This window comes from Homalodisca vitripennis, chromosome 4 (assembly GCF_021130785.1).
Source record: "Homalodisca vitripennis isolate AUS2020 chromosome 4, UT_GWSS_2.1, whole genome shotgun sequence".
Lineage (NCBI taxonomy): Eukaryota > Metazoa > Arthropoda > Insecta > Hemiptera > Cicadellidae > Homalodisca > Homalodisca vitripennis.
In genome coordinates, this window is record NC_060210.1 from 168126119 (window position 1) to 168270297 (window position 144179).

General features: G+C 34.0%; 3 protein-coding genes, 1 long non-coding RNA gene and 1 pseudogene across 4 annotated transcripts; 3 read left to right on the forward strand and 2 right to left on the reverse strand.

Moving 5' to 3' along the window:
• The first annotated feature begins 5094 nt into the window (after positions 1-5094).
• LOC124360570 (alpha-ketoglutarate-dependent dioxygenase alkB homolog 6-like) lies at positions 5095-27926 on the forward strand. Its single transcript, XM_046814297.1, is given in 6 exon segments — positions 5095-5208; positions 10224-10400; positions 21116-21223; positions 24771-24791; positions 24793-24871; positions 27706-27926. Coding segments are annotated over 5 exon segments (399 nt in total). The 5' UTR covers positions 5095-5184; the 3' UTR covers positions 24862-24871; positions 27706-27926.
• A 3871-nt stretch (positions 27927-31797) lies between these two features.
• LOC124361286 lies at positions 31798-49277 on the reverse strand (annotated as a pseudogene).
• Positions 49278-57375: 8098 nt separating this feature from the next.
• LOC124360571 (target of rapamycin complex 2 subunit MAPKAP1) lies at positions 57376-87950 on the forward strand. Its single transcript, XM_046814298.1, has 9 exons — positions 57376-57545; positions 64890-65021; positions 71939-72090; positions 74211-74389; positions 77280-77447; positions 79667-79710; positions 80789-80914; positions 83035-83191; positions 87424-87950. Exons 1-9 carry the CDS (start codon positions 57422-57424, stop codon positions 87650-87652), a joined length of 1311 nt encoding a protein of 436 aa, XP_046670254.1. The 5' UTR covers positions 57376-57421; the 3' UTR covers positions 87653-87950.
• Positions 87951-97864: 9914 nt separating this feature from the next.
• On the forward strand, positions 97865-109004 carry LOC124360573. The gene is made up of 2 exons (XR_006922250.1): positions 97865-97995; positions 108833-109004. It is a non-coding gene; the product is annotated as an uncharacterized LOC124360573 (long non-coding RNA).
• Positions 102897-115591, reverse strand: LOC124360572. Its single transcript, XM_046814299.1, has 4 exons — positions 115199-115591; positions 115019-115100; positions 109010-109093; positions 102897-103208 (listed from the first exon to the last, which is right to left on the reverse strand). Exons 1-4 carry the CDS (start codon positions 115302-115304, stop codon positions 102914-102916), a joined length of 567 nt encoding a protein of 188 aa, XP_046670255.1. The 5' UTR covers positions 115305-115591; the 3' UTR covers positions 102897-102913.
• Positions 115592-144179: the final 28588 nt, after the last annotated feature.

Consider the following 144179-nt stretch of genomic DNA (forward strand, 5'->3'; position numbering starts at 1 on the left):
TTAAACACATTAAACAAATCCTTGCCAGATAACTTTATTTTTCAGCATATTTCAGATATATTTGGCTGGTAGTCTATGAAATTACATATCCCTGTTTGGAGTAAAATAAGATTTTCTTCTAAATAGTCATTTGCTTTCGTCATTGATGGTTCTCGTTTTCACCTTTAAAATCCTCTTTACCACATCACATTTTACTCATTTTGGAATTTTTTTTTGCTTTACAAGTTTCATTATGTAAATGCTGTTTAAGTACTTTTTAAACATGAACAAACATATAACAATAATTAATATAGCCTATTTACTACATACTGCCAACAGCCATTTTCAATAATTATATTCAACTTATGACAAAATAGCAACAAATATTGAACAAAAATTGCATTGGTTTAGTAATGATAAACTCAATTTTATTTGTTTTAGTTTAAATGGTAAATCAAGAATAACTTTACTTTGATATTATATTTAATTATTTTGATGTCTTGATTTGGAACTACAGTCATAGACTAAATAACATTAGTTTTATTATATTTTAAAGCCTTGAGGTTGCATAAAGGTAATTATAATTTTAATAAATATAGATTTTACGGACTTTCACTAAAATAATCTTTTAAATATTCCTGACCATGTTAACTACCATTATTACCATGAAATTGCTATTAATAAGGAAAGTATTAAAAAGTACTGAAAAATTAATAACAATGATAAAGTGGATTAATTCTTTGGTACTATTTGAAGTCCACTACGTTTTGGTTTTTTTTACTGGGGATATGAAAAAACCTATATTATTAGAAAGAACAGACTATATATGACCTACTGTTAAAGTACATATCATTCTGACAATCATTTCTTGTTTTCTGCCTCACAAAAGGAAGCGATATCAGCAAGGAGGTCACTCTGTCCCTATCTTCTTTTTGTTATTAAGCGATATAGGTAGGTTTAGATTAGGTTATCATAAATATGTTACTAGTAATACCAAAGTTAAAGGTAACATTTACAAGCGCTCATGTAAACTGAGCTTGAATTTGGGAACTATCTTAAGGGATGTTTTCCTTTTACGCAAGAAGTGTGGGGAGGCACCCACTGAAGCCTGCACGGATGACCAAGGCATTTCTGATCGGTATTTCCCCGACCTCAGATCACGTCCCAAATTGTGCAACTTCTTCGATGTCAAATCATGATGGGCCTGGCACATGATGTGAGGTTGTGAAAGTACTGATCGGAAATGCCCTTGGCCATCAGTGCAGGCTTCGGTGAGGCACCACCACGCACTTACTTTTGGTGAAAAAGTAAAAACATTCCTGAGATAGTACCTAAAGTCAAGCACATACCACGTGAGTGTTCATTAACTTCTTATATTTATAATACATGTGTACCTATTTATCTACTTATACACCCTAATAACATGCAGTAGATAGAGAGGGTAGATATTGCCTACAAATGCCTTCTTCTCACCTACAATGATTCCTTTTGTGAGGCAGAAAACAATAGTTGATCATCATGAACACAGGTAATTTTTACAGTAATTCAAATTAAGTTTTTTCTGTCTAGTAATGTAGATTTTCTTAGAACCCCAGTAAGAAAACTCATCAAAAAATAGTGGCTTCCAGATAATACCAAAGTATCTGTGAATTCAATACAATACCCACTTAACATTCAACCAGCTAGTGGGCCGGGATGGAATCTGGTTCTGGATGGGGAATGGCAAGATAGGAGGAGGAGGAGGAGGGATATCAGGGTGACCAACATTATTCATCAATTTTCTTATTTTGATTTTATTTATCCATCATTAAATATTTACCCTTTTTTTAGACATAAAACCCAGATGAACTACGCTGTAATTTGAAATAACTATAGGTTACTGTAATTCGGTTTGACATTTTGGTTTCGGTAGTTTAGATAATCATGAATATCGATTATGGTGGTGGCCGCATAGGGTAGAGTACGATAAGCGGACCCCGTTTTTATATTGATTATTACAACCATCGATACTTATATATAGAATAACAGAACTATCAATCGATCTGAAGACTAACTAAATGTATCTGAAGAACTAAATTAAAGTCACATGTTTCAAAATAATAGAAATAGTTTAAACAATTACATAATGTCATAAATAATAAAGGGACCATAACCATTAACAAAACAATAAAACTAACACAGGTTAGGTTATGGAAAAAAACATTTAAAAACCGGGTCCGCTTATTGTAAAGTACAAGTATTCTACCCCCCCGCTTCTTGTACTGCTGCTGTGTAAAAAACTGAGTGTTTCCAAAGTATATTAATATCTGTTTTAACTGAATTTACCCTTGTACAACAAAGCTCCAGCCCCGTAGATGGTCTGATAAGAGGATGTCAACTGTACATTGAGATTTGATGGTAAATAAGCATTAATAACAAAGGGTAGGGTACGATAAGCAGACCTGGTTTTTTATATCGAAGAATGTAGTCTTCAATACCTAATATTCGCATCTCAAATCCTAGACTATCAATCGATATAAAAGTATCTATAGTCCTCAATAACAATCATATGCTTTAAATTTAAATATGAATTTAATATTTATAGTGATCAAACAAATTATTATAACAAAAATTAGGAAAAACTGAAGACAACCATATTTGCTCCTCTCACAGTTACAGTTGTTTCTTTCTCATAAATTTCACATAATGGGGTTATCGGTACGAATCCAACATGTTGACGCCACAAAAACAATATATTTTATTTTATGTCTTATCATCTTTCAAAGCAATGTCTTGTAGTTTTCTAAAATTGACTGCCATTTTTTGTAATTAAAATTACTTATGTAAAATAGAAATATTACCCAACATGTATTATTTTATAGTGTTTACAGCTGTTGATATAGACTATTTAAGTTAATAATTAAAAATAATTAATCAGTATCGATTGATTATATCGAGGGTTATGATTAAGTAATATCGTTTGCCAATTCCGATATAAAAAACCGGGTTCACTTATCATACCCTACCCATAACCAATCCCAAACCTTATAAAAAATTCATCTTAATACTACATCTTTCAAATATGTGAAATTTTACTAACCTGTAAAAGACGTAATATTTTTCTTCTTTCTAATTCTTTCTTTTTCTCTAGCTCAAAGTTTATTGCACTTTTATTAGTTACATTCCCAGTACTATGTGACATTTTAACTCTTATAATCTTTATATGATACAATATTTGGCAAAACCCAATGAAAATAAAACCTTCAAGTATTATTACATCGACAATAAAATAGCCTATAAAAATTCACGTCTACATCACAATTCACAATCTACTTGTCACCACTAATAAAGCTGCACTGGATTAACAGTTGGACTATTCACACTAGATTAAATTTAAAATTATGGTATTCTAAATTAACAAATCTTCTAAAGTTGAACAGTTCCTAACAAAAACAAATTAAACTTGTTTGTTTATTGTTTGAACTTTTGAATATTGAAGACTGAAGTATGAACTATGAAATAAAAAAAAAACCTATTCCCAGGTGTAAACAGCTGATTAGTTTATGAAACAGGTAGTTGGTTTATATAGCTCTGGATATTTTACATGAATTTATTAGTTTCCTTAATAGTATATAATTTATACTATATTAAGATAAGAGAGTATTATATTATGCAGAAAAATTCATACAAATAATGTAAGTTAGTTCATTATTCAGAACATTTTGCCATTGTTCAGTGATACAAATAAACATGTAACACTACGTTTCGAGATATGTTTGTGTCACTAAACAATTGCAAATATCCGGAAAATCCTGTTTCCTTCACAATCCTTCCATCGTCAAACAAAAACTGCTCTTTTTGAATATTTTGGTGCTGCAATATTTTAAAAGTACTATTTTATTATAATAATATTATGATATTATAAAAGTACTATGTACTAACAGTCTATTTACGGTACGATAAGTCGTTTTATTTATAAACAAGAAGCAGAGATGCTACTTATGAGTGATGTCCGAATCCTACGATACGTTGTTTGAAAGTGATGACACCTATAGCTCTAATTCAAGTTGTGTGAATAATAATTATGATAATAATCACCTTTTAACCAGATCGTGACTACAGGGAATATCAATGAGGAAGACAATAAAAATCTATTGCAACGGTGACAAAAGTAAATCACAGGCAGTTTAATAGAAAGATCAGTCACTTTAAAATTACGAAAATCTTCACTAGGAATGATTCTTATCTAGTAACAAAAAAACTCCGTAAAGTTTTAAGGTGCACACAGCAGCTGGAATCATAGATCAAGGCCTTAAAACGAAGACCAAGAAAAGACAACCGCATCCAATTTTTATCACAAATATATCTTATATAAGAAGTTTGGTCACAAACGTGAAAGGTGTACTGTCAATCGACCACTACACTTATAAATGCATTGTTAAAGGAAAATACAATCAACCATATTAACCATTTAATCGTTCAGGTCATTATTTATTCAGGCATTTAACTGAACAAAAGGCCTGACTAAATATATAGACCCTTTTTTATATATCACATGACAAAGAAAAGGGTATATACAGGTGGTGAATGCGTGGAACTACCATTTTATTCTTTGAGTGGTTAAAAATATTGAGATTTTGTATACGGGTGTACTATGGTTTTAACTATCTTTTGGTGCGCTATGTAATTTTTTATCACTGATAGGGGACGTCCTGAGGAGGATGCAGTAAAAAGTTCTTATGAAAGCCTATGGTAAATTACACCTCATTTCAAAAATCATTTTTCTTAGAAAATAGCCACAAGTTTCATTTCGAAAGGACTACCCTAGCAATAATGGTGACTGTTAGAAAGTCCATACACATATAAACACGAAAATGTATTGTAACTAACACAAATAACTAGGCCTAATGATTTGAATTCAGAAGAAACGAAAGTTAATGATCTTATCGATAAAACATTCTATTTGATTCTCTAGCCAGTCAAGTATATAGCAACAGTGTAAGGAATCAAAATTACAAAACAATTATGAATAAAAAAAAAAAAAACAGCAGAACAAGTCAGTATGGTAAATAAGCAAGCCTGCAACCTTGCAAACAGGCATAAAAGTAGAAAAAAATTGTAATAACATTATTGTAAACAAACAAATAGCATGAGGTGACTGATAGTGATGTCAAATGTATTTATACATGCTTCGTAAGTTTTAAAATTATTATTTTAATCTAGAAAATGAAATTACAGTTACTTGAAAATGTAAGTTCAATAAAAAAAACTTGTACTATATCTGTGACATTAACCACTGGAGTTTATAAGCAATGTTTAGACTTAGTCTGTTAAGACGTAGCCTTAAAGAATCCTCATGTAGTATAGTAAGCAGCCATGACAACTATCATCGATATTCATGATTATCAAAACTGCAGAAACCAAAATGTTGAACGAATTAGTTACAGGTATTTTAAATTAAAGTATAGTTCAACTATTATATCTTAAAAAGTAGGTGTTTACCATGAAATTAAATAAATATGTTACCACAGAACAATTACGTAAAAAATACCAAGTACTACCAATAGAAGTAACAATTTTTATAATGCCATTTATGAATCTTATTGTATAGTATGTAAGATTCTGTGTATATCCCTTAACTGGTATGGTGAAAAAAAGTAACACTCCTGGTATGGTGGGGTCACCACTGACCCCAATTTAAATAAATTAAAATAAAAAGACATTTGCAATATATTGTGTTTATTATTACATCATTCGATTCTTAACACAATAAATTTCATGTTACAAACGTCAACTTTTATAAATTTTACCTTAAAGTAGCACATAAAATTAAAATAGTGAAAATACATGAAAATGTTTACGTAAAAACACATTTAATTAAATCTCAATAATTTTACAATAAAAATAATAAAATTATTTCGGACAAATGCTACATCGGCGCCTTGTTGATTGTGGTTGATTCTGTGCGGGCGATCTTGGGCGTTCTTGTTGCTGAAGCGTAGCAGGTCTGGGCCGTTCTCCTTGGGCAAGTCGTGCTTCAGCTAGTCTCTGGACTGTCATTTGTAATTCACGTGGTAATGTCTTAAGCTGAGACCTCCGTTGAAGATGTGGCTGAACAAGGTCAAGTCCTAGAATCTTTAAAAAGTTTCTGCGATCCATGGTAATTTGTAAGTCGACTGAGTTTAGAATGACATGTGCACCTATATCCAAGAGACCAAACCATAGTACTTGGGGCCAGCGCCGACTTCTTCTTCCTACAGAATAAATAGCACATTTCTGATCCAAACAGTCGACACCTCCTTTCGTTAAGTTGTAAAACTCGATGATTTCTGGCTTGTTTTCATTTTCTATGTTGATTTTCTTATCATGATGGGTACTTTGGGATTATACCGACCACACCAGTATGAAGAACACAAAAATATAAATTTATAGAAACAAACATGATAGAACGAAAAACAACTCTTTGATTACAAAATTATAAGCATTTCCAGGTATTGTGATCGGTATTGTTGTCGCTGTTATCTTATCTTTCTCGAGAATCCCGATTACGGCAGGCCGCACGGCATCACATGATTATTTAAGTTTTTTTGCACGGTACATAATTGCCTTTCCATTACAATTCAATTTATATTTCTGATCAGCCCCTCTAGAATTTGATATTTTACTGATAGGTACTATCTCGAGGGATGTTTTTCTTTTGTTGACATCAGCGCAGTGCGCCGAAGCTCGCGCTGATGGCTGTAGGCACTCGCATTTTGGGTGGCAGAGTGTGATCAAGAATAAAAACAAGTTTGAGTGTTTTTTTTTTCAATAAAGAGTTTAGTTTTTGTTTGGTAATGTTTGTTTTTGTTGAATTTTTGTGTTTGGAGAAATGTAGGGGTAAACCACGGAAGTACAACAAAGTGACGCACCAGCTGAACGGGCGGCGAGACTCTGCAATCACGTTATCTACTAGACCACTCAACTTTGACCTCTGTCTGAGGATGGGGAGGGGTTTGCGATATAAGACAATTCCTGTTTTATATTGACGAAATATTGTTCTACGCTAGTCTAGTAATCAGTAGAAGCAAAATGTGAAATAACGATTCATGTCTGGATGTGGTCGGTATAATCCTAAAGTACCTCATGATGCATAGTTGACAGCAGTGTAACGCTTCTGTTTTTTTTCGGTACATAGGAAACCAAAGTCTTGTCCCTAGTAAAGCCAAATACAGATGAATGGACAGGTCGGTCTTTGTCAGGTTTAAAAGCAACCGGTATATCCCTTTTATTTTGTCGAATCGTTCCAACGTATGTTAGTTGTCTTTCCCTTAACTTATCGACAAGTTCAATGGAAGTAAAATAGTTGTCAGCAGTCACGTTCCTTTTTGAATTAGTAACTGGTTCAACAAGGCTCAAAACAGTAGCAGTAGGAATGAGCAATCTTTCTGGATTCTCAACACTGTTTTCCCCTACATATACGCAAGCATTCAAAAGATAACGCGTTCTTGAATCACACGAACAAAAAACTTTCAAGCCATACTTGGCGGGCTTGCTCTTCATGTACACTTTGAAGTGACATTTTCCACGAAAAGGAATGAGCATCTCATCCACGGTGAGATATTCACCACATGAGTAGTTATTTTTGCAGTTTTGTATAAAACTGTTGAAAACTTCAGAAATGTATGCCAGCCTGTCATTTGTTTGTCTTACATTTCTGGTGTTCCTATCATCAAAGCAAACAGCTAAAAGCAAAAACAGGAATCTTTTCAATGACATGACGCATCGAAAAATATCACGCCCTGTTCCATCTGTTGCAAATAAGGACTCAACATCCTCATGATTTGACTTGAAAACTCCACTAAGGTACAGAAGACCTATCAATGCCTCAAATTCTGTTTTGTCCGTATGTTGGGTAAATTGGCAATTCAATGCATTATCTCCATACTTTGTCGATATATTTGTAATTCTCTCGTTTGTATGACTAATTATACTCTCAGTAATGTTATCATCAAAGAGTAATTTCCAAGCAGCTAGAGGAGTTTTAGGCTTAGTAATCTTAGCATTGCCTTTTAGTCCCGGTAATTTTGTAATAATGATATAAGAACGCTTTCTACTTTGAGCTGGTGGTGTTTTTGCCCATTTCATTCTGTTTTTCTCCATAGAAGTAATTAGTATTGTCGGTAGGCTGCATAATGTTTACAGCAGGTCTACGTCCACGTCCTCGCTCAATCCTGACACAACGTACCCTTTCACTAGCAACTTCCGAATTAGTTGATTCCACTTCATCATCGTATCTTTGAGAAGATCTAGGATCATAATCAGGATCTAGGTCTGAATCGTCCTCAAAATCAATATTTACAAAATCTGGATGTCTCTCACCTTCAGTAAATTCCAGTTCATCAGGCCACAATTCATTTTCAGCAATGTCTTCTACACTATCACTTGTATGATCGTCAGGAATAGTCGAAGCATTGGAATAAACAGAAATATTGTCATCGCTATCATCTAGCAGTCTGTTAATTTCTGTACTGTCATTTAACAAGTTTTCATCTTCCATAATACTAAGAATACTAGTGTCCATAAGACACTAAGAAGTCACAAATAATTCACTTCACCACCTACAAGTACTATTATAAAACTACATTCACAGATTAAGAAAGTTACACAACTGGTATGGTGGGGTCAGCCTTGACCCCAGACGCTCACACAGGAGGGATGTGTAAAGACCGGTTCCGCGAACAATACTGCCTTTGCGTAGGAGGGGGTAGGGTAGGAGAATACACAAAGTGATGAGTCATTCAGGTGGCGCTTCCGCGTTTTAAAATAGAACTAAAACTGCCTGGGGTCACTGTAGACCCCACCATACCAGTCGAGGGATATTAATGAATTTACTTCATGGTTTTTATGTTATTAATATGCATCCATCAGATGGACGCGTGATGCCATAGTAAACTTTGGGATCCATCAGATAAAAGAATATTTAAGACCTATAAAATATAGATCTTTTCAGCTGGCATTTGAACAAGGGTGGTCCAGAAAGTAAGAGACATTTGTTCAAAAACACTTAAAGGAGGCTTCAGTACAGATATCCTATATAGACACATTTACAATTATCTGACATATTCCTCCACTAGCCATTTAGAAAGTTACATTGTTGTGCATTGAAAAAAACATATATGTATTGGTTAGTGTTGGCCTCCTTTAGACAATAACCCACACCGACAATTCAGAAGGGCTTGTCAAAGTCTTCTGAGGATCAAGCAGTAAGAAGGTACTTTCTGATTAAATGATGCTCACACTTACTGTACTTGTTATCTTGTGATATTTTTTAGCTCTCTCAAGCATTCTTGATCAGACATTATAATTTATTTGTATTTTACTGACAATCTTCAGGGATGTTTCGTTCATCGCCGTAAGCACAAAGCAGGATTGGGTGCTGCTGCAGCCCACGTTGATGCTTCAAACATTACTACTGTAGTGTCAGTCTGTTCAACTATTACTTTCAATTACTATATATATTTTTTTCAGGCTTTTCAAAACATAATTGCTGTAGCATGTTCTAAATGGGTGCCTCCATTTAATCAGAAGGTACCATTAAAAATTAGCATTTATGGTTTCATCTCAAGGGATGAATTAAAAAAGTTAAACCTTGGTGGTTCCAGAAAAAAGTAACCACAAACTGTGCATTACACTTTTAAGGACAGCGAGTTTGCGTGATTCCATTGTACAGATTGGAGTTCATTTTTTAAATGTGATATCCAAATTTCATTACCGTCACTATACTGTTCAATATATCATCACCAGCACTAACATCTTAGAAAGAAAACTCAGTGCAGCTGAGAACCACTTCCGTACTTTTCCTTCATTCATTTGGACCGTACACTGAAACATAATTGAAACACACAGAATCTCAGCAGATTTCACATCTTTACCATAAAAAAGAATAATTGATAGAATTTTAGTCAACATTATTTTGTATTAACACATTCATAGTAAATATTAATAAAACCAAATACTAGCAACAATAATACAGTATATATCTTAAACGATTAAGGAGACTGTAAGTAATATATTAACAGAAGAATGTTTATACAGAAGTAAAGATTTCTTTAACATATATTAATATGACATTTTTAAACATATTATTAGATATTATAATGTTGTAAAAATTTTGTTATTATTATGATATTGATAGAAACAAATTTAATTACCTATTACAATTGTTCTAAATTTGTTTTAAGCTTTAGTAGACTATATTCTTTAATAATATGTCTTCTTTTAAGGCTCCACCTTCAGTATATTATATACCAAACTTTATCACAGAGTGTGAAGAAGCCATAATTATTGAAAAAGTGAACACAGCTCCAAAACCAAAATGGACCCAGCTATCAAACAGAAGACTTCAAAACTGGGGAGGAATACCTCATCCAAAAGGAATGATACCAGAACCTTTACCTGAGGTATTTTTATTTGAATTACTGTAATATTTTTATCTACTTAGTCTTATTATTAGAATTGTTTTTAAAGTGATTTTCAATAAAATAAAAGGTAATTGATATTATAAATGGATGTTAAATGTATAAATTGTCGATAGGTCTACTTTACTGTGTATGATGACTGTAGAAGTAGGTGGGGATTCCTTAATAAACCCTTTTTCCTATATGAGGGAATATTGCTTCCCTCACTATATACAACACACTTTTTCTTTATCACTAGTACAAATCATTCTCAAGAACAGCCAGCCATTTGGTTATGAAATCTGACTTGGCTACGCAATCGATAGTTCTATAATTTATATAAATATAAAACCGATTTCACTAAACCAGCTGGTATTGTGGTGAAGTTTGTATGTCGTATAAACAAAGAAGCCTTAATGCAGAAGTCATAAACATGACTTTTCTACTCTCCATATGGGATGGCAATGGACAGGCTGGTCTTCATAAGTGAATCCCCGACTCGCACCAGAAGAATCTTTTTCGTCAAGGTGAGAGAATTAAAGAAGAACAAAGGATTCAAGTTTTTGTGACAACAAGGAGGAAACATTTTCATGTGTAAGTGTGAAGAGAACGACGCCATTGCAATCACCTGCCAAGCAGGTCTTGACAAATATCAGTGAGTTCAACTGTGCCCTTTTCTGGTTTTAATTCTCTTTTGTGTTTTTTAACCTTTTTATTGGGAAAAGAGAATTAATTTTATTAGTTGTTTTTCATTCTGGTGAAATATTTTCTTCTCTTAAGACGGTCTTAATTTTAAATGTTGATATTTTACTGTTATTAGGAACGGCAATAACGTTTTATAAGTCGAGTTATTTTTCTATACAATGCTATGTATATGAGTACGTTTTATTCTTGTATTTTTATTTAAGGTTTATATCACTCTCATTTTAATTGAAAATCACCTTATCAAACAACATTTTAGATGGAAAAGGTAACAATCTAATAATTGTTCATTAGAATATAAGAAGCATGAGGAAAAAGTTCGACTTATTCATATTAAAATATTTTATGCAAACTTTGCCAGATCTTATTATTTTATCTGAAATTTTTATTTATGGAAATGAAAAAGATTTATACTGTTTACCGTATTTTACTATCTTTGGAAATTATAACGAACATTACAGGGCGGGTGGTTTAATGATTTGTATTTGAGTTGAGACTATTGAAGTTGTAATAAGAAAAAATAGCATCTGCGGACATTTTAGTTTTCCTTTTCGGCTTATAAAGGACATTTTTGTATATTGGCAGTGTATAGATTACATGAATCAAGTGTATCTAATTTTCTTAATGAATTAGAACAATACCTTGACCATTATTGCAGTAAAAGACTAAATTCAAATTTTTTTATAATTGGAGACGTTAATAATATTGATATTTTAAAGGATGATTTTGAATACTGATAATATAAAATTTGTATTGTCAAGTTATGGGTTTCAATCTGTTACAAATGAACCCACAAGAACAGTCTGTAGACGACTTGCACGTTGTTTTCAAGCACTTGATTAGACCACGTCTACAAGAATATTGGGAAAGAGCAGATTGTGTGTCGTGGGGAGCGTAGTGGAAGTGGGTATAACCGACCACAGCCTGTGTGTGGTGGACGTGCAAGAGCAGGTCAGGCCAGAATCAGAATCAGAATCATTTTTATTGCCATTTTTCTTTACAGAATTGACAAAGTCAGTCATAAAAACAATACATATTACAATAATGTACAGTTAAAAAACAAAAAACAACACAGTAAAATATACTGGCCTACAAAAGTATGGACATTTCATATGATGGGATAAACGCTAAGCATTAATAGCTACCTCTGAATTCAGAAACTCGTTTACAGAGTAGAAGGCCTGAGTGATGAGCCATTTGGAAATTTTTGATTTAAAAGTTTGTAAATCTAACACCCTCAACATTTCGGGAAGCTTGTTAAAGAGCTTGATTTGCAAATATTTATGACTCTTGCTGTATTTGGTTAATCTCATTGTAGGCAAAACTAAGTCATTAGCATGTCGTGTGTGATAATTATGTATATTGTTAAAACTTGTAAAATCTTCTACGTTTTCTCGTACATGAATTAAATTTTGAAAAATAAAAATGCATGGAAGAGTCATTATATTATTGTTAATAAAATATGATTTACAGCTATCCCTATAACCTAGACAAAACATAATTCTTATAGCTCTTTTCTGCCACAGGAAAACTCTTTCTGCACCTACACTATTACCCCATAAAATGTTAGCATACAACAAATGAGAATGAAAAAAACTAAAGTAAGCAATTTTAAGTAACTTATTACTAACACAGCTCTTTAGTTTACGTAGTAAAAAACAAACTCTTGACAACTTTGAAATTACATTATTTGTATGCTCATGCCAGATAAGCTTAGAATCTAAAGTTATCCCTAAGAGCTTCACCGGTTTCAATATAGAGTCTTGCATTTCAATACTTCTTAGAGAGAATAGTATGTTTTCAGTTTTATTATCATTCATTTTTAAGAGATTAGACTCAAACCACATAGAAGCTGTATTGATTACTCTATTAGTGTTACTAAGAACATCATGTACACAGTTGCCCTTTACTATTATAGATGTATCATCCGCGTACAATACGGTATTACAGTTCAAATTGATTGGTAAGTCATTGACATACAAAATAAATAAGAGGGGGCCAAGGACAGAGCCCTGAGGGACCCCAGCAAGGACTTCTTTTACAGACGAATCTTGACCACCAACACTGACCATATGTAGTCTACCACACAAATAAGTTCTGAAGAACTGTAAGGTATCATTACATATTCCATAATACTGCAATTTATTTAATAAAATATCATGAGAGATACTGTCGAAAGCCTTGCTGAGGTCCAACAGGGTCAATCCCAAGTACTCATGATCCTCAAAACTTGTCAATATCTGAGACACAACATTGTCTAATGCCTTAACTGTTGAGTAGCCCGGCCTAAACCCAAATTGGCTATTTGATAAGATTTGATTTACATCTAGGAAATCCATGAGCTGATTTTTAACACAAGTCTCTAATATTTTAGAAAAAACCGAAACAATCGTTATTGTTCTATAATTATCTACACAGGATCTATCGCCCTTTTTAAACAAGGGGATACTTTTTGAAAGTTTTAAACAATTTGGAAAACGTGAGGAAGACAAACTAAGATTAATTACATAAGTCAAGGGCTTGATTATAAGAGGAGCAATGAATTTCACTATTTTATTGGATAAGCCATATATATCCTCACACTTAGATGGCTTTAAAGATTTAACTATGGCACATATTTGTTTCTCGTCTATTTCTTTAAAAATAAAACTGACCTGTGAACTTTTAGCATTAGCAAGGTAAACACTGTGTCTTAAACTATTATTATTGTTGGTCTGATACTTACTAAGTATTTCCTTACCAATATTAATGTAGTGGTCGTTAAATTTATCTGGAGCTATCTGTGGCAGATTATCATCAGTACTAAAATGATTTCCTGCTTCCAATTTTATAACCTTCCAGGCAGCTAAGCACTTATTATTGGCTTCATTGATAAATGTATCATTACACCTTATTTTGGCTTCTTTAATTCTTTCTCTGTACATTTTCTTTTGCAAGTTATAGCAGTTCCTTAAAGCTACATTGACCCTATAAGCTGGTATTTTCAACATATCCCCCAAGGTATTAACAATATTTCTCATGTTATGGAGAGACTCATCAAACCATTTGGAGTTACCAGTTTTCTTTTTATTTTGTAAATTAAACAGACTTTTGAATCATTGGACAAAAGTAATTGTATAAACACATAAGATTATTTATAAAGTATTCAAAAGCAGCATTAGTGTCTGTAATTTCAAACAGACTATACCAATCAAACTGAGATAATTGTTCAGCAAATGAGTTTACATTATTTTCCTTTACTCTTCGAAAGGAGATCTGTTTCACCATAGGGGTTACAGATGGGACACAGAAATTAAACAGAATCATCTCATGGTCCGAAATCTGGTAATTCCACAGACAGCACCTAAAACAGTTTTTATCTAGATTTGTAACAATATTATCAATAATATTATTATACCTAGTTGGAGTGTCATTGACATGATATAAATTAAAAGATTTAAGTAAGTTAATGAGCATAACTGTATTAACATCATTAACTTTTGAAAAATCTATATTAAAATCTGCTCCCAGAACAATCTTACTCTTGGGTTTCCTATTACAAATAAAATGTAGTAAATATTCAAGATAAGTAAAAAATATGTTACTATTACTATCTGGTGTTCTATACAAGGAGATAAATATTACATTAAAAGTATTTACATATATACAAGCAGCTTCCAGAAGTCTGGGGCAGGTTAGATGTGAGACGTCAATTATTTCAAATTTAATATAATCTTTAATTAAAATAGAGGCCCCTCCATAGGGCTCGCTTCTACAATACGCTGAAGCTAATTGGAAACCACTGGGCACATATAACTTTACTTCATCCTCAAGGAGCCAATGTTCATTAATTAGAACAACATCACAAGTGGCTTCATCCAAGACCACTGCTAATTCGTTTACTTTATTTCTTATGGATTGAACATTAAGATGTAGCACATTCACCCACATATCCTTACCAGACCTCTGGAAACCAAGATCTAAATCACCTCTACAAAATTTAACACTATTTGAATAGAGGCTCGTCTCTATGGTGGTGCAGCCAGATCTGATAGTGGACAGTTTTCCAAAGAGGCCCGCTCTTCCATTACCCCATCTATGAGAAGCTCAGAAGTCGAAGTGAAGGCTGTAGCACACGTATCACCATCAGCGTTGGAGTTAGTCATATCCTGTGGTGCTCTCTCACCAGTGTTGTTAGAACATGCTTCCTGTGATGAAGGCAACTGTGAAACAGTCCCCCGGATGCCGACTGTACCATAGATCTTAGACACTTCTATCTCCTTGGTCTCCTCCAGTGCCTCACAAATTAGTTTAGCAAGCCAGTACTTGCCTCTTGCATTTAAGTGCATGCCGTGGCGAGTATGTAAATATCTATCTGCTCCACTAGCCCTAACCAGAGAAACATTAGGAAACTCTTGACTAATAGTTTCTAGGTTTTTATTGAATTTTCTAATCTCTTTATTAACACATGACCAATTTTTTAAGTCATGCCTAGTGGGCAAATCTACTAAAACTATTCTAAAACCGCTGTATTTGTCCAATGTTTCACTAATTGCATCGATTGCCCTTTGAGCTTCATTGCGGAAAACGTCATTAGATCCACATGCAATGGCAAGCACATCATTAGGACCCAGTTCTTCACCATCAATGTTATCAAAATTCAAAATCTGCTCAGCCAAACCACCAGGCCTAACAAAACCAACAGCATCCAACGATTTAGAGTGTTTATTTAGGTGAAATGTTAAATCACGGCCATGGCTGTCAGCACATAATAGCAGTTTTTGTTTTGTTTGGCTACTTCTTCTTGTATTAATGTGGCATCTTTCCCCTTTTTGAGCAGACGAGTCTTTTCTATGGGTTTTTCTCCAGGTGTGAGTCTGTGAACCTACGTTTGAAGTATTGACAGTGTTAGGTATGATGATACAATCACTTACATCAGACTTGTCACCCTTCGAAATCACTTTGGAGCACTTCAAAGGAATTTTTTGAAGTGAAATCTGGACTTGACAATGCCTGAATTGCTTTAAATGCTCGCTGTTGCCTCCGACCAGAGATTGTGTAAACTTCCTGCCATTCAGTATCAACAGAAGGTGGTTTTTGATTGTTATTATAGGTAAGAGGGGGAAAGCAATTAAAGCAGGCAAATTTTTTCGGACTTGAAGGATTCTGCTGTTTTTGTTGACTTGAACTTTTTTCTTGTAGGGTTTTAATTATACTCTCTAGGGTGCGTATTGTGTCAAGCATTTTTGTTGTTTCTTCTTCCTTATAGATCACACAACGTCTACAATTCCCAGACTGAAAACAGCCCTCCTTTAAATTGCCCCTGGCCTCCTCTTCAGCATATATAATAAAGTTTTCATTTGCTTCTTTTTCGCTTTTTAGTTTCTGCTCCAAAGATTTTATTTCATTTAATAGTTGCTTTTCTCTCTCATGAAACAGATTTTTCATTGATTCAATGTTCTCTTCATAATCTTTTAACTTGTCTTCAAGTTCTAGTACATAAATAGAAGTTTTATTTTTTTCTTGATGGAGTTCTTGTTTTAATTCTTCATTCTCCTGTAAAATTGACTTATTTATCTCTTCGGCTAGTGAGGAACCATTTAACTGTTCAAAGTTTTCTTGGCTATTTTCAGAAGATAGTATATTTCTGCCTTCAGTAGAGTTCAAATTACATCTTGAACATGTCCACTGTCCCAACAAGTCTTCCTTTTCCATAATCTTTATATCAGGTAGAGTTAGCTCAGCACATTTAAAATGGACCCATTTATGGCAAGATCCTGTACATAAAATTCCAGCTGACCTTACATTGTTCTCGCATATTCCACAAGGATATTTGGCCATAGTATTATTTGTAACAATTTCCACAACCGATTACCAATTTTACAATGACTTAATTCATAAATAATAAACAGGCAACCAATTAATTAAGAACACAAATTACAAATAATCAGCCTTTAGAACATGCAATGTGTGTCTAGTTTTAATCAGTATATTAATTTCCAATGAAAGTCAATATGTGCCTGAAAAGTTCAAATGTAAACAAAACAATGTAAACAAAGCAGACACTGTCAGAGCAGAAGACACAGAGAGTAGAGATAAAGTCAGGTGGCCAACAGCTGACTTGACCTTGACCTGTTACTACAGGTTTGATGTGGCAATTGGTTTTTCAGGTTAACTTCTGCTTGATTGAGAATGACTGTCTGTTACTGTACTACAGGAGTCAAATGCAGTGCACAACCCCCTGTCAATATTAACATTCAGCCGATAAACCTTCTGCAAGTCTCCAACAAATCTCTACAAACAACAGACCCAGTTCACGTGTTGAGCGCTCCAACAACCCTCGAAGCCGCGAGTCCACTCAAACCCATCAAAACCACAGGCACACTTCCACCAAAAATAACATGTGCTTTCACCCCCTCCAACAGCAAATGGCCTGTTGAGACCGTATCCACTGCCACCGAAGTTGCTGCATCATGTTGTATTGACTATCAGCTGTTGCACACGGCTGGCTTGAAAATGAGGATTGGACAGCTGTTTATAACTGCATTGACATGTCTCTTGCTTATGACATTTTAGTAAAAATTTTTAATTTGTGTGTTGAACAATGTCATAACTAAATAACACACATAAATAAAGGAATAATTAAAAGATTAAAAGTGGGTAACACACAAAATTAAAAAATATTTGTTGAAAATAGTTAAACAGAATCCAAACAATGAATTATTAAGAAAAAATGTTGTACGGTACAGAAATGTCCTGAAGTTCAATATAAATCAAAACAAAACTATTACAGAGAATTGTTCCAAAATTGTAAAGGTGACAGCACCCTGATACAGGAGGATGTTCTGCACGTGATCTCTGATCAGATGCCACAAAAGTTTTCCTTTGGCAAACCCTATAGGATTATTGTACCCTCTAGGGATGATTGGTCAGAGGGAAAGAAACCTCTTCCACCAGCGGAGCTCGAATGGTTCACAGACGGCTCTAAAACAAAAAGCGGCACAGGCGTTGGAATTCTGGGAGTGAGACCATGTAGGGAGCTGGTGGTCCCTATGGGTCCGTATCCGACAGTCTTTCAAGCGGAGGTCGTAGCTATTATGGTGCGTTCTGCGTTGTTCCAAGGTGTGAATCCTCTAGGGTTGTCTCGAAATGGATTCGCGCGGAGCATGAGAGAAGGTGGAGGTTGCATCCGGGTTTGAGAATGAGTAGAATGGTATTACAGTCCACCTTCCTCCAGGGTGGCTTCGGACCTTCTCTCATTAAACAGATCAATGTCTTCTCAGGTTATTGGTCTCATTACGGGGCATGGTCACCTGAGGAAGCATCTTCACAAAGTCGGCATCCTTCAGGAGGATCCGCTCTGTAGAAGGTGTAATGAGTAGGAGGAGACTGCTGAGCACCTGCTCTTTGATTGCCCCTCAATAGCAAGAGAGCGGTATGCCATCTTTGGTAGTTTGGAGAGGGGTGGTGAATTTTCCCAGGAGGACTTGATAGGTTGTTTTCGGCGGTTTGTGGAACTGCTGAAGTTGTAGACTGGTGGGCCTCATGGTGTGTTTCCGGGGTGTGCAAAAAGCCCTTGAGGCTTAAGTGCATGGCTGTAGACCGCCCCAAGGGGGGAAAAACAAGGTGACAGGAAGCGACATGGAAAGTTGTAAATGAAGTTACCAGGCAAGCAGCTAAAGGGAGAGAAACATATGCCCTGGAAATAAATAATGTCATTGAACGAGATCCTATCATTATACCCAATGAGTTTAATTCATATTTTTTGGGGGTTGTTAGATTTCTTTAGAAGAAAAATATGTTGCTACCTTTCCTCAACACATCGTGCATGTTTTAAATGAAAAATAGAGTTATCGTCTATGTTCTTTTCCTGTTTCGATGTATAAGCTGGAAAATATTGTAAATTAATTGAAAAATAATGAATATCCTGGAATTGTTGGTTTAAGTACTAACCTAATTAAAAATGTATTTCCAAACATTTCAGACGTTGTTTTTTTTTTTTAGTAAATTAAAGTTTAACAAGTGGCATTTTTTAAAATCAATTTAAGGAAGCAGTTGTGGTTCCTTTACATAAAAAAATACTAGTACAAAGTGAAGCAACCATAGGCCTGTAACCCTTCTCTCAACCTTTTCTAAAATATTTTAAAATGTAATAAAGCAGAGACTGGTTAAATACCTTTCAAAAACTGAGTTTTTAAGTAAAAATAAATTTGGATTCAGAAATGGTTTTAGTACAGAATCTGCGTTGTTGCATTTTATGAGCTAGGAAGAGCATGGAATGAATTATAATAAAAAGGTAAGTGGGATATTTTTAAATATAAGAAAGCCTTTGATACTGTATATCATGAAATATTATTAAATAAAATGTATAATTGTGGAATTAGAGGTGTTGTGTGCGACTGGTTTTGCAGCTATTTAAAATCCAGAAAAGAGAGGGTTAGAATAAATGGACTTTTGAGTGATTTTGGGGAAATTGAGCACGGAGTCTGACTGGGATTGGTTCTGGACCGGATTTTGTTTTTGATTTACAGAAATGATCTTTGCAATGCTAATTTCAAAGGACATGTTATGTCATTTACTGATGACACTGCCTTGTGTTATATTGCAAATAGTCATGTTGATGTAGAGCAGCATTTCAATTTCGATTTGCTATTGTTGAGGTGGTGGTTCCAAGTTGATAAAATGGTGATGAGTCCAGAGAAATCAAACTATATACATTTTAGTCTTTGGGGAGAAGAAACAACTCAAAATCCGTTAGTGTACAGATGTTTAAACTGCTTGGAGGCTCCAACATTTTGTTATGATTTTTGTTTCAAAATTAGAAGGGTTGATACTCTAAAATATTTGGGAATCCTATTAGATAGGGAACTAAATTGAAAAACACATAAAGCAATTTTAAAGGGAAAATTGATGAATCAGCTTCATGTTTACAATTTTCTTAGACAGTTATGCCCATCAGATGTACTTCACACGGTTTATTTTTCTTTATTTCATAGTAGGATTGTTTATGCTCTCTCCTGCTGGGGCGGAACTTATATAACAAATTTAGGAATAATAATATTAATACAAAAGAGTTGTAAAAGATTAATAACCAAAGCTAATATCAGGGAACATTCTTTGTAAGCTTGAACATATTACTACTTCGTTATATGTAGATTTACAAAGTAATAAAATTGTTGGAAGTGGACATGCTTTGTGAAAAATGTAAATAAAATAGAAATGAGATTAAGAAATGCAAATAACTTTTGTGTTTCAAAACCTCAAAAAACACATTTGTACAAAATTATTTTCTTTCATAGCTCATATAATTTATTGCCAGACTTGGCCAAAAATAGTACGAACATAAATATATTTTCTAACAAAAATTAGAGTATGGTTGATCAGACAAGATGATATTGAGTATATGTTTAAGATAATAATTTAGTGTATGGTTAGTCTAGTCTGCTATGTTATAATAATATTTAAATAGTCACGTTAGAGCATTATAAATTAGTTTCCTGAGTGACTGGAAGTGATGCGTGGTGCATGAGGTACGTAGTCTCTGTTTTTCAGTTAATCCTATCTGTTAAAATACCTTGACATTGTTTTGTTTGGTTTGATTGTATACTTATTATCTATTGTTGGTTTCATTCGGATCTACTTGTAATATTTGTAAAATTTGTGTTGTACTGTTGAAATACATAAATAAATAAAATAATTGTTTATATTATTTAATGTCACATGTTTAAGCCTAATATTTTAATTGTAAATCATGCTTAAATCCTCTTATTTAATACAGCAAAATAATTTTTAAGCACTGACAATAATATATAGCTATAGTAATATTAGCTGACAATAATATTAGGTTGTAATATTTAGTTTGTTGTTTTGGGAAAAAATAAATGATTTTTTATTATTAATATTATTATTATGATTCATGTACTTATATACAAAATGGATACGTACTTCTATCCTGCATATGACTCCTGTCTTTGTATATATTAATGCGCAGTATCTCACTTGTTCCTTATTTTGTTTTATATTTCTTTCTTTTTTAGTGGCTTCAAGAGTACGTAAATCGAGTCGGTCAGTTGGAGGTGTTTGAGAGTGGTACTAAACCTAACCACGTCCTGATCAATGAATATCTTCCTGGTCAGGGAATTATGGTAAATAGCTTTGTTCTACTATAGAGAAAATTTACAAATGTAAGTATTGTAAGACTGTAAGATACCTGCAACTGTATCAAAGATTGACTGCCATTGGTACCTGTAGTCAGCTGCTGCATACATTCAGTTTTGTACCTGACACTTTATCAGAATATACTTTTCCAAGATAGATTGAAAAAGAAAAGAAAGCAATCATACTGGAAAATTGCATAGTATACTCAGTAAAAATTGAATCCTGGCTTTGTCATTACACAGAATGCAAGTTACGAGCACAAGAAGCCAAGAGCACAACAGCACTGGCAAAAGTGCAACACTAACAAGAAAGTCAATGTCAGCATTTTCTGTAGTATCTAAAACAATGAAACAGGAATGTGATAGTTGGGAGAGGGGAGTTGAGTAATTTGACACTTTTGCTTTAGCACTTTTTCATATTTTATTTATATACTTTATTCTCATATTTAGTGGTCATTTTGTACCTGTACATTTATTTAGTGGTGAAGATGTAAGCTGCTGCATACATTTACTTTTGTGCCTGACTCTGGATCAGGTTATACAATTCTTAGATTGATGCAGTTGATACTGGAAGTAGTTGCTGCTGCCTATATTCATTGTTGCAATCGTACCACCATGAAAAATAAAATAGTTAAATATTTTTCTAAGTACCAATATTTAAGGCAAATAGGATCTAAACTGATAAAAATCTATAAATTTGATTTTGAGAATGAAATTCTGACTTACATGCCCTATAAACAATCAGTATTTCCATAAGTCTTATTTTATCAAATAAAGGGTAATACAATTTCAAATATTGGGAATACTGTTGATATAATCATCAAACGAGGCCGTACTTCAAACTCAACTCAACATATAAAAATTGTTCAATTTTTCTACAGAAATAACAATTCCATATTACCTGTATATCAAAATTTAAGGGAAAATTATGGTCAATTTAACCATTCTACTGAGCAAACAATTCACACTATAGTGAAAAATTGTGAGGAATCAGAAAGTATTGGAAATAAAGTAAGGCCTTTGTATCTTCATTGACTATGATTGATGAGAATTTGATGGCTGTGAATGGTAATGTGACCGAAGATCCACAGTTTAAAATTGTTCTAAGACTTTGGTGAAAAATTGGCTTTGACTTGTGGTTCCCTTTGGCGCATTTTGCTTAAAGATTTCACTTATACTCGTATAAAATTCAGTTAATGCAAGAACTGAAATCCAGATATCATAGACAGTGAAGAATTTATGCAGATTGGGTACTAGAACAGCAGGAAGATGATGCTGAGATTTAAAAGAAAGTGTAAGTGTAAGCCTTCTCTGATGAGGCACATTTCAATCTCTCAGGTTATGTCAATAAACAGAATTGCTGCTTAAGGGGAGATGACTATCCTCATGTCATATTAACTGTCGATTGTGGGTGATCTACATGATAACCGAGTAATTTTGGAATTACATTGAAGATATTGATGTAAAAAATGGTAATAGATGCTTTAATGTTTATCTAAATTTTGCTGGTTTTGGTCGCCAAAGGTTTTGTGAGACTGAGTTCAGAGGAGATTTTTTTGTTCCCATAGTCCGGATTCACTGTTGTTTTGGCCAAGCTTGTATTTATCTAGAGGTCTTGAAAATATGCTGAATTTATTGTTTAGAAGCAATCTAGGCTGATGATCACTGGTGCCAGAATGATAACTTGCCAGGTCGTTTTTCAAAGGCTCTCTATTACCATTCAGCCTTGTAATAGAAGAAAATGATTTGGACACGCTCTGAAAGAGGACTCACTGACCGACCTGCCTCCCCTGAGTTCATCCTAATATCCTCATGGCCCTTGGATAAGATAGAGTGTTTGAATTGCCTAAGATAACAGATCTGAAGATATAACCCTACATTTTAAAGATTGAATCTACTCTTTTCATCAGGTTTAAAAACATAATATATAGGGTTAAGCAGCCACAAATCAATATATGATGATAAACTCGCCAAAATCAAGAATATTGGCAGCAAAAAAATTCAAACGTGTACCTAAGGTTCATAGCTATGTGGAAAATCACAAACCATGTACACATTACAGGTGCACTACACATAAAATGCTCTCCTCACCATACAAGGTGAGAGATTGTCTAGAATGCAGAGAGTAATTTGACTAGTTCTATTGACAATGGTTTAAAGACTCCTCAATTGTTGCAGATTAGAATCAGCTGATTGTTTTATGGAGAAAACCTATGCACAGCCATTACAAGTTGCACACAACTACTGTCTTCCTTTGAAATAGTATAAGTGTTTGTGCTAGGAATATATCTATAACTCTCTCCTAATTTATTGTAATGGCAAAAACATATTTTAATGCAGTTTGGTTTCATCTTACTGTAATGGATTGAAATTAATGAATATATTATATTAGTTTTTATACCAAAATAAAAAATTATAATCAATTTTAAAAATAGAGTAAATTAAATAAAGTTGATTTTTCTTAATACACAGTAGTATGAGGAATTAAGATTTCCAAATAAAAATCCACCGAGTAGTAGATAGGTGAGCCATTTCCATGGCACCAACCAACGTTATAAAAACTAATCCCATATAAGGTAATCTCATGTCTGATTGGTTCATGGAGTCATGAGGAGATGGGGAGAAGAATGGTGCTTCAGTAAACAGCAATCAGTTCTTTCCAAGCTACGAGCGAGACTAGACATCCGTCCGTGTAGCCATTCAGTGATACAATATAAAGTGCGGCTATGTGTTATTGATATTTCTTTATATGTTAATATAAAAATTGATTTAATATAGAGATTAACTGATATTATCTAATTAACCTGTTGATTAGTTAGTGAGTTTTTTTTTTTAATGCGCATGGCTCAAAAAGTGAGTTTTTATTACTTTTTTAATTTTTGATTATTTTATTTTGGTTATTCAAATTTTAAAAAATTGTTTCAATTTTTAATTTATCACTATAAATAAAATAAATCACTATCCAATTCTTCGTCTTCACTACCCGAATCCAAAAATAACTCGCATATTTCATCATTATTTAGATGGCTACGGCCAGCCATTGGCAAAAAAACTAATTAGGTTTGTAATAAATCAGACTAATCACATGAGAAAAACAAAAACATAACCTCTAACACCGTTTTCAATGTCACGGCAAGAGGTAAACTACTGGTTCCCGCGAAGCCACTTGTAGTGCTTTGTTACAGAACGAAACAAAACTGAACGCTCCTACGATCTAGCGAATACTCTGAGAACCACTTGGGCCAGTGATGTTCCGTAGTACTTACTTACCACAGCTGCTAGATGTCTAGAAGTCAATATCCTTACAAGTCGCAAGTATTGCGGTGAAACTAACCAGTAAAAACTGTTCAAAACCGCAACAGTTGCGTCATTACTAACCTATACCTTGGCGCACTGCGCCGATACTAATCAACAGGTTAATGTTTTGTTTATTTTATGTCGGTACTTAACAATTAATAGAAGGCTCCTAGATGTTAAGTTCTAAAAATATGAACACAATTAATTTGTTTAGTAATGTAAAATTATCTATTTAAAGGCACATTTTGATGGTCCTTTGTTTCTACCCAACTGTGGCAACCATAAGCTGTGGGTCTCACACTCTGCTGAAACTTCATGAAACCTCCTGAAGAAAACTTAGTAAGCATGATATTTGCTAAGCCAATATTTTAGAAAACGAGAGGGAAAACAACTGATATAAAAATGTGTCCCGTAACAAAGATTATAAGATTGTGTGATATAACAAATACAGCAAATAATTTTTTATTTCAAAAGGTTATCAACTTATATAAAATTTGATATAAAAGTACTGTCCTTGGCTGGAAATGCACTTATTCTAACGTTTAAGCCACGGCTGAAAATATTTCTGGAAGGTTTCTTTCGAAAGAGCCTTTAGTTGCTCAGCCGTGGCCCTCTCAATGTCAAATGTTTTCCTTTAATCACAGTTTTAATATTTGGAATGAGCCAGAAATCGTATGGTGCTAAATTGGGTGAGTATGGTGGATGTGGACAGACAGGAACACTTTTTCAACCAAAAACTTGTGAGTGAGAAGCGAGATGTGACACGGTGCATTGTCATGATGAAGAAGAAAGCCATTCACCAATTTTTCTGGTCTCTTTGTTCGTATGTCATTTCAAAACCATTGCAGTATGCCCTTATAAAATTCAGAGTTCACAGTGGTTCTCCTTGGAACGAACTCTGATCACACTATGCCCTCACTATTGAAAAAAAAACAATGAGCATGATCTTGATGTTCGAATTTGACTATGTCAGCCTTTTTAGGACAAGGCGATACACTGATTTTCCATTGAGAACTGTGCATTTTGGACTTTTGGGTTATATCCATAGACCCAACTTTTATCTCCAGTTACAATTTTGGCCATGAACTTTGGATCTACTTGAAGACACTCTTTCAACTCTGTGCAGACCTACATACGATTTTCCTTCTGTTCCTAACTCAAAAGTGTAAGAACAAATTTTGCACTCATTTGTTTCATTTGCAAATTGTTTGTTAAAATGGTTTGAACGGAACCATACAAGATGTTAAGATCTTCCGATAGCTCTCGAATAGTCATTCGCCTGATAGAAGAAACCATTGTTTCTACTTTTTGCACATTGTCTGTTTATGAGGTTAATGGACGTCCTGAACGCTACTTGTCTTCAACCAACTCATTTCCACTTTTAAATAGGTCATACCACTTGTATACAGTCTTTATAGTTACAAAATTATCGCCATATACAGATTTTAACATTTCGTGAGCTTTTTTGTTATTATTTTGCAACTTAAAACTTAATGTTAATGGATTGTTCGAAATCCATGATGCGTGATAGACATGATTAACTTGATCTCACTCGAGCTGCTTTGGTAGTCAACTGACCAACTCCAGCGTGTTGAAACTAGGCGCTGCATGTCTCAACTGATCACGTTACTAGGCAAATTACAGTAGAACCCCTCATATCCGGCCTCGGTTTTAACCGCACCACCTCGGTTTATCCGGCCACTTCCCGGAAGCCAATATCGAAATTTATTTACCACGGCTTGCAGACGCGCAGTTGCACGCACTAGTCTCCCACGACTCTCTTGCGTTATTTTGGTGTATCTATTTTGTTTACATTTTCCTGTTTTGTCCTCAGTTGAGCTAATAGGTTTAACCTGTAAACAGTTCGTTGATTATTTCCAGTGCAGTTAGTACAGTACAGTACAATTGTTTTGTTTCGTCAAGTGCTGTGTACTGTATGTTGGGTTTATAATTATCCGGCCGAATCGTTATCCGGCCAGGGGCTCGGTCCCGTGGTGGCCGGATATGAGGGGTTTTCTACTGTACATTGTTAGTAGTTGCCGCTATAAATATTTATACACCATATTTTTTTTTATTACATCTCGTATTACGTTTAATTTCATAACACAAATATTAAGTGAAGAAATATTATTTTATTTGTTATCAGTATTGCATCTAATATTATTTGATTTTCCAACCTCAATATATTTGTAGATACATGGACAGAAAGTTTTAAAATCCTTCTTAGTACAAAGTAACTGCCACAACTGCTATGGTTTTCTAATACCTAGCCAACAACAAAGTCTAATAATACTAAATTTCAGGTTGATCTGGAGAGTGGTTACTGATATAAAAATAATATTCTTAGGAACAAATTAAGATTGATTTATCTTTGACCTAATTTAAGGTGTTACTGTGGTACCTAACCATTCAACATACCCTGCAGACTTATTTTATGGATTATATTTTACTTCATCAGTGGGAAATTTCTTTTCATTAAGATGCTTCTTCAGTTTGGATAAGTCTAGTGAATAAAAGTGGTGTTCCAACAATTTTAAGAAAGCTTGATGAATAATAACTATATGACCCTTGCGCATGGATGGGGGGGTCATTGTTACAATGAAACAACAAACCTTTCCTCTTTTATCTTGGCTCTTTCTTTTATCTTTCAAGAACTGCAAGTATTAGATTAGGGTAGAAAAAATGTCCTTAGTATTAAAAAATTTTAATTAATAAATACATAAATTGATGCCTTAAACTTGCTAGTTGACTAGAAAAGAAATCTTGTGAGTCTAGTTTTGAGATTGTAGTTTATTCCAGTGACTTAGCCTTTGGGAATTTAACCCACGTTTCATCCAGTGGAGGATAAATGTTAAGCTTAGGGGGATAGAAAAATCTAAGTACATATTGTAATGTTGTGATAATTTAACAAGTACTTCTTTAAAAGATAAATTACATATAACATTCTCTGTTGTCGCATTCAAATTGTATCAAAAATAAAACTTAGGTCCAAAATTGCTAGCATCACCCACCATTTTGCTAGTTATACATTAATAAAAGTGTTATTCATAAATTAATAGTAGTGATAAAATTAAACTGCATTATTGTATTAAAAGAACATACAATGTGTTTGCTCTCTTTGCAAAGAAATATTCCGCAATATAATGACTGATTGTTTGATGTATTCCTACTAGGTCCAGTCTAAAGAGAAATCCTTTTCCCTCTTACTTGAGCCTAGGAGCCTCCTACTGCTACAAGACTCCATGTATCATGATTATCAACATTCCATTGAAGAGGTTCTTCAAGATGTCATAACAGATTCCATTGTCAATTTAAGTGAAACTAGTCAAAACAATGCCATAGGTAATGTTTTAGACCGCACTACGCGGATATCTCTTACAATAAGGCATGTGCCGAAAACAACAAAATTAAAAATTAAGCTTTGTCGATGAAAGTGCTTTTAATAAGACTGTTTTTTTATACTATTACGCTGTAAATAAATTCAAAGTGCTTTTATTATTATGTTAAAGTCTGTTCAAACTATATTGTTGGGTCTGTGTCACGAGTTGTTCTCCCCCTCTACCACCCACCACCGCCCACCCAGCCTTGCTGTAGTAGCATCAGTAAAGTTGTCAGAATTAAAAATAGAAAGAAATAAGTACATAAACTGTAATTAGAGGAACATCAAACACTATTGTAATAGGATTGTACAAGAAGGTTTTGCCTACTTTGTTAGATTATATATATACATACCAGACCCCATTAATACTAATAATATTTTATACCACATTCTAAGGATGAAATAAGACATCTTATCGATGAGAACACATGTCTGCAAATTTGTGCTCAGGAGTAGAGCATGACATTAAACCATTAGTATAGTTTGAATTAGTTTATTGATTTTACTTGTAAACTGCTGGCATCACACTATGTATTACTCTACACTCTTAATTTTCAAATGTTTTGCATCTAAAATTCCAAAAAGTGACAATTTGGTAATTTTCACAATACTTCTTAGATTGAAGGCAAAAAGAAAAAATATGGGTATATGTAAATTCTTAAAAAAAAACAATAAAAAATTAATCTGTATTATGTATGATTTTTCAAAATCCTTTACACTACTTATGTATAAATATATGTAAATCAGGCTATTGCCGGTTATACAAATTTAATGATTGTTGAAAGACATTTGACAAGTCTTTGGCCTTCTGATCTTATGTTAGTTTGGTTATTAAACACATATCTGACACAAATGGTTAAATACAAAATAAATGAATGGTAAAAAGTAAGACCTCTGTGGTGTAGTGGTAGCACCGCTCACCTACATGAAAGAACTTGGCTCAAGTCCCAGTGGAGCAAACACTTTTCATGATTCAATCTCTATTGAAAATTATACGTCTATTGAAAATTCCAAATTTTATTCAACTATAAGAGATATAGCAAAGATTAAATGGACAAAGTTGTAAGTAATAATATGACACGACTACATAATTATTGGTTGTGTGTTGTTCACACACTCACAAAACAGTTTTTGGTCAAAATGTTCAAACTGTCAAACTAAATTTTTCTACATGAATCAAATTAGTTAACAATTTTATCTTTTTTTGTAATAGCAAGCACAATGAGTTCTACTTCCTAAACTTTACACCCTCAATTCTAAAATTTTTTTATATTTTTTTGTAAAGCATCTCACATGAAAATGCCTCAAAAACATGTATACAATTTTCTTCTGAATTGGTTGTATTCTAAAGTGTGTGTTGATTTTTGTAGGGTTTTATAGGGTCCCTTTGTAAAATTCATAAATAATCTTTATTTTTTATGTGTATAAAGTGTTAAGAATCAGAGAATAAAAGCTACACAATTTTAAAGTAGAATATATGTATATATATATATATATATATATATATATATATATATATATATATATAACATAAAAGTATTTACATTATTATAAAATAAGATATTTCAAAAGTCTGAAATAGTGAAAATGTAGGAAATTTAGTTGTGGACACAAAATTATATAGTTTATATAGGGGATAGTAAAATGGAAATAATTTATGATTATAAAGAAAAGAGGACAGTTCCTAAGCATCACAATGAAAAACCATATTAAAATTGACTCTCATGCAAATGAATGTGTTTTTCTACTTTTTTATGAAGATAGGAGATGTATAGCTGATATAGGTAAGTTTTAATTTCAAAATAAATAAAAAAAGAAAACAAGATACAACACTTCTACTTCAGACTCAACTAAGTCCGTCATGTCAGATTCCATTAGAATATCACTTGATTTACAAGGATAACCATTCAGGATAACATTCTGAGGTATTATTAACTGTGTAATACAAAACTCTGTTCTATTAAAATAAAAAACTTCCAAACAAATTTCACTACTCTTAGGTTAACAACAAAATTGCATATTGAAAAAACCACGCACATTGTAAACTAAAACCAGGATAAAATCAAATTAAAGGCCATTAACATAAAAAACAACTCATAGGCTTTCGATTGATGTATAATTTTCAGGTCTTCGGCAGGTAATAATGTCTTTAGCAGTAAAATATAAATAAATTCGATCGGGCTCAATTGCACTTTTGAAATTATACAATCAACACCAAATTGGTCAGTTGGCGCTTCCAGGGTTAATAACAAAATTCACAGGTAAATTAATTTTTTAAATAATTTCATGTTTTTTTCCATCAATTATAATTTTTTCTTTAGATTATTTCTTTTGAATTTGATTAAGATTTTTAACTTTTTCAAAAGTTTAATTCACCATTTATTTAGAAAAATTGTGAAATGTAAATCATCATCATCATCATCATCATCGTCAGACGTTTCCGTTCTCACGGGTCGTCGTACACAGCCTCCTCCACTTTAGTCTATCCTTCCAGGTCTCCTCTTCATCCACCTGTATTTTCTGTAGTCCCCTTCTCTCTATGTCTTTCCACACTTGGTCCTCCCATCTTCCTCTCGGTCTTCCTCTTGGTCTTCTTCCTCCTTCCTCCTTCTCCAGTGCTATTCTAGGCATTCTATTATCTCCCATCCTCTTCACATGCCCCATCCACTGTATTCTTCTTCCTTCCATTGTCTCTTGCAGTGAAACTACCTTCAATCTTTCTCTGGTTATTTCGTTCCTTATTCTATCTCTTCTTGTACTCTTCTCTATCCCTCTTAAAAATATCATTTCTGCAGCTTGCAATCTGCTTAAATCATTTTTAGTCCACGGTCCACGTCTCTGCTCCATATAATAAAATTGGTTGGAAATAAGATTTATACACATCAATACTTTTGATTCTTTCCCAATGTTCCAACTCCACACAATCTTCTTCACCATGAAATGTAAATGTATCAATTAAATATTGGAAAAAATTATTCAATACTTGATTTTTAAGTTAAATAAATATTTAAAGATTCATATTCTTCTTTCCAAATCATATCACATAATTCATAAAATTTATCAAAATTCTTAAATTTATCAATGAACCAACGTAATTAATAGAAATTTTTCTGGAATAATGGTAATCTTGTATAAAAAGATACAAGTTACATTCAAATTATAACTTGTTTTAAATTTTATAGAAACATAATGAAATATAAATACAAGATATATTTTTATATCTATACATAACAAAATATTCTGATTGTATAAAAAAAACTATTTTGCAAAGTTTGCAAAATGGACAAATTATTGTTACCACATATTCATCCACTCTTTTTGTTAGATATAAAAAAAATGATTAGGGTTAAAGCAGTTCACGCTTTTTAAATATTGTAATAAAGTTATTGGGTTGTTTGGAGATTTTTATTTTGATTGTTTATGAGTACAGTTGATCTGTTAATGTGAAAAACTGGGGTTTTTCAGGACTTTTAGTTTAAAAGTATAAATAAAGTAATTGTATGCATTTCAAAAAATAAAACAATTTCTTAAGAATAAACTGTTTACATTTACACAAAAATAATTATGTATATTGTGTTATTCTCCATAAAAATTGAAACTCCTGTATAACTTAGATTCCTTTCAAAATATTTCTTACCCCCATAACATGACAGTAAATTTTTAATTTTTGAGAAAACTGTACATAACAAGATTCAGTTAGCATAGCCCTTACATTTATGAAGATTAAAAGAATAAGGTGGCAAGTGTTAAAAACCATGACAAATTTGAATATCATTGTCACACAGATCAAGGACTGAATAGCCTACAAGTAATAAAGCATTACCTATGTGATTTAATGTTTTTTGTATTGAAAATTATTTTATAAGGTTTCAAGAATATAAACTAATAAAATAGAAATTAATCTTTAATGGGTGGAATGGAAAATAAGATATTTTAAGTTTATTATGACACATCCATTTGATCTGATTCTGCTTTTCTTGTCAATATGTCAATGTCTTCGTCATCAAAAACATCCAGTGAATCATCTGCTGTTTTCTCTCCAGTCTCAAGTAAAGCTTGTAGTTGATGGATTGATGCTATTAAAACATGGAACTGCTTCCTGCGAAGTTCCAATTTACTGTCTAGCTGATTGCTTTGTTCCTGAAACACATAATTATTTGTATAACAAATTATAAACATTTATATTGGTATTGCTACATTAAAGCAAGTTACAGAAGTAAGAGGTAATAACTGATGATTTATTATAAATAGTTGTGGAAATCTCAAGATATGATAACGTTTGGTGACCTGGACGCTGTGACGAGCCAACAGTGAAACTTGTATGGATATTATCAAATTTTACATAAATAAAAATCTGAATGAATTTTTAATTGTATTGGATAGTTTAAAAAACTTAATTTAACTGCATAGTTTTATCAGAAGCATGGTTTGAAAACTAAAGGGAATTAATGCATTTGGATGGCTTTAAATTATTTAGATCCCACATTAATACATTACATCCTACATTAATCAATCAGGTGGCTTGTTATCTATATAGATAGGGTGTTATCAGTTTCCTGCAGTGAGCTGAGGCTCTTGGAGGTTGGAGCACCTTATCTCTCGGCTAAAATTGAGTCAGTCTTCCTTGTCAATTATCAGCTATTTATTGCAACCCAAATTCAAACATTTTGCTCTTTAATGATGCCTTAGATGAGTATTATAATAAACCTGGTTAAACAGAAAGATTGGTATATGGAAATTCTGAGCGTCGCTTGTATAGATAAAGTTAAGCAACCCTGTAATAAATGGGATATAGAGTGGGGATTAGTTTATTATTGCCCATGTAAAAAAAAGAACAAAATCCACCACTCAAACCAGTTTAAACCAAGAAATACACAACCTCCTAACCCACCCTGATCATCACCACGCTGCCCCATTGCCGTGACTTGCCCCCTACGCATGACATCAACCAGCACACTGCCTTCATGAATGCTTATATCAAAGAACTGGCTGCTAGGCACCACATCGCTGTCCTAGATATGAAGAGAGTGCAGTGGAAGCACTTCACGAGGCACGGGATGCATCTCCACATTAGAGGCAAGTGGTGGCTGGCCAGACTCATCGTGGAGGCTCTCGGCGGGTTGACTGCTGCGACCAAGCCAGCTGAGGTTGTCCTGACACCTGCTGTCGTCCCGCCTCCACCACCACCACCACGACCCCCCCCCCTCCCCAAACAGACTCATCAGAGTAGACTCCAGGGCTCTTCACTCTGCCGCATGAGACATTTGCCGATACCATCGAAATATATATTTTTTTTTAACCAGAGAATAAAGGCAATGAATCGACCTCTTGTAATACGTATAATTTTTTAGGAAACCCACGTCTAGAGCCCGTTCAAAATTGACAGACAATCAATAAAAATTAAAATTCACAAAAAGACGATCCAAAAAAATCAATTTTTGTTCACCAAAATGTACAAATAGGCACAACAAAAGTGATGAAATTTCTCTCACATGTGATGAAACTTCATCCCGATTTGTAACCGAACATAGCTTCACCAAGCAACATTGAAAATCTTCAAATTTACAGTTATCAATTGTCAAATTATTACTGTTGCATCTTCTTCAAAGTAGGAGGCGTTGCAATTTTTACCTTAACCATTAACTCCAAAAGCAATTTCTCCTTTACCCCTTACAAATTGGCAAACCCACAGACAAGGACTTTGAAGTTACAGAGGTAAAGTTACAAACAAAGCATTCTCAAATCAACGTTATAGGTTTATATACGTCTCCCAACAGCAACGAAGAATGATTTTTTATCAGGTTTTGAACAGACTTTGTTTGATATAATATTACAAAACCGTGATTTTATTGTAATGGGGGACTTTAACATCGACGTTTTGAATGTTCATAGTCCAACAACAAAAAGACTTGCTGATCTGCTAAGGTCATTTGGCCTTGAGTGGTCAGTTAACTCACCAACGAGAGTATGACCGAGTCAGCAACAGCTATTGACAACATCACCAATTAACCATGCGACAAGACCCATAAATATCCAGCTCCTAAATTTTCTTATTTCAAGAGAAAGTCAGAGCATACTAAATTTTTTAGATCCCATCAAACATCAATTTCAAAATTTTGAAACAATTATCAACTACCACTTAAACAAGAGCTGCTCCTTAAAACAAATTTCACAAAACCTGAGGAAACAAAAGTGTACATGGATAAGAAAAGGCATGCTAATTTCTAGAGAAAAATTGTTATTTTTTTGGAAATTAAAAAGCACTCACCAAATCAAGAATTTAAAGATTTCGTCCAAAACTACAAACAAATCTATAAAAAAGTCATCAAAGCCGCAAAAGCTTATGATGTAAACAAAGCACTGCTCACGTCTACAAATATTTTAAAAACCGCTTGGGCTATAATTAACAATAAGAAGATACAAACTGACAAACATATAAAATTCAACGTCAACAACGAACTTGTCAATTATCTTTATAGGGTCACAGATGAATTCAACACTTTTTTTGCCTCGGTAGGAACTGACCAAGGGGCTCAGCAAATCAGTCAGCCACTCCCTTCATTAGTACCAAGCTCCATAGCTTTGGTTCTGGTCTCAGAGGAGATTGCTAGAATGATAAGACTTCCCTTCAAAACGCTCAAATGACTCAAATCACGTTTCAACATGGCTCCTCAAGCAATGCTCAAGGCATTTGCTTTTACCACTAGAGCATTAAATTAACCTCTCTTTTCTCTCTTGATCATTCCATTCCCCTTTCAAAATTGCAAAGGTCACACCAATTTTCAAGAAGTGCGATCCCTCCTCAATCCAAAATTACCACCAGCCCCCATTTCAATGCTGCCAGTCTTCAGCAAAATATTTGAAAGTGTTCCTCACATAATGTTTTAATTTTTTGGAAAGCCATCATTTATTCTCAGTAAACCAATTGAGTTTCCAAAGTGAAAAATCGACAATAGACTCAGTTGTTGATTGGAAAGTAGAGGGAATTGAAGGTTAAAGAGATACAGTAGGTGTATTTTTTTACCTTTCTAAAGCTTTTAATTTTGTTGACCTTGTTATCCTCATTTCCAATTTAAAGCATTACAGGATATAAGGAATTCCCCTCAGTTTTCTCGAATCGTATCTCAGTAATCTAGTTCAATTTGTGGGAATTTCACACGTTCAGAACAGGAAATATTAAGGTATAGAGTTCCGCAGGGCTCTATTCCTAGTCCTTTACTCTTTATCATCTATGTTAACGAATCTGCATAACAAGGATGCACACTACTCTCTGTCTCAATTGAAGAACTCAAAAAAAGTAATATTCATTGAGCTCAATAACAGTTCAACACTTAAATGAGCTTAATCTCAAAACCAAGTCAAATTTCATACAATTCTTTTTGTGAAACAAAAACTCAGACTTAAGTCCTACAGTATTGTTGGACGATACTGAGATTGAAGAGGTCTACACAACAAAATTCCTTGGAATACACCAAATCAAGGGTTGACTTGTTAGTCACGTAGACCATGCTCAAAACTATCCTCAGAAATCTATGTTTTGAGAAAACTATCTGAGTACAGCCCGACCCAGATACTGATGACAGCATACTACAGAGTAATCTACCCATACCTATCCTATGGATTAAATTTTTGGGGGTGCATAAACTCAAATTTCTCAAGAATCTTCATTCTAAAAAAAAACCAACCGAATAATTGCCAAAATGCGCAGTAGGTCGTGTAGGCAAGCTTTTTTCATAGACCTAACACTGTTCACATTACCCTGCCTCTAAATTTTAGAGTCCTGTCTTTTTTAAATCTAAGTGTAATGCCATAAGAGGTAGTGACATACACTCTTATGTAACTATAGGCAGGAACAACTACTGAACTGGGGCACACAGGACGGTACTGTTTGAACGTTTGCCTTCCCAGGCAGGAGTTCACTTTCTCAACAGATTACCAAATTGGCTAAAAAATGCCACAATGCCAAAGGCATTTAAAGCTCGTCTGAAATCAACTTTAGACACAAACACTCTTTACAACACAGACGTTTATAGCATTCAATTGGGAGACCTTTGATTGGCAGACTGACTAAGGACTAGAGTGGTACAATTCGAATGAGTGGGAGAGAGTGACTACAAACAATGTATGTATTAAAGAGACTTTTGTGGTAGAATGAATGGAAAATTTTAGCTTACAACATTTGACGATTACAATAACTTTCTGACAAAAATGTTCTATGGAATAAACAATTTATTATTATATTATTACTTGCAGTCAGTTCTGTAATATGGTATTCTCACATGGGGAGGAGTGTCGTCTGTGGAATAAGGATAATTTTGAGGAAAACCCGCAGGTATCCTTCTAATGTTTTATTTCAAAAGTTTCCTGTTTTAAGACACAAAGTTACATTTAACTAAAAAAACCAAACAATATTCAAATTTATGATATAGTATTCAGGATTTGTTTTTTGTTAATAAAACTGGTGTCTGACCAGTAACTATGGTTACTATAAATTTACGCAGTTCAAATTAAATTATTTTTTCACACACACAAAAGAATAGTGTAATACAGTATGTGTCAATATATTCAAATGAAAAAGTCCTCATGTAGATTACAGGTCTATGCAAGGGAAAGGGCCCATATATTAGTCTTCTTGACATTTAGTTGAATGCTATGGCTTTTATGAAAATGTGTAAAACATTAATTTAACCCTCAAACTGGCAGTCATTTTTTCCTTAGATGGCCATTTTTAGTGTTTTTGCACCCATACTTTAAACATTTTGTAAAATATACATTTTTTACTATAAACATGTATATGTGTAAATTTTTGTCCAGGAAAATGTGGAGATAATTATGGTATAAAACATGCATAAACCACAAAAAAATGACAACATTAAATGTTTTTTGAAAAGTGGTGGGACTGCCTCTGGTAAAGTGTGATTATATTATAAAAATTAGAAATATATATAGAAAAATTAAATATATTGTAAAAAAAACCATAGATAGCAGACAAATGGCTAAATTTGTTACTATGGGTACGATTAATTTCAAAAATTTACAAAAAAGAAATATTTCCAAAATATACCAACATTTTGAGAATTATATGCACTACAAAACAATAAATAAATTAATAACCAAGTTTTTTTTAAGTAGTGGGATGTCCCTAAATCTGTTACAATAAGTAAGATTATCTTAAAAAATTAACAAAAACATATAGTTTTTACACAATATTTTCCAAAATTTAACCTGAATCAAAGCTATAACAGGCTATAAACCAACATAATAAACCATTTCCATAGTATATCACTAATTTTAAAAATGGCAGGCTATAAACCAACATAATAAACCATTTCCATAGTATATCACTAATTTTAAAAATGGCAAGACAAAGACGATCTTTCTGGCAAGTTTCATGATGTCACTGTGACATCACTGTTGCCAAAATAAATTTCATCATTAAAATCAGCAATTCTTTCTCGCTGAATTGGAATAAATATATTATAGTGGTAGTAGTTTTGATTTATGTACTGTCAAAACAAAAACTTGCGTGTCAAATCAACATTATAATTTCAATTGCCACCCATAAATCGATTCAGAATAATGTTATAATGGATGTTAAGAGTGTACAAAATAAATTATTGTAAAAAGCACTTTATTTTAGGCACCGCTTAACCACAAATAGCTCACACTAAAATGTAAGAGAACAATCCAACCACATCAGCAAACCGAATCCATTAAATTCAGTAACTGTCTATAATACTTGTGATCTTCACGACACCACGTAAGATCACGGTGAAGCATGACACCGAGAGTCTTCACTTTATCATAACCTCGCCATCGAGCACAACTACAATCCCAGTCTCGTCAAGTGTCAGTATCAGATCGTGTAGTACTACATAAAGGACTGTGCATTTACTCGTAGAGTTGAGTGTGACCGAGCGCACTGCACCGTAAGGTGTCTTGCAATCAACAGCATATATTAAAAATATTTTAATTTGTTTTTAAGATTTCCATTTTTGTTTCCTTTACAAACAAAAATATTATTTTCATATATAAAACTTGCAGTGTATATTTTAAACTACAAAACAAAATAAATGTCTGGTTTTATATTACACTAGCTGTTTCCCGCGGCTTCGCACGCTTTACCTAAACTTTGCCCGTGTATTTGCACTTCTGGTTCATGCATGTACATGTATTTTATTATAAAGCGGTCTAACAGTCAAGCTTTAAGTTCAACCATATATTTATCATAAAGACAAACATATATCCTAACTTAGTGCCTTCAAATCTTAGTCTTTGGCAAATTAATACACGTAACTGTCTCGTAATTGCAGTTTATAAATGTGCTGGCGCTTTGAAAACTTGGTATCTTTTGCAGCACTGCCTGGTGGCGAATTACATCAATGGGCATAGTATATAAACCTTCTCTGTGGAAAAATACATATACATACAAATTTTCATAATGGTCGGTTAAATAGTTTACGATTCCATAAAGGACAAACACACAAACATTCATTTATTTATATATATATATATATATATATATATAGATTATTCCAAAGCTACAACCATTATAATTATGTCTCCAACAGGTGGAATCAAGCATGTAGCTAAAAATAATGCCAAATTCAAAGGAACAAGTTAACTTAAATACAACACACATAAATAGTTGTACTCATAAAACCCAAGTGAAACAACACATAAAATAACACGCATATGCCTCAATTCAACATTCTCCAACTTAAAAACTCAATAAAATTATAAACAAGGTAAGAATATGCCACACTACATGTCACGTAACAGGCTTTGCCAAGGTTGCATATGACATTTCAAGTCTACCTCATTTCATTTCATTGCACTAGATGTGTTATGGCATTTCATTATGCCACTGTTAAAAGTGTTACACAAACTCATGATTCTATTGCCTTCATCCCTCGTAGTTCACTAATATGTATAAGACAACATATAAAGTACTTACTTCAAGTGATTGTAGTTTCTTTTTTAAGTTGAGTCAACTTTTCATCAGTTTGTTTCCTGTCTGGTTGTTCACTTATTATGTTAGCAAGGACTCCATATTCTACTCTATTTTTTCTTATGGTTTTGGCATGTTGAAAGTCTTCTTTGGTACCCTCAATGTCTTGTTTGGATTTTTCTATCTCTAAACTGATTTGCTTTGAAAGATTCTCATAGTTTTGAAGTTCAGCAGAACTCATTTTTGCTACCATTCTTGATTTTGTAAATGCATACTCACATTGTGTTAATTGAGAAAACATTCTTTCTTGCATAACCACACTACAACAAAAACAAAATTATGATACAATTATAATCTGTCTAAAGAAAATAATTTAACTTATTTACTTTTAATGAATTTAAAAATGTAATAGAATAATAATCTGGAAAAGACGGTATAATCAATCATAAATGCTACTATAATAACAGTATAATGGTGGGATTAATTGTTTACAAAAGTATTTTGATTCCACTTAACCCTTTGAGCCCCGGACTAAAATATTGATGGAGGGGAAAATGAACAAATAACATTTTAAGAACTACTGAGAATCTCTGAAAGTGAAACAGCTGTATTGCAGAGTATTTGGAAAATAATAAGTAGCTGACTTTGGGTGATATCGATGAAACTTCAGTCACGTGACTGAAAATATTTCTGTTTTTACATGAACATTCAAAATACTATTTAGTAAAAAATCTTTTTTGAAAAATTGTAAATAAATTGAATGAAAGCTGTTATTTTTTAGATTTTAAATATTTTGTATTAATTATTATCATGTATGTATTTATTACAAAAACATATATGGTAAACAAATTAAATGCCTCAAAATGCACAAAATTTACACAAATAAGAGTCTAGTTTTCTAACCTGCAAATAAGTTAGAATTAATTATTGGAGATTTTAACTTCAACTGTATATTATTAGAACATTTGGTAAAACAATGATTTATGTAAGAAATATTACTGTAACTGTACAAAAACAACAATAAGTATTAAACAATTAGTTACAAAGCATTTTTTTCTATTAGTATTGCATGCACTTAATATTATTTTTTACTTGAATGTTCATTAACTATTAGTATTTCGTAAAAACAAAGGAGTTAAAAAAATGAAACTACAAACTACATTAATACAAATGACACTACCATTCAAATTACATATTTTTTTAATACAAAATTGTAAGATATGCCATGTTATCAGTTCTTTAATAAGATGATAAAACAAATTTTTACATTATGTGAACATTTAAATGTATGTTCTGAGCTATATCTATTACAGTAAAGTATATATATATTATTCAATAACAGCTCTTAAATATCACTGGAAGGCAAATCACAATCTATTCCGGATCATAGCACAAAAAACATAAAATAACATAACAACATTATTCGAGTGGGAGAAATATTATTGTATTTGCAAAAAGGGTTATAAAACAAGTATCCATATTTGAAGCACTAAAAACGAAATATATTTCTTTCTATTGACGAAAGTAACAATTCAGTTCTATGTTATTACATTGCAAACCCAACCAATCAAAGATCATGGTATTTACACATTAAAGCTAATTGCTATTTATGCAACTCTGGCTAAGATTTATTTTGGCAGACATAACCTTTAGAATACTGAACACTGGCATCTCTTTTGTTCTTAGGTTTACTTGCCGACTGGTGTTGTAACTATTTTCTAAATTTGCCAATACACATCAGTCATAACACTATCAACATAATTACTATTCTGAAACATTTTAACCTCGTAATGGAGAGGCATTGTCAGTCCAGAGCTTTTCAACTGAAAGTGAAAATAAATTATTCTAAAGATATAACGTAATTTACAATGTATTTTAAAATAATAAAAATCCTTCTAAAACTAATTATTTTATATTAAAGAACTAGTAGTTTGTACTTGTAGTTTTGTGTGATTTCACTAACCTGTCACTAGGTGAGTCATTAGTATTACTCCATTTAATAAATGTTTTTAACAACATGTTAAGTCTTCTGTCATCCCCAGTTCCATCTCCATCAATAAGAAGTCGTCTTCTGATAACATCCTCTAAAATTAAATAAAAAACACTTAGTGGAATTCTACTATAGTTCACTGCTATCTAGGCCTTAGATTATGGTATAAAAAAGGTAGATAGTCAAGGTAACACTACCTTAGCAGTTTGACAGTTTGTGTGTTCAATTGAGCAGGCAGTGGCCACAGTAAATAATATTTGTAACTATCTTGTATACAAATTTGTTCTTAACTGGATTAAAAGTCTCAGACTTATAAATTTCCAAAGTTGGAGTTTGGCTGAAAAGCACATAAAACCAGTTTTGTTGTTAGCAACATAAATTCTTGAAGTTATGTTGTAAATTATTTACTTTATTCTTATGTCTTAACACAGAAACAAACAAGCTAGATTTTTTTAATGTAACTCCCATTATTGTAGCCCTACTAGTTAGTTTGTGGTTTACTATCAACTTTGGTACCTATCTAAACTTTTTGATCTGAGAGTATGCCTTATATTAGCAAGAAACTGCATAAGGTCCGATAAGAAAATATTGCAACTCTCAACATGTGCACAAGCGATTTTGTGGTCTAAATTAGATAACTGTTAGTGATTCAGAAAGCAAGAGATTAAAACTATAATCTTGTAATACAGTTAGTAGATAGGGACAGCAGACTATATTTTTAGTACAGTTCGTCTTTCCACCATTTGTTTCTGTCCCAAATGATTGGTTTGTAATATATTTCAATATTAGTTGATACAGTAATTGAAGAGAACTAATCAATGATTGGACAGGCAAAAACTATAGAATAGAGTAGAGGTAGGGTTATGAAAACCACTCAAAATATTTTTTGCCTATGGCATTGCGTCTAAAGGCTTTAATACAATAAGCAGCCACCATGACCGTCAAATCATCGATATTTCTGACTATTTAAAGTACCGGACAATACAAAACCAAAATGTTGAACTTTGTCGAATTACATTGTAGGTATTTCAAATTATAGTAGTTGTAGTTCAGCTATGTTTTTATATCTAGAAATGAAATAATTTAATGGTTAATACAAAATTATCTAATATGCATTTATTAAATGTAAGAAATAAAACAGTGTAAAACTTACAGCTCAATGCTAATATGAAGGATAAACTTAACAAGTCTGACAGCTTGTGACACAGATAATGGATGTTCATCACTACATTGAAATGCTAGCAATAAATGTAATTCACAGTTTTTGTACCTTTACACATAAACAATTGCTATTCTCTCATTTTTTTCATGATGAGAGGGGAAACATTGAGAAGTATAAGAGTAAAAAAGTTTTTCTTAAATAATTACATAAAACTCAATAAAGCAAAACTGAATCCATAAAAATTGATCTCCCAAGTAATAAGTTTGAACTCCATAAATATAATCTGAGGTAATTGTATGCTACTATGCTATATAATTACTTTGTCCTACATTTAATTTAAAACAAAACTGCACAAGTTGTATTTTGAAATAACGTTTAATGCTAGTGCAGAGCTTGGCTATATATTGGCCTTTGGCGCTTTACAGACACATGTACATCGTGTTTTTAATGTAATTAAATAGGTCAATGGAATTTTGTTCAAAGCCTATATAGTCCAGTCGTATTACCTGATTGAAAAAATAAATGTTTTCTTACAGCAAACTAATGGCACAATTTAGTCAAATACATCATAAATAAATAAAAAAACCATTCCGAACCAAAATCGTCTATTAGGGGGTATAGGAGGGGTGGTTTTTAGGGGTGAAAATGGTTTTTTTTGCAATTTGTGAGTAAACAATGCATCCTATTGAAAACAGTCAAATGTAAAAGTTGTTGGAAATAAAAAAATCTACAAATTATGTGGTAATCATTTTTGCCCTAACCTCAAAAATTTCCCAAAAAAATTCAATAAACCGTTTTTTGGTTTTTAATTTTTTTCTTTTACAAAAATGGTTTTATTGAGCTGAAACTTTGATCAAATATACATTGTGCTATTCTAAAAATACTGTATTTTTTCATTAAGAAATATTTAGCCGTTATAATAAAATTTGACTTTAAAAAAATATTTTGATAATTTTCAATCACCATTTTGAAACATTTTTTTTAATCAAAAAAGATTCTCTGGCGGCTCATTATTTTCGTCTATTTTGAAGAAATGAAATAAAAAATATGTAGTTTAATTGAAAAAACTGCAGTAAAATTGAAAATAAAAAAAATGTTGACATTTTTCATTATACATTGTATTATTTACGTGGAAAAATCGTTATTATTTATTTAAATTAAAATTTTTTTTATACCAATGCTATTTGTAAGCATTAAGCAAAATAATAATGAATCATGCATATTTAACAATTACGTGGAAATTTTTAAATAAATAAAAAAACAGAATTCGAGTCTTAGTAAATTTTTTTTAAATTTGTATTTTTCATCATATATTTTTTATTTCTTTACAATATTTTTTACAATTCTTATTGAAATTGAACCAAGAAACCATTATTTATTTCCAAAAGTTTTTTTTGAAATATTTATGTATTTTTTTTCAGTGAACTTAAAAATATAAATATCTTTTTTTCATATTGTACGTCATCTGATCGTGATTCATACCATATTCTAGTCAATTTTTCCCTGCTTTTTTTAAATGTAATGATTGTATCTCCTTTCATTGAAGGAAACACAAAATCATTATCAAAACTATCACTCAATTATTTTTTAATGTATTTAATGTTGGGGATATCACCATCAAAATCTTCTTTAATTTCGTTAAGGGATAATTGGCACTCGGATGATTTTTTTTAAGTAATACACGCAGTAACTTATGAAATCTTTAGAATCTAACACTCGATGTATGTCTACAAGATGTTGAGCTTGTCTCATCATAAAAAGATGACATGCACCTATTATGATAATAAGCTTGAACTTCATCTGATTCTTTGAGAAAATTCAGTCTAACTAACAGACTTTTATTAAATGATTCTGAAACATCTCTTCCCTTTAAAGTTGATAAAATTTTTTCTTTAGTCTCAACCTTATGCATGCCGCGAAATGCTCTATTTTGGTTAAAAGGTTCTTCACAAAAAACACAATGATGCTCAAAATCAAAATCACATGCTTCTTTCATAATCTTTTTCCCAATAGATTTTTTTTCTTGTTTTGTTCTTTGGAAGCTGTAACAATTGATCGAGGTCTATTGTGTGCCGATCGACAACCATCATGAATGTGTGCTTCAATCAATTTCTGAAATGTTTTGTACCGCTCATCATTGCTTTGTTTACTTGACGAAATAAGAGTAATCTATCCCTCGACTTTTTATTTTCACCAAATCTCCATCGCGGCTTTTACAAATGATACAAGAAGGTACCTTTTCCACCATTTATATGAATCTATAAAATGCAGAAAGCACGATAAAATTAGTATACTGAAAATACGTAAAAATTACTAGATAAATAGCATGCGTAAAATTGTATGTACAGAGACAAAGTTTTATGATCTGTATTATTTTTAATAATTTTTATAAAATTTTGTTTCGCAAAATTTTAAAGTTTTATTTACGATTTGTATTTTATATGGACAAAAATTTTGTAAATTGCTAATCACGAGGCTTATTTCACGACACTACTCCAATATAACTTGACTGACGACAAAGCAGAGCTGCTTATTGGATGCTTAGAAACATACTGAAACCCGTATAATAGAAGAATAGGATTGACCCCGCCCTTTTGCTTCAAGGACACTATTATATACCTGTACTATATATACCTGTAATCCAACTTTCACATTCAACAATGTTTCTAAACTTTTCAAAATAATCGAAAATTCTTCAAAATTAAAAAAAATTATAATTTTAAATAAATAATAACAATTTTTCCACGTAAATAAATACAATGTAAATATTTTGTTTATTTTCATTTTTTCTGCAGTTTTTTCAATTAAATTACATATTTTTTATTTCATTTCTTCAAAATAGATAAAGAAACGAAAATAATGAGCCGTCAGAGAATCTTTTTTGATTAAAAAAAAGTTTCAAAATAGTGATTGAAAATTATCAAAATATTTTTTTAAAGTGAAATTTTATTATAACGGCTGAATATTTCTTAATGAAAAAATACAGTATTTTTAGAATAGCACAAAGTATATTTGCTCTAACTTTCAGCTCAATCAAACCATTTTTGTAAAAGAAAAAAATTAAAAACAAAAACAATCGGTTTTTTTGATTTTTTTTGGGAAATTTTTAAGGTTAGGGCAAAAATTATTACTACATACTTTGTAGATTTTTTTATTTCCAACAACTTTTACATTTGACTGTTTTCAATAGGATGCATTGTTTACTCACAAATTGCAAAAAACCAGTTTCACCCCTAAAAACCACCCCTCCTATACCCCCTAATAGACGATTTTGGTTCGGAATGGTTTTTTTTTATTTATTTATAATGTATTTGACTAAATTGTGCCATTAGTTTGCTGTAAGAAAACATTTATTAATTTGACCATTTTTAACTGCTATTTCTCCTGGACTAATATGGTTCCACAATTCCACTTTTAATGTTCTAAAATTCATTATTTGTTATAGTCATCCCCTAAAACCTTATATTTTGTTCAGGACCACAATTGCAATTTAAGTTAATAACAAAAATCTTGTTACCAGTGTGGATAAAAATAAATTTGAAAATAGTACAAATCAAGTGAACCTAACTTTCTACAATTCTAATAAATAGTGTAAAAAAGAAACGTATGTTTAATAAATAAGTTAAATAAAACTGACATAACCGTAACTTCCTAATTTCGTATGTACTTACTATCTACTTAAAACACCATGTTGTAAGTTCCGATATATAAAAATAGCTTTACCCCTTTAAAAATAACACACGATTAAACAACAAACTCATACTCTCACTCTGAAAACGCACTATGACCAACTAATAAGGAATTAATTAATTTTCTTAATATTTTAACAGCTGCAGTGTAATAAGCGTCCAACACTCAAGTGACCAACAATATCAATATTTATGAGTAAAGAATCCTTACTATAAATACTTAAATGAAATTAAGTTGCATTTAAAATTACAGTATAAAAATAATAATGTTATGGTGAATATAACACATTTTAGGATATGTATATTTATAAAATATAACAAACAACAGTATAGCATTTACTGACTTTGTACTATTTTGAAGGATAAACGTGTCTGACACAAATAAAACATTTTCATACCTATTGCACTTGCTACTTTTACAGATCTGCAGTATTAGAATCAGTAACAGATAATTCAGTAGTAACTTATTACAGGGATACTGTAATCTGTTTCAATGAATATTTTTTTATTTTGAGTTACTCAGTAACCAGTAACAGCCCAAGCCATTTCGTGCAAGAAATGAGGCATATATTACTACTGAGGAAATATTACTACACTATGCAATGTTGTTATGCGATATAAGTGGTTTAAATTAGGTTATTGTAAATATGTTACTAGTAGTACAAAGTTAAACATAACCTTTACAAGCGCTTATATTAATCTGAGCTTGAATTTGTGCTTACAAGCGCTTATGTGATCTGAGCTTGAATTTGTGCACTATCTCGAGGGATGTTGTTCCTTTTTTCACCAGCTATGTGTGGGTAATGCCGAAGCCTGCACTGATGTCCAGGAGCATTTCTGATCGTTACTTTCCCGACTTTAGATCACATCCTACATGTTACAAAGTGATCTGACATTGGAGAAGTTAGACGATATGAGAAGTAATCTGAGATCGAGAAAAATATCGATCAGAAATGCCCCTGGCCATCAGTAAGAGCTTCGGTGGCGCCATTGCCACGACCCGCATGACTGGTAAAATAAGAAAAACATCCCTTAAGATAGTACCTAAATTCAAGCTCAGATAACGTGAGCGCTTGTTAATGATATCTTTAATTTTTATAGGCTATTTATAATACGTACGTAAGTATAGCCTAATAACAAACAGTAGATAAGGACTTCTAAGTAACCATTAATTCTGTTGTATAGTCAAATATGAATTAACCCGTTCATACATTTATTATTTTATTAGTCTACTTCACTGTAGTAGTTAGTTACATTTTTGTATACTAACATGCTACCACGGTAACACTAACAGGTTACAGGAACGTTATAACTTAACACGTTAATTTGTAATAGGTATTGACAAACAGTTTCCCATCTAGCAACCATTACTCAACTACAACACACATGATTTAACTATGAATAATAATAATGTCGAACTGATTTACATTACAGGCTTTTAAGATTGTAGCCTATTATAGTGAAGCTATAGTTTAATATGTCAAATAAATATAAATACATTTTAGATTATAGAAAATAATATAACTTTTTGTATGCTAAGATATTGGCAGTGAAAAATACTTAAAAGGGTAAACAAACATGTCTGACTGCATTTAAGTTGTACTAATTAATGATTCAATCACTCGAGGGTTGGACCTTGTTCTACTGTAGCCATTTTATCTGCTCATGTAATCCGTGTTCATGTAATCTACAATCAAACATGTAAATAACTTTCAAAACTAACGGTATTAGAGTTAACGCACCACGTTAGAGTAATGGACGCTATGGTTATCCATGAGACAGCAAAGGCTATTGCACAGGACGTTTGTTGATGCTGTACTAAGCTGTTCTAATCACCTATAGAACACGCAGAGAAGTTTGTCAGGATCAAATAACGGTGAAAATCGGATAAAAAGAAGCACAGTAAACAAATATAACCACAAATAATTGTTACTTGAATCCCCTGATATATCTCGTATGTATTTTGTTCAGGAGGATGAGCAGTATACGTTATTAACATTGAAGTTTTGATTAACTACTCTGGCCATAAATCTTACTGATAACCCCCAAATTTACAACAACGGCTTATAACACACTGTCAGTAATAACTGTCTAGTAAAGGAATAGTTGAGGTTATGTCATGAACTTCATTATTTACATTTTCTTTGTTCATTTATTATCCTAAAGTTCAGGACAATTTTAAGGGTAGTTACATATAGCTAATTTAGAAATGTTATATAGAAATTATTAATTTTATAATTATTTTTTCTTAATGTAATGGATGATAGGACTACATGCAACTTACAATATAAGTATATAATTTGAAATCAGGGAACTTACCGTCTGTCATTATAACTATAGTCCTTGGGACTTCTTGTATTGTTTTCAATAATATAATTGTTGTGATCACGAAATATGTGACAAAATAACTTGCAAAATACCAGTTACGGCTATAAGTTTATGGTTATAATTTGATAAACAAAGAGTCCCTCGTACAACAAATGACTAACTTTTTTCTGATTTGTCCAATATGGCAGGCTCTATTTGATGTATGAAGTCTTATTGCTCTCTAATTTTGTATGTGGTTACTACAGGGATGGTAATATCCTAATATTTTACAAACAACGCTATGGTTAGGTTTATATATTATTCGTCGATAAGTTATGTAAATTTGGATACGAAAGAAAAGAAGTAGTTGAATACATTTTAAGAATGAAAGTTTCATTAACTTTACTAATCTAATAATGAGATGTACATTAGTAAAACGTTTATGGTGATATGGATTCCACTAGCGATCTAGTGCTGCCCCTCCCCCACCCCCCCCCCCCCCCACCCCCCCCCCCCCCCACCCCCCCCCCCCCCCACCCCCCCCCCCCCCCACCCCCCCCCCCCCCCACCCCCCCCCCCCCATTGTGCCAATAGTTCAAGTGCACCTATAATATGCACCGTTTCTGCTTGAACCGAATAAATTGTCTGATCCTCTGAAGGGGTAACCTCTAGTAGCAAGGTATTTAATTGTCGCAACAACGCGTTTTAAAACTTCACGCCAATATTTTATATCAGATTTACAAGCTTCAACAAGTTTTTTGTCTATGCGGTTTTCTACTGTAGCTCTACTGACATAAGATAAAACCGAATTTCGGTGGGCGGGAGAGAGTTTTCATGAGACTGTAGTACGGCTACAGCATTTTTCCAGTCATTAAATCTTTCTTCACATAAAGAGGATGCAGGTGCAGGGTGCCCAAAAAGTCTGCAATAAGCACAAAAAACTGATGCCTTTGGAGAAGAGTAAACAATCCAATCACGGGTTTTAATTTCACCATTCTTAAGGCGTTTTTCAAAATAACCCTTAGTACACCACCTTTTTTTACCCCGTAAATCCGCTCGGAAGCCAAAAAATCAGCTTCAACATTTTGTTTGAACCCATTTTTAACTATGTGTTCTCTAGTTTTATCGTCTATGTTCCACAAAGCAGGGTCATTAGATATATTTATTTCTGTTTGGGATTCTGGCTCTGCCTCTAAAATGTCCGATAGACTTTGCAAGTTCTCTGAATTGGCAACACCAACACAAACAACACCTTCATCACCTTCATCTTCAAGTACATCATCCACGATCTGACTTCCCGATTCTGCTACATTAATTTCTCCAGTAACTGGACAAGCAACACTTACACTATACTATAGTATATGTGAGAAAGTAAAACTTCACCTATCACTCTTCACACGCAGACATCTTAATTAAAACAGTCATCGCATCTCAAGCCACTACACTAAAAATAACTATCATAAAGAACAAGAACTGACTCTTAATAGCATAATATACGATTAATATACGAGTCTGACAGTTACAATAATCAATAATGAGTAAAAAAATATAAAACCAAGACCTGCTTGTAGTTAACAACTTATATAGATTCACATCACAATCACAACACTGACAACACTTCACGCGGGGACACGGCCAATGGCCGACAACCAAAACACATACACAGTGACTACTGACTAACAGGTGCAATGCAATTAGCTACTGTCTCACGGAGTGGCTGGCTGTACGAGTTCAATGATTTGTCAAAAGGGGAGTCAACGTCGCACCCCGAACCTAGTTGACCTTGGCCACCCGCCCCGCCGAGCGCCAACACCACCCGCCGCCGCAACTTTTTTCTTTTGTGTACTTTAAAATTTATGCGCTCCCTAAAATTTTGCGCCCTAGGCCTGGGCCTAGTGGGCCTATAGGGAAATGCGGGGTGGGGTTACTGGCCACAATTGGTACCTTTTTCATTGTTATAGACACGAAACTTAGTTATTGTTTGTAAATAATTTACTTCATACATCTAGACACTGAAATAAACAAGTTTTAAGTTTATATATATATATACATGAAATTAAATGTGATGAGAAAATATATGATCTTACTCGTAGTATCATTGAAAAACAATATTTGTATCGCCGTAAACTAATTTTCATAAATCGATATACTTTTCATGGTTGCTTTTCTTGCTGTTGTTGCAATTTTGCAAGAGCTTTTAACAGTGTTGCATTTTCTTGGCTTGTTTTGAACAATGCGATAAATGCGATCTCCCTGCATCTTTAACCCTGCAGTAAACACCATTTTAACAAAAATAATCATTACTAATTCAAAAATTACAAAGAAAAAGAAAGAAAAAACTTCAGATAATCATGCACTAAAAAGTAGTAATAGGCTATTAAAATAACAATAACGTAAACCTAAATAACCTGACCTTAAGCTGCATTTAAAGCAATTTTTATTTATGAGGGAATAATGGCAGAACTAGGGAATAATTTCATGGTACTGGTATTTTCGGAATTCACATTTATTGTACTTTAATTTCAAAGAAATTTACTATATGCCCTCCGTACATATTAAACAATAAAATAAAATAAAATTTATTTTGGCAAAATATTGGAAGTAAATATTAATTACTCCATACTGATTATAGAGCTGTAGACTACCATAAGTCATAAAATGTAATAACTTTGAAAATATAAATTAAACTTAAATGAATAATATTAAATGTTGACTCGGAATAAAATCATCTAAGTAAATTGATATAACTTGTATTATCTGTGAACTTTTGTAAAAATATAATATAACTGATGTAAACTCTAATGAAATTGCATTTAACTTACAATAAAGTTAATTTAGTTAATTTGATTAAGTAAGTAGAATTTTACAAATTTTATAACAATTTAACTAAAATAAATAAATTATACACTGACAGAATAAAATAAGTTAATTTTGACTATCAAAAGTGGTAAATTTTCACAATTTATAATAACTTAACTAATGTAAATGACGATTAAATTTTCATCAGACGAATTAACTCAGTAACTAATATGAATAAGTAAAGTTTGACAACAATCAAATATTGGCAGACAAGTTAGTTCAGTAACTAATTTATTATGAGTAGTAACTTATTAGAAACCTAAACATTAACATATTAAAACACACAATAATTAAACACAGAGTTTTTTTAATTTAAATGTGTGATAACACTAAAAAATAAATTATAACAAGAACAAGAAATAAATTCTGAGACACAAAAATGTGCCAAATCTTTGTCTAATTCTTTCTCACGCTGTCAATGTTAATTATTTAGAAACATGATAGTTCAGTGTAAACACTCTAAAACATTAGCGACAAAACAATAAGCGACCTTTGCCAGCTGTCAGTTGTCAAAGCAAAGTGCTGTCAATTGCCCAATTCCATCTTTCTCACATTGTCATGGATTCCATCATTGCTTAATCAAAAATATATTGGGGTTGAAATTTGTTTTGATAATTAACTGCTCACAACCTAAACTACTGATATAGTGATAGTTAATGCTAAAATGTTGGATTATTATTAACCCTAGTATAATAATAATAATCTCTTTATTGCATTCTTTTAACAATTTTTACATCGTATTGCAATCGTCAATAGTTTAAGTCAATTTACACGATTTCATTTACACATTCACACAACCTCATACTCACAATTCTTACAATCATTCAGGTCACAATCGCATTGACCTCAGATCCAGCAATCTCAAATATCCCAGCGGTTTGACATGAATTCATCAACAGATGATTGTGACCTGAATGATTGTAAGAATTGTGAGTATGAGGTTGTGTGAATGTGTAAATGAAATCGTGTAAATTGACTTAAACTATTGACGATTGCGATACGATGTAAAAATTGTTAAAAGAATGCAATAAAGAGATTATTATTATTAGCCTTGGACTCCAAAAGGAGTTTAACACGCATTTTAAATTGATTTTGATTATTGGAAATTTTGATTTCTTCAGGGAGCCTGTTGATTAATCTGATACCAACTTCTTGCGGTAGATTTAGAAATGTCAATCTGCGTTGATGAGTTCAAAAGTTGTCCCTGCCTCTAGTTTCATATTGATGAACGTTCCTGCCACGAATCAAGGTGCACCGCATCACAGTACATGATCACCTCAAAAATATAGAGGCAAGGCAAAGTTTAGCAACCTCAACTCCCTGAAAGATTCCCTACACGACTGTCATTCAAATTTTTAATGATTCTGGAGTCTAAAGACACGCTCCATTTTGTTTTTTGCACAACTTCCCCAAAGTCTTATCCCATATGCAAAATGAGGATGGATTAGGCCATAGTAGGCCATTTTTAAAACTTCTGGGGAACAAAATTTTGCTAGATTGCGCAGAGCATAGATACGTGAGGTAACTCTACCACAGACTCTGTCAACATGATCACTCCAGGTCAGTCCTTTGTCTAGAATCATTCCCAAAAACTTTGTGGAGTTATTTTCTTCGAGAATGTCGTCATCTATAAATACGGCTGGACGCACCACTCAATCATGCTGACGAAGGCTGAAATTTACTACAATTGTTTTTGACTGATTTGTTTTTAGATTCATTTCAGTGAAATACTGAATGCAAGTGTTCAGTTCCATGAAAGAGGTGATTTCCAGTTCTTGTATTGATTTACTTTTAGAACAAAGAGTCGTGGTATCAGCATATTGAACCAGTTTTCCATGCTGGATAACTGAATTCAATCTGCCGACATAAAATTAAAACAGGAGAGGCCCAAAGAATAGAACCCTGAGGAGCACCGTGGGCTATTTTAATTTGGTTTGAAATGACGTTCGAAATCTCCACGCACTGATGTCGATCCTTAAGGTAAGAAACCGATCCATAAGTGTGGGAGACCCCGAATGCCACATTTCTCCAACTGGTGCAACAGTATCTCATGGTGCACGCAGTCAAAGGCTTTGGACAGATCGAGAAATATGCTAAGCACGTGTTCTCTCCTATCCAAACCATCGACCATTGTCTAAAAGGTTGTTCACAGCGTCAATTGTGGATATGTTTTTTCTAAATCCAAATTGCTCTGGATTCAGAATTTCGAATTTTTCCAGAAAGCTTTCAAGCCTTTTGTAGAAAAGTTTTTCAAAAACTTTACTGAAAACTGGAAGAATTGAGATTGGACGATAATTGCTTGTAAGACAAGGATCGTTCTTTTTGAAAATTGAGGTGATCTTGGTCGTCTTTAAAAGAGATGGAAAACTTCCCAAGAAAAATTGATCAATTTTGTTAGAGGACTCAAAATATGTTTGAAGCATCGTTTGAGTAGCCACACTGACTACTCATTGGCGTCACTGGTTTTTTTTTTTTTTTTTTTTTTTTTTTTTCAGTCTCTGTATGACACGTGCTATCTCCTCCTCACACACAGGAGCCAAAGCCATGGACGCAACAGGTACCCCAGTCTCTCCTCCGTGAGACTGAGGATTCTTAAATGACGAATTTGTAAAAGCAACGGTTGAGAAGTATTTATTGAACTCATTTGCCACTTTTAATTTATCTTCAACAATTTCATTATTAATTTGGATTGCAATAGATTTTGAACACTTGTTGGAACCTCCATCTCGAGAAAAGTTATTAATTATTTTCCAAGCTGTTTTGGAAACATTTTTACAGGTACCCAAGGCTCTATTCATGTCATAGGCTTTTGCAGCTCTTATGACCTTCTTATAGATTCTCCGATACCTTCTAAAAAACATTTTGAAATCATAATTTTGAGTATTGGTGAAAATTTTATATAAGAATTGGAGCCTTTCTCGAGATACAAGAATTCCTTTAGTTATCCACAAACATTACAGCTTTTTACTGTTTTTTGTTTTCCTGAACGGGCATGCAACATCCAGATAATGACTGAAGGTGTCACTAAATGACTGATACATGTCATCAATATTTCCACACCCGCTCAAAGATGCCCAAGACTCTGTTTTTAAACATTATTGAGGTGGCAAATGTTTTGGGAAGTAATTAACACAATACGTAAGACACGGTCCTAGTAATTTTGGATTTTGATTTTCTAGCTTTCATCCATGAATCATGACCTCCTGCGCAAAGTGATCAGAGATTGCAGAACTCAGTACAGAGACTGGTGTGTTAGGAATGTTGGTGATCACATTGTTGATGGCAGTACATGTCGTGGCTATCACTCGTGTTGGCAAATTCACGGACCAATTTAGATTGAAGGAATTTAGAAGATCGCGAAGCCGCTGGGTAAGGGGGTTGGTGTGATCCAAAACATTAATGTTGAAATCGCCAATTATTACAAACCTTTTTGATTTAAAGGAGAGACCAATCAGAAGGTGTTCCAAGCTCTCGAAAAAAGAATCTCTAGAGCTATTGGGGGATCCATACAACCCAATGATTGTTATTTTTTTTGAAAGAGTTGGACAAGATTGTGATGCCTTCAGCTTCAAAATTCATGTCCAAACTGTTTTTAATCTTGAAATCTTCGAATTTTGAGGAAATTTTCATAAAAATCGCCACAACACCGCCCCCTTTACAGCTGGTTCGACAAAACAGTGTAGTAGTTTTATTTAACATTTACATGACAACAGCATTTCTGTAGTGCTGTTCAATATTCTTTTGTTAAACAAACACTCTTGCATAATAACTTCTTATAAAAAAACTCTGTCAATGTATTATTGTGATTTATGCACCATTAGATCAGGAAAAAATTGATTTGTCAAAATTTATATTGTTTCCTTTTCGTAGCTGAAGGTGCAAACCAAAAAGGAGAAACATTTCTAGTTTTCTTGTTCACCTTACTGTGCATCACGTAATAATTAGCAGTTTTATAAGGATTTTAAATGTTATAGTCTATCAGTCTAAGTAAAGTTAAAGTTTATCAGTAATAATAATTAAGTTTTAGAATAAATAAATGTTTTTTTTTTCTGAAATTTGTATAACAAATTATTACCTTATGATCAGCTATCAATATATTATAATTTAATTTATTTTAATTTATATAATTTTAGTACTGTGTGAATAAGGAATATTATAAGTTACAAAGAGTATGTTTTATCTCTGGTGCATCTCAATAATAACTTATGCACATTATTATATTGTATTTTGTAAAATTTCATGGATTTGAACAAAATTTATGTTACTGAAGCTAAATTAAATTTACAATTACTTAGATACTCATCATTTAGATTTATCATCTTGTCCTCCAGTTGTGTGAATTTTTTTTATAAAAGTAATTTTTTCTTTAAAGTGCATTATAGAATTTATTCCATTGCTATGGTATTGTGTACAATATTTTATTCTGAAATAGAAAATATGCAAAATAATATATATTTACGTACAATTATATTACTGAGGTTATTATTACCAAACTCTTACACTTGTTTTGTGTACTATTACTCCAATTACTCTCCCCACTAGTTCAGCTTGTAGCACCTCCTCTCTGCCTAGACATTACAATATCAATGAACAAGTGGATAATGAATTAGAGTATTAATACACAAAATGCTTGTTACTGATCTCTCCCACTCTCTTAAACTTTTTTGTATCACCAGGTTTTCATTATTAATAACCTGGATAAACTGGATTTTGTTTCGCAGCATTAGTGCAGTTACATATTTACATAATAGTTTATATTTTATAAAATTATATTAAATTTGACACAAAATAGCTATCCCAGGAAAAATGTATTAAAAATGTTTTAATTGTCTATATTAAATTGAGATATAATTATTTCTCAATTTCTCAGCGTGTGCACCCCACACACACATACAGTTTGATTTAAAATAACATTTACAAGATATATCCAATTCTCTATTAATCTTGCTGTCAAACAGTGGTTATGTTTTTAATTCCATTAATGACTACAAAAATTAACCCTCCTAAGAGAGGTGGTTAAATTTTCTCTCGTGGCTGGCCATTTTTGGGTGTGAGAACTCATAAAGGTAACTTTAACTTTGGTACTACTAGTAACATATTTATGTTAACCTAATCTAAACCTACTGATATTTTGTATTAATAAGTAGCAGATAAGAACAGAGTGGCCTCAGGATAATATCTTATGGTGCAGAGGCTGTGTTTAGTTCAGTATAGACCTGCAGTGTAGGTGTTACAGAAGGTGTTTACACATGTACCAATCCTGCTTCCAAGGTGATTTCTTGATACCCCGGCCATACCTGTAGCAAAACCTATGCTATGCCCCTGGTTTAATAGGTATTTGGAAAATGGAATGGTTTTGGTCAACCCTAGCACAATTTTCCCTAACCTATCCATTATTTTCTTAATGCAATTTCTGGATGTCAGTTTATGTGTTTGAAATACGGTTATGGATCATGGAAGTGTTGATGGGTCATTAGCAACCTTAAGATTTGCAGGCCATTACTACAAGAACTCTAGAGAATCGCATTACATAAAGTGGTTTATTCAATCTCCCATCTCTGCCATACAAAATTGACTATATACTCGTAGTATACTGTACAGAATGACTTGCTGATATTTAAGTATATCTCGACCTTGGTCATTTGTAAATATGGAGGACAGTTTCTGATCTATGTAACTTTGCTACAGTGTGTTGGCTGGCAGTCTAAATTACAGTCTACAGAGCTTTAGCTGCCATGTTTGACGTGATCCGCTAATTAACATGAGCATGCTCCCATAAGCTCCTATAACACACTGATGAAACTAGGGAATGAAATCAACATGGAGTGGATATATCTATACTCTATTCCACATACAATGTGCACTATACAGTACCCATAAACCATGTTATTCAGATGGCAGTTTACGCGATACAAGCTGTGCTATATTGTGCTAACAGTCTTAACTTGCACGAGTTTTCATCACAGTTTATGTTTTCTTCTACTCTTTTGCAAAAAGCTTATTTTTTATTGACATTGTAACATGTTAAAATCATCACAGATAAAAAACGCGTACATAAAGATATGTATTAAATAAAAAAAGTAGAAAAATCTACTGATGTGCCTTCATGCGACAGGTGACGCAACCTGCACGGCACTAAATTTGGTGTTACCAGTGAAGCAATTAGCATGGCTATCTCTCAATCGACACCTGTACTGCATGGTGACTGTGGGATCGATTATAGACTCAAAAAGGAAATATATAAGATTCTATTACCTATCTTCTAATAATAGCAGCAGATTGGTTCTATGTCTGAGCATTGTTTTCTGTGCTGCAGTAGCACTACTACTTTTCCTTTATAATTGCTAGTTTTGTATTTTTTTGTGCCATACGTTTCAATCAATTGTTATAATTATAAGAGAATAGTTTCTTATAAAACATATGACTGCAGGGATATTACTGGATACAAAATGTTGTTTACAAACAAATGTTTAAATTTTACATACAAAACAACAAAATTAAACTTAATTTTTTAAAAGCTATTTTTTGATTTTAGGGTTATGTGAAATAGCGATGGGTGGAGAAAATATTGCTCATCAGTTACAACCATCTCAATATGAATGTTATCCTGGAGTAGAAGAAAGTGATGAAGAGGATGAAATGGATGTTATGTCCCAATCATATGATTTGCATCCAGGTAACAATAAATTACTGTGTATTAATGTTTGCAATTAACTTAAATGTTTTTGGTAACATTAAAAAAATGGTTTGTTTTGTATAAAGCCCCAAAATATGACAAATGATTCCCTCATTTGCATTTTAGACATAGGCCTAGTAAAAAAAAAGAAAAATGTCTTGTGGTGAAATATTTAACCTTTTTAAGGGCTGGCTATTAAAAAGGTCACATATTAATGGTGAAAGGTCATGTTTTAATGGGTGGTCAATGTCTTGAAGGACAAAGCATTTTAGTTTTAGAATACATATGTTTAGTTAAAAAATCATAATAATTTTATTTTTAATCAGGAATAAATATATCTCATATCCTTTTCTTCTTTATAATAGAGTCTTTTAAGATACCCACTGTATTAGTGGCCATTTTGATATTTATGGAGTGCAGCTCCATAATAACAATGTTAAAAACTCATGTACTTTTACCACCTATTTTTAGTTGTAGAATTATGAGATATGTCTCATTTAAAAGATATAATCAGTACGCATGTATGTATTTATTTTCTTGACCATCTTGACCAATAAGGAAAACTAAGCTTTGGCGTCAGAAATATAATTCATTAGAACTAGATGATGTGCTCCGACACACACAGAACCTGATAAGAGAGTTAGTCACATTCCCTTAACCTCTAATACTTTTAAACATTAACACTGAAATAGAATGTACCTGATTTATATCTACAAAATATCCTATATCCTACTGTACTTGTGTGGGAAAAATATTGTAGGTCTCCTACATATTACGTCATAAGTGCTTTTTCCGAGCAGGCTGTGGACTTTGATTGCATGCGAAGCCCTGGGTAAGAGCTAGTATTATAATAATTATTGAACATTGCTCTATAACATTTTTATATACATAGTCAGCCGTAAACTATTATAGTGAAAATAACAAAATTTAAAGCTCCTATTATTTATAGAAGTGACGTAATGGCAGTTTGTGTGAAAATTGACAATAAGTATAATTTATCTTAAATTTAAGAAAAGTTAATTGTGGCAAACAATTAAAAGAAATATAAGAAAAAAAATGTACCTTAAAAATTATGTAATGTATGTAATTCATGTAAAGCACCACGCAAAACAATATTATTTATTAATATATTTTAGCCATTAGGAGAATTGTCATGTCTTCTTTTGTTTTATTTTCACTTATAAATAACTATTTAATTCACTATAGCACTTAATTTCTATCGTACACTCTTGGAAACAAAATATTAGTACATTGCACTCAAGAACAAGACAGTAATTGAACATAAGGTAGCAGAGTAACTAGCAATTACATAGAAGTTAAAAAAAATACTTCCAAGAGAGAAAACATAAATATTTTATTGTGTTTCATGACGCTCGCATATTTTACTACTTATAGGATTTGGTTTAATTAATAATAAACCAGTAAATGAAAAAAATCACTATAGGTCCCTATTATGGCCGTCATCCTTAAAGCAGTCAAGTTGTTTATAAACTATTAATTGAAAATGTGTTTGTATTGATATTTACTTTGTTAACACGTTGAGTGCTGCATGTCAAATCGTAAAACAGTGGTATGGGCCTAAAATTTTGTTTACATAAAATTCTTATATTAACATACATGGACCTCAGAAATGTTGATAGAAGTCAGCTGAGAAGATTCTATTGTGATGATAATGACGTATCATTCGGCGTCGTCGGGTTAACCCGTCACCAGGCCCACAGATGAAACACACATAATTTTAATAGTTCTAAGTTAAACAATATGAAGTACACAGATTTTCATATTGAAGTGTATTTCTTTAACACTTAAAAGTTATTTTTCAGGTTCTGGGAACAAAAATTAGTCAATTACAAAAACGTCGGGTATACCCGTCATCAAGCCACTGAACTTAGTTTATAAGCTAAACAAAAAAAATAAGACGAAGAACAAACATTTTTAAGTTAACACTGTAGGATATTTATTGTTAATGTTTATTTACACCACACATGTGTTGTTTAGAGCTATTTACATCCCCACCTACCCCCATAAAAAGGTCCGAATTTTATTCCTTGTGGTACTTGTCAAAGCACCGCACTACACACAATTATGGCTCTTCAGGACACTGCGAAAAGAAATACATGCTTTCTTTTCTTTTCCCTTCTCCGCTGCACACTCTGCACCTTCTTCCTCTGGATTTTCCACCAGGAGTTTGAGAAATTTTCGAAATGACATGTTCAGTCAGTCGCTGTCTTTTTGCTGGGACATTAGGTATGTCGTCTTTTGATGGAAGAAGTTGCTCAATGATACTCAACCTAAAGTCGTATAAGGGAATTTTCACTTCAGGATTTGCAAAGCAATAAAGGCGATAGGCATTGGTGACAAACATCTGCAATACGTGGACAAAAACCTTTTTATACCAGCGAAGGGACTTGTGATCACACGGGTAGTAAGATAAAAGTTGGTCATTGCGATCAACACCCTTCATTTTGGCATTGTAGTGTATTATCAGAATGGGTTTTTGTTTCATTTGTCCACGCCTGTTACTTGCCTCACCCATGTCGTTTTCAAACTCTGTTGATATATAATTGACAACTCTTTTATCTTTCCACTTGCCTACCATAACCCTCTCCGCATAACATTCTGCTTTTTCTCCCTTCTTGAGTGTAATAGTTTTCAAGTCTGGTGGTGCTTTTTTCTGTCTTTTTCTGAGATTTCCAGTGCAATAAGCATCTTTTTGCAGAAGTTCACAAACAAGTTTAGGACTGTTATAATAATTATCCATATATAATGAATGCCCCTTGTTCAATTTTTCAGTCATCAAATATTTTACTACTTTTGAGGTATGACCTTTCCCTGACAGGATTCCCTCACTCCCACTGTAAACTGTAAAATTAGTAACAAGGCCATCAGGTTCAGTCAAAGCAAAAATTTTTATCCCATACTTAGGTATGCTTTTTGTTTTTTATGTACTGCCTGAAGCTAAGCCTGCCCCTCCACAATATCATTCCTTCATCTAGAGAGAGATCTTTGCCAGGAGATTAAATCTGCGCCATTTTATTATTAAATGAGTCAATAAGCAGGTTTACTTTAGACAGCTTGTCAGTGGTTTCCAGAGTATTATTATTGACATGCAAACACCTCAAAATCAAAAGAAATCTGTCTCGACTCATTGAGTTCCTGAAGACCTTGAAATCAAAAAGATAATTAGTCTTGCAGTAATCTTTAATTCTGTTCAGTCTGACAGTGCCCATGTGCAACAAGATTCCAATAAAAGTTTTAAATTCATTTACTGTCAGGTCTTTCCAATCATTTATGCGTGACTGAGGTTCCAAGTTGGGGCCAAAAAATAGTTCCCTGGCATATAAGTTGGTAAATTGTATTATATTTTCAATTAGTATGATGTCAAACAAAACCCAAAGCCAATCAACTGGCCTATTTTGTGTTGGTTTTGGCCAAAGAAGTTTGTTTTCCCCTGTAAAAGGGATATTACGAAGACCAGATGTAGTAGGACTCCATGTTGGATCAAACGTACCTTCTTCACCTGAGCCGGTGTCGTATTCTTCCGCGCTGTCTTCGCTGCTTGAAAGTTCATTTTCACTGTCTTCTGAATTGTTACCAGAAGTTTCCGCCATATTCATGAACAAAGTACTCAAAATAATAAACAAACTTACCACTAAACACAGCACAATACAATGTAAACAATAAAGTATAGGTAATACACTGATATCAGAATGGAAGCCTAGACTGGCATGCACAAAGAACAAAGGAGTAATATCTGAGGGCCTGACAGTGAAAACAACCTCCTCACTCAAGAGCCGAGCTCAGACTGAGACAGTAACTGTGAGGGGACAAGCGTCAGGTAAACCCGCCGCCAGGCTGCGGCAGTAGACACGCGTGACGGGTATACCCGACTTGCCGCACCGAATGTGTTAATTAGGCATTATGTACAATACAAAAAAATATGCTTTGACAGTCACAAATTGTTTCAGTGTTTTTAATAATTTAAAGTAAATATACAAGTTATAATTCAGTTAAAATTTATTTTTGATTTTAACTAAATTATATCAAAAGATATTAGTTTAAAGCTTTTAGTTTAAGAGATAAAAGACTTTAAGAGTGGCCCAAACATATCTCTTGCTCATCTTGAATGGAGTCTCAGGTAATTGTCCTCTCAGCTCGTTGGGCCACGCATAGTGGCTGGCTGGGTTCTGCGTCACCACTGTACCAAACTCTCAAATAATTTTCAAAGATTATCATTAGCTTTGTGGTTGAAACTTTATCAATTGGTTATTTGTTATAATTGCTTTTAAATTAAATGTAATTTTTGTTTTAGGTTGATCTGTTTTAAAACTATTTTTATTCTGCAAATATGTAAGGTCTCTAGTATCAACAGAATATAAACTCGTTTCCATATTTTGAGGTATGTCTCCACCAAATGCACTAGTTTTTTTTAATGAATTGGTAGGATACACTAAAGCAGCTACAGTGACACTGACACTGTATAAAACAATATAAACTATTCTAAACTATGCTTACTATGGCTAGTGCTGCAAATAGACAAATATTAACTTATTTACATATTTGGCCGTGAGATTACAGCACTATATTATCCAGTCACAACTGGATGAGGATTGAATTGTATAAGTGTGCAATACAGTAAGCCAAATGTAGTGGTTTGACGAACTGAATGCCTAAAACAGTGAGGATCACTAGGTGTGGCACGCCAAGCTGAGCGACAAGACTTGGCCATAAATCAATAACCTGACACAGAGAACAGCCACGGCCACATGTAATGCCTCGGCGATCGAAAGGACAATATTGTATAAGTTCAGTGCTGACGGCAAAGGATTAAACCTTCATTTATATTGCTTGTTCTTTTAAGCTGAATAAAATTTGATTTTATGGCAATTGTTTCTTTCAAACACTTCTCTTTCTTACTGAAGTCCAGTTTCAATTTGTATCTTAATTTTTAAATTTGGTTATACCACAGTTGTTCTTCAATTAAAACCCAAACTGCTGTAGTCTAGGTCACAATTCAGGTAGATGGCTTGAATTGCTCAGTTGACTTATAGTGCAGCTAAGGTTATTAAATTATCTTAGAACTGTAAACATTTTAGAACCTGGGGTTATTTGCCCTCTCCCAAGTTTCTGATTCCATCGGAACAGTTATAAAGTAAAAACTGCATTAGCAAATTTAGGAAATTTTGTTCGTTAAATGCCTAAACACAAAAATTTAAGTTTGAAGCATTGACGGCTAAGAAACCAAATTGAATTTTTAACTTGTATAATCAAAATTTCAATAACGAAGGTTAAAAAAAATGTTTACTCCTAAAATCAGGACCAGTACGTTTTGAGATCTGCAAACTGATATAAATTATTTTAAATTGGGTAAAAAAGCATATTGATTTTCATTTAATTCAATATAAAACAATAATAATATTTAATATGAGTTCAAATTTTTGTGATTCTCCCATTTAAAAATAGATATAATAACATTAACACTTTTACCGTATCATGAAATTACAATCACTTACAGTATCATCCGGTCTCACAGACCTGAGGGAGGTTTTTTGCTTTTTTTGGGATATTCTTGTTTTTTAGTTCAGATTTAAACACAAAATATATTTACAATTAATTATTCCCTGTTGATAACAAAACTACAATTAATATTTTTTAAATTTTCATAATTGCAAAAAATTTTAAAATTTAATAATTTGGGGAATTTAGGATGGAAAATAATATTCTAGAATACTGGTATAGTATAAAGCTGTATTTACAAGTATCAGAAATACACATACATTTTTACCAAAGCAATTAAAACTTAAAAAAGGCATAATTACAAACAAAAAAGGTATCCACAGATTTTATATATTCTGAACACATGAAATGCCCAACTTTCTGCTGCACTCCAAACAGATAGGTTGTCCGCATTTGATACATTTGTAATTGGTTTTTCTTTCCTTAGCAGCTGGGCACTTGGAACATGTCTTCCGTTTTTCCAGTTTGTCACTAGGAACACATTCATTATGATTTGCAGCTTCTGTTTCTCCAACGTACTCCATGATGACGCGTCTAACGTCTCTTGGCAAATTTTGAATTTCTAGGCGTCTTGTCATGTGAGGCTTTACAAGTTTTAAGGTCAGACGTTTTATGAATTCAAATCTTGTAATGAGTGGATTGTTACCTAAGGCTCTTGCTCTTGCAGTAGGCCCGGGTAATGGTCCCAGGTAAATGTTATGTTGAGGTGTTTTGGGCTGCTTGGGTGGCTCCTTTCTGTACCATACGCTACCATCTTTCCCCCCAAAAAAGTCATCTTCAGATTCCTGAACCAAATAATTTTCGACACTACAGTGGATGTCATCTTCATCTTCCAGTTGGGGTTCATCAACAGCAAAACTATCATCACTTTCACTTTGATTTAGTTCGTTATCAGACACTACATAGCTTGGATCTTCATCCGAATCGTCAACAGGTTCATCGTCACTATCATCCCCTTCAACGTTATGTAGGAGTTGTAAAAGTCGCTCGTTCAATCTTCCATCGTTCACTCTTAAAATTTCCGAGTCACTCATGATTATAACAAGTTATAATAAAAATAAAAACTAATATATACAAACACGTAATAGCTATTCACACTTTAACCGTATCACCCGGTATGACAGACCGGTAGAATGCTTACAGTAACCGTATCGTCCGGTACTGTAGACCGTAGCGCTCACAAAATAACTGGACTGATTCAAGGTCAAACGCCCTAGACAAACTAAAACCAATAAAAAACGGCTCAGAAGAGACCGATTGACAGCTACTGAGCGTGGAGGGGGCAACCGAACACCAGTAGTGCCAATTTCAGAAACATGAAATTCCCCTCCGGTCTCACAGACCGGTGATACGGTAAAAGTGTTAATAGAAATAGAGGTGAGTACTAGAATCTTGAACTAGACTACATAGGGTTTCCTCATAGCTGGTACTCTAAATGTAGTACATGTACTACCTGATCTCTAAGTAATATTTGTGTAAGACTTTGTAATTTTTGTTTATACTTAACTTCAATTATTGTCAGTAAGCCTTCGCTACTTTCATATTTTTTCTTAACAGATGGAAAAGTGTTAATTATATAGATTCAGTGTCCATACTAATAACCAATTCACAGTATTCCAACAAACATTTTTCATTCTTTAATTTTTTTTAGTTACAAATACAATCAAGAAAACAAGTAAAAACAACCAGGGTTTTTTAGTAGGATGCTTGATGGTTTGGTTTTCACACAGTTTATTTTGTGTTGATAAGGGCTGTAGACATTAAATATTGTTTATTTGTATTAAAAATTAAATTAAATTAATTCAATTGTTATTATTTAATTCACAGATTTAGATTTTGGACGTCCTCGTAGATATCGCTCTAATACAGCTGTGCGCCTGCAGAAGATGGATGAGGAGAGGAGAGTGGCTGCCAATGTGCGTCATGTGCGCTGGGAAAAATGTCCAATTACACTCACTGGTAGGTGTTCAAGCTTCATATCTTTCTTTTGATATTGTTTTTGATTGGAAAAATTGTAAACGCATCAAAGTTGCTTTCAATACATCGCTGGTGAGTGGAATTTTCACCCATTACAAATCTTCTAAGCGTCTCTTCATCTCAGGATTGCGTACTGCATTACCTCAAGGGAGACTCCTACCATGATTTTTTCCACCACGCTGGACAATACAGATGCAGCGTGTGTTACTTTCCTTCTGGTTACTTGGTTTGCAACATTGTCTACTGCACTAAAATAAGTCTTAAGGCCATGTCACACTGCCGTCGCGTCCGTCCATCCATAGTATGAACGTCCGCATATGCCGCGACGGTCTCAAATCCCGTCAAACTGCCAGACACGCATCCGCATCCGTGGCCATCTTTTTAGGAGGGTGGAAGCTCAGTACACAATAAAATGTCGTCTGTGCCGGTATTTTGTAGTGAACCAGGAGACCCTACTTTACGTTCAGTAGTTCCTTGGTTGGGTGATTCCAGCAGCGATAATAGCAGCAGTGATGACGATTTGGTGTTATTATATTCAGTGGCACAAAGAGATCACTGGGTACATCCTATCAATAAAAAACAAAGGATGTTTGGCGAGTACCATCATTTAATGCATGACCTTGAAGCCGATGATGACAAATTTCATACTTATTTTAGGCTAAACAAGGAACAGTTTGACAAAGTTTTAGATTTAATTGACCAAGGTGCTTTATGCGCATGCGCGAGCCATCGTAACTTCGCCGACGTCGGCCAAGCATCGCTCCAGCCGCATAACCCAGCAGACGGCGGCCGACGCGACGAACGTTGCACCACGTCGGTTATGTCAGTGTGACTTGTCCTATTTGACAACATGGTTAGCGATTATTTTAAAATCCATCCGCAGATGGACGGACGCGACGCCATGGCAGTGTGACATGGCTTTTACTGATAAGAGATTCGTTCTGAACTTTAGTCTGCTAAGAGTTGGTTGATGGCTATCTAGCTCCTTTCCTTTTTCTTCCCAGGAGAAGAAAGTGTGTTGGTGTCATTATGTTCCAAGTACCCATAAGAGCTTTTCCAAGTTCCTGAACCTGCTTATCTTGAACAAGTAACCTCAAAAATTTCTATGGTTTATGATACAGTGGCTCAGTTCTAAATTCACTTCTCCATGTATCTTCTCCACTGTCTCACTTACAGTTCATCAACCTGGTTGTCCAGTTACTTCTTGTTTCTTGCACATATATTTTCAAAAATAATTTTAGTTCATAGTTACTTAGTTTTTTTGACTAGTTAAGTTGATTATGGACCTTCTTTTACAATTATGATGACAACTTCATTAAATTTTATGTTAGTAAAGAATTTTGGTAATTTATATAAACATTAGATTTTTATACTAAAACATTTGCTTTTATACATAAATTACATTCAAAATATACCTAAATACGAGGCGTGTTTTTTAAGTAAGACCGTTTTGTTGTAGACACTAGTAGTTCGCATGCATACTGTTTGACTATCAACTCGCCTCCCGCGTGTAAAGTTCACTTTTATACGGTTTTTGTCAACAAGGTACTGTACCTGAATACTGCAAAAATGTGTAAACAGATTTGCAAATTGTATGGTGATACTGTTATAAGTGAAAGCAAAGTGCGTAAGTGGGTACAACAATTCAAAGATGAGGACCACTACAGGCACCCTTCATGGTTACAGACGATTTGGTGGCTTCAGTTGAAGTGAGGATTTGTGAGGACAGACACTTCACAACAATAGGTCTTTTAAATGAATTTTCAGAGTTGTCGAGATCAGTGCTTTACATAATCATAATCTTTATTGCCAATGATCACATTTTACATATAATGAAATAGGCATAGTCATGTATCAATAATAATAGACGTAATAGAGAAAATAGAATAAAATATTTTAAAAATTAGACATGTAAAATTTACAGTACAATTTTACAATTACTGTGGTTTTACAATGTGTGAGTTTAATTACTACTCTGGCACTATTTAGTTATTCGGAATAAAAATTCTACATCCACATCATGATTTAGAAAATCCTCTAGATTATAAAATGGATTTCGTTGTAACCAATGTAATACCTTAGTCTTAAACACCCCAGTTGAGGCAGTCCAAGCTGTTACATTAAGTTTATTAAAGAAAGCAATGCTGTTCACCATGTGAGATGAACCTGTTTTGGCCAGCCTGTGCTGTGGTATATCAATCTTATCACTATCTCTAGTATTATAAGAATGAAAATCTTGTCTAAGTGTGAATGAGTGCAGGTTAGTTTTTACATATAACAATAGATGGAAGATGTAAAGGTAATCTGTTTGGTGTGCAACATTGTTTTTGAACACTTAAAGTTTAGGAAACTGTGCTCCTTTTAAGTCCCAAAATTCCTAACAGAGGACCACAAAAACTAAAGATTTCAGTGTGCAATGAGTCCTTGACTCGTTATCACAAAGAAGGTGATGCTTCTTGAGTCAGATCGTAACTGGAGACGAAACATGGATTTCACTTAACACGCCCGAAAGAAGCAACAGAGCATGGAATGGAGACTCACACACTCGCCTGTCCCAGCGCAAAATTATGGCATCTGTGTTTTATTGGTCAATGTATGCAACCAGAACCACTATCATTGCAGAAGCACACTATCAAACCCTGAGAAAGCTACACAGAATGACATAAAACAAAAGATGCAGCATGCTGACAAAGGGAATTGTCCTCCTTGACAATGCAAGACCTCACACTGCACGTCAAACCCGTGATTTATTGGACAGTTTTGGCTGGGAAGTTCTTGACCACCCAGTCCTGATCTTGCTCCGAGCGATTACAATCTGTTCCTCCACTTCAAATAACACCTCAGTGGCAACAACATGAAAACAGCAGTGAACTTTTGGTTATCGGAGCAGACAGCAAGTTTTTATGAAGGGTATTTTAAAATTGGTTGAGAGGTATGATAAGTGTTTGAACTTGGCAACTTTGTCAAAAAATAGAGTGAAGGCTTCCTGAAAATAAATTTACTTTTTTGAAATAATCTTTTGTTGCGTACTTATGTTCAAATGGAACTTACTTAAAAAACACTCATCGTATGTATATTATTGATGGATTGTACCTCCACATTTAACCTATTGGCTACCAATGATGTTTATTGCCCGGCATAATAACCAGTGCTGCCCATCAAGTTTCGTAATATTGGAGTCGAAGAATATTCCCGATATTGATTATATTAGCATTTGTCTATTACATCGAGCCTGTTAAATATAACATGTTTGATTTTGAAGCTGGTCAACTCACTTGAAATCGATTGTTGTGTCATCTGTTGCTTGTTTGTTTTAGTTAGTTGCTGCCTGAAATGATGTTGCTGTAAAATGTTGTTCTTTTCTGAAAGTTATAGCAATTTAGTGGAGAACATACACAATGAAAGTAAAAATGAAGTGAGTGATGGTAACTTTGATGATGAAATTTTGAATGAAACTGGTGATGAATAAATTTAAGACAATTATGTGACAAGGTTTAACCTTCAAAGTTGGGAGTGGCCTAGGCAAGGTATTGATCCACATAATTTAATTTTTAGTGGTAGATCTGGTATAAATCCAAGAGTTGCTGGGCAGCTAAATACTGAAAATGTAAGATAATAAAATACAATTTTAACACGTCATTTGGTAGTATAATATTTTTTTATTTACCCTAAGCACTCATACAATGATCTCCATTGCAAAATGAAAAAATAATTCGGTACTTGAGGGTAAACATATTTTCATTTTAGTTGGTTGGTAATGGATTAACACGTTAACTACCACCATAAAGAATTCTAGAGTTCCCTGTATTGTCAAAATTTCTGTACTCGTTTTCTAGGTGATATTGTTTTTGTGGTGAATATAACGGTTCAATGCAAAAACTATTTATGCAAATTATATGATATGGGGTGTGGAGCTTAACTTTGGACCGGCAGATTTATTTTTCAACCAAAATTGCCTGAAAAACTTTCTTGCTGACCCAATCGGGCCGACATAGAAATTTCAGTACACTTTGGGATATTTAGTTTAAATGGCTGTGAAGACAGTGTGCGGTTTTTTTTATTACTCTATGGTGCGTGTGTAATGAACGGCTGACTGAACAAACGTTCCCAACTGCTTCCCGCTCGCAGCCGATACGTCACGTAGTTCACGCCAATTTACTTAACCTCACTTGCACTCGCTGCTTTCATTGTGGTTATTCGTTACATATTTGTATGGTTGTTTATGTTAGTCTAAACTTTATTAAATATCAGAGATGAGTGGAAACTTGGATGAAAGTGATATAGAGATGTTTTTGGACGAACCAATGAGTAGTAGACGTGATAATTATGGAGGTAATTATGGTGAATTGGAAAATTATAGTGGATCTGACTTTTCTGATTTGGAAATCTTGTCAATGCGCTGGTACCACAAGATTGCAGAATAACTGCTTTTTGGAATAGCTGTTGTCAATGCGTGGCTAGCGTACAATAATGATGTAGAAGTTACTGCTCAACGTAGAAGAAGTCAAGTGTATTCGGTCAAAATGTTCAGAGAAAAGTTAGTGTATTCATTCTTGGGTCTAGAAGACGAAATTCTGTCTGCAGTGTGTACAACAGACCATCACTACATTTCTAAGTTAACATCTTTCGTTGGCGAGGGAAAAAACAAACGGAAATCAAGGAAAACTGCAAGATTTGCTACAACACAATGCTATGCATGAGGGAGGTTGTCAAGCATCAAAAAATCTGAAGAAAGTGACAACTTTCTGTGAGCTGTGCCCAGGAAAGCCCTATCTCTGCAAAGACTGTTTTAAGAAAATCCACAATTTATTAGACCTTAATCTGTATTACAGAAGTATTAATCCTCTTTTATGTATCCAATTAAAAATAAACTTTGTTTTTATAAATATTAAAATATTAGATATTATTTTATATCCAATAATTCCAATATAAGCTAAATAATTAGCTAAATAACTACAATAATTCCAACAGGCCTTGGAGAAGTTGTACAGAGCAAATAATTACACTAAAGTTAATTATGGCATATTATAGAAAACAAAATAAACAACTCTCGATAACATTTGTTGATTTCAAGAAAGCCTATGATTCCATTCAAAGAATATCACTATTAAAAATACTGAGACATTTTGGACTTCACCCCAAATTAATTAAATTAATAGAACTAACATTAACTAATACAAAGTCTAAAATAAAGTTTAGAGGAGAACTTTCAGAACCATTTCAGATAAAGACTGGCTTAAGACAAGGTGATGGATTATCACCGCTTCTTTTTAACTGTGCATTAGAGTACGTCATGAGGGAATGGGAAAGAAATAACCAAAAAAACATAAAGATTGGATATCAAAGGGACAACATTAATCTGAACTGTCTGGGGTTTGCTGATGACTTAGCTCTTTTGGCCAATGACATTCAGGAAACAAAACAGCAAATTAAATCTTTACAAGATATAGCTCAGAAAATTGGTTTAAAGATATCGTTTGAAAAAACAGAAGTTTTATTAACGCAGCCTCCACTTGCAAATAAAATAAGGTTGGACAACCACAATATAAAAATTGTGCAGAAATTTACTTAGGAGAAGTAATCACTTATAACCTGAATGAAAAACCATCTTGGCAAAGTAAAATAGACAAACTAACTAAGATTAAACATGCTACTAAGAATACGTATAATAAAAAATGTCTTTCAATAAATACAAAATTAAGACACTACAAAACAGTTGCTCTGCCACAAATTACATACGCAAGTGAAACAATATTTAAAACAACAAATACTGTTGCAATAGATAAGGTTCTTAAGATGGAGAGAAGAATAGTCAGAACTTGCTTAAACAAAAACTATCAAGTAGACGGAGTTTGGAGACTAGCTTCCAATGAAACAGTCTACAAAAATATAGAACCCATTACAAGTATAATTAAAAAGAAACGAATATCATTCCTGGGGCATTTGTTAAGAACACCTGAAAATAGAATTAGCAGGAAAATAGTAGAAAAACTGTGGTATAGTAAAAGTGACATTAAATGGATCACAGAATTAAAAGAAGATATGAGAGAGTTACAAATTACAGTAGAGGATTTAAAACACAAGACAAACACATTGAAGATATTGAATGACAAATACTCTACACTACAGCTGAAAAGAAACAAACAACGAATAGGAAGAGTGGTTCCGGAGGAGGAAAGGAAATTACGCTCGGAAAGGATGAAGAAATATTGGGTGGATAAAAGAAGAAAGACTAGAAAATATAAAGTGACTAAAGTGGTCCAATGTAGGCCATAAAATTATAAATAAATAAATAAATTCCAATATAAACCCAAAGTAGTTTTACTAATTTCATTCACAACGATAATGAGGTAAATGAAACGAGAATAATTAATAAAACAATATAATCACATAATAAAATCAATTAACGAAAGTATAAAAGAAAAATATATCAACAATTGGTAAAAAATAAATTTGCCGACCCGATCGGGAGATAAAAGTTCATAATATTCCGCAGTGCTGTAGTAAACCTAAAAACTAACTAAACAACTTCAAACAACGTTCTCTGTTCATTGTTGTATCTATTTAGAACATTTAGTCCACTGGTTTGCTACCAGAGCCAAACGCAATGCTCGTAGCTGCAATAAAGTAAAACTATGTTGTCGTCATAGTGAGGCCCGATCCGGTCAGCAGTGCATAGTAGCAACAAAATATTCGCTGACCCAATCGGGTCGGCATGGTAGTTAACATGTTAAATAATATAGTTACTAAGATTTAAATTGAGTTCTTTAGTATACATTTTGTGTAGCTGTTTTAAAATGTCGGAGGTAATTACAATTTTTTTAGTATGTATAAAATGAGTGTATATATCTTACTATGACACATGTGAATTTTTTTCATCAAGATAGTAATTGTTTCAGCTGAAGAAAGGGCAGAATTATTTCAGAAAAAGGATTTCCGCTCAAGTAACAAAACAAAAGCTAGACCACAATCATTATTAAGTGAATTGCTTAGAAGTCAACCTGGACCACCGGCAAATCCTTTCAGAGAGTATGCCAAATTTAATGGTGAAGTAAGTAATTAATAGTTTTAGAAATGTTAGTAATTAATTTCATCTTATCAATAGTTTTAATTTCTTTACACTTTTATCAACGTATGTTTTTATAGGTAAACATTTTTTCAATCTGCTGTATTTGATACATAATGAAAGACAAAATATTTGGATTGCTGTACACAAGATTTTATTGGTGGTTAAGTAGAAAAGTGGACTTTGTAGTCAACTTAAAATACATCTTTTGTAAAATAATTATGTGATTATATGTATGTGAAATAATTATAACCGATTTCATGTAATATTTAAATGCAATGTGACATCAATTTCAATCATTGACAGAATATAAGACTTTTCCATGCAAAACATTCTTGAACAGCAATTAATGTGCTCTTGCAATAAAAATTTTTTTTTTCAAAAAGTTAAAAAAAAATATTGTGTTTACCTTTACATATGAGTTTTATATCTGAGCTTTAATTTGTCAGATAAACTCTATTTATTAATTATAGTAAAAGACCACTAATCCAGCACCCAATGGTTCGGCACTTTCAATAGTCTGGGTATCAATTTTGCAAAAGTATGTGCATTAAAAAGTATTTGGTTGCAACTGACGGTACCGATGCGTATAGTTTCATATCAAAGTGAGTAAGAATGCTTGGAAGAATAGATTCAGTCAGGAGAGATCGTACCAAAGGTTACTGATGATGAGCACCCTCCATTTTGTGTCAGTCTGTTTGGCTCAGTCCCTGCTAGACAGATTGTTAATTGTGCATAAGTTTCTAGTGTAGGGTACATTACAAAACTGCACAACATTTTGGATCTGATTGATTTATTGTGACTAAATTACTGTGCTGTTTTCTAAACCGTGCGTTTCTACAAGTAAAGTGGCGAAAAAATGTAAGCATGTTATGATGCTTAATATTCAGCAAAAGCTTGACATCATAAAACATTTGGGACAAGGTGAAAATAGGAATAAGATAATGGAACAATATAATATTGGCTTTTCCACCATTTATGACATAAAAAAGTATAAAGATCAACTTCTAAAATTTGCTTTTCAACCCACTAGTATAAAACGACAAACTTTAATGTATTTATAGACAATAAATATTCCTCGTTTTATATTCAGAACATGTTGTATTTTATAACTATTCATTAGAGGTACAGTACAGTATTTTAGTCTACATACAGTAATCAGTAATTATCAAATATTGATAATTATATTTTATCACACAACTCATCTAACAGTCTACCTGTGTCAGACCTTTTTTTATGCCATTTGAACAATAGCAGCAGATTCTTCATCCAAAATAACTGAGGTACAGCCAACTACTTATGTCACAGGCACATTCAACCTATATAATGGTGATACCCATAAGCTGGGATAAGACAGTTCCCAGCCGAATTACTGTTATGTGCTTCTGGTGATACCAGGTTGAGTTTATTCTGCTGCTCTGATGCAGTAGAATCACTCAAATGTTTATTAATCAAAGCTTAAACCTATTATTCACCATTGTAAAGATTATTAATTACTCTATAATATGGAATATGGGCCTATTTAAAAAATAGGTAAGCTTATGATGTAAACTAAATCTGTACTAAAACCCATTTGTGTAACAAATATTAATTTGTTTCTACTGTTGTGTAAAATGTTTATGTGTTGTACATGCAACTTTGATAGCAACATAACAATGTCAGTAAAACAATAGTTCCAATGATTCTGTTAGCTAGGGGCACAATTTTGAAGGAATTGTGATGAAAAATGACTAAATCACTTAATGAAGCGATTGATTAAACATTTCTTATATTACTCCTACATAACATTTTAAGGCATATTTGAACAAGGGCAACAATACTATCAATAGATATTTCTATTAGTAGTTCCAAAAATAGCTGTATGATAGCAGCACAAACCAAAGAGCAATGATAAAGAAGTTTGTAGTGATTGGAGACGGTTGCTTTGGTGAGTGTTAAGGAAAAGGAGGACACGGCACGGTTAAGATGGTTGTGATGTGATGAAAATGGTCGTATATAAACTCTTTACCACAATGTTTATTACTAATTTGTATGCTATTATGTTTGAATTAGTCATGTTCTTGATTAATGTTGTAAATTATATTAATGATTCCTTTTTCTCATAGTCTCAGCGGGGGGGTCCCAGTGTTCGATGCTTTAAAATCTGGTTGACAGTGCTAAAGAGTGATAAACGGAACTTCCCCATGAGAGTGACTGTGATGGCTACAGCCAAGGTAGAGGATCTTATTGGCCTGGTCTGCTGGAGATGCACTGCTGAGTTCTCAAGAGAAGAACACGCGCTCAAGTGAGTATATGCTACTCAGGCGCCATGATATAATAGAAATACAACACATCACACACACAAGTAGCACTAGTTTCTTCCATCTGTTGACCACTTACATTATTATTTTTTTGTTTAAATCTGCAATACTAATATATAGCTGCACCTCCTGGCTCTGACTTGTCCAGTTGTTGCTGGAAGTGTGCATTTAGAAACACGGCAAAATTTACTTGTTGTTGCTTTATATACGTACAAAGTAATATAGAGATTTAAAAATTGCAACATATGGTTTTTATTACGTACATTTATAAAATAATATTGATCCTGAAACTATTATCATTAATTTAAGTAGCACCCAGCAGTAAATTTTATAAAAACAGTACACCAACAAAGAGCAATGTAAAAAAATATCTCAATTAATCAGGGATGCTACAGGTCAGGGAAATCAGGGAAGTCAGGGGAAAAAACAGGACTGGAAATCAGGGAAAAGTCAGGGAATCCGGTCTCAAGTCAGGGAAAAGTCAGGGAATTTCGACGTTGGTCAGGGAAAAATATAAAATCCCTTTACACAAATAAACTTACTGCCGCCGCGCTGAGTCCAAGCCTGCAGACGACACGGCGCATGAAGCAGGCAGCCGAGGTAGCCCGGCCGGTGCGACAGACTCGCCTACCAGCCGCCCGGGAAAACAAATGAGGTGGAAACACATTACTTTTCATCTGCGTTCCTAGGCCGGTCCCGCGCCAAAGACTTGTGCAGTGCTTTTAAGGAAGAACTAAAGGATTTGTCACTCCAAAAATTATTGCAAGTTTCAATGGATGGACCTAACGTGAACTTTCCTTTTCTGAAAGAGCTACACAATGATTTGAAAGAAAAAAATGGTCCTTTATCTCCAATCTTTCTCGAGCTAGGGTCATGTGGTCTACACACTGTTAATAATAGTTTCAAGTCTGGCTTTAATACTGTTCCATGGAAACTAGCTGAATTCCTTCGTGGTATATACTATGTTTTCAAAGACGTGCCTGCCAGAAGAGCTGAGTATATACAGTTCAGTGAAGAAGAAAATCCTGTTTTTTCCGGCAAAGTTTTGTGCTGTTCGGTGGCTGGAGAATGCTGAAGTAGCTGAAAAGGCTCTTAAAGCACTGCCGTACCTAGAAATGTTTGTCGAGGGTGTAGAAGAAGAAGGTATCAAAATATCATCAAAAAGCTACAGTAATTTGGCTAAAGGACTGAAAGAGAAAATCTTACCTGTTAGGCTTGCCTTTTTTATGTATGTTGCACAGCAATTGCACCCCTTTCTTAAAGATTATCAGTGTAAAGAACCAATGATTCCCTTTCTGTACAGTGATCTCAGTGCACTAATTAAGGACCTTATGAGTCAGTTTATCAAAAGTGACATCCTTAACAAAGCAAAGTCAGTAACAGATGTAGATCTCAAAAATTCTGCCAACTTTCTAGCAGAGAAACATGTAAAAGTTGGGAATGCGGTAAGGGCTGAAATTAAGAAACTCAATCTTAGTACAGATGCAGTAAAGGAATTTAAGACTGATTGTAAAAATATTCTTGTCAAAATATGTGATATGCTTGTTTACCAAATCTCCTATTAAGTATAGCCTTACTAAGAATGTCACATTTTGTGATCCTGCTTTAATAGCTAGTCATTTAAGTGATTCTAGGAACAGACTGGAAAAGTGTGTTCAAAATTTTCACTCTAAGAATTGGATATCCAGTCAAGCAGCTGATAAGGTTGAGGGCGAGTTTAGAACTCTTACAAATAAATCTGATGTAATAACATTGTGTAAGTCGTACCGCAGAAGTGACCTGCGCATTGATCACTTCTGGAGGGGAAAGATGCTTACTCCAACCTGTACTCCTTCATACAGAAAGTCCTAATATTGAGTCACGGACAGGCATTTGTAGAGAGAGGTTTTTCTGTAAACAAAGAATTAATAGTAGAAAATCAGTTACCACGCTCGCTCATTGCACAACGTAGAGTATATGATGGCATAAAATCTTGCGGTGGAATTGATAATGTTGTTGTTGAACCAAAAATGATTCAGATGTTTAGGAGGGCTCGGACAGAGTATAGTGAAGTTCTAGAAGAACAAAAAAGGCAGAATGCAGAGAAAGCATCCGAAGCCTCTAGAAAGCGAACTATTTTGCAACAAATTGCAGATTTAAAGGCAAAGAGAGTAAAAGTTCTTTCTGAGAAAACTAGTGAGATTAATAGTGTAGATGACGAAATTACGTCTCTTATGTCCAAACTTGGGTAGCAATTGACAATGTTTGACAATAATTTTCATTTTTTATAGTTTTAAAATCGTACTAACAGTTATGCAACTGTGAAAGGTGCTTTTAGTATGTTAAGTTAATAAAAAGTTCCTGCAGTAAAGCAAATACATGCTTTTACTTACCTGACAATTTTGTGATTTTAAAAGTTGATGTTTAAGTTATGTACCTTCTTTAGCTCTGTAATTTCTATGTGCTACTAATTACTTATGGTGCAGTGATCTAAAGTATTTTACTTCTGTGTTGTAAAAGATCATTTAAGTCAATCTTTTTGTACGTATTAAACTGTGTTCACTTTATTTTTTGCTTTTTTATATTTGCTACCCTGTTAGCCTCAACACCGCTTTTTTACACCCATTAATTGCCAAAAACCCTGGGGATTGCGTCGAAAAAAGTCAGGGAAAAATGAAAAATTTGGTCTGGAAATCAGGGAAAAGTCAGGGAATTTCATTATTGGACTCCTGTAGCAATCCTGTTAATAATTTTAATACTAGTGTTACCGCAATAAACCATTCTATTACACTCATGCAAAGTTTAAACATCATAAGTAACATTAGTTTGTGACATCTACCTTGTTTTTGATGTAAACAATTTGTTTGACTTGTTTAAAAATATTTTTGCTTACAGAGACAGTGTTGATTACTATACTCTTCACATAGCAGAGGATGATGGAGAAGTGGATTGGGATTTCCCCTCTCTTGATATCTCAGAAAGTGTAACAAAATTTACATTTAACTTCCTTGCACTGGTAGAACGTGATCCCAAAAAAGAGCCTCCGGATAGATTTGCAACAAGGTAACTATTAAAACAAATGGTTAATTTTTTATGAAGATTAAGGTTGTTTACGTAAAAACTTTAATGGACAACAATTTATAATCAACGCTATTCCACCAGCTGTTTACAAACTTTTATTCTTGTTTTGTAGATAGTTTATTTTTATTAACATTTACGATGGATGTGTTTATACAAAATTTCACAGACTTTATTGCTTGACATATGGAATCTGATGAAATTAATCAAAAACTTGTGTTAGTGTATGGTTTGAATATTATGAGTAAAGTTAAAGTACAGAAGTGGTGTCCCCTGCATTTCTCAGTTTGGTTTATGAGAATCTGAAAATACAAATTGACAATCATGTTAAAGTTAACCAAAGTCTCATTTGGATGAACTTGGTGAACAATTTTCTATCATTTCATGTTCTCTTATCCATGAAATCATTACCAGTCATTTCGGCTTAGAATAGAATAGAATATGTATTCAGCCACAAGATATTCATAGGCAAGTCAAAATCAATATACGAGGGTAATTCGGAAAGTAAGGTCCGATTCGTGTTAACCAGACAAACAGTAAGCGAAATGCGCATGCGCCCTGCCTCCCGGCATGCATTGCGTGCAGAACGACGCCATTTGCAGTGAAATCGTTGTAGTCTGCTCTTGTCTGTGCCTTTTTAAAATGTTTAAAACTATTGAACGTCCTGCCGACTGTGAAATACGGTCTGTGATACGGTTTTTGACAGCAAGGAACGTTTCCGCAGCGGATATTCATCGACAGATAAGTGAAGTGTACGGTCCAAATGCAATGAGTGACAGCAAAGTGAGGAAGTGGGTGAGAGCTTTTAAAGATGGACGGGAAATTTTCCATGACGAACCACAATCTGGTCGGCCGTCAGTGATCACCAAAGATTTGGTGAAAGCCGTCGATAAAAAAATTTGTGAAGATTGGCGATTCACTGTTTCTTCATTAGCAATAGAATTTCCAAACATGAGTAGAACCACATTGTTTAAAATTGTTTCTGAAATTTTGGATGTTCGCAAATTGTGCTCACGTTGGGTTCCCAGGCTGCTTACTGAGGAACACAAAAAAAGAAGAATGGGTAGTGCTCTTGAATTTTTGATGCAGTATCATCAGGAAGGTGATAAACTTTTAGACCACATTGTGATGGGTGACGAGACATGGGTTTCCCACATAACCCCAGAAACGAAACACCTGTCGATGGAGTGGCATCACTCGACGTCACCGGTTAAAATGAAAGCAAAACAAACATTGTCCACACGCAAGGTTATGGTGACAGTGTTTTGGGATAGATGTGGGATATTGCTAGTCGAGTTCATGGAGCGAGGAACAACAATAAAATTTATTGTGGCCACTTATTGCAACACTCTAACTAACCTTAGACGAGCAATACAGAACAAGCGACGTGGCCTATTGACAGCTGGAGTTTCGTTGCTGCATGACAATGCCAGACCCCACTCTGCCAACCAAACCCAAAATCTCATCAGATCGTTTGGTTGGAAACAGTTATAACACCCACCATACAGCCCAGACTTGGCACCAAGCGACTTCCACTTGTTTCGCTACCTAAAAGAGTTCCTAGGCGGGAAGTGCTTCGACATTGTGGACAAATTGATAAAATGAATATTCAATTTCAATAATGATTCAACAGTTAATATATAATATAAATAAACAACAAATAACAAATCAATAGTTTTTGGATAGTCAATAAATAAATAGGTTAACAAATAAATAAATAACTATTATAAAAATAGTCAATGAATAGCAACAAATTAGAACCTACTTACAATTAAATTTAAAAGCATTTTGAGATTTACCCACATTATGTTAAACACACACTTATAATTGAGCTGCTTTTAGGCTACAAAATCTAATTCAGGCCAACTCTTTGATAAAAACTCCTCTACTTTATTAGAAGGATTTTAAAGTAAAAAGGAAATTAATTTAAATTATTTCCAGTGGAAAATAATCTGCTAGTTGGCTAACAGCGGAAAAGTGTTCTTTCATTTTGCCGACCATGCCATGAAGAAAGGTCATCAGGTGGTCCATACAAGGTGTTGTCCCAGTGCAGTTACCATTTAATACAAGCTGAGGATGAAACAACTGATGGTCCACATGCTGGTTGTTTTGAACATTAAAGATAAAGAATTCAATGATGTTGTAAATATTATTTAAATAATTATCATGCACTTTGAGATTTACATCATATCACATTGTTTCAGACATGTTGTTCAAGTGCCCAGCGAGCCATCTCAGATAAATCGAGGTAATTACAATTTTATTAGTGTTTTAGACTTATAAAGTTAATGACTATGTTCAATACAGGGTTAAACGTAATCACTCTGTAGTAGTTGAAATAGTAATACAGTGCTACAATAAGAAGTTCCTCCAAAATCATGTAGAAATATTGAAATTTATAAAATAGAAATTACGACAGTTACCGTTTTCACCATTTAGTTCTGCATTGTTATTGTATACTAATCAAAACTTTTAGTGGCTGCTATCTTGAAACTTTAAAAAGATATTTAAAATTTACAAGAATGAAAGTTCTTTAAAATTGTTTACAATTAAAATGAATATCATTTTAATTAAATCTATGTTGGGAAACAGTTGAGTTACATTTTTTCCACAAATACGATCAGCTCTATCTTGAATCTTTGTTAGTCGAGATTAGCTAATGAACTCATAAAAGGTATTTGCAAATACTATCCTTGTACCAAGTTTAATCATATCAATTAAAATTGATTGTAGTTATTGTGTTCATAAACCTGTATTATATTGCTGTACATGAAAACAATATATAAAAAATTCAGATAATGGTGGTGTTTTAGGTTTTTGGATTTATGACCAGAGAAAATAAAAAAATTCCATCATAAGGTTGAAATCTATAGGTTCATGTAATTAAATCCTTCCGGCTCAGATGGAAGAAGTAGATGTGACAACTGAAATATTATTAATTTTTTCTCATGGTATTTACATGTACTTTAATATGTACTAATATCTTTAAAACTGTGGAAGATTCAAAATATTGCATATAACAAAAAGTGTAGGAAATGTCATTAACATTCCAGAACACTTTTGGAATCACATAATGGAACAAAATGGTGTACCAAGCTTGCCAATGATTTTGGTCGAGATATTCATAAGATCAATTTATGTACCAAGTTTGAACCTGTTTCAGTATTCCTTAACCCAGTTGTTAATAGAAACATTTTTATTGGATGTAAGTAGTATTTCAAGTATTTTAAAGTTGCTAGTTAAATACTATAACTGTAAAGCTCTAAATTAGTTAGAAAATATAATTTACAAAGAAGCAAAATTTGATATCAAATGTCTTTTTTCAGAGAGAGCAACAGAAAGTGATGCGGAGAAGAAGCAAGGGGACATAGATGCCAGAATACGGGCACCAATATATGAATCTTTTAAAGTGTATACTGTAAAATACCGCACAAAAACTGAAGTGCATTTAGGTAATTTTATTTTAGAATACTGTATTAGGACGATAAAACTTTTTGTACCACTAATTTTGTAATTTTCTGGTGTGACCACTTGTTTAGTAACTTATGTAAAACCATGGCATACTGAAAATGCTATGTTTTAATTTCCGGAAAGAATTTTATCTTTTTCCAAGAAGAAGTCGTGATCCATAATTGCACAATATCTTGGGAGAAATCAAGATTTTTTGGCAGGGAATGACAAGCTACATAGGGGGTACACATTGGTGGCAGGGGGGGATTATCGGGATACTAATATTCAATTAGGAAAATACAGAAATTTTAGATGTCAAAGTAGGGTTACCAACTGTATATGAGGATAACTTAAGTTTTTCTGTTCTTTTAAATTATTAACCCTTAAAGCGCCGTAAGCGCATATGCGCGCGAGGATCGACTTTGCTCTGAACGCCGTAAGCGCGTAGACGCGCAATATACTTGTTTTTACTATTTTTCACTGTTAGTTCAGAGTTTCTCCGCTAGACTGTGAGGGGTGTATGTTACAGTAGTGTAGCGGGGCTGTGCCACATCACGTGACAATCTTTGTGTTTAACGATCGATACTGAACCGGTTTTTGTTGAACAGCTGGCAGTTTGGTAGTATTGCTCAACGCCACAAGCGCATTTATGCGTACGTCACTGCCTCGCCGCGCGCCGCCGGGCAGCTCTTGTGTTCTTCATATCCTGTTGAAGCAGTGCGAATAGTTGATCGGTAAACTACTGTGTAGTTTTATCTGTTATATGATCATCTTTTTATGAAAGTTATATATTTATAAACTTTTGTAATAAACAGTTTCTTGAATGGCGATAAAAGTCTTTTTTCCTCGTAGAAATATTTTTACTCCTTATATTTATAATTATGTATTTTAGCTCTTGTTCCGAAATTCTACATTTATGTTTATTTTTTTTATTTAGGCTTGTTTTTACTCCAATAAGTGTTACAATATATTATTTACTTCTATAAACATCTGAAAACCATTTTGTAATTATTATAAAAACAACACCCGTTAGAGGACTAAGAATTTGGAAAATATTTGGTTTTCAAATTTTTGGCATGTAAATTTAATTTTTTATTATAACTTTGTATTAAATATGTAATATACTTATTTTCTAGTTCTATTCTAGTACATATATGCACGCAATGTCATCATTGATATACATATTAATAAAAGGAAACAGTAAGCATTGGGTAAAATTTATAAAGGAGCTGGAACGCTACATAGTAAATCATGTGTATTTTGGTCAATAAATATGATAAAAATATTTTTTTGCAGTTTCTGTTTTATTTTGTTACCTAAAATAAGAAATTAAAATTAGCGTTGAGAAAATCTAATTTTAATTTTTTATAATAAATGAGCGCTAATCCAGAGCTTAGCTGAAACTGTTTGGCGCTTTAAGGGTTAAATTATATATTCTCATTTTGTAGTCAGATGTTTGCTGCATTTTCCAATTCAAAATAAAGACGTTCTTTGTGTTTTGTCACCACCATTAGCCGTTGTGTTTGTTTGATATTAAGCTTTTAGAACAATGGATTTACCTTCTAAAACTGAAGAATGGTTTTACCTATAGACAATGTGTGTGGATGCTCTGTTAAGTTTTTAGTTTGTGTTAGAATGATGTTTTGATATTGTGTTGTTTTTAGTTCAACATGGAATTTTACATTTCTCTTCTTTGTGCAACAAATGTGGTGGCCATTGTCCTTTAGTTGAAGATACGCTGTTATTGTTTTAGACGGGTTTAATATGGTTATGTGAGTTTGTAATATTTAATAAAAATTAGTGACCAGCCTTTTGGAATTTTATATTTTATAGATAGGAACCATCTTGAGGGATGTTTTTTCATTCATCGTTATCAGCACAGGGTTGCCAGAAGTGCTGCTGTAGGCATGCTGATGGCCAGAGGCATAACTTTTAGCCTGTTCAACTACTAATTCCTATTATAAGATTAAAAATAGTTTCAGTCTTACCAGAATTTAATTTTTAACAATTTCCTTTTTGAAAAAAACCAACAGATATTGTGAAGTGACTTTAGTAAACAGTTACCAAATAATTAATAATCCATTAAACACAAATAATAATGTTTCTTTCTCTGTTCTGATAGGAGTGTCTGGTGACAAGGTGGAGATTGACCCAGTGGTGCATCAGCAGCGAGTGAGCGCCAAGCTGTTTGGTAGACACAAGGCTTCTACCCATGACATGGACTCTGTTGTAGCTTGTGACCTGGTGGACACCAAATCAAACAACAGAGCCTCTTTTAGGTATAGCTTCATTCATATATCTTTTCTACCTATGACATGGACTCTGTTGTAGCTTGTGACCTGGTGGACACCAAATCAAACAACAGAGCCTCTTTTAGGTATAGCTTCATTCATATATCTTTTCTACCTATGACATGGACTCTGTTGTAGCTGGTTACCTGATGGACACCAAAACACAATTTTTAAAACTACAATCCTGCATTACGTTAAAATACATTACATTAGCCGGATATATACACAAGTGAACTTTTGACACCAGTGACAAGGCTAGTGATGGTGTGGTTGTTATTGCTATCCCACAATACATAAAGTGCTCTGAGATTCTTACTACTATTCCCCTGGAAGCTGTTTTTATAAATCTTTGTTCTGGCATAATGTGTCATATATATATATATATATATATATATATATATATATATATATATATATATATATAAATTCATAAAAAGAGTTTACCAATATTTGGTTTTTTATTTTCACGTGAAGAGAATACATATTGATATATATATAGTTATATCAATATGTATTCTCTTCATGTGAAAATAAAAAACCAAATATTGGTAAACTCTTTTTATGAATTTTCGTATGTCAGCATACTTCTTCAGAAAACAAAAAGTGTATAAATATTTACAAAATCAAATAATTAAACTAATTAAATAGAAACAAGAAAAAGAACTTAAATAGAATAATAAACAGGGGAAAATACCTCACAGCTGATGTTTCATCATAAGCACCAAAGAGAAAAATATTTTGAAATTAACGAATGTTCAAACCTAAAGGAAATTTTGACCTTAGAACAAGTTGGTGAGCAGTTTTGCTCCTTCTCAAATTAAACCTATTTAAATTTCCGTTGGCATGAAATGTATATATATATATATACCACCTAACAAACCCGCTGATCTTTACAGTGTTTATACCGATTATCTTGAGGAGATCGTCAACTCCCATGGCTTCCATAACATTATCCTGTTAGGTGACTTTAATTTTTCTTACATAGATTGGACCTCTCCAGTTTTTTAATTGGATACCATGTTTGGCCTTACACTGTTGATTTGTATTCCTTACCACAGATGTGTCATACTTGATTTAGTATTCTCCCTTAAAAAAAATATACCTACATGTTGGGATCCTGATCCCCTTCTTCCTGAGGATGATCACCACCACTCACTTCTACGCCAACATCGTCTCGCATAAATGTTAAATTCCACACCAGTGTGAGACGCTGTGACAACACAAAGGTTTTCTAGGGTCTTCAGGGTTTGAACTGGGACAGGACCACTTGTCATTAAAACATAAATGAAACATTCTAGGTTTAATCAACACCATTTTTGACAGTATGAAAAAGAACTCTCCAGTCTCTGGTCTCTCAGTTTTTCCAGTATGGTTTTTCAAGGAGATTATCCATATCATTATTCACAAGAAAATACATCACAGACAGGCAGCTGGTAACAACTTGAATTTTGCTATAACTATAGCAAATTGACAGTAGATCATCTGAGATAAAGACTTTATACTGTCTGTGATGCCTGTTTTAACCAATATACCAACAAGATACAGAATTCTATCCAGGAAACCCCAAGTCATGGTGGAGTTATCTGAAGAATATAAAGGGTACCACCTCCTCTCTGTCTACCATGCATCTAGATACCAACTCATCACATTCTGATATGGGTATTGCAAACATGTTTGCTTACTTCTTTGAATCAGTACATTCTCCAGAAAACAACATTCCATATGTAGGAAAAATTGATTTACCTTATCAGGACGTGGTATTTACCTATTATAAATAAGGAAGATGTATTAAAGGAGGTCAATGCTCTCAAGGGCTCAGGTTCAGATTTCATCCTGCTTTCAATATCTGTGCAGAACTGCTTGATCAACCTCTCTCCCTCCTATACAACAAATCTCTCTTTAGTGGTGTTTTCCCTCACATCTTTAAAATTAGTCATATTGTACTGTCTACAAAAATGGCTCGACCAACGATATTACAAATTATAGACCAATAACCATCTTGCCAGTCTTAGCCAAGGTATTTGAGAGGATAGTACTGACTAAAATCATTTTAAAGGTTGGGAATATGTTACATTTGAGCCAACACGGTTTCTTAGCCAAAAAGTCTACAACCACAAATCTTGTACTATTCCAAACCTACATAACTGTAACCTTTCTCCGAAGACATCTAGTAGATTCTATTGAATTGGATTTTTCAAAGGTTTTTGACAGTCTGCCATTCCATCATGATCCTTACACTTAGGACCTATGTCTTCAGGGGACAATTCCTCAACTGGATTCAGAATTATCTGTGCGGGCATAAACTTCAAGTCAGATACAAGAACAAATTATCCTGCAGTTTACCTGCTTCATCTGGTGTTCCACGAGACTCACATTTCGTACCCATCTTCTTAAATATGTACATAAATGATGTAGTTACTGCTCTCAAACCCAATCATCTACTTTTCACTGACGTTTTTGAAGCTTTTCTTGGATATTTCTACTGTTAATGATGCTGCTCTCCTACAGTAAGGTATCGACTCGGTCGTTTGTTTTAGTGATGAAAACAACATGTCTCTTAACTTTAATAAATGTACTTGCATCACTTTCCATCGCACCACAGACCCAGTTTTATTCAAGTATTGTATCATGGACTCGCTGGTGGTGAGAGTAAAGGATACCAAGGATCTCGAGTGTGACATTTATTATCTGTCTAAGTTGGGAGAAACATATCATAAACACATCTAATAAAACACTTAAAACTCTTGATCTCCTTTTTAAAGTTTCTAAGAATTTTTCAGACCTTTGTGTCTTGTAGACACTTTAGGTTTGCCTGGTTAGACCTCACTTGCAGTATTGTTGTGTGGTGTGGTCCTCTCATCAGCAGTACCTTAGGGATGCTATCAAGAGAGTCCAGAGAAGGTCTGAGACTCGTTGGGGTGCACCTCGGATATAGATATCTGGATGTGCCACTACATAAGATCTCTTCACTACTAAACCTACCATCCCTTGAATCAAGATGTTTCACTAATGATAATTTGTTCTTGCATAAGCTTGTAAACGATGTCCTTGATTTCCCAGTTTTTCTGGAGAAAATCAATTTGAAAATTCCTTCTGGCACCAGATCAAGAGCCCTCTTAGCACCAACAGTTCAATGATAAGACTTCAAGACAAGGTGTTGCATATTACTGGACCACATGGACTTTTCTGCGGCTCCTTGGCAGCCTTCAAAAGAACTCTTCTCACCTTGCAGTGGAGTGCCACAAAGATGACACTGCCCCGTCACTAACCTGTTGATATTTATTTGTTTATTTTACTCTAGTTACCTGTCCCTTATTTATTTAGTAATGTTAACTTGTTTATTAATTTGCTGTAATGGTTTTGATCTGTATGAAATCAAATAAATGAAAGTACTAAAGTTTTTTCTTGATTTTTGAGAGGGAAAAAATAATATATATATATTATTGTCAAACAAAACGCTTTTTACATGATTTTAAATGATGATACATTAATACTTCATGTGTTATCAAATAAGTTTAAGTTTCCTGAAATACAGCCTAAAAATTTAAGCAATACAGATTTAATTTATTCAATTTAATTTAATTTTTTTAACATGTGTAATATAGACTTTACTGAAGTTTTTTATATATCAATTTGTTAATTCAGTAAGCCTATTGTAAAATACCTAAACCATAAGTAAAATGTGGTTAATGAACATAGTATATGGCTATGTTACAAGTAGTAAAGAATTTAACTCAAATTCATTATTGGAAATCTATATAACCTACTATTATATTGTAGCAGAAACATCTCATGATTAACACCTTCATTTCGACATAAGACATGTATCAACTTCAGGACAGTTGCGTTAATAACAAATTACATTTACCACAGTCAGTAGTACTAATTTAGTTTTATAAAAGAGAATCAAAATTAAATGTATGAACGTGAATCAAACTGTGAAGGAATTGGTCCATTCTAAATGTGTGGTTAGTTCTGGTTTGTTTGTCTGTTCTAAATGAATGTTTCAGTAAAAATATCAGTTTTTGTAAGGATTATTTGATATTGATACATCTGCTTTTGAGTGATATTGTTGTCTATCAAGTCAATATATGATAATGAGTTTCCGCTGTGTAATATCAAATTTTCAACAACCCATACGTTTGGCATATTTTATAAACTTGTATGTACTTTAAATTATATAGTACAGATAATTGAGATAGTTGTGATGAATGTTGTAGACTTGTATACGATAACACTGCACTATCAACCAGCCTGGACAGCAGTGGAAGTTCTACACCTTCTTTCAAGCACCATGACTTTGAAGCTACTGCCGAAGTCGCAAACCTAATTGTACAGAAAATTAACCATATACTAGAACTAAAGCCCTCAACGAGGCGAAAAGAATATCTCACCTTAAGAGAACACAAATCGCATAGAAGAAAAAGTTTTCATCTTGGACCTAGATGATTAGAGCTAGTCATTATAGGATTGTAAGTAGTGTACTATACCTCGCTCGTCTACGTTAATAGTGACAATTTAATTTATTTGTATTCAAAGATAATATTATTTACTATTTATACATATGTACCATTTTACATTTTATTTTAGAATCGGAGTAATGTTATTGTTTTAAAATATACTAAGTGAAATTATATTTATTGAAAACAAAAATAATATGGTTTGATCATTAATATTTAAAAAATGAGTTCTATAATTTACTGAGTAAATTAATTGCTATTGAATAAATTATTTGGTTTGATTTGTATATTTGTTCCCTTGTTCATAACCGTTTTTATGTGTCTATCAAAATAAATTTTGTCAACCATCTAAAGAAAAATAAATCAGAATGTTCATCATAGAAATGGCAATTAATTGATGGGCAGATATGTTTATTTGATTTTAATGGGTTCCATCCTATAATAGTCCAAATATTGAAGATTTCAAAATATTGTGCATGTACCGTTTGTTTAAAATTTTATGCACACTGAAGGGATCTTGAAAACTATAAAAGATATAGCAAAGATTAAATGGACAAGAGTTGTGTGTCCAACAAAACCAACAAATTAATGTGGTCAAGTTGATTATTGGTTGTGTTGTTCACTCTCTGCACTCAAAAAACTGTTTTCTTTGCTGTATCTCTTATTGTTTCCAACATCCCTTCACTGTGCATAAAATTTGGGACACACAGTAATAAGGCAGTTGTATGATGATAAACTTACAGGATGCAAAGTATCTTTAAAAAACTGATAATTTAGAAAATGTACTGGAAATTGAAAACACAATTATTCATTTTTAATTTTGCATCTCAAACAATAATGAATTGACATGTAGAAATAAAGTGGTAATAAAATTAAAACCAGTTTTATTTCAAGGTTTTAGTAGTATATAAAATTTAGTTTGATCAAAAATTGAACACTGCAGCAGTGTTGTATAAATATTATATTTTTAAATAAATTGTCATTTAACTGCTTAAAAAAACATTGAAGTTTTCTATACTTTAAAACCGACATACACAGGAAAGGAAGCAAGAAACAACAGAACTTCCATGTCACTAAATACACTACAGCTTATGACTGAAATCACAGGAGATACATGTTTAGTAGTTATCATTTTTTAGGTTAAATGTAAGAAAGGGCCATGTGGCCTTAATTTCACCTTTGTATTCATGTATAAATAAAGAAATTATTCATTCATTCAAAAAAGACTAAACCAGGAAAGCACAGATCTGATACATGCTTAGAACCATGACAGTGTCCTTCTGAAGCCATTAATCTACATTAGTCTCCAGATACAAAGAAAAACTGCTTATCAGAAGGCATGGCACTGGGAGCTTTGTGTGGGTGCAATGTGAGAATGTCACTCACAAGAGTATTCTAAAATTTACCTGATTAATATTAAGGAGACCTCACGAATCATTGAAAATAATGCCATGGTCGTCTCATCAAGAGGGTTAAAACCTGTCAGGAAGGTATTATGTGATAGTACTCTAGGTAAAAAAAATTATTGGGGTATGTGGATCTCCCTTAATGGTGGAATTATGTCAAATCAAATATGACAGAGAACCCTTTCTTGCCTACTTTGACTGATAGAAGTTCAAAAAGAGAAAGATCCTTTCTTTATGCAACACATAGATAATGCCCACTATTCTTCATGGTACCTATATTGGGGTCTCTGCAGGACAGAAGGCGGGTTTAATCCCCATACTTAACTATCCTGAATATTCTTTCACACCAGAAGCTCTTATAGGGGTAAAGACAGTGAGAGGTTTTCTTTATTGTCTTGTCTTAATTAGGAGAAAACTGCATAGGCGATTTAAAACTAAAATGTTTTAGTGATGCTTGAACCACATTAAATGCTTTTACACGAGTTTACTGTGATAGTGACAGCAGCATTGCAAATACTGCTAGTATAAACATAAATTCAGTAGAAATTTCAATAAAGTCAAGTGTATAACCAGGAATTGGCATGTCCCAAAGTGTACCACTAATCTAAATTTCTACTTCAGCTATGAGCTGAGTCTATATTTGTGCTTTTTGTAAAATTATGCTAAGATATGGAATTTATTTATTTGTTACTAAATTGAAAAATGGAGTCACAAGAAATTAAGAAGAATATGTCAATTTTTGTGCTTAAAATACACATTGGCAGAAGATATCTCTTACTAATCATTGGTTAGTTAAATGAAGAATAATATTATGAGACATCGTCAACAAAAATATACATCTATTATTTAGAGAAAAATGGAACGAATATAGAATTTTATAAACTTTTATGTCGTATTTGATGATTATCTAGAGTATCGTATGACAATACAACGAATCAAACTATTACTCAACTCACAAAACAAGGTGACATTCAATTGCCTGTTCAGAAGTTCAAATTGTTGCATTAACAACTGAAGAGGATGCAGACAGTAATTATCCTAACAGGTATTTGACAAAAAAATAAGCCTTGTGTGGTTGTAGATAGAAATGAACATTTTAATTTTACTTGCAAGATTAGAAATATCAGATAATCAACCTTTGTTTTTCCATAAGCTTGATGACTCCATAACAACTCCACTTCTGTACACTAAATTTCTGGATTAATTTTTTGTGTTTTATACAAATTCAGCAGTTGTTGATCATAGGTTAAAATTTAATGTTGAATAGAAGCAAGTTGTTGATGGGAGAAAAATTAACTTTAAAATGTTTTGCTTCAAAAACACAGACTAAAATGGACTATTATACAGGTAAGTGTGACAAAGAAGTAAAATCCGGTTCCTCAATCAAAATACCCTTTCTATCCTATAGTCGTAATTGGTCTAATCCTAAAACATCTTATGGTCAAATTCCCAAATGACGACCAAGCAATTCATTGTTTTTCAGTTTGTAGTGATAATGTTGTGAATAATTAATATTTTCTATAATTCTCATAAATTGTGTTGAAATTAATTGTAGATTAATGTGATGCCATTATACATATATACATGGCTACTCCTAGCATTTCTAGACGGTTTGAATAATTGAAACAAACATTTAAGGATCTTTGTAGGTTAATGAGACTTACTTTTAGACATAAAAATGTGGGTGGGTGTACCCCAACTAAAAATTTTCAAATGGCAACCCTTCACATGTAAACACATTGTTGGAAAAAGAGATAAAAAACTAAACATACTGGAAGTCTCTATTTATGACCGTTCCAAGAATGGCGAAAAATTGGGTTTTCTGCTTTTAACAAACGGATTTAAAATTATGTTTTCTGCTATTAGCAAACGGATTTATTTACAGGAAACTAGGCTTGTGGGATTTCTTGGGTCAAGATATGCTTGCCTGATATAGACAATGTACTTTATACTAACAATATCATTAAGACGTGTTCCAGAGTCGAAACAGTAAGTGAAATGTTGTTAGGTGAGAGGTCAAGTCAAGGTTCATCATTCCATGAGAAGAACTATCTAGCGTATAGAAGCGTGGTCTTTCAGCTAACACTGAATTTTCCTCTTCATAACTCCTGGGCTGTCTTTAAAGTGTTCTGACAGCTTGTTGAACATCAACATGTTCATTGTTTCATGTGATGGATTTTTTTCTTAAATAGGGCTGTTCTGTGGACTTGTAGATTGTAAGCTTTTCTGGGTAATGCCTGTGCAGGTGTTTGCTATGGATGATCCTTGGTTATGCAGTATACAATTGTTTCCAGGATGTAAATGAATGTTACTAACAGTATTTTCCAGTTTTTGAAAATGTGTCTGCAGCTCTCACAAGGTCCGATTTTAGACATTAGTCTTATTGCCTTTTTTCTCCATTACCAAAACTCTGTGGAGATTGTCATCTGAAGAGGCACTCCAAACTGCTACTACATAATGCAGGAGGCTTTCAAATAACACGTGGTATGCTTTTTTATTGCAAATTGTGCTGAGTTAAGCTTTAGATAGAGGCTATCTATCTTATGTGGTTTTACTAGCGTATGTTCTCATCAAGAATTACGTCGAGATGTTTAATTTTATCAGCTGCTTGGATGTTGGCCAGTTCAGTTACAAGTGTCTTTTTACTGCTTAGAATCATTTGTTTTGTTTTTTCTCGTTGAGAACAAGTTAGTTTTTCATTTTATATTCTTGACTACTGTTGAAAGCTATGTGTGTTTTAATTTCCAGTTGTTCAGTATTTCCATTTGCTACAATAATAATAATAATAATAAAATCTTTGTTGCATCAGACAATATATCATTGTATCGTAATTGTCAAAATATGACCAACATTAGAACAGCCAGCAGAACAGTGTCATCTGCGTACATGATCATTTTACAATATTCCCTAAAGTGGTCTGGGAAGTCATTTATAAATAGAATGAACCAGTTGTTCAGTACTTCCATAGCAGAACAGTGTCATTTGCATAAATTATCATTTTACAATATTCCCTAAAATGGTCTGGGAAGTCATTTATAAACAGAATGAACAAAATTGGTCCAAGAATCGAGCCTTGCGGGATCCCTCTTTTGCTGGTAGAAGATGGGATTGTACTGCCTCGATTGTTTCTTTTAGTTTCACTACTTTTCTCCATCCTTTGAGATAGCTTGCAAAACAATTGAGTGCTGTTTGTCAGTATGCGTTCATGTCCAAGGCAACGAAAAGCCTAAATGAGATTGAGGTACAAGGTGGTTGCCAATTTCCATGTTGTCAATGATATACTCAAGAAGATCAATAATTGGAGTTGTGATATATTTTCCAGAAATAAATCCATGTTGCTTGTTAGTTAGTAATTGCTTAACTGTTAGATACTTTAAAGAGTCTACTAGAATAACTTTTTCAATAAGTCATGGAATTGTTGGGAGAAGGGAGATTGGCCTATAGTTAGCAACGTATTAGGGTCACCCTGTTTAAATTTTGGCTATTTTTTATTTGGACGGGAAAGTGCCTTTTTCAATGGGTAAATTCATGATTCTTACAAGGCATTTTAAATCAATCAATCAATCAAAATGCTTTATTTACAATTTCATCAAGAAAATGTAATGGCGTCAAAATACAGAATTGTCTTCATGCTTCTTGCTTTACAAAATTAGTAGGTTTGTGTCATGGTGAAGAATTCCTCCAATGTGTATAGCGGTCGTTCCACCAGCCAGTCCTGTAGTTGTCTCTTCAGTTGTTGGGTGTTCAGGTTCTTCAGTGATTCTGGTAGTGCATTATACAGTTTACGTCCGATGTACGACGGCTTCTTGCTGTACTGTGTAGTGTGGTGTAGTGGAAGTATGTAGTCTTTTGCTCGTCTCGTGTTGTAGTGGTGGATATTCTCCCCTCGTCTGTAGTCCTGCTGGTGTGTGTGGGTAACAACAGTGTGGATATAGAGACTTATCACTGTTAGAATTCCTAGTGCTTTGAAAGATTCTCTACAACCTCTCTGTTGGTTTTAGATCAGCAAGTGTTTCTTATTGCTTTCTTTTGTAGGACTAGGATTCTATTTAGGTTTTGTTTTGGTTGTGCCACCCCACACTATCAAACCATACCTAATGTGGGATTCAATCAAGGCGTAGTAGGCTGCTTTTGCTATATCGAGTCCTCCAATCCACTTCATTCTTCTCACAACAAAAACTCCTGATGCCAGCTTCTTGCTCAAATAATTGACATGAGTAGTCCAGGAAAGATCAGAGTCTATGGTAACTCCCAGTAATTTGGCTTCTTTTTCTACCAAGAGATCAGGAATTTTTGGTATATCTCGTCCAGTCGCCTACTAAAGTTTATGCAGGTTGTCTTTTTTGGATTTATTACCAGGTCGTTTTTTGGAGACAGTAGTGAAGTGTTTCTTGCGTTGATGATATTATGTCAGAGTGGAGCTCTTCAGCAGTATTTGTGGTTAGAAGGAGAGTATGTCATCGGCATACATTACAGAGTTATAATTTATGGAATTTGGAAAATCATTGGTAAAAAGGACAAACAGAAAAGGGCCCAAAACTGAGCCTTGTGGTACTCCTCTATTTGAGGGTTGAAAGGTGGATTTGAAGGATGTCTTCTTACCATTTGTTGATGTTTGTAATTCTACAAGCTGTTGGCGTCCTTCTAGGTAACTCGCTATCCAGTTCCCCGACCCTCCCCTGACACCCAGAGTTGCCAGTTTAGTTAGAATGAGGTCGTGTCCCAAGCAGTCGAAAGCTTTGCTATAGTCAACCATAACAGCTGCTACAAGTTTGTTGTCCTCCAGCTGATCTGTGACAAATTCAACTAGGCCTGACTAATGCACTTAGTGTTGATCTTCCTTTTAAGAAGCCGTGCTGATGTTTTGTTAGCAGCTCTTGGTTTTGCAGATGTTCAGTCATCCTTTTGATTGCAATTTTTTCTATTATTTTTGAAAATGTGGATATCAATGAAATTGGCCGATAGTTCTCTAATTTTGTAGTTGTTCCAGTCTTGTGTTTTAGGTAAATCTTCGATAATTTTAGTAATGATGGGAAGTGTCCTTGTTCAAATGATTTATTTATCACAGCAGCAAGGGGGGCAGCGAGTTTGTTCAGCACAATGCTTGACAGCCTTGGATGGTACCCTCATCCCAAACCACATGATAATTTTGATTTGAGAGAGCTAATTATTTCTAAAACTTCTTTTTCATTAGTTGGAGCAAAGTTGAACACTTCGATGTATTGCCTAATGGGAGGGTTTTGAATTGACTGCGGGACATAATGCAGATCATTTCTGTTTTTTTTTATCAGTGTATTTTTCTGCTACTTCTGCAAAAAATTTATTTAGGTTTTCAGCAATCAACGAGGGATTGTTTTCAAATGTACCATTTATTTCCATTTGAAGAGGTGTTACACTTGGATTTTTAGCCTGCTTCTCTGAGTTTATTATGGTCCACAGTGCTTTTGATTTATTGTCGGATTTATTTATGTATTCTGTTGCTGCAGTACGTTTAAGGTTTCTAAGCTTGAGGTCGTAGTCTTTTTTCTTAGTGATCATTTCAGCCTTATCTGCAGCATTGCCAGTTACTTCATATTTCCGAAAGGCCCCGAGAAAAAATTTCTTTCAATCTCCTGGCTTCTTCATCGTACATGCCATTTTGCTTAGATCTTTTTTTGGTTCTTGATTTCTTATTTGGGCAAGTTAAGTCCAGATTCAGCCCTTACATTCCTGTAAAAGGCATTGTACATTTCTTTAGCATCAGGCTCATTATACACACAGCTCCAGTCTACTTTCATAAGCTCCGTTTTAAGATTTTGAAGATTTTGTTTACTGAAATTTCTTCTGTGTTCACTCACTGATGTTTGTGGGATTTTACTTTCTAGGTGTAAAAGACATTGTTGGCCTGTGTGATCTGATAAGCCTGTTTGAAAAATATTGAATTTGACAGTTGAAATTGGGCCATGTTAGTGCATATGCAGTCTATAGATGATTTGCAAGTGTTAGTTATGCGTGTTTCTGGAGAGGGAGGCGTATTATTCCATGACTTAGCAGCTCTTCTTCAAAATGTTGGTTTTCTGGGATTGTCAGTTAGTCTGTCAAAATTAACGTCACCCATTAAAAGTATTGGATTTGTCTCTGCTCGAATATTTTCCAGGATACTAGCTATCATCTCGATTGCTTGTTTTACTTTGTCCTCCTGGAGGTCTATAAACTCCCAATATATGTAGTGATTGTTTGTTTAATTTTGATCTTTATCAAGGCTGCTGCTTCACACACTAATTCTATGCAGTAGTTGGCAATATCCGCTGCTTCTCCCTCAATGCCTGATGTTTCCTTCAGATATATCGCAACTCCTCCAAGTTTATGAATTGCCCTCTGCTGAAAAGCTGTAATTAGTTTATATCCATGAATTGATATTGAGCGTAGATTATCTTGATTTAGCCCATGTTCAGTTAATATCAGTACTGTTGGGCGCAACTGGTTCAGAAAGTGATTTAAAGCCTCTCAACTTTTTTAGACAGTCCCCTTATATTCTGGTGGAAAATTGAGATTTCTGAGGCTGAGTCCTTTTTTTCAGAGTGGAGTTGATGAAAATCCTGTGGTTTTGTATGTTTTTTGTGTCTTTCCTGTTTTTGGTTGGCAGTTTTCTAAAAAAGCGTTTTCATTTTTTGAGGCGACTTCCATATTGATATATATTTGTGGGGGTTGACTTTGGTTAGAAAAGTTTTTACTGATGGGTTTATTTTGCGTTGCTGGGTTTGAAAATGGTCATTTTCTGAGCATCCCTTGAGGGCTTCAAGTTCTCTAGTTACAAACTCCTCAAGGGTTTCTCCACTTGGGAGGATTTTAGCACTCAGTGGTGGTTTTTTCTCTCTTCTGATCCCTTCAATTAATCCTTCATTTACAGTAATCCTTCTCAAGCCTGTTTCTACATTGGCAGGTTCTTCATGCCGAGCTTTGTTTTTGGCTACTTGGAGAGATACACTGAAATGGTTCCTCTCCTTCCCAGTTTGTTTTTTGCTCTTACTTATGTTATGGTTTTTTAGAACAAGGAAGACTCTTTGCAGTGGGTGTACTTTGTGTGAGTGCTGGTGGTGTTGCAGGGTATGTTTGTTCACCTTGCTTAAGCAGTTTTTCTTGCAAAGTTACCACAGAGCAATTCTAGTTGGTCTTGTCGAATCTTCAGTTGAGTCAGCTCAATTAATAGAGAGGCAGAGTAGTTGGGAACATAAAATTCTGAGTAATCTGTTTGTGTTTCTGAAGCGCTAGTGAGTTTAGGTGTCTGAGGTAGGCCCGTTTTGTCCAGATCTCTTTGTCCAGATTTTTTCTCTTTTGAGATTAAGGATTATTTGTTCTAGTTCTAATATTTTATTTGCTTGTTCATCAAAATGAGAGTCTGTCTTGTGTCGTGATCCTCGTAAAAGTTCTGTAGTTCTTGTCTATTTTTGGTTTTCCTTTGCGATCTGGGCTATAGCTTCTTGTAGTTTTCTTCCCGATTCTTCAATTTTTTGTAGGTATTTTTCCTCGGCTTCAGTTCGATCTTCCAGTGTTTGCCTCCAGTTCAGCAAGTTTAGCCTCCAGCGCTGAGTTTCGGGTGCTTAGGTCCTCCAGCATCCTTTTTCAGCTCTCCAAGTTTTTCAGCCAAAAGAAGACTGCCCACCTCTGCTGCCCAATGCCAGAGATGTCTCAAGATCATCCTTCCTCTTGTCCCTCTTGATCTTTTACCTTTGTTTTTACAGCACTCAAGCTCAGCTCCAGATCAGATATAACTGTGTTTCTATTTTCCTTGACCTTGTGGTATCCTGATGGGCTGAGTGTCTTAAAATGTGGGACGTTGTTCTGCTTCTCCTATTGCCACAAAGGTTAATTCTGACATAGAGCCGTTTTGGGCAGTCATTGAGGTCTTACAATTTTCACATGTCCATGTTTTTATTTCATCTTGGGTCAATTTTTTTAGGTGCTTGTCAGATATATTCACACAGCCACCATGGTACCACTGGCTACAGGACCCAGTACATATTATACCGGAGTATCTTACCCCGATACTGCAAACACCACAGGGGTATTTGGACGTTTCCGAATTCGTTTTTTTGCATGTTAAAAGTTCTTTGTGACAGGGGAGTTCAGAAAACAGTAATGATAAAAGTTGATCAGTTTGATTTAATTCTGTTTGGCTGGTTCAGAATCTGTCAGTTTTATAAAAATGGTTTCATTGAGGAAGAAATTATCAGTATTAAATAAAAATAATAGAATTATTAATAAAATTATTAATAAAATTGATCAGTTTGTTTTAATTCTGTTTGGCTGGTTCAGAATCTGTCAGTTTACAAAAATGGTTCCTTGAAAGAAGAAATTATCAGTATTAATAAAAATTATTAATACAAATTGATCAGTTTGTTTTAATTCTGTTTGGCTGGTTCAGAATTTGTCAGTGTATTAAAATGACAGCAATTTTATGAAAGAAAGGGTTTCCCTCTTCAAACTTCTTGTTGTCAACAGTTTGCAGTTCAATAGTGTAGATGCAGCCGTTGAGGTAGAATGTGTCATATGCTAGATGTTGTTGTGCAGTGATGACCTTGCCAGTGTAATTAACCACGGTTGAGGTAGGTTCTGTAGGAATGTCTGCCACTGCTGTGTCAGCACAGGTGTTTGCGTTGCCACTGTAGCTTGGTAAAAGAGTACTGAATTCAAATAATTAAGTTTGTCACTGTAGATGTCTTGATATTAAGACATATTTGTGCTTAATTCCAAACAAAAACATTATTCAAGTTCTAAAAGCTTGCTGTCAATGATGCTTAAATATGTGGCTTTAATCAAAGTGGCTTTGAATGTGTCTGTTTGTGACAGCATATATTGTTTTCTCTTCTTTTGAGTTACGTCTTTAAGTGATTTTCATGACTAAAATACACTTACAGTTTAGTGGTGTTTAATGATGTGCAGATCAGTAAGTATTTTGTTGTTTTTACTCACTAAAACTTCACAATTAATGGGAGCACTTTCACAGTTTGATGATGAGTGTCGGCCATTTTGTTGTGTAATGATTCTGCACAAAATTTAAAGATCTTTGTTGATACCTCATCTATTCCAGCAGAAGATGACTCTTTAGAGATCTTATAATGCTATCCATCTCATCAGCTGTAGTTAGAACTAAGATTGAGTATCTCTTGGAATAGCTTAGACATGTTGAATAGCTGGTCCTGAGTCAGTCATTGTATATGTTATTTACATTGATTGTTTCTTCAGCAATATTTGTTAAAAATGATTTGATATTCTCCCAGTGTTGTTAGCAGTTCTTTGTCATGACAAATTTCTATATTAGTAGTTTCAGGCTCTAACTTACTTTGGCTTTCATGTTTATGGTGTTCCAGATGGCTTTCAATTTATTATCTGCTTTGTGTATGTATGTAGCATTAGCTTTTTGACGACTGTTTAAGTTTATGGTCATAAGTTTTCTTAAGTTTGGTAGAAGTCTGTCGTGTGCACTTCCACTTAGGAAAATCTTATTTTGTACTTTCAGAAATTGTTCTTTGACGATTGACATTTCTCTAGTGTAAGTAATCATTTACCCTTTTTTTGCCTAGCTCGAGATTTGGGGCAAATCCAGTCTAATAGAAACTGAAGAGCCAAACTTTAAATAAAAATGATTTTAGTTTTTAAGAAAGTTAATGATAGGTGTAATGAAAGTTGTACCTTGCTATTTGATTTTTTTTGAAGTTTGAAATATCCTAAATTTGATCTATTAAAAAAAAATTAGTGACAACATATTTTCTTAACACATTCACTGCTAAGCATTTGAGTATTAGCGAAACCCCGGTGCTAATTTTTTAAATTTGTTTAATTAGAAGATATAACTTGCAGAAGTGACATAAAAGCATAAAAGATTATTTTTGACCTATATTTACATTTTTTTTTGACATCATTATACTGCGGGACCGATGGGTCCCGTCAGCATGGAGACCAATGCCCATTGAACCTGAAAATGACATTGATTCCAAGACCTATTGTATTATTTAGGGGTGTACATGTAACCTTCTGACTGTTGATGGTAGTAAAGACAAGAAATTAGGCATTATGTTCCCAAGACTCCTAAAATTATGTAATATGTTGCGGGACCGATGGGTCCCGTTGTCCTGGCTACAGGTCTTCGTCGATTTATACATGAGTGCAAACTCTAAAACAAGATAATTTTCACTGAAAGGCACTAATAGTATATCATTTTATTATTTACAACCATCCCCTCCCTTCTTTGTAGTTTTTAACACGTCTTATTTACAATATGTACATCATACCAAACACTTTTTGTTATTGTGCATCTTATTGTCATGGCACTTGTTATATCATCACGAATCATTGGTAATGTATTATACAAACTACTTTGGGGTTTCTAGATGTCCCAGCCATTGTTTATTTCGCTAACAAGAATCACGAAATAATAGCAAACACAGCACTAGATGAAAACAACTATAGTTAGCTGAACCGAGAAACTATGCACACTAGAACAAAGAACGAAACCGGCCCAACACGCTCACGCTATCAGAAAGGGCCTCTATGCAGTGCTGCCTAAACAGTGCTGAGAGTAAAACAATGCCCAGCGGGACCGATAGGTCCCGCGCGCACCCGTGAATGGTGCCGAGACGCTCGGGCGGGACCGAACGGTCCCGCTTAGCACTGAATGTGTTAAAGAGTACTTCTTTAGTAATCTTGGATAAAAATTTGGATGTGCTAAAATTTTTAACTAAGTAACAGTAAAAAAAACTGTGGAACGTACAACGTTAATATTTTGTACCACTCTGTACCAAAGAAACAAAATAAATTAACACTTTTTCTAAACAATCATTAAAAAGTATTTCTTAAATTACCTCTACCTCCCCCCCCCACAGTCTCATTTTGGGATATTTTCTTGAATTCTTTTGGGTTTAAATTGATTTTTTGTTGAAAGAAAGAAGGTAGGTTTTTCAGTTCAGCCACTATACATCGTGTACAGGCGGTCTGCCTCACTCTAAAAATGAAGCTTTATTTACAATTTCAAGTATAAAGATCAGTTCGTTTTCAAGATATCGAGATAAATGAAATTTTTCCAGTGCCATGACTGATAAGTTTCGCTAACACTGGGCAATAATATTTATACACATATTTAATATATTGTATGTGTGTATCACTTACTTTCAGCATGATTGAATAATTAATTATGTTGAATGGTTTTATACAAAACAATTTTCAATATATTCTTAGGAAAAATTAATGCAGGATTAACAAGAAATTTAAGGTAACCAACTGGTTTTATATTTTATTTTCTACACAGACATTAAAATAATTGTAAATAATACAAATATTAATAATATTTGAACTAAACATATCACTGTTACGTTATGTAATCCTCTTAACATCTATCACTGAAACCTCTGTAACCCCAGTAAGTAAAATATACAACAGCTTGTAGATTACAACACAAAAAAGTACAAATTATACAGTCACGTCTTAACAAGGCATGAACTTGGATAGAAGTCATACATAAAATAGTATTATTATTATTATTAAGGGTATGTATAAATTTGAAATGACCAAATATTACTTATTTTCTTTTTAATACCTTGTACTTATCAATGTATAATGAACCATAAATTAGGATGTAATAAACAGTAATGACAAGAGCCCAGACTAGTTGTGACTTTCATGTCTGTTTTTGAGGGGGGAAATCATGGCCAGACACTCATTTATTGTTTACAAGATTAACAATGTGTACCCACCAAGGCTTTAGTCAGACTGGATTCCTCAGATATTTTTGCTGGGGTCCAGGCTCCATCCCATCACCTACCAAAGTCCAAAAACTATAACAATTTTTGTAATGTGGCTCTATGGATATTATACATATTTAAATGACTCAGTAAGGGTTAAATGTTATTATAAAGGGAAATGGTTCACTTTCACTGAACATTTCTGACCAAAAATTAAACTTGCTAATACTATATACAGTAGAACCCCTCATATCCGGCCACCACGGGACCGAGCCCCTGGCCGGATAACGATTCGGCCGGATAAACCAACCTACAGTACACAGCACTTGACAAAACAAAACAATTGTACTGTACTGTACTAACCGCACTGGAAATAATCAACGAACTGTTTACAGGTTAAACCTATTAGCTCAACTGAGGACAACACAGGAAAATGTAAACAAATAGATACACAAAAATAACGCAAGAGTCGTGGGAGACTAGTGCATGCAACTGCGCGTCTGCAAGCCGTGGTAAATAAATTTCGATATTGGCTTCCGGGAAGTGGCCGGATAAACCGAGGTGCGGTAAAACCGAGGCCGGATATGAGGGGTTCTACTGTATTTTAATGTGGTTTTTAACTCGTAATTTCCTTTCTTCAAAATTTATCCACAATATTATACATGAATGCTTTGTAAGTTTATTAAATTCTAATAACTAAATTTTGTTTATAAAAAAACCATAAAATATAAACATTTTGTATGATTCAGAACAAACTGAATTATCCTTCTATACTGACTAGTGAACAGAATTGTTAAAAATATAATGATATCAGAGAAAACCTGAAATTGAACAAAGGAAGTTAGTATACCAAAATAAATATAAAGGGGAGACTCCTAACTTTATAGGCCAGCCCAAACTTCATTATACTATGGTCAGTGACAATAATTGTAAATAATACAAAGAGATAATTGTTAAAAGAAATTACTTTTATGACTTGATTGATAACAAACCCAAATGTTTTTAATGTTCCTTGATTGACAGTGGTTTAAAAAATATGAAATGTTCTTACATTATTTATTGTTACCAACTAAACTATTAACAACTCATAACCAATGATTTTTTTTATATGCATGCTTTCGATCGTACTCAATGTATAAATTCAATTTCAAGTTGTGTCTGTTTAATATTAGATTCTAACTTTTTATCCTTTTTACATTAGTCCTCTTTGGATCGAGTCAACAAAGTAAACTTTGTTCTACTTGCAATAAACTTAGTCAACATGAAACAAAATAAAATTAAGAACATGGATTTGGAATTGAGTGACTTGGTTGATAAGTTGTGGAAATAAAAAAATATTTGTTATTCTCCTACATGTCTGAATAAACCATAAAAGCAAATGGATGTGGCAATTGAATGTTTAATAATTGTCATTTAATATATTTTTAGAGATAAACCAAGTACGGTAAGGTAAGTTTATAAAATAAAGAGAGCAAATGGCCATTTATTTCATTAGATTTAGGCAATTTGCTCACATCTTGTATAATCTGCTAAACTAACAATAAATCTTCCAAAACGTGAACAAGTTTCTCCATTAGTTCATTTCCATAATTAGTTCACACATAGTGGTTTTAACATGGAAATAGTTTTTCTGAATTAGAAAATATGTATTTCCTCCATAATTTCAAATGTACACATTTCTGTAACACAATTTCTGTCACTATAATATATAAACTAATTTAACATATTCAAGAATAAAGAGAATTTAAAGTAAAAAGAAAATAAAGTAAATGTACGCCTGCAAGCAAAATGCTCAGATAGATAAAAAAACAACAGTCCACCATTACATGCCTGTTTACTAAATAGTAACACATTAACTTAATGAACAATCAGTACAAGACTGAAGACCGCTGCAGACTGGTTTTACCAAAAATCAGGTAGTGGAAGTAGGGCATGAAGATAAAATGGATGCTTCAATCCTTTCAACGAAACAAAGAAAATATTAAAGAAAATCTGGCTTTGAGGCATTTTGCTGCAGGAACGTGTAACTATGTGTTAAAATCTTAAAATATTGTTACTAAAGTAAGATTGACAGGATAAAATTTGTAATAAATGTCATTTAAAGCTTAAATCCATTCTGAGTGTGGTTTATTCACATTTAGATTCATCCTGACAATGTACATCTAACTCATTAAACTGTGACATGATTTGTAAGATTGTGGTGGCTGTGACGTATGATATCGTCTCCTGACAGTCCTCTGCAAGGTGTAGCAACTTGTCAGTGGTAGCAGTGGTGCGGTTATGTCTGATCGCTATGGCCTCAGCTGTCCTGTCTACTAGACGACCCACACTCACATAGTCCGGCCGTTCCTGTAGGAACCTTTTGTCCTGTGGCAATAATAGGTCCCAACTACTAGAGTGGTCCACCAGTTGGGAACATTTCCTGCAATAAGAGACAAAGTGCTACTTATGATAACTCAAATTTCACATTGAAACTTATTTGAATGAGAGGTAATATTTATATGGATATAAAATTATATTTACATAACTTTATAATTAAATTACACAGGTAACCTATATATTTATCGCTGAAAAGTTAAGCCACAGACAAAAGCTTTGATCTTTCTAGGGTAGCTTCAAGATTGTTAATTAGAAGAGGTTTGGTATGTACCTAGTATCAGATTTTTTCCTACTAATACAAATTATGACAGATACTGGATATTAGTAATATGTCTAAGGAATACTAGCTTATAAGGTTAAGATATGTCAGCTACTAGAGAACCATGTCAAGGTTACACACAAACATGAACGCACAAAAAGATTTTATTTTAGACCAGTACAACTGAGTTATCTTTCTTCTTGGCTCAATATCTGATACGTTAAGTTTACAATTTAATTACGTTGCCCACCACAGTTCGTATGTGACATGTATTTTTTTAGTCTTAAAAATGCACTTGTCTGCTGAAGAAATTTTATAAAAAAATAATAAATCTAGTTTTCTATATAATTAGTCATTAAGTTATTATAAGTTCTACCACTTGCTTTAAATAAAGTAATAATTGTGAACATTTAAAGAATCAATGAAAATTTAATATCAAACAAGAAATTATAATAGTGTAATTATTTGGGGGGAAATGGTATACGAGATCCGACAATATAGTAATAAGACTGATTTTTTTGTAAGATGTGGTAACCCTGCAGGCTTGCATAGGTACAATATCTTTAACCTTAATCTGTAAGCTGCTTCTAGACCAAGCGGCTCATCGATGCAACTGCTCAGTTTTGAGTTTTGCTGTAATAAGTTAACACGTGATTGTGTCTCTTGTTACGGAAATGGAATCGCATAATATTGCGCAATTTCTTTTTGTGTTACATTGGGTGAAAACGCAACAAAAACTTATGGTAAGCTTCAGAAGGCTTTTGGAGAGGAGTTTATGTCAAGAGCTCAAGTTTTTCGTTGACAAAAATTGTTTATTAAGGCAGAACGAATTTTGAAGATGAAGATTGCAATGGATGACCATCAACCTCACAGACGGATGTCAACTCGGCCAGGGAATGTGAACTCGTACGATCTGATCGAAGATTGTACGTGAAAATGATTGCAGAAGAACTGAACATCAATCAATAATAATGGTTCGTCAAGTAACAACTTTGTAAAAGAGTTCTTCCGTGTCCGTGCCAACATTGCTGATAATTGGACTCTGCATCACGATAATGCCCCATTCCATAGTGTGCAATTTTTAACCTCAAAACAAATTACAGTACTACCACAGCAACCTTATTCACCAGATATCGCTCTGTGCGACTTTTTTTCTATTTCAAGAGTCGATACAGCGGTGAAGAAACACTATTTTCAAACAACACAAGATGTCAAAAAAGCTGTGACGAGGGTCTTGGAGAATATTACAGAAGATGAGTTCCAGAAATGTTGCCATCAATGGCACAAGCACAGGAAAAATTGTGTGCAATCAGGAAGGAACTATTTTGAAGGAGACAATATTAAACTTGACTATAACGATAAGCAACATTTTTTTCACATAATTTTTTCTTCTTCTTTGGGGCAGCCTACTGCCATGCACTTAAGCCTCAAGGGCCTTTTACGCACCCCGGAAGCACACCATGAGGCCTACCAGTCTATGATTTCTGCAGTTCCACAAACCGCCAAAAAAAACCTATCAGGTCCTCCTGGGGAAATTCACCACCCTTGCCCAAACTACTAAAGATGGCATACTGCTCCCTTGCTATTGTAGGACAATCAAAGAGCAAGTGTTCGGCAGTTTCATCCTGCTCATCACACATTCTACAGAGCGGATCCTCCTGAAGGATGCCGACTCTGTGAAGATGCTTCCTCAGATGACCATGTCCCGTTGAGCCGGTTCAATACCTATATCTCCCCGGCTCATGTGTGTTATATAGTGTATGTGTGTGTGGTTTATTGGCTGCAGAGGCCACTGACCATTTGAAGGCGTTTGGCCTTTCCGGTAGAGTGGCAAAGACTCCGAGCCGTGGTGTACTAGTTAGGAGTAGCTCCAGTTTAAAATTTTTGTTTATTAAGTGTTTGTTAGTTTTGCTGAGCTGTTTTCCTTCTGACATGTGCGGCTAAGTTTACGGCCCCTCACTGATGAGGTCCAGGAGATGAGTTGATTTTCTGCTGTCATCTCTCCATCATGCGTGGTCGCAGAGAACCTTCGCTTTTGCGCTCTGCTGAAGGACGGCCACAATGATGGACATTTCTACTAGTCAACATCTGTGATACCCTGCCCATATTCTTTATTTATTTGTTATTGTTATTGTTGCCATTTATATAGTTTATATTTTGTTATTTAATTTTAAGTTAGTTTTAGATATTATTTAGTTATTTCTTGGATTTCATTAGGAGCCCGCCCTTAGCCGAAGGATACCGGGTGGAATTGGCATTTCTTGTTTCAAATTATGGTGTTTCTAATTTTTGTATGCAGGTGCACCTGACGAGGATTGTTTGAGGTATACTACTGCAGGCACTTTTTATTTTTTTTTTATTTATAGTATATATTTATATATTTATCTTGACTGGATAGGCCTATGCTGTGTCTTAGTAAATGAACCTGAGTATACTGACCACGGTGTTCTTTTTTACCTAGTTTTGTTTTGATCCGGCATCCCGTTCGCCACCATGGGCGCGCGCTTCCCTGATGGTTTGCTGTGGGTGTGCGAGCGGCGATGTACGGTTTCACCGTGATCATACCTATAATCCGAGAAGACATTGATCTACTTAGTGAGAGGTCAGACGCCACTCTGGAGGAAGGCGACTGTAGTACCATTCTGCTCATTCTCATGCCCGGATGCAACCTCCACCTTCTCTCATGTTCAGCACGAACCCATTTCGAGACAGCCCCAAAGGATTCACACCTTGGAATGCTGCAGAACAGTTGAGGGCCTGTCATAATTGATGCTCCTTATGACCAGGAACTCAACAAACAGTCACATTGTTGATTCTGGCAAGGGAAGAAACGACTTGATAGCAATCCCAGACAAGTTTGGATTTGAACATACAAGAGTCCAGCGCCATCAGTGCTGCCTGACTATCCATGAAAATATTGATCGTCTTACTCCTATAACGCGACGAAGATTCTCACGAGCACATTCCATAATGGGTGCGACCTCCGCCTGAAAAACTGTAGGATAAGGACCTATAGGGACCACCAGCTCCCTGCATGGTCTCATCCCCACAATTCCAGTGCCTGTGGGGGTGTTAACTTTTTGTTTTAGAGCCGTCTGTAAACCATTTAAGCTCCGCTGGTAGAAGAGGTTTCCTTTCCTCCTACTAATAGTCCCTAGGAGGTATCACAATCCTAAAGAGTTTGTCAAAGGAAAATTTGAGCGTCATCTGATCAGAGACAATGTGCAGAGCATCCCCCTTAATCAGGATGCCTACTCTACAGTGCCCACTGCTGCAGCCCGTCCAGAGTCCCACTTGCTAAAGACAGTAGGCACTCCTCCTGGCCATAGCCTGAATGACAATTTCAGGGGGGCGAGGTTGAGGCAACAGTTTAGAGCTGCACCCGGCGCACTAGGAAAAGCCCCAGTGATAGCAAAGCAAGCCATCCTTTGGATGCCAGCCAGAAAAACTACCACCATCTTGGCCTCCATTTTTGGCCACCAGACAACATCCCCATACATTAGTGCAGGTCTGACTACGGAGTACAAAAGCCTCGGATTAAGTCCCCAAAACCCACCTATCATGTGTCTGCATTGAATTTAAGACCATTTCCCCCTGGCGATGACCCTAGATGAGGTCCCCAGTTTAAAACCCTATCTAGGATCATGCCTAGGTACTTGACCTCGGACTTCAACTCACATGATGAAGTCCGAGAGAGACGAAGACTGAGAAACATTTGGCAAAGAACCCGACGTCCTAGAGAGATACTCTAAGAGAATAGCAAGGAGAGATAGGCAGAATTTCTGGATTCTCTTCAACTGGAACACGACTGACTCTGGTGACTTGCCAAAACAAAACCCTTAGATAAGAGAGTGGAGAGACCACTTGGTGGACCAACAGCCTTGTGTATTTTGCTGCTGAAAAGGCGGAAGTTTTCGCTGACTGCATGCAAGATGCATTAATTGTAGTTTGCAGCTTCGTGGAAGATGGTATGGGTGATCCTCATACCAAAGCCGGCGAAGAATTTGACGCTGCTGGAAAGTTATCGTCTGATTTTTCTCCTACCAACCCTCTTCAAGGTTCTGGAGAAACTTTTGCTGGCTAGATTCCCGGAGGACTTCCATCTTTCACTCCGGGACGACCAATATGACTTTTGAAGAGGCCATTCAACCATTCTTCAGAGTAGTTACTTAGCTAACGGACAACATGAACATGGGCCTGGTTACCATGGCGGTGACAATACACAGGAGCAAGGCCTTCGATTGTGTGTGGTATGAGGGACTCCTCTTCAAGCTAGCACACAGTCCTCTCTCTTGGTGTATATTCCAAGTACTGGTGTCATATCTTAAAGACTTGTTTCGCTGTGTCAGAAGGACCAACCATCTAGTCTCCAACCAGTCTCTGCTGGTGTGCCACTAGATCAGTCCTTGGACCGATATTATGTCTATGGTACACCAATGACTTCGTGCTGACTCTCAGAATGGACCTCGCACTCTACGCCGACAATGCGTTATTCTTCGTGCGGTCAGCTGGCAATGTAAACCATATCTTATCCACTGCTCCCCATCACACAACGGAAAAAAAATTGTTGGTAAATCCTCACATGTCAAGAGATAAATACCAAGGATTTATTTGAGTTCACATTTTGAACATACCGTTAAAAATAAAACTGAAGGAGCATTTACAGTTCTTTTGTATTATTGAAAATGTTTATTTTGAGTACATCTGAGAATGATGTTTCTTTTAAGAGTGTATAGTAAAAACATGTTAAGCAATGTTTATTTTTAATAAAATCTATTACTGCAGTTATAAATGCTACCTGAAAAGAAGCAAATTTTTTCAATTTAAAAAATTTGAGAAGTTATCCTAAACTAAAAAATGGTTTACTATTTCAGGGTTGTTTTCATTTAACAATAATTTTTGGTATAGAGATGTCATGGAAAGTAATTGACATGGATTTCAAGATTTTTGACTGAGCTAGTAGCGCAGGTTCAAATGCTGTCTGTGACCGTATAATTTTTTATCGGTACCATCAACCTTTTACTGACTCTTTCCCTTATTCTGTTTGATAAAATCCACAAAAAGGTCGTCAGTTGCCCATGAGGAATGGCAGAATAAGGCTTAAAAAGGAATCAGCATCTCCTTAAAAAAATATATTTTTTTATTATAGCTTTATTCTGAAAAACAGTGAAAAGTTAGATTTCAAAAAGAATTATATAATTTTAGATACTAAAAAGAGTAAATTATCATAGTGATTTGGAGTCAAGGTTTTTATCAAGAACCTGTGCTCATGTAATCAGAAAAACTATATGTACATCTTCCAATGCCTGATTCCCATTCTAGCTTTCATTAACTTCTCTTTTCAGTTGCTATGTTAATCCTAGTCTGTTACCTTATTTGACTTTTCGCCAATCGATTTTACTTTCCAGGGGACGGATACCTGTTGGATGCACAATACTAACTGTGGATTCTGTATACTGCGATATTTATTTACAAGAATTCACACACACACACACACACACACACATTCTTAGTAACTGGATGCAAATACAACCTACTTTATTTGTTGCTTAACCCATAAATATTAAAAACATTAACATACTTACTGTTTTAATTCTCTGTTATCCCTTTTTAATTTTTCATATATTTTCTTCCAGTCTTCTTTCTCTCTTTTTAATTCTTTTATATACCTGTAAAAGCAACATTTAGTTTAAAACTATAGGTAAGCTAGTTGTTAATTATGAAAACTGGAAAAATGAATTAATGCCACTCGGTTCTTTGTGACTATAGATATAACTAAAACAGAATTATTTAGGGGCATTAGATAATTTGAGAAGACAAGAGCATTAATATGAACAATTTTAATGTTACGAGAAACTTAAAAACATTCCTGCAATGTTTTATTACCATAAATTGTGACTTTGTAAACTGCAAGAAAAAGTTAAAATAGGAAGAGAAGGGAAGGAACAGTGAAGAGTTCAGTTTGATAATGACAATGGATGATTTTGAAAGATAATAGGATTTGGAACTTGGATTTGGCATTGTTATATGTTACAAAGTTTGGCTGAATTTAATTTCAAACAAACAAATGGCTTGCAAGATAAGTTTAAAATATTGTATGAAGCAATAAGTTATATTACTTACTTACTGCCGGGGCGTAAACAAATCTCAGTCGATTCTTTGCCTCGTCTATGAGCCTCTTCCACGCCACCCTGTCTTCCGCCAGATCCACAGACCCTCCACACCGGGTCACATCTTCGACCACTTGATCGCACCATCTTATCTTTGGCCTACCCAAAGGGCGCCCTTCCTGTCGGTACCGCCTGGTAGACCTCTTTTAACCTTGTGCCCTCCTGTCTCCGATGTACATGTCCTAGCCAGCTAATTCTCTTTGCCTTCACCAAAGCCACAATATCAGGATCTTGGTATACATTGCGTAATTCTCTATTTTTTCTTATTCGCCACACCCTTCATCACATATTGGTCCAAATATTTTTCGGAGAACTTAATTCTCAAAAAACAATCAACCGCCCCTCATTTTTTCTTCGTTAATGTCCATGTTTCACTTCCATATACATTAGGACTGGTTGAATGATTGTTTTATAAATTCTTATTTTGGAGCATTGTGACAACAATCTTGACGTAAAGAGTCTTGTACACGCCCCAAGACACCTATTTGCATTAGCTAATTTGCTTTGTATCTCTATATCCTCCACGTTTTTGCTGTTTATTGTTACACCCAAATATTTAAAACTTTCTACACAGTCAATCGAGTAGTTGTCAATGCTTAAGTTTGTTCTCACATTTCCAGCATGTCTTCCAAAATGAATAATTTTAGTTTTATCTTCATTTAGCTCTAAGCCTACTGTTTGACATTCTTTAATAAAACTTTTTGTTAGTGTGGAGAGGTCATCCATCATCCGCAAATGCCATTATGTTCAGGTCCACTCCTAATTTAACCCCTCTTTGTAGTCTTTTAACTTTTTGTAATGCCTCTTCCACAGCCCAGGTTGAAGAGAGTGGGAGAGAAATCCCATCTCCCTGTCTTACTCCAGTGTTGATAAGGAAGTTTTCCGACATTTCTCCATCTATTCTTATTTTGGCCTTTGAGTCACTTATACACATTTTTGACATTCTTATCAGTTTTTGTGGGGATTTCCATGTTTTTTCCATCTTCTTGAATAGAGCATTCCTATCTATGCTGTCATAAGCTTTCTTGAAGTCTATAAAAATTCCATAGAAGCCTTTGTTGAACTCATAATATTTTGAAAATTGCCTGTTTAAGTAGGAAAAATTTTATCTATTGTGGACCTGCCTTTCATAAATCCGATTGCTGTTCATCAATTATTGCTTCAGTATAAGGACTTAATCTTGATAGTAATATTTTTGAAAATATCTTGTAGACGATGTTCAAAAGAGTATATTCCTCTATAATTAGAACATAATTGTTTATCCCCCTTTTTGTGCAGAGGAATTACCACGGCTTCTCTCCATACCTCTGGTATTAATTTCCTCTTCCCATACTTTTGTAATAAGTTTATGTATTTCTTTTATCAGGAATTTTCCTCCACTTTTAATAATCTCACTTGTAATTCCGTCTTCACCAGGAGCCTTATTGCATTTAAGCTTCGCTACCGCGTCTTCTACTTCTTGCGTAGAGGGTGGCATCACCTCGGTTGTACATGTTGGTTAATTTAATTCATCGTCAACGCTTCTGTTTGTACAGTGGTCACAATTCAGGAGTTCTTCAAAGTAGTCTTTCCCACACTTTAACCCCTGATTCTTTGTCCATCACTAACTGTCCATTTTTTGTCTTTTATGCCATAGCTTTTTGCTGAGGACGCCTTGTTTGAAAAAACGGATTGTTTCTGTAAAAATCTCTTGCGTTATTTGCTGTTCTGTCATTCTCAGCCTTGGTAAGTTTTCCGTTTAGGAAGTCTCTTTTCGCTCGTCTAAGTACCACTCTGGTATTTCTGTTAGCTTCACAGTATTCTGTCCTAAAGTCGTTCTGTCATTCTTCTGCCTTCTTCATCCACATTGTTCCTGCTTGCTAACCACCTGTGCTTTATTTCTCTTCTCTTGTTTACGGCTGTCCTGCATTCCTCTGTAAGCCAAGGATTCTTCTTCATATTTTCCTTTGTGCCACACACTTCCTTTACTGTTTCAGTGACTATAGTTTGTAAATTTTTCCATTGTTTTCCAATCTTGTCTGACTCAGTCATTTGTGTCTCTATGCTTTCATCTTCCAATATTTGGAATCTATTACTCAATTTAATTTTAAAATTCCCTCTGCACTTCTGGTATTGTTATTTTGTCAGATGCTAATTGTTCTTTCCTAGGTGTTCTCTTTTTATTCACATTTATTCTTTGTCTTAAGCTAATTAAAGACTAAATAGTGGTCTGTACCAAATTCTACGCCTCTGACTGTGCGCACATTTGTAATGCTGCTATAATGTCTATTGTCTACTAATACATGATCAATTTGGTTGCTTGTTTTTCCCATCTGGAGAAACCCATGTAGCTTTGTGAATTCTTTTCCTTGGGAACATTGTGCTACATAATTTCATATTTGTTGAACTAGCTAAAGTGAGCAGTCTCAACCCGTTTTCATTTGTTGAATCATGTAAACTCTATATAATAAGTTATATTGCCAAAATGAAATATTTTTCTGTACTATGTTAACCTATAATTAACTACACAATAGCTATTAATTTGGAATACACTAGTCCGTATACTATTATTTAAACTATAAAACCAATGTTTAAAATGCAAATCGCCCTACCTTTAATAAATTAATGATACTGCTTATAGCAGAAGTATAGAAATAAGACCGAAGACCGCAAAACCCGTTATGTACCAAAAACGTGTATACAAATTCTGGTTTTTTATTTGAAACATAGTTTTGTAATATAAATTATATTAATTACGAAATGGGATAATTTGTCTGGAGATATTTACAAGTTATACCTACAAGCCAAATTTAATCAAAATGGGTCTGCCCTAGTTGTAACCGCAAACTGACACACTAATGTTGGCACTGGCATGTGTTGTGGAGGTGGGATAGTTAATCTTAACTCATTTAGTAAATTAATATCTGTACTTTAAATATTTAAATATATTTTACAATAACTAAATTCTCTACAAGCAATCTTTGTCATTTTATCAAATTTCAAAAATTGTAATCAACGTTTTCTTGTTTAAAATGCAGTTTCATTAGAGCCAAGTTTGAAAATTTGTTTAATGTGCAGATTTGTCGTTGAATAAAAGTAGTGTTTTTACAAAGATTGTATAGATTGTCAATTGATCAGTCAGCTGGTACTTGTACATAGAATTCATCATCATATTTAGTATTAAAAATATAACTTTAAGTACAGTATTTAAAATGCAACATAATAAGTAACAACAGGTTGATTTTTTTCTGTTTTTAATCCATCTCAAACATTTTAAAACCATGAAATTAAAAAAACCCTCCCAATCTTTGTATAACCTTAGATAACATTTCTTAGTGTTTTAGAATTATTTTTAATGGAATGGTTTAAAGGAAAAAAAAAATGAACTATGTTCTATGTTAACCCTTTTAATCCCAGTCACTTTTGAAAAAGTATCTACTTTAAATACCAGTGATTTAGTGCACAAAGTGATCATTTCCTACGAAAAATTTGCTAAAATCCCAAAACTATTTTGCCCTTTTATAAAAATGTTTGTTAAGAAAATAAGTTTTACTTAGTTTTTAACTGTTGAAGATTTAATTTTCTTTTTATTCATCATGAAATAATAATACAGCTCTAAATGATAACTCACATTATTCAGAAATCAAAAGTTCACCCAGGATTATTTAGGTCACACTAAATAGAGGTAGCATTATATAAGAAAACACTGGCGTAAAAGAAATATAAATATGTAAAAACAATATTAAACACAACTAAATAATAATCAAACCACAATAATGCAATGCTTACTCAACAATAAACTGCGTACAGCAGTTCAGTTGTCATTTACAGCTGATTTACATCTAGAAACATAGCAAATTGGAAAACTATCATTTAAGTTATATCTTCTATAGCATTTAAATAAAAATAATAAGTATTGTATACATATTTAGTTATCGTCTTTATTAGAAACATTTTTGTAAAAGCGCAAATGTAGCCTACATTTTATTGTATTATACAATGAATTTGTAAATGTCCTTACAGTGTGGCAATCCATTACTTGGCTGAGCGTTAGCGAAGCCCATCACTTGAGAGGATGAAATAATTCAATTTCTGTCTGTCCAAATAAATGTCAAAAACGTACTAATAAATAGACTTGATAGTATGCATGAAGCTTCATTTTCATATGAGCAACACTGAGTTTGGTGATGGTGCATGTCGCTCCATAGGATTTGGCTGAGTATTACTGAATATCTTTACATTGGTCTTATGTGTAACCATGATGAGAATGAGAAAATTATTAATAAAGAAATTTTTAAACAAATTGAGTACAATCATGAGGCTTCAAACACGTGGCATTTTTATTCACAGAGGTAAAAGAAAAAATAATAGAGTGGAAAGTCAATGTTATACAACTGGTGACAAGATTTGATTTCAGCGCTGTCTTGCATAACAGTACCCTTCCTTACCTCACCAAAAATTGTTATGAAACCTAAATTAACAAATAAAAATGTAAATGTAGCAAACTATCTTGCAATAGATTTCATCTGTAAACTTCTAATTTTGCATGAAACTTCATTTCTACAAAGACAAGAAAGAGTTCTAAGTAGGTGCATGTCTAACCTAGGAATTTGGCTGAGCATTACTGAAACAATTTCTCTTTTGTTTCCATGAAGGATAAAAAAAATTTATTTTTCTGTGTAATTGTCTACATCTACGAATAGATATTTGTCTACAGGATATTTTAAGAATAACATGAGCTTTAGATGATTTGATATTTTGCAAACAACCTCAGTAAAGCCTGTTACGTGACACATGATGTGGCATTTTCCTACCTTATAAATAAAAATAATATTGCCTAGCACAATCTGTAAATAATTACTTTTCCCATTTTTATAATTTTTTTTAAGTAAAATGATACGCCTCTTTAATGTGAATAGAAAAAAATATAACAAATTTAACTATGGGAAAGCCCAAAAAATTAAAAATTACTTGAAAAAGGAACTGGTATGAAAAGGCAGATAGTAATGCTCTGGCTATTAACGCTGATGCTGATGGATGGAAAACATTCCTTGAGACAGTATTTCAGTAAATTTTCAAATTTTTAGAGGGTTTGATCATGACTGCATGAGCGTTCTCTATATAGATATATATGTAACCTTAAGTTGGTAACCTCCAAGATATACTAGGCCTACTATATGTTAAAATGGTTTTAGGTAAACTAAAATGGACAAAGTAAATATTATATAAGTATATTAGATCCAACTGCAATTTTCTCCAATAAAAAAACAAGAAAATACACAGCAATTTTGGCCAGTATTTCTATACTAAGATTTTATAGAAATATTCAATGGATAAGCTACCAGTTTTTATAAATACTGCCTCAAAACTCATTGGATCCAAAGGGTAAAACTTACTTTAAAAATAACAAAGACCTTAACTACTAAATTATTATTTATAACTTACTGGGTTAATTTGTGTTCCACTTCTTGATCACTGCTTTTGTCCTCAGACTCACACAAAATTTCATCCGTCATAAAACTGAGATCTAGAAAAATTCACATTCTTAACTGTTATAGATTAAAATTTGTCTGAGATGTATATTTTTTGGGAGGCAAACTAATATAATCACGATTTACTACTCACCTGCAGTAAAAGTAGACCTCCTTTTGAAGAAACTTGAACGCCGTCCTTTTTTCATGGAATCTTCAGATCTCATGCTGTTGAAATTGCTGACCTCGTTTTCATTCATTTTTAAAATAACTGAAATCTAAGACTGATATCATCTAACGTATACTAAATCAGAACTTTGTCACCGATGATGATGCTTGTTGTTAATTTCCTAACCTTACTTTTCTTCGTTTGTTTTGGTTTGGCAGATTGTGATTTCAAAGACCTTGTCAACTGCGTTTATGCTTGATTGTCATTGGTGAATCTCTATCTTACTAACTACCAACAAACAATTTTCCCGCTTCTCTTCATGCTTACTTTTTTCCACAATACATAGAGATCATTAACTTATTATGCCTACCTAATTTACCACAACTGCGTACTGTTATATAAATCTCTTAGAAGTATGTGAAAACGTATATGCTACTTATCATAATCGAATAAAAGAAATGTATCTGTTAATTTATGACTTAAAAAAACGCGCGCGCGCGCGTGTGTGTGTGTGTGTGTGTGTGTGTGTGTGTGTGTGTACATAGATAAAATTGTACCGGTACACGATGCATTTTGGCTGACAGAGAAATGTATTAATGTGTATAATGTTTAAGTTAAATTTCCAAATAATGTCAATCAGCGGTAGTTTATACTGTTAGTTTAATATAGAGAGTTTCCCTGAAATATGTAAGCTAGCTGAAGGAACACAATGTTGTTTTTCGGATTTTACAGAAGTAAGAAAACCAAATTATAGGTATATCTTGTATTAACATTTATATATAATTTGTTAGAGTACACTTGCATTATGATTTTTTTCTATAAATAGTGCGCAAAATTAAATCCATAATTCTCCTCTACATTCTATTTTTTAATGAAAAATTAAACCCAACAAAGAACATACCAATTTTGGATACGAGTGTAGGCAAATCCAATAAGTGATTAATCCCGCTTGCCCGTGTGTTTTGCCAAAGCGGTGAGGTAGAGCACCATATTATCGTTATTATTTTGATAGTGCAAAAGTTTTGCTTTACAGGTGTACCGATTTCAGTACCCTTGAAACACAATATTACTCTTAGTTCCAGCATCTTCTCAGTTCGACGCCCTAATACTTATCAAACCAAGGTTGTACTGCATTTAAGACAACGACATACCAGATTTTTCAATAATTCTATACTATTATAAATTGTGCCATTCACTTAGTGTTAAGTTTACATGTAAATGTAATAAACACTATATTTAAGTCTTAAATGTATAACAATGCACTTCATGTTTAAGATTCAATATTGAAAACTCTTTTTAAATAGAAATTCTCTTCTAAAACTAAACCTAACAATAAACACATTTTGTTTAGATTTTGGCATGAAAAACTCCTATTTACATTCTGTACACAAATGAAACTACATGTTTTACACTGGCACGTGGTTTTACTGGTAGATTTTTCTTCTTAACTGTTGGAGTACTTCCAGGATATACTGACGAGGACCTCCATCTCTTCTTCATGTCTGAACAAAACGTGAATGTGGTAAATGAATTGAATTGAGAGATAAATTTTAATTCTTGAAGGACCAGCACCTTTTATGTCGGTGCAGAGGTTAAGAATTAACAAGGGGACCAGGTAGTGGCAATCTCGCCCATGTAAAATTTACCTTTTTTAGGTACACTTTCTCAAAAACTAAAAGAGATATTGCAATGAAACTTTCACACTATTTTGTTTGTTGCTCTGTTAACAATAATAAGGATTTTCAAACATATATTTTTTTAAAAACTTTTTTTTATTGATTTTTTGAATTTTAAAACATTTTTTAAAACATGTTTTTTGCATAAAAGTGTTATAATTTTTTTTTTTTTTATTTTTCATGTAATAATACATCTTATTATTGTTTATTGTGATAATACAAAGAATGTGTGTCAAGTTTGGAAAGTTCATTAGTTTGCAAAATAATGGTACCAAAATGACATAAAAAAAAAAAAACTTTCGGAAAACCAACATTTAATTTTACTCTGCCCTAAAACTAACAAATGTGTATAGGCCTACCCTACTTGAACATAATTAGTGTGCCCCATAGCCATAGGCTGGGTCATCTGGGTCTTCCTCATTCTCAATATTCTACGTTTCACTGGTTTTTTTCTGACTTCTTTTGCTTTTTTTTCTATATCTTTCATGGCTTTTTCAGCTTCAAATATGCGGAGTTCATCTTGTCGCTTGAGTCCTACAACACAATTAGTTCCTGCGTGGCCACATAAACTTATCAAGAACTTTTATCTTCCCAAGAGCTCCATCATTGTAAACACAATAATTGCATCTTGCACTCCAATTGTCAAAGTGGAAAGTCCCCAACAAAATTGTTTTTTGGAAATCCTTGTCCAAATCATATTATTGAAGGACCTCGTTTTGGTTTTGTGTCCTTTCCGTGAACACATTTTTTTAATAATTTGGGTCTGCTAAGTCTTTATATATTGGTTTTTATGTGCTCCATCACAGCAATTGGTAAATTGTTAGTGGGGTGTAGGGAAACTTTAGGGGAAACAAATGGGAAATCCTACTGATATGTGTATCAGCTCAGTGCGTTCCCGCACAAAAAAAATAAAATTAATATGAATTAGTGCTTAGATTTGCATATATTTGGTATCAAATTGTTCAAAAAAAGATTGGCAACAATAATAAATAATAAAAAAAATTTTTTTTATAAAATATTTCACTACCTGGTTCCCTTTTAAAAAGTATATAAATTGAGCAATTTACAGTGAGAATGGACGAATGTCCATTGCAAAATACAGCACCTTCTATCAGAATTATGCCAACAAGGAAGGGGAAAGGGTTCACATTAAATCGAGTATGTCTGACACTGCAATCACTTGTACAAAGCCCAGTAGAAGAGCCTAGAATCTAGATGCGAAGACGCCAAAATATTTAATTAATAGATTAAATTGAACACGATGCATTTTGGCTCACAGAGGAAGTCGACTGACTGCATTTTGTACAGAGCGGAAACAAGTTGGCCAATTCAATGGGCCCAACTGCACAGCAAGTAATGCCATTCTCTCTTTGTCTTACTCGTATACATAACACTGAGAATTAGCTACGTACTTGTACAGTAAACAGCTTTTTATATTAAATTATAACTTAAATAGTACTAATGTCACATAGCCATTTCACAACGAGGGAGTTGAATACAGACGGTTTCAAAGTTAAACAGTCCTTTTGTCCATTAATCGGTTTATTGTAGCACAACTAGGCATGGACTAGAGAGACATTTAAGAGGTGAAATAATACTTAAAGGTACTTAAACTTGATACCATGAAGATAATGTGCTATCACTTTGTCTGTCATGTTGACTCCCCCACGAAGGAGTTTTACTCGGATATAACATGAGGCCAGTAATCATTATGACTTATTTGGCTTTCCTGTCGTAAAGTTTTTTTAACATCTTAAGGCATTGGTCTAGGACAAGTAGAAGCGGTTAGAACTTCATTATTGTTTATCCATCTAAAAACATTTATATTTCCACTTGATGTCGTTATTGATCAATTTCCGCGCTTAAATGATTTCCTGATACAGTACTAACATTTTTTGCAGCATTTTTATCCAGTTAACATAACTGTAACCAATACTGACTATTACATACCACTGTAACCCTTCTTTGTTGACTGTCTCTGGAAATAGTGTCACAAAAGATATTGTCCATGAATAGTTTATTGTTGTTGTTCTTGATGTCACGGCACAATATTACAATCATGTCTACAACTGGACCTTAGGCTGTAACGGCATGTTTCTTTCCTCCGTTTAACTCCAAGCAATGCATATAGCCATTTATGCTTGGATGTACATACCCACATCCTAATTCTCCATTTTTTGGGTTTATTAATTATATGCTGATTTAATTTTTAACAACCCTTTAAGGAAATCTATTATATATATCTACACAACACAAAAAAAGAAATCGATTTTTAGTTCACACTAAACATATAACAATTTTGTAGCCTAAGCCAGTACGCCCATAAACAACGTACCACGGTACGAACGGGTGGACCTGTAAATGTAACTGGAGAACACTTCATTGTTTAGTATTTAACGGACGAAGGAATCCGTGATAATGTGTTTTGTATAAAGAGGCAAATTCCAATGATTTTTAGTTGGATATATTGTTATAAATTAAATATAGCGTACCTTTCATCGTATTGTTTCCCCAATAGGCTCGATTCCATCCTTGTGATTTTTTCACCCCCAACCCCCATTGAACAAACATTTACAAGCTTTAGACAATCAACTGATATTCCAAAAATAATGAAGTTAGTAGTTTTGTATACACTATCTAGCCTTTCCGGTTCAGTCGAAATAAACAGGTGGAACTTGTGAAAACTTAAATATTAATATGTTTTTTTTATAGAGAGTTCCAAGTATAATTGAACAAAACCCAGTATTGTCATGTACATAACAGAGTTATGGCTTTTTTAAAGTTTGTATGTTTTATAATATTGCGGACATTGTTTTTTACAAACTTAAAACTCTTGAGAGTTTTTTGTCTTCTCTAATTGTTAGCTCTAGGCTAGTAGGCTTCGGGAAATCCTTGAGAGTTATTTGTATACCTTAGTAAAAAAAGTAAAACGCGTTTTTTTAATACATATAAACATTTCTTACACCGTTTTATGTTACAAACAATGCTTTATATACCTCAAACGGATTTCCAAATATCGATATCTGTAAATACAATAAGGTTTTTCGACCAAAATCAGCTGTCTTAACCGTTCACACTACTATGTATACAAACAAACAATCGGAATATAAGACAGCTGATGCGCAGTAAAAGATCGCCGTAGACATTACGTACTATCTCACTCGCACCCGCTTGTATGTATATCTCTCGCGCTCGCACCTACAGTAACTTTTGATGTGTCTGGCTGCATGAAGGAAACCATAGAAAGTGTCTGGGAACTGAGAAAACATCTTTTTATAGTTCCCCTAATAACATATATAAATTTCAGGTTTTATAATATGACGAAAGTACTAATTTTATTAATCGTACTTTAGGGGTGTCTGGCAGGGGGTTGGAACTATACTAAGTGTCCGGCATCGCACATGCAGCTTTCTATCGTTGTTTAATGTTGAAATGTATAAAAACTGAGCTTTACACTATTACGAATTTAAACTGTGATTTCACTCTCCTTTACTACCTGTTACCTGCCGAAGCCACCGCGAACCAGGCTTCATACTCGAGGTACGTTTATACCTGTATAGTACTCGTATACTGACAAGTTGTCAGCTTTTATAAAATAACGAATGTCTGGGCGTCGCGGGCTCTTGCTCTATTTATTTTTATACAATATGAATAATATGAAAAATTATTATTAAAATACCATAACTTTTATTGTTGACTAGGCGGAAAACTCGACATTGCCTTCGTTATGAAGGTCTTAAATCATTATATTGGGTGTGTAATTATGTAAACCACTATTTAAAACATTTAATCTTTAGCACAGATTTAATTGTACAGGTTAAGTTTACCGCGGCCGCGCCTGCTCGTTTGAACGCGCAAACCGCCAGACTGTCCGGGGCGGTGTTGCCCAACAGCGTGAGTTTCGCGTTTAAACGAGCACTACGTAACTTTTAATGTAATTGTATTTGTACATTCATATGTACATTCATCATATTTTGGCTTGTTAATAGTTAATGATATAATAAGACTTGTCTATTTATTTATTACTTTTTAGCATTCCGAATTTGTTAAGGATTCTTAACTTACGAGTAATTAAATACTATTACCTATTTACCATTTAATTAAAACAAATGATTTGCATGTTCAATAAAATTAAAGATATATTGTATGAAGTACCTATTCATTCACTTGCCAAAATTGCTTGAAAATATACTTTTTATTTTATTACATTTAGCTGTACAAGTGTAATTCGAAATGCATCATCACGTGTATTGTTATTTAATCTATACTCTACAACACTGACTTAGATAAATAAACGTAAATGGTTCTACCTGTATTATTTATTAACCTCTTCGTGTATGGATTATGAAATAATATGGTGTTTTTTAATTTGTTTTGCCAAATAAGCTTGTTCTACAAGAAAAAGCTTTTTTTCAAATACTTTGTATCTCAGTTACAAAAATGGATGATCTGTTATTTTATAACATAACCTTGCAATAAAGAAACAAAAAAAATAAACGTTAATATATTCTTTTAACTCTGTCACAACCTGTCCAACCAAACCACGTTAGTCGTTCCCATTTGTTGCATATGTGCAAAAACTTCATCAAATCTGTAGAAGGCCAGTTCTAACAGATTTAATAACATTTAAGTTAAAATCTCTTAAACAACAAAAGAGTATATTCTACTATTTAAACTGCTTTGGGTCTTCTATATATTTATATTGAGATGTTTAGCATTGTAGAATCTAATTCTTATTCATAATATACTTTATTCAAGTGGTGACTTTTATGATGCAATTGATGTTTAGTTTTAAACAACTTATGTTTTTATATAGTAAACATTACAAAATTTACCCAGTCCTTGATATATGCCCAATAAAATGTGACGTGTTTAATTTTCGTGAGGTTATTATTCTCTTACTTATTCAACTCAACAAGACATTTTGCTTCTGGACACCGCGTGTGTATAATTACAGTATACATACAGAGTGTCCAGTAAAGGATGTCACAAACTCTCATAATTTCAAACACAAAATCAACGTCAAATCAATCAGTCACTTGAGCAACGGATCCCAAAAGGGTTACCGATCTCTTGGTGACTTAGTTACTTTAGTAACGGATCCCAAACGGATAACCGATCTCTTTGTGAAAGAGGCCTTTTCGCGGACTGCTTACGTCGAAGCAAAATGGGTAAAGTTAAGAACCAGTTTGCGTGATCCTGTTTACGTTCTTTTGAAACTCATCAGTAGTTGGAAACAAAACTATGAGCCCAAGCTCTTGTCGATTTTTGCGTTTTGTTCAATTCGCCTCTTCAGCTAAGGAGTGAATTAAAACGCAGCAGATTTCAAACTGCAGCACTCAACTACCTTAAACAGTATCGAGATGGTAAGAAAATACTTTTGCCAGTAACTGATATTCCATTTTACCAAACATCTTGTTTTATGAATAAACATCTTTAAGTACGAAAACCAGTATTGTTATAACAAGTTTGCAAGGCACGGACTACTTTTCGATATCTGTTAAAATTCCAACAGTACTTCTTCCAATAAAATTCGTCAATTAATGCATAAACTAGTACAGCCATTTTAAATGTAGGCCTATGATTGCGCCAGCCGGGGCAACATGTTTTCAGTTGAAGGCATCATCGTTTATAGTCTACTATAATTTCAGTGTACTTATATTTTGTTCAAAGTCAGATTGTTGACTATAAATTTGTTTTCTCTAACAGATACACTTTTGGGAATTTAAAGTTTAACATACATTGTTTAATAACTAGTGTAGAGTAGATATAACATTTTGTCAGTGGCGTAGCAAGGATGGGGGGGGCGGGGGGGGGGGGGGGGGTCGACCCCAAAAAGGTGGCACCCATCTGGTCTCTTTACTTTAAGAACAATGTACAAACAAACAAAAAACAAAACAATCTCTAGCACAAAAATGTCTTTTTCGGGGATTCCTTCAACTAATACTAGCTCAGCTCTATGTATAATTCGGGGATTCCCGTCTGACGCTGTCGTGGGGGATTCCTCGTCTCATACTCGCGAACTTTGACATTTCAGTAGCAACATTTCTCATTTGTTTCGTGAAGTGTGTTGTGTTTGGTTGGCGTGAATTGTTAAACGTGTATTATTCTATAGTTATAGATAATACAAAGAATAAAAAAAATATATATACATGACCTTTATCAAATAAAATGTATTGCTTTTTACTTTCGATGGGGTGACACCACCAACTTCCGCACCGGGTGCCACCCAAGGTAGTTAGCTACGCCACTGCATTTTGTTACGTACTTTTTTATGTGTAATTCGATTTCGGAACAATTATTTTCTAAAATGAACGTCTACATTCAGGAAAATTACTAATTTACGTGTACCATTTAAATTTACTTAATTTTAATCGAGTAAATTTTTTTGTAGTGAGTCCAAGCTATTGAGATTACAAAGATGTTGTCTATGTGTCTGATCTTCTTTAGGGGTTGATCGTTTGGGTAGTGAGGAAGTTCTGCAGAAGAAGTTCCATAAACAAATTTACAAAGGTCGAAGCCATCCAAGTTCCCATAGTAGTACCACCTTTAACTTAAAGGTTATTGGTTGCTCAAAATTGTGAAACTGTTAAGAGTGAGAATCATTATCATTAATTTGATAATAAAAGAGGATGGTTGTTTATCACTGATTAGAGGAGTATTAAGAAAGTGTTTATAGGCATCAATACCATCGACTTGAGGGATATTGGTGTACAATGATTTCACATCAATAGTAACTACGATAACATTTTCAGGAAGTGGTTGTGGGACTTCATGTAGTTTTGATAGGAACGGACTATATATAAAATGGTTGTTCTTCATATAAAATGGAATGATTGACAAATGGTTGGAGAACATCATTCACAAAGACGGAGATCCTTCAGTTGGGCAGCCATAACTCGAAACTATTTGTCTAATCTAATTTAGATTTTAGATATAGAGTAGAAGGCTGGGTTTCTGGCAGTTTTAGGTGTTAGTACATTTATAGTTCTTTTCTCAAGCCCTCTTCTGGATCACGATTTAAAAGAAACTTTCTGATTTGTTGGTTGGGTTTTGTTATGGGATCATTAGTTAGTTTAATATAAAACGTCGTATTATTTAATAACAGTTCTGATTTATTAAAACATTCACAAATGTGTTACAATCGTGTTTCCTTTATGTGGTAGAAGGAGCACTATCTCTTTGTTATTTGTTAACGTCTTAATAGATTTGAATTCACTTGGATACAGATTTTTGGAATTCCCAAAATTATGGAATGAACGTGGGTTAGTAGGTCGGTTAGTATAAAAACTAATAAATTGTTGTACTGGATGATTTCAGGTGGTTCCAAAAAAGAGGTTTTTGATGCATTACTAAAAACGTCAATTTGGTTGAAATGGCTCTTGTTATTTATTGTTCTTGCAAAGTCTGGAGTGTCTGTGACTATTCGTATATTATCAAATTAAGGAGAACGCGACAACGTTAAACCATTTTCTAAAACAGACCATTCATGTTTAATTGGATTGTAGTTTGAGAAATATTCAATTTTAGTTCAGAAATTGTATATAAAATTGGATTCAAATAAAGGAATAGGTGATCGATTTTGTATATTATTGTTGACATCAACATGCGTAACTGAATTTGAATAATCTTGGATGCAATGGTGATGTGATTTGGCTAAATTTGATTGATACCGGGGGAATTGATAGCTACGTTAACATCTTGAGTTGATGGATTTGAATGTAGACCTAATAATTTTGATAACTGTATATTATCGGACTGTATATTATTACTTTTACTCCCAGCTGTCCTCTCTATAGATCTCTGTGCCAGCTGACAATGTATCTCATAATAATTATTTGATACACTATTATGGAATATATTTTGATTTAGTTGTTAACTAATGAAAAAAATTTAAATTATATGAAATGTTAACGGATTTTATTGAAAAACAGCCCAACTACAAGACCATCAAAACAATGTAGTGTTTGGAAATTAAACACAGGCTATTTTCTTATAAAACGAAGTTTTCACTGTTGTATAATCTTAGTTCAAATCCAATATTTATTTATAACCACCTATTGGTAGGAACTCGAATACAGTCTATATAACGTGGTCTAAATCAATATGCACTGCGGGATAATGACGACAATGCCTAATATAACGGGATAAGTTGTATCGTTATTCCTTCAGAACAAATTGAATAAGGAATATGTTCATTGTGTATACTTGACATTGTGTACATATATGTACTTACGATTCTACGTAGGTAGCTGAGATTTATATACACCATTAACTTACTATTTAATAGAGTTATAAGAACCAATACAGCAATTTTTCTACAATAAATCTCGCCCCCTTGGAATACGCGAAGTGTGTTACAGTTGACTCTGTGGTCAAAGTACAGAACTATCAATTGAATTCCGAACACATTTGGCCACATTAATAAACCAAGAAAGGCCATGCGACTGCTACAATTAACAACGATTATTCGATTACAACAAGAAAATAATTTATTGATTGTGGCGGCAGATAGAAGAGGTAAGCGGCTTATCAACGCTTAATACTCTAGCGACTCTGATATGCAAGCCATTTAATTCCAAGCGATGACGTAGGCAACGGATGTTACAACACCTCTGTATGAGAACACGTACGGGTCTAAAATATGATCGAACAAAAAAAGTATGGGACACATTCAATTCACGCTAAAACACTCAAACAGTTGCAACAAGAAAAATAGTACTTTCATAACATAACTCAAATTCATAGAGTTTTGTTGGAGCCTTTTCACCGTCATTATGAACTTTCCCTTTTCGAAAATCTTGCAGCTGATTCCTAGTATATGAAACCACCTTGAGTTTTACCCTTGATTGTAGGCTAGATCCTCATAAGGATCTATAATCAAGGGTTTTACTCTATAAGAACAAAATTAAACCTCAGACACTTTTACTATATTTTATGGTTGTAGGATTATGGGAATCTAATTTTATATATGATTACAGTAATCCATACACTTTGGGACTTTCTTAGAAAGTGTGAGTATACGTTTTTAATGTTTTTCATTAAGAACTAGTCGTTAAACGTTTAAAACGTTCCCCATTACCACGCTGCTGGACAAACAGGAAGTTGATGAGTATTACTGTTAGTCTTCTAACTCCAGCACATCAGGGTTTATGTGTACAGATAGCAGGAAAAAACTGTCATTACTGTATTTTTAACTTCAGATCAAAGAAACAATAAATCAGTAACACTACCTTTCGAAATCTGCAATCTGATCTCTTCTTCAGGTAAAGAACTAACCTAATACATAATATTACAAACTAGGTTAAAATAAACAAATCTTACCAAAGCGTTGTGGCACGCCTAAGTCAGGAATCACAACCTACATGTTGTTTGTCAGAGTTCAGTGAAGTCTGACAAACAACATGTAGGTTGTGATTCCTGACTTAGGCGTGCCACAACGCTTTGGTAAGATTTGTTTATTTTAACCTAGTTTGTAATATTATGTATTAGGTTAGTTCTTTACCTGAAGAAGAGATCAGATTGCAGATTTCGAAACGTAGTGTTACTGATTTATTGTTTCACTGAACGATGGCAAATGTCCGGAAAAATCCTGTTTCTATCACAATCCTTCCATCGTCAAAAATAACCTTCAAACAAAGAATTCAGATCAAAGATTGATTGATTACAAATCGTGAGCCATTTAGGCGAATCAATACCGAAAAACTAAAAACCCGCTTGGAGTGTATTCATGAACATGAGATATTTTCCATAATTCTAAAATCACGTGAGCGTAATAATATTCGAGAACTAATACAGTCTTATGGGGCAGTAACAGGTGCTTCAGTGAGGAATGAAGGACGTGTGTTGCCTGCCAAGAACAATGGAATGACAAGTCAGAACGGTGACGGGACGTCGGACGCGGTGTCAGCACAATAGGTCTATCGTGTGTAAGTAGCAGTGGGCGAGCGGTCTGGTCTACATTCTTAGCACTGACCTCCACGTGACTGGCCGCAGAGTCTGTGTATGGGAGGTTGGTGGGGGAGGGGTGGGGGGATTACACCAGCTGATCGACTCAGTCTGTGTTTGTGGCGTGGACACCGCGTCCGCGACATCTCTGCTTTCCTCTTGTTTGTGACTCAATAATCCCAGTTCTAGCCGCAACAGCAATTAGATAAGTGGTGAGTCATTTTTAATTAACAATTATCGTGTCTCTTCAGTCAGTCAGTCACTGGTCAAACAAGGTCTTTGTTTTAATTACAATGAAAAACGCATTGTTAACATTTTAAGTGGCGTTTCATCTTGTTCACCACTTTTTGTTCTCCAACAGTTGTAATGTTTATTCTTAATTCTCTGTTTACAAAGTGCTGATCTCAGTCTGTTTCTTGGTTTTCATAATCTGTCAGCGAATCTGCATTGCACTATTAGTTTCTTTTGTTTAGGAAGAATGCTGAACCTTTTGTCTTTGACGTGTTAGCACTTTATTTTTTTTTAACAAAACCGATTTTAACAATAATATGCTGTAATCTGTTTATTACAACATATCTAAACAACTGTTTGTATTACATTTATTTGGAAGTAACATTTTTCTTGTGATTAACACTTTAGGTTCTTAAGCGGCCTAAGTCTAGTATTGAACACAATAGCTCCTGTGACCGTTGGTATCGAATATGTTAGTTTAAGTGTATTACTTTTAGCATTACTTAATTCCGTTTAAACCATTGATGTATAATTATTAATTAATTTCTATGTCCAATGGTTTTACGTCAGAGTAAAACGTCTATGATCACCTATTAAACAGCTGATTGGACTGGTGATTTATTAGCCGTTTAACGCAACAACTGAGGTGTTTACTACTTCCGGAGGAAACCGGATGCATACATAGTATTTTGTTAGATCCTCGCCCATGTTGCATTTAACTAGCGTGACAGAAATCTCTCAATGGATTCTATACCTTAGTAATGGTTTATAAATTGACATCTTTCATTATCCAGTTATATTAGTTAATACACAATATGTCTACGAATTATTAAACTCTTTTTTACGAATCAAGGTAATTAAAATGAACTTTATTGGGCAAAACATAGGCTTTAATAGACGTAACAATTGATTATTTGTTAGTTACAGACCATTTTGCAGTTTTGTTGTAGGTTGTGTTTGTGTTATGAGGCATTTTTATGTATCAGACTATTTACGTTTTACTTACTTCAAATTTAATTTTGTCGTGTTAAAAATGTGAAAGTCAATAGCTCAATAACTGTGCCAAAGATCTTATTTATAACATAGATTAACTTAACTTTCTCGTAATCGGCTCTCATAGAAATCAATCTTGTATAATACCAAAGTAGTCGTATAATACCAGCGTTTGAGATTGTAGTGAATTTTTTTAAATAATTTTCTACTCTAATCATTATTGATTCTATCTTTTTTTAAATAAAGTAGTCAGTGTTCTGATCACATTGATGTAGCCTACATTCCAAACTTTCCCGAAATAGTACAACAGTTCAGATATTAAAGATATAAAATTTGTATATTTTATGTTATTATTATTACATTTCAAAATATTAATATAAAACTATATTTTTATAGTGTTTTGGAATTATTGATTATTTAATAGTGAATCTGTACTTAGGCCCAAACAATTTTAAACCTTCACATAAACAAAATGCTTAGTTTTCTGTCTGTATTTTTACTTAAATATCACATGTCATTATAGTTAAAAAAAAATACAGATCTGTTATTTTGTGATGGATTCTACTATAGCCTACTTTTCGTGTAGAGTACAATAAGTGGACTCTGTTTTTTATATCGAAATTATCAAACGATATTTAACTATTATACACATCGATATAATCACCCAATAGTAATTAATCTGAACAATAAGTAAATCATCTTTACCAACTATAAATACCACACATTTTCATATCCTACCTAACACAATTCTTATTTATAAGTAACTTCTTTTAAATAAGAAAAGTTATTTAACTTAGAAAACTAAACTAAATGACACTTAAAGGAGATTTACTCTGTCTTTCTCGGTTTCAAGAAGTTTGTTTTGTTACATTTTCTTTATTATTTAAATGACATTTTTCCTGTCACCTGTCTTAATTTTATCGTTTGATTAATGGTTACGGTTCCTTTAGTATATATGACATTATGTAATTGCTTAAACTACTTCTATTAACTTGAAACATGTGACTTTAATTTAGTATTTTAGATACATTGTTATCGGTTGTCCCCCTCCGTAGACTAATGAATATAGCTACGGCTCTCTAACTGAGAGATCACGGGTTCAGATCCAGGGGAGGTCATATTACAGGAATATGTACAGGAATAGCAACAACAGTGAATTAAACAAGCCAGCATAGCCGAGAGCTGAGACTTGAAAGAGAGAAATAAAAGATACCGATTGATAATTCTGTTATTCGATATTTTAAGTATCAATGATTGTAATAAGCGAGATAAAAACCGGATCCGATTATCGCACTCTGCCCCCTAGATTGGTCAAGAAACATGAATTAGTCTAAAAAGGGGTGTTTGGTTTAATCATTTTCGAATATTGAATTTTAAAATGAGAACAATATTTATTTTGAAAGAAACGTCAGTTTTATTTATACTTAAAGAATAAACTGATACATACTATTTATACACTAATATGGTTCTACGATAATAATATGTATTGGTCTTTTTCTATCCGATCTTAGGAATTGATCAAATACATTTTGGGCTATTATTTTTTGCGATATATTTTGCTATCGTGTTAGTTTTGTAAATTAAAGTTTTTAAAGTTTTAGTTGCACGAGTAAGACGAGTTAGTTTGAAAGTGGTCGCCATTTTGAAACTAGTGGAATATTTTTGTTGGATTTTATACAAAAGGCCGTATTTGTAACATATATTTAATAACAAATTACCTTGTTGTTGCTAGCTATTCTAGATCAAGGCTCTATAGATATATACTTAAAAAGTCCTTTATATTTTATACAAGAAATAATTTCTTAAATATAGACTACTAATAGAGTGTAATTGTTGGATAGTTATACGATTATACCTGAATGAAAGTTTTATATGTACCAAAGTAAAGCAAAACAGATGTGCGTGAATATGTTTAAAATCAGGCATTGGTGTAAATAAATAAAGTTTTACTAAATCCTCTGTAGTTTTCACTAAATCTTCTCTCTTTAATTCTCATATAAACCGAGTACATTATTAATCCGTTTAGATGTAGAAATTTAAGTTTAAAAAGTAAACGCAGCTTGAAGCCAACGAGGATAAAATAAACCAGTCTGAAATATACTACACACTAACGATATCTAGATACTAGTTGCCTATGTGGCTAAAATTGTGCAGAATCAAGGAACATCAAACCGCTAGTTTGTACTTAATCTCGAATGCGGCTTGTAATCTTGTGGTACATAATATGTACATAATATGCATATTATGCACAATATATCTGCTATACACACCGATAACGAACTATGAATCAATTCCGTAAAAAGAGTAAAACAAATAATGTTTCAGATGTCTTTACACTGTCCAAACATATGTTTGGAAGTGAGTAAGTCAGTAAGTTCGGTAATTCACGTTCAATTCGGTTTGAGAAGCGCGAAGGCGTCATATCTAAAGTGGTATCGTGGTAAGTTTTTCTATTGTTTCAAACACTCGATCAATAGTCCGATCGATGACCGGTTCGATTAACGTCATTACAAGTAACTGTCACTAGATACGATACTACTTCAATACACAATACTTCACTCTTCAGGCTACTTCAGACTCTTTACACTCCACATTACATTCACTTATGGTTTGACGTCCGACATCTTACGAATAAATAAAGCTGGAACTGGAATCAGATACCAGGCAGACCAGCGAGGAGGAGGGTGTATTCCTACCATTTTCAAGTAGCAGGAGGAACTTCACTAAAGACAGGCAAAAGAGATTTGCGAAAAATATTGTAATGGTTAACATTAAAGAGTTTTAAGATTAACATAAAAATGGCAGCAGAGCCGAGATGACAGTGGATAACTTTTGGAGGGTTAAGAAAGAGATCGAAAAAAGAGATTTAGGAGCCTTAAACACACAATAAATTATATTTATTTAATTGATATACAACATGAACATTTTTTGATAAAATTAGGTTGAATTTAAGTACGAGTAGGCCTAATATAAAAATATGAACTTAATACTAACAGTATCGATGTAGTGAATCGCCTTTACCCACTAATCTGAGATGTATAACTTGTAGATAGATTTTGAATTATTATTATCGAATTAAAATGGGATAAATTATTCATTGCTGTATATAAAATGAAAGATGATGCCGAAATTTACACAAAAGTTACATTTAAACATTTTAGCAATACCACAAGTTACTTTTGTAAATTGTTATAATTATCATCGTACGAATCATTAGTAAAGTTATAATCTTATATTTGTAAGATTATTTAATATTTTGGAACAAATATACAGTATATCGTAATTCTTAAGAGTGGGAAGCCAGTGGAATGCTACTGGATATTGTAACATTTTTTTCGACATCTAGATACAGTAACATTAAACATTTTAGTACGACTCTAGCTTACGCACAGGCTGCTTGCCCATGTAGGCTAATTTACATTGTAGACTATATGTTTATCTGTAATATATAGTTTAATAACTCATACTTAAATTATATAAATAATATTTATCCAACTACTGTACAAATTTTTTTTATTTTATCGCCGCTTGGTAAGTATAGTAAAAGGTAATTTACAATTTATCAACTGTAAATAGGCTAGGTGTATATGTTTTTGGAATAATTTTTCTATTCTATTCTATTGTTTACACAAAAGTATTTGCTTATTATAACCAAAAATTGAACGAGAGAAGAATTCAGATGCTTTAGATTCTATTAGTTTGTGAAGCTACTGAACTCACCCTAACAACATGGACTCACGACTCACGCAGGCTCAAACCTTATGATAGGCGAAGATCCACGGTGGGGAGACGGAACTGGCGAAATGACCCCCCCCCCCCCCCCCCCCCAGAAACAGAAAGAGAAAACACAATTAATGGTAAAAAAATATGTTGGTAATAAATAGAAAATACGAAATCATAATTTAATCATATTAACTAGACTCATTAATAATAACTCATTGTATTAACTTCTACCATATAGCCTACTCAAAATTTGTGTTATTCTATGCTTCTACACTTACGTTTCTTGCATAACTGTTAAATGGACTTCGCGGCCCATTACTCCTAGTAAAGTCTCCTTAAAAGTAATATAACTTACTAATATTAGACACTTGCCCAAGTGGTTAGAAGCCCGTGTTTCACCGCGTACAACATCAGATAAAATGAGAATTCAGAGTTGCTTGTGTTGGTCAGTCAATACTATGAGATCAGTGCCTAGTTGCTACGGATCTTTTAAATGTGTAGCAACATGAATGAACGAATTTAGTCAAGATAAAGAAGAGGAAAGGAATTGAATAACAGAATGGCGACTGTTAACCATAATACTGAACCCTGTTAATTCATTTTATCTGGATATGTACATTTCCTGCATCTCTGGTGGGGGCCTTCATAACACCCACCTAAGTTAATATTACTGCCTCTGAGAACTGTAATCGTGATTCCTGTAAATACGTTGAGAAGTCCAATCTTAACTAGAATTTCTCCCTCAAAGATGATCAAATCCTAACCCAAGAGATTACTTACTGGTCGCAATATTACAATTTACATAATATTCAAAATGGTTGAAAGAAATAAGTACCTTTGTATTACGTAGCATGACAATAGTTACAGCAGAGTGGTTTCCAGCATGCTAAGGGTTATAGTTCCATGGGTTTCGTCGAGGCATCAAATTGTTAGTTACTTGTTTGACCTCTAAGTAATCTTATCGAAGCGCAAGCCATCGACTGCTTCAACTCCAATAGTAATGTAAGGGAATTGTCGTATCTAAAACACAACACCGTGGGAGATAAATTAGTTGGCGATAACTCAGTAACAATTACTGTACACAACTGTTCACTTAACTTATACTGTGCCAATAAGCTAACTTAATGATTTACGTAGAGGAAGCGACTTCTACATATATATACATATATTTCTTACGTTTATATTCCGTGCTCGGTGTTTAAAATAATCATGTTTTAGCACACTTATTCCGTGTTTTGCCGTTTTTATTTTCGTGTTTTTGAAATTATCCATTCGGTTCATAATTTCGCCAATACTTTAGGACTTACCATAACTATTTTATACAGAATCTTGGAGAGAAAATAATAATAAATACCCCCTTTAAAATTATTTTTGTATTGTTTATAAAGACATATTGCTAAACTATAAAGGCGTATTAAATTTTCGGATTACTCTTGTTAAGAATTGAAATATGTGATTTATGAAAGTGAAGCAATAACCATTTTGTGTAAATGTTATAGAAAAATGACTGAATTGTAATTGGAATAGTAAGCGTTAAACTAATGGTGTGTGTATAAGTGTCACATTTTATAATAAATAACTTTAAAATATGGCACAAACTTTCCAATGTTTAGAACAATATTGGATATTGTCCTCGCATAGTACAGGAAGATGAATGCTTAGACGTCGTATACACGTTCTCGTGGTATTTAACTGTACACTTTTAACGAAATAACGACTAAATTTTGTCAAACAGTTAAGAATTGTTTATGTACTATTCTACCCATTTATAGGTGTAACAAAACCAAAATCACTGGACTTTTTGGTAAGTCGTTTTTACGTGACGAATCGTTATTAAATTTATGGAATAAAAAGCATATTAAGATAAACACTGCAGTTGGTAATAACGAAAATACTTTGGATATGTAGACTGTAAATTACACGCATTATATAATATATAAGTTCTTTCAAAACTAGACATAACTTTCAATTAGGTTTCATTGTGTCCAAAATTAAAATAACAAGTTTTTAATATACAGTTTGTAAATTGTTTTAAGTGTCTAATGCGTTCAAGTTTTTCATACTTCTAAATGCCATATGTGTTCAACATCGGAGTTGTGTTGATTTTCGCCTAATAGGTAAAAGTCACGGTCGGAATTCGTCCACATACCACAACTTTTTGCTCGAGTGGTCTTACAACAAATATTTCAAACTTAACACAGAAAATTAAGTTTATTTTACTGTCATAACACCTTTACTTACGATGTGTATGAGAGAGAATAAAAAAGATTATGTTTCTACTAACTTTTTACTAACAACGAATTAAGATGATTATAATGATTCCACACTTGCTTCATACACCACTAGTACTAGAAATTTGTATGTTTTAATCTAAGTTAACACAAATTAAACAAATGTTAAAAAGATTTTAAATCAAAAACTATATGCAAGCCTACATTCACAATTCACACCACATGGCCACCTCAAGGCTATTAGGAAATAGAACGATATTCGGTAAAAATGCCTCTCATCTTAATAAAATAATATCAACTCGCGTTGTTTGTAACATACCTACGTCTACAAAGGCATATATCTCTTTTATCATGTATTTGCTAAATATGTAGCACAATAACATGTAGATTATCAGTTTCTGTAGATCAGTATATATCTACTGTTTGTTAAATGTGCTAGAAACTTAATGGTATTTTAATAGGATTACTATACAGAAATGTGAAATATGTTGTTTGGTCGCCTTTATAAATAATTTCTATGTAGAAATATAACTTTTACGAATGTATTAATAATAAACCAGTAGAGGAAGTATCTAAGAACTCGAAAAATCGTAACGATAGAGTTATCGCACAGACAGACGGACTGACTGCCCTGTTACCTTTTGATCAAAAATTATTCTTTCGATCAAAAGGAACCTATGTTCCTAGTTTCACGTCTCTAGGACGTTTCTGTTAAGAGTTATCGCACAGACAGACAGACTGACTGCCCTGTTACCTTTTGATCAAAAGGAACCTATGTTCCTAGTTTCACGTCTCTAGGGCGTTTCTGTTAAGAGTTATCGCACAGACAGACGGACTGACTGACCTGTTACCTTTTGATCAAAAATTATTCTTTCGTCAAAAGGAACCTACGTTCCTAGTTTCACGTCTCTTGGACGTTTTTGTGAAGAGTTATTGCACAGAGTGATACCGACATATTCAGATTCCTTAGTAATTAACAAAGACTATTACAAATAATGGCGAAAGAGCAATAACTATTACACTTCTTTATATAAAATTGGTTCTTATTAGAAAAGTATTTCTTTGTCAATAATTACATTTAGGGAAATAATGGCCTGTTATTCAACACAAAATTTAAGACAATAAATATTTAAGTAAAAGTATTGTTAGGGTTTGGTGCTGTCTAACAGAATGAGTGCATATTAGCATTCTGTGCGTGTAGTATACAGGTCGTTTGGTATTGATCTAATTAAAATTCTGTTTTGTTAGACGATCGCATGGAACCTGCGATAGGTAAACTGTGCGTGAGTCAACAAACTACTTCGTGAATCGTCTGGCTTCTTGATATTTGGTAGACAGTACTCCAACTCTAGAGCAACACTGTGATCCTGGTTGCACGAAATTTAACTGCAATCATGTTTTTTACATTATTATTGATCCGAAAGAGGTTTATAAAAAATGCGTCTTAATTATTGTCTAAAATTCACACACATTTATTCATTACATAATACAAAAGCTATAGGGTAACTCGCATAAAAATATTACATAGGCCCTACCGTACGTAAATCTACAATAAAAGTTATATGAAGTGTCAGTAAGTGAACAGTCCATGCCTTTGTATCCAAGCAGCATAAAAACAAAGATTATAATTAGTTCAACTAGCTATTGTGCGTGCCCTAATATAAATATAAATTTAACCGTGCGAAAGTGTATTCATTAACACTCTCAGCTCACGGGAAGAGTTATGGCAATGGTATTTACACTACCTGTACAGTAATACAGCATTCTGGAGCTGAAAGTGTTATATAACAACATTAGAATAGCTAAAATACATAATGTTAATTTGGTATGTGTTCAGTGTTTGTTTACATTAGGGCGCCTGTCTTGAGAAATATGTTGTCCGTCTCTCTGCGCGATAACTCTTAATATCAGCCAGAGACTTGAAACTTGTACATAGGAGTAGTGTTCCCTTTGATCCAAAGAAGAACGCTATTGATTTTGGGGTCCAATGTCTGTCCGTATGTCTCTGACCGTCTACGCGAGATTAGAAGGATCCTAACGACTGAAACTCGGTAAATAGGTTCCTCTTGCTCCAAGGAGGAAACCTATTGATTTTGGGGTCCAATGTATGACCGTCTGTCTCTGACCGTCTACGCGGGATTAGAAAGATCCTAACGACTGAAACTCGGTAAATAGGTTCCTCTTGGTCCAAGGAGGTAACCTATTGATTTTGGGGTCCAATGTCTGACTGTCTGTCTCTGACCGTCTACGCGAGAATAGAAGGATCCTAACGAATGAAGCTCAGTAAATAGGTTCTTCTTGGTCCAAGGAAGAAGCCAATTGATTTTGGGGGTCAAATAGCCTATGGTCAGTCGTTCGCTTGTGCGATGAGTCTATCCTAAAGTTTTGTCGGATTCATCGGTTTATTTACAATAAAAATTACGAGAACAACTGTTTATGTTATTATGTATAATGTCTTAATGTATTTTATAATATAGCTTAGTACGACGTCATTCACAGTTAAACTACTTTAAAATCCTGCTGGGATATATTTAATGAATTACCAGCAAAACTGAAACAGGCTTGAATCAGTAGTAATTCAGATGTGGTGCAGTTTGGCATGTCACAGAATGATTTGCCAATTCACCAATCCCATTACTGTAACAAAATTTCAACCACAGTACTGAGCAAATTTGGATACTGGTATTGGAATGAAAAAAAGGTTTTCATGGATCTGACCCTACGAGATGTAACGACCATTAGTTAAGCTCTGTCCATAAGGGAAGTAAATCCAGAAGAGAGATGTTTCTTATTCATAGGCTACGGTAAGATGTGCAATTAAAGTTCCTGATTCTCCCTATTGTGCGTCCTCCCCCCCCCCACCATCGCTGAACTTTAGTATGAAGGTTTTTAGGAAATCAACTGATACTTTAAAAGTAATGCTGAAATCTCTTTCAAACCTTGCTTATTTTGTTTGTAGATAGAAAGTCTACAAATGAGGTTATAACCGCATTTGATACTTTGGTATTATTCGGAGGCCACTGTTTTTGGAACTGGGACCTAAAAATCTACATTATTACCAAGAACAGATTTTATTTTACTTAGTATGAAAATTATCTGTATCATTTTGATGATCGGTTCTTTTTTTCTGCCTCTCAAAAGCAATTGTTGTTGACAAGAAGTATGCCACTCTGTCTCTATCTACTTATTGTTATTACGCCATATAAGTAGGTTTAGATTAGATTATCATAAATCTTTCTTTTTTTTGGTTCTCTTCGGACAAGAAGCTTATAAATTGCATTTAGTCCTGTAAGAACCTTTGCGCTGCTTCCGGAGTGACAGGATATTCAGGATGGGTAAAGTTAGGGAGTAGGGGCCGCCTCCTATCGAGATCCATGAGGAAGAATTAGGCCACTACATCTCAAAGTCATGTCTCCCCGGAAGAATGGGGAGCAGCTCTAAACCAGCCTCTCCAGTCACAGTAGGCAAGGGGTGGCATTTTTTTTTAAATCCAATAGTTTTGTGGTAGTAGGCTGCAACAAATAAAAATTGTAATTTTACGGTTAATTTTTACCGAAAGCTGTATTTTTACAGTAAATATTTAAACCGAATTAAGGAAAAATGCTTTAGCTTGAATATTATAGGCTCTTATCTGGCTGATATTTAAACTTAAAAATATTAACAAACTAAAGCCATGTAGCTACTTAACATTTTGAGGAACACACAGGAAGTATAATGTTAAAATCTCCGATTTTCGTAAGTATCCTTATCACTTCCTGTCTTCAAGTGTTAGATTAAAACATTACATAATAGTTTCATCCTGTTGCACCATACATATAACACCGACATTGCGGTTCATACTTTAATTACAAAAATATGACGTGCATATATTGTAACGACCGGTTGTTATCAAAGGAGTCGAAGATAATTATTTTGCGTTACTTTAACTGTCACTCCTATTATCCGTAACTCGCTTTTGATACACATTTTGTTAACGAGAAAGTAAAAAAAAAAAAAAAAAAAAAAAAAAATAAAAAAAAAAAAAAATACTTACATAAACACACACTTGCGTGACATAAACACCCCATCTTGTTGTATTTTGATTGGCTAATAACCAAGCTACTGTTCCATGTGGTGTTAATATTTGTAATAGGGTTTCAAGCAATGTTTACATTACTACATAAAGGTAACTAAAACACGTTTGATCAAACCCTCAAAATATTGTTCATTCAATTCCACCAAACTATACCGGAAAGAGAATGTCCAGCCCGACCTAGATGTTCGTCTCCAGAAACTGACATGTCACGCTTTCTGCTGTTGGCCTTGAGGACTTAACAGCTGTACTGTGTTAACGTCAGTCCATATTTCTTCTTAGCCACTGACCCTCACCAATTTTTACTGCAGGTGCCAGTATTTACGTTCGATTGCCACCTACCCTCATCGGTTTTACTACAGGTGCCAGTATTAACGTTCGATTGCCACCCACCCTCACAGTTTTACTACAGGTGCCAGTATTAACGTTCGATTGCCACCCACCCTCACCAGTTTTACTACAGGTGCCAGTATTTACGTTCGATTCCCACCCACCCTCACCAGTTTTACTGCATGTGCCAGTATTTACGTTAGATTGCCACTTACCCTCACCAGTTTTACTACAGGTGCCTGTATTTACGTTCGATTCCCACCCACCCTCACCGGTTTTACTACAGGTGCCAGTATTTACGTTAGATTGCCACCTACCTCACCAGTTTTACTACAAGTGCCTGTATTTACGTTCGATTGCCACCCACCCTCACCAGTTTCACTGCAGGTGCCAGTATTTACGTTCGATGGCCCACCTACCCTCACCAATTTTACTACAGGTGCCTGTAATTACGTTCGATTGACACCCACCCTCACCAGTTTTACTGCAGGTGCCAGTATTTACGTTCGATTCCCACCCACCCTCACCAGTTTTACTACAGGTGCCAGTATTTACGTTAGATTGCCACCTACCTTCACCAGTTTTACTACAGGTGCCTGTATTTACGTTCAATTGCCACCCACCCTCACCAGTTTTACTGCTGGTGCTAGTATTTACGTTCGATCGCCACCTATCCTCACCAGTTTCACTGCAGGTGCCAGTATTTACGTTCGATTGCCACCTACCCTCACCAGTTTCACTGCAGGTGCCAGTAATTTACGTTAGATTGCCATCTACCCTCACCAGTTTTGCTACAGGTGCCAGTATTTACGTTAGATTGCCACCTACCCTCACCAGTTTTACTGCAGGTGCCAGTATTTACGTTCGATTGCCACCTACCCTCACCAGTTTTACTGCAGGTGTCAGTATTTACGTTCGATTGCCACCTACCCTCACCAGTTTTACTGCAGGTGCTAGTATTTACGTTTGATTGCCACCTACCCTCACCAGTTTTACTGCAGGTGTCAGTATTTACGTTCGATTGCCACCTACCCTCACCAGTTTCACTGCAGGTGCCAGTATTTACGTTCGATTGCCACCTACCCTCACCAGTTTCACTGCAGGTGCCAGTATTTACGTTAGATTGCCATCTACCCTCACCAGTTTTACTACAGGTGCCAGTATTTATGTTCGATTGCCACCTATCCTCACCATTTTTACTGCAGGTGCCAGTATTTACGTTAGATTGCCACCTACCCTCACCAGTTTTACTACAGGTGCCAGTATTTATGTTCGATTGCCACCTATCCTCACCATTTTTACTGCAGGTGCCAGTATTTACGTTCGATGGCCACCTACCCTCACCAGTTTTACTATAGGTGCCTGTAATTACGTTCGATTGCCACCCACCCTCACCAGTTTTACTACAGGTGCCAGTATTTATGTTCGATTGCCACCTATCCTCACCATTTTTACTACAGGTGCCAGTATTTAAGTTAGATTGCCACCTACCCTCACCAGTTTTACTACAGGTGCCAGTATTTATGTTCGATTGCCACCTATCCTCACCATTTTTACTGCAGGTGCCAGTATTTACGTTCGATGGCCACCTACCCTCACCAGTTTTACTATAGGTGCCTGTAATTACGTTCGATTGCCACCCACCCTCACCAGTTTTACTGCAGGTGCCAGTATTTAAGTTAGATTGCCACCTACCCTCACCAGTTTTACTGCAGGTGCCAGTATTTACGTTCGATTGCCACCTACCCTCACCAGTTTTACTGCAGGTGTCAGTATTTACGTTCGATTGCCACCTACCCTCACCAGTTTTACTGCAGGTGCTAGTATTTACGTTTGATTGCCACCTACCCTCACCAGTTTTACTGCAGGTGTCAGTATTTACGTTCGATTGCCACCTACCCTCACCAGTTTTACTGCAGGTGCTAGTATTTACGTTTGATTGCCACCTACCCTCACCAGTTTTACTGCAGGTGTCAGTATTTACGTTCGATTGCCACCTACCCTCACCAGTTTTACTGCAGGTGCCAGTATTTACGTTTGATTGCTACTTACACTCATCGTTTTTACTACAGGTGCCAGTGTTTACGTTCGATTGCCACAAAGACTGGCTAATGAACAGTTTGTAATATTTAAGTATAATAATAATTTCTCATCCCGCACGCGCTTGAGAAATAATGCAATGCATGTTTGTTTTGTAAAATCAAATTTTGTGAATAAAGCATTTTTGAACTTGAACTTTTTTTTAAATCCAATAGTTTTTTGTGGTAGTAGGCTGCAACAAATAAAAAATTGTAATTTTACGGTTAATTTTTTACCGAAAGCTGTATTTTTACCGTAAATATTTAAACCGAATTAAGGAAAAAATGCTTTAGCTTGAATATTATAGGCTCTTATCTGGCTGATATTTAAACTTAAAAATATTAACAAACTAAAGCCATGTAGCTTACTTAACATTTTGAGGAACACACAGGAAGTTTATAATGTTAAAATCTCCGATTTTCGTAAGTATCCTTATCACTTCCTGTCTTCAAGTGTTTAGATTAAAACATTACATAATAGTTTCATCCTGTTGCACCATACATATAACACCGACATTGCGGTTCATACTTTAATTACAAAAATATGACGTGCATATATTGTAACGACCGGTTGTTATGAAAGGAGTCGAAGATAATTATTTTGCGTTACTTTAAACTGTCGCTCCTATTATCCGTAACTCGCTTTTTGATACACATTTTGTTAACGAGAAAGTGTACTATACTTACATAAACACACACTTGCGTGACATAAACACCCCATCTTGTTGTATTTTTGATTGGCTAATAACCAAGCTAGTGTTTCCATGTGGTGTTTAATATTTGTAATAAGGTTTCAAGCAATGTTTACATTACTACATAAAGGTAACTAAAAACACGTTTGATCAAACCCTCAAAATATTGTTTCATTCAATTCCACCAAAACTATAACCGGAAAGAGAATGTTCAGCCCGACCTAGATGTTCGTCTCCAGAAACTGACATGTCACGCTTTCTGCTGTTGGCCTTGAGGATGACTTAACAGCTGTACTGTGTTAACGTCAGTCCATATTTCTTCTTAGCCACTGACCCTCACCAATTTTTACTGCAGGTGCCAGTATTTACGTTCGAATGCCACCTTACCCTCATCGGTTTTTACTACAGGTGCCTGTATTTAACGTTCGATTGCCACCCACCCTCACAGTTTTACTACAGGTGCCAGTATTTACGTTCGATTCCCACCCACCCTCACCATTTTTACTGCAGGTGCCAGTATTTACGTTAGATTGCCACCTACCTCACCAGTTTTACTACAAGTGCCTGTATTTACGTTCGATTTGCCACCCACCCTCACCAGTTTTACTACAGGTGCCTGTATTTACGTTAGATTGTCACCTACCCTCCCCAGTTTTACTACAGGTGCCTGTATTTACGTTCGATTGCCACCCACCCTCACCAGTTTTACTGCAGGTGCCAGTATTTACGTTTCGATTGCCACCCACCCTCACCAGTTTTACTACAGGTGCCAGTATTTACGTTAGATTGCCACCTACCCTCACCAGTTTTACTACAGGTGCATGTATTTACGTTCGATTGCCACCCACCCTCACCAGTTTTACTGCAGGTGCCAGTATTTACGTTCGATTGCCAACCTATCCTCACCATTTTTACTGCAGGTGCCAGTATTTACGTTCGATTGCCACCTACCCTCACCAGTTTCACTACAGGTACCAGTATTTACGTTCGATTGCCACCTACCCTCACCAGTTTTACTACAGGTGCCTGTATTTACGTTCGATTGCCACCCACCCTCACCAGTTTTACTACAGGTGTGCCAGTATTTAAGTTAGATTGCCACCTACCCTCACCAGTTTTACTACAGGTGCCAGTATTTACGTTCGATTGCCACCTACCCTCACCAGTTTTACTGCAGGTGTCAGTATTTACGTTCGATTTCACCTACCCTCACCAGTTTTTACTGCAGGTTCCAGTGTTTACGTTCGATTGCCACAAAGACTGGCTAATGAACAGTTTGTAATATTTAAGTATAATAATAATTTCTCATCCCGCACGCGCTTGAGAAATAATGCAATGCATGTTTGTTTGTAAAATCAAATTTTGTGAATAAAGCATTTTTGAACATGAACTTTTTTTAACACACACACACACACACACACACACACACACACACACACACACACACACACACACACACACACACACATTTATTATAATCAAACCACCTTCAATATCTAAATTAAAAATCCAGCATTTTTAAAATATTAAAATATAGGATGTAATAAAGTTTACTTCTAAAGCAAATGGCCTTCCAATTCATTGCCCGTAATAAATCAAAATTTTCAGAATACAAACAATTTCATTTGTACTAATTTTTATATTTTTTAATTCTTCAAAGACTATTTCCTATAAGTATGTGAATTCGAATTTTTAAAACTTACCTAACTAAAAACCGATTACACCACCGTAATGTAGGCTCTGTGTTGGTTTCCTAACAAATCAACTTAATCTGATCAAATTACCACTTTCTATAGTTTCCTGAATATCCGACTGTGATTGGTTGAAATCTAACGTGAAGCAGCAATTGCCATCGATTGGACTATGACTTGATCCAATTTACACCAATTTCTCGACTGAGAGTAATTCAAGTCCCATATTGAATAGATTTCCGAGATCGACTGGAGCTAACCGAATTTCACCCTCCACGAGAGTTTTAACAAACCTTCGACTTGGTCGGTCTAATTAAAGTTTAGTCGAAACGACTTCCTGAAGTTTCAGCATTTTAACGATCAGAGTGTGTCGTATTTGCATCCCATTCACAGTCCAGTTCATCAAGCATTAACATTCGACTGAGCTAACACAAAAGTCGTATAGAGCTCATGTATTAATACTAGCTGTTACCCGTGGCTTTGCACACAATTTTCAAAATCATAATCATACCACTTAGCAAAAGCACTTATGATGGAGTATATGAAGTATTCCAAACGTAAGTAGGGAGGGGTACCTCAGGTTGGTATTATATAAGTGTTCATGGTTCAGAGAGTCAGAGTTTAACCTGACTCTTGGCATCATGTTTTGTACGTGTAGGAGCATTTATGGTTCAAATTAATCACATTTCCTACGTCACTCCTTGTGTGTGTTGAGTTTAGCTTCAGCTCACCATCCCCTTAGAGCAACGTTTGAAGTCTGCTTCACTCCAGGAATATGGACTCATGTTAATCTCCATAAAAAGTCGCTGACGAAGAAGATTCCAGACGCTGCACTAAGAGGAGGTCAAATGGAGCTAAACAACATTCACATTGAATCAACCCTTCCCACCATAGCTACGTTATGTGGTGATCTGCCTTGTTACTCCGATAAAGAAAATAAATACACGTTACGGAAACTACTTTGGCCAAAAAGTGTTTAGTTCTAGCTATTTTTATATACTTCCGGTCCTAGGTATTTACAGCAACATAGTGGAATTTACCTTATCCCTGCGAAGAAAACAAATATACATGCGTAAGATTGAGAAGCCTACTTCGGCTTAAAGGTACCTACTTCCGGACGTTTAAATTCACCCTAGTTTAATTTGTCTTATTTATTGCCCCAATCTAAAATTATATTCGTATATAACTCTTAGACATCTACTTCGGTCAAAAAGAGTTTACTCCCGCCTCTTGTAATCTACTTTCGGTCTAACATATTTCCAGTGCAATAGTTGAGTTAGCCTTGTTGTCCTGATGAAGAA

What these genes read in the sequence shown, in the direction of transcription:
- LOC124360571 (XM_046814298.1), top strand. Translation starts at nt 57,422, where the DNA reads ATGGGTGGAGAAAATATTGCTCATCAGTTACAACCATCTCAATATGAA. An exon ending in ATGTCCAATTACACTCACTG is followed by an intron (nt 65,022 to 71,938) that starts GTAGGTGTTCAA and finishes TAATTGTTTCAG; the next exon opens with CTGAAGAAAGGGCAGAATTA. An exon ending in AACAACAGAGCCTCTTTTAG is followed by an intron (nt 83,192 to 87,423) that starts GTATAGCTTCAT and finishes TGAATGTTGTAG; the next exon opens with ACTTGTATACGATAACACTG.
- LOC124360572 (XM_046814299.1), bottom strand. Translation starts at nt 115,304, where the DNA reads ATGAATGAAAACGAGGTCAGCAATTTCAACAGCATGAGATCTGAAGAT. An exon ending in GTGGAACACAAATTAACCCA is followed by an intron (nt 109,094 to 115,018) that starts GTAAGTTATAAA and finishes TTGCTTTTACAG; the next exon opens with GTATATAAAAGAATTAAAAA. An exon ending in GATAACAGAGAATTAAAACA is followed by an intron (nt 103,209 to 109,009) that starts GTAAGTATGTTA and finishes CTCTTATTGCAG; the next exon opens with GAAATGTTCCCAACTGGTGG.